At 53.0% G+C, this 129049-nt stretch overlaps 1 protein-coding gene and 1 long non-coding RNA gene across 9 annotated transcripts; one reads left to right on the forward strand and one right to left on the reverse strand.

Annotated features, from left to right (window-relative positions):
• Positions 1-3491: 3491 nt before the first annotated feature.
• Positions 3492-90072, reverse strand: WHRN (whirlin). 8 transcript variants are annotated; one of them, XM_070597099.1, is made up of 13 exons: positions 88642-90072; positions 66699-66917; positions 57956-58081; positions 26583-26785; positions 25500-25536; positions 24069-24281; positions 23076-23285; positions 20478-20510; positions 9104-9175; positions 7274-7814; positions 5265-5446; positions 4655-4777; positions 3492-4374 (listed from the first exon to the last, which is right to left on the reverse strand). In XM_070597099.1, the coding sequence occupies exons 1-13, from the start codon at positions 89254-89256 to the stop codon at positions 4192-4194; spliced, it is 2757 nt and encodes a 918-aa protein (XP_070453200.1). In that variant the 5' UTR covers positions 89257-90072; the 3' UTR covers positions 3492-4191. The 8 variants fall into 8 exon arrangements, with proteins under 8 accessions (XP_070453200.1, XP_070453205.1, XP_070453204.1 ...); XM_070597104.1 differs by having other exon boundaries at positions 5265-5443; positions 23076-23243; positions 88642-90060; XM_070597103.1 differs by having other exon boundaries at positions 23076-23243; positions 88642-90060.
• An 18979-nt stretch (positions 90073-109051) lies between these two features.
• Positions 109052-117207, forward strand: LOC139079582 (uncharacterized). The gene is made up of 3 exons (XR_011533307.1): positions 109052-109172; positions 114914-115054; positions 115708-117207. It is a non-coding gene; the product is annotated as an uncharacterized lncRNA (long non-coding RNA).
• Positions 117208-129049: the final 11842 nt, after the last annotated feature.

Here is a 129049-nt window from a genome sequence, read left to right on the forward strand (position 1 = left end):
GCGGCCACTGAACGTCAAACTCCTGACTCCTGCCTCACAGGGTAGCTGATGGGAATAATTAAAAACAGAGACCCAGGCCTATCAAAAATCAATCAATGGCGCTAATTTAGAGAGCTCCTCCACCAATCCTCTTTCACAGCGAGGGTATGGTAATAGGCCCCCGGGACAGGAGTGACTTGCCTGAGGTCCCACGTGCAGCTGTGCTGCAGCCCTGTTCTCTTTCCTCTTAGAAAAGCTCTTCTCAGTTCCCCAGGTTGTCCGTGACCATGTACACACATATCTCATGGTAACCATCCTAGCAGCTTCTGTTCACTAAAGGCCTACTGTGTGCCAGGGGCAAACATTTTAGCTAATCCTGACAATGATTTTCAAGTTAGGTAAGCATTATGCTCCCCATTTAAAGATGAGGAAATCGAGGCTCAGAGTGGTTAAATGACTTTCCCAAGATCACACAGCCAGGAAGTAGTGGAGGTGGAATTGATCCCAGGTGTCACACTCTGTGGTGGGCACTCTTTGAGCTGTGCCTTCTCTGTCCTTGTGCTCCCCACATCAGGCTACTCTGGGCAAGCAGAGAGGGCTTCAGGTGACTTGAAGGCCAACTGGGCCCCTGCTTGGGCAGATCCTGGCTCAAGGCAAAAACTCACTCTCCCCTTGCCTCGTCCTTCATCTAGCAGCTGACCCTGGGACTCCAGCCTTACCTCTCCCCCAAGTTCTGGCAACATGAGTAAAGATGTCAGGGCCACAGGTTCTCGTGGCCAGGTGGACCTCGGGTGCGCCTCCCTCCCCCAATATTCAAAGCTGCCTTAGCCCATAGCATCGTGTCCTTTCACAAGACAACAGGACACGTGCTTGTCCCTGGCTGCATGTTGTGGACCTCAGGCAGCCGTGGGTCCAAATTCGTCCTCTACCACTCGCTAACGATGCAACTTTGGCCAAGCCACTTGACCTTTCTAAGCCCCCTTGCAAAGGAATTTTTTTAGGTCTAAAAATCCCACTGGGAGGGGGGCCCTCGCACCCAATGGGCCCCGGCCCTGGAGGCGGCCCCAGGAATTTCAGAGGCAACAGTTTCAGAAACTCTTACTTTTTTCAGAGTACAAACCTGGGACCGTGGGCAGCAGCTGTGGGGGGCTCTCTGTCCCCTGGGGTTGGACCGGGTGGGGAAACAGCTGGTTCAAGGCACAGGCCATCCCGACCTGCCCAGAGTTCACAGAGCAGGGCAGTCACTGGCCTGAAATTCACAGTGAGCCAGTGATAGATGAAAACCTCTTGATTCAGAACCGAGGCACAAGGACTCAGGCCTGGAAAAGGGGTGGCATTTCTTCATTCACCCTCGTCCCGACTGCCGTCATCCCCTGGGGCTGACTCTGAGCTGGTGCGTGGCCCACACACAGCATCCCAACCTCCATCAGGGGCAGCTTCCCCGTGGTATTCGCTTCTTGTGGCTGCTGTCACAAATTGCCACCAGTTCACGGCTTAAAACAACGCTAATTCGTTCTCTTACAAAAAGAGGTCAGAGGTCCAAAGTTAGGGACAAAAGGCTAAAATCAAGGTGCCAGCAGGCTAGGTTCCTGCTGCGGGCTCTGAAGGAGCATCCATTTCCTTGCCGTTTCCAGCTTTTTTAGTGGCTGTCTGTATTCCTGGGCTTGTGGTCCCTTCCTCCATCTTCAGACTCGGCTCCCAACATCACGGCACCTTCTCCTCTTCTGTGTCAGATCTCCCTCTGGCCCCCTCTTCCCAGGGCCCTTACGATTCCACAGGGCCCACTCAGACAATGCAGGATAAGCTCCCCACCTAACTGCCTTAATCATTTCTGTCAAGTCCCTTTGCCGTATAAGGTAACATTCACACCTTCCAGGAATCTGGCTATCTTTGGGGGCCATTACTCAGCCTACCACACCCATTTTCCAGATGGGGAATTGGGTTCAGGATGAAATCACCTGCCTATGACCACACAGGATTTGGGGTCTGATGCTGGGAGAGCTGGGGCTCCTGTGGCCAGGTCACGGTTAGTCCCTGCAGGGCTATTAGGACTGGGAAGGGGCATATGGAGTCCCCTGGGAGGGGTGGAGCCCTCAGGGATACCGGCTGCTTTGGAGGTCAAGTGGAATCCAGGGCTCCGGCCTCAGGTGGTCTCCTTGGGCTGGGGAGGGGACAGGGGCAGCTGAGAGCAAGATCTGGGGCAAGGCTGTGGAATCAACTGCCCCCAGCCCACTTCTGGCAGACCCCTGGGCACAGGGCTGGACAGAGCAGGACTTCTCAAACTCTCTTGCCCCACAGAAACCCTGGGGATGGAGGAAACGGGCCCCGGGCTGGTGCTGGGGCTGTGTGGCAGAGCCCTGCCTGCCCTTCTCCCTCCTTGCCGCTCTGTGTTTTTGCTTCTACCACCCACCACCCTGGCTCCTGGAACAGCTCGGCCTGCACGGGTAGAGGGTGGGAAGTGAGTGGAATTTACTGCCTCTCCCCCGTCCCCCAGGCCTCATCCAAAGACTGACAGCATGGAAGCCTTGGCCCCTGCACCTGAGTCCCCCCTCTAGGCCCAAGTCACACTCCCACGTCCCCCGTGGGATGGGGCTGCAGCTGCCCTGCCCTCCCAGGATTTTGCCTGAAGTCCCACCCTGCCTGGCTTCCCTCCTGATCCCCTGCTCCTTTCCTGGCCTCCCCGCTGCCCGTTCCTTACTGGATCACTTGCATACAGATCCTCATCTTGATGCTGGCCCTGATACCAGTTCCCCTGCATCAAACCCAGCACATACGGGGTTAAAACCAAAAGCACCCATCCACTTTCCCTGCCTACTCCTCAGCTTCCTGGCACCAGAATCCAACATCCGCCATGGAGGCAGACAACCAAGGATACCCACCCGCAGATTCCCTTATCTTGCCATCCCCCGCTCCTGCAAGCAGCCTCACAAGGCCAAACGCAGGCCAGTGGGAAAGCACCAACCAGCAAGGCCACAGGCTCCCCACCCCTACAAGAAGCCGCAATCCTCAAAACCTTTAAAACCCTTGCCTCCCATGCTTTGGGGAGACAAGAGGAATTTGAGGGCTCAGTCCCGTCTCCCGGCTGATGTCACCTAAAATAAAACCCTTTCCTTGCCGTAGGCCTGGCGTTCCTGTTTTATTTGGCGCCTCTTGTGTGGCAGGTAAAGAATCTGTGTTTGTGTCCAGTAACAATCTCAGAGTCAGACCCTGGGACCCGCCCTAAGATGGGCCACCTGTCCATGTTGAAACATCCTTGCACACGGTGCATTCGGCCCCATAACACGCCTGTCAGTCTTAATCTACAGGTACTCTCTGTGCACCACCTTCAAGTAAGGTGCTCCAAGATGCTCAGGTGCCCCGCCACCCACTGTGGGTCCCAGATTGAGCCGTGCATGGGGGTAAGGGGAGAGCGTGGCAGTGTGGGGCGCTGTGCCGCCTCCCTCTGTCCTACCCACGCCCTCTCCACGTGGAGCGATCAAAACCCCAGCCACACAGGCAGGCCACACAGCACGTTGGACCCTAATCTTGTTTGGATCTCTTTATTGAAAAATTAAAGTCATAAGCTCTGTATATAAATACACTGACGCCGCCAGTCACCTGCAAGGCCTCTGGGGTAGGCTGGGGGTGCGGTGGGAAGCTGGGGTCCCCAGGGGGGTGGAGAGGGAAATAAATAATAAATACCACGGGGGATGAGGAGCTGGGAGGAGTAGGGGTGTGAACGGGGGGTGCTCGGTGCTTATTTGTGGCACTAAAGGTCCTGCAAGATGCCCCCCGCTGGGGGCTGTGTGCACGAATTCTCGCGTGACTCCCTCCAGACAAAGGCTCCAGCATCTGGGATGGACCGGGTCCTGGCTGGCTGGGGGTCAGCAGCCCCACATCCAACCCGGAGTAACAGGCCCTGGCACGCCTCCGGTGGACGTGTCAGGACACAGGTGCCCCGCCTGTCCCCACCCTTCTCCCCGTCTGGAAACCCACGCTTGTATGGAGCACCTGCTGTGTACCGGGCACGGCCCCAGTGCCCGACCTGACCTCATCTGCCTGCCCCGCTCTCGTCTCCCGGTTCTCCTGGTCCAGCAGGCCTGGAAGGAGTTGGGGGGATGTCTTCCTGCCACCCTGGCCATGCAGCCCCGGCCCCTCATGGAGCTTGATGTGCCGGGAGGAGGGACCGGGGCCAGGGGCCGGGCCGCCGTGGGAGCCCGCGGGCCTCGGGCCCTAGAGCATCACATTGAACTCGGTGACCAGAAAGTCGATGTAGTCACGGTCCTTGGTCTTGAAGGCCTCCGCGATGAGGCGCGCGGCCTCCCGGTGCTCCTTGCCCCGAAGCGTCACCCCATTCACTTCCAGGATCACGTGGCCCACCTTCAGCTGCCCACAGTTGTGGGCCGAGCCACCTCGCTGCAGGGGCGAGAGACAGGGAAGGGGGCACAGGGGGAGCCTGAGGGCTAGGCTGGCCTGGCTCTGCCTCCCCCGGGGTCAGGCCCAACGCGGCCACCGAGGCAGCTACAGTCCGGGTGTCCACTGCCCTGACTGGGGAAACTGAGGCTCAGTGAGAGCAGAGGTAGGATGAGCCTGGGTCTGCCCTGGGTCACCTCTGGGGGTGGCAAAAGCCTGGGGATGCTGAGAGAGGGGCCTCCCGGGGTAAGGGGAGGTGGCCAGGTGGGCCCTGAGGATGTACCTGAATGGTGACGATCCTCGGCAGGGGCTGGCGGGTGTTGGCGCCACCCTCGATGGCGATGCCCAGGGTGGCGGCGCTTTTCTTCACACGGACCAGGGTGGACGTGGGCTCCAGAAGTCCAGGCTGCATGTGTGAGGAAGGAGACCAGTGACCGAGGCCTTCTCGGTGGACAGGCCAGGCCAGGCCCTCCGGGTCGAGAGAGCTCAGCATCCGCCCGGGCTGGGACCCTCGGGGATGCCAGAGTGTAGCTCAGCACTTAGTATTCTCAGCAATGGGAATGCTACAGAAGGCCCTGAGGCTCGGGACGTGGAGCGCTGGCCCAAGGCTGCCTGGCGGTGGCGCTGGAACTTGAATCCAGGCCTGACCCTCGGCCACCAGACACGTCAGAGCTGAGCTTCAAGATCCTGGAGACCGACCTTCAGCGCCCAGCTTGTCAGCATCAGGGGTCAGGGAGGACTTACCCTGGGCCTCCAGACTCCTAACCTAGCATCTCATCCTGGTACGCTCATCCCTCCAGGGACGGGGCTCCCACCCTCCCCTGTGCCCCTTGTCAGGCTGACCCCTGCTGGGGACCTCCTGTTCTTCACCCGGGGCCCTCCTCCCCACTCACCGGTTTGGTGGCCCCCTCTGTGGTCCTCTCGCTCCCAGGTGGCTCCTTGCCACTCCTGCTCTTGATGGATGCCATCTGCCTGCCTCGGCCTGGGCCGCTGGCCTCTGCCTCGCCGGCGTCCACACCACTGTCCTCGCTAAGGGTCTGCCCGCTGTCCGAGAGCTGGGAGAGCGTGGAGGCTGCTGGGAGCGGGGAACAGGGACGAGGGCGGTGGTTTACATGGCTGGGGGCAGGGAGGGCTTCCTGGAGGAGGTGACGGAGCTGCAGGCGGGAAGGCTGGGGGGACTCCCCGGGGCAGAGACGGGGGGGCTAGAGGGCAGGGGACTCCCCATCACCATTCCACCTACGGAGATCTGCTCTTCTAACTGGGCCTGGCCCCAAGGCCGCCACTTCCAGGCTGTCTGCCTTGACTGCCCCTGGTGTAATGATTAAAACAGAGGCCAGGAAGCAAACCCAACCCACAGAGATGGGCTGCTTTTTTTTAAACTCAATATTCTCAATTTTTAATGATGAACCAACCTGTTCAAATTAGATTTCACATAAAACTTAAATGTCAAGCTTCTTGAGAAAAAAAAAATGGAAGGTTTGCCATGCCCAGTCTGTACCCCTTCGTGACCCCAACTGGGGGCTCAGGGCCTCTGGTTCACCCGACAAACCCGAGCTGCTTTGCTGTGGATTAGGGCTCGGCCCCAGAGTTTGAGACACTCTAGAGTCTGGCAAGTGGGATTTGAATCCCCGCTGACCAGCTGTGCAATCCTAGGCGAGTTACACAGTGTCTCTGAGCCTCCGTGTTCTTGTTCTAACACAGGAGCAGTGATGCCTACCACCGGGGTTATCAAAAAGACTAAGAGACACGACGTACAGCACGAAGCAGTCAAGAGAACAGACTTGTGCTGGACGGCCTGGCTCCAGTTACTTTCTCTGCCTCAGTTTCTTCCTCTGTCAGATGGGGATGATAACAGCACCAGCCTCCCGGGTGCTGCTGGGAGCACCAGACGGGCTAGTCCACAGGCAAGGCAGACGGAGGGCAGGCCACTGGGTGGCTTTTAGTGTCCTGTGCCGGCCCAGTGCCAGGCCGAGGGGCAGGAGCGATGCCTCTGCCACGGCTCGGGTTTCTCGCCCGCATCCTGCCTGCTCTCCCCTCAGCTGCCTTCCCTCGCTCCCGAGCAGGCAGCCTGCCTTCTGCATCCTAGTCTGTCCACCGCTCGACACCCAGCGGGCGCTCAGGAAACGTCCTCTGGCCTGGCCGGCCACCTTCCCTGGCCATGGCGGCCCATGCCCCCTGCAGCCACAAGATGGCAGCAGAACCCAAGAAAATGTCCCGGTCTGGCTAACAGGAGGGAGATGGGGAGCCTGCGGAGGGAGGGGCGGAAACCCAGCTGGACCCTTCCCTGGCCCCCCGCAGCCGGATGACCTCTGGCAACTCAGGGGCCGCAGCCTCCACTGGCCTCCTGGGCATCTGGAAGGTCCAGCCTGCACTCTGACCCTGACGCCCCGAGACCCCAGGGGTCCAGAGACGGCAACGTCAGCCCCCACCTTGCCCCCGCACCCGCTCCGTGCCAGGCCTGGGGGACAGAGATCACAGAAGCCACTGCTGCCCCCAGCGAGCTCAGACTTAGTGGGGAGATGGGTAGGTGAAAGCAGGGGGCCCAGGTCTGGGGGCGCTGGAGGAGGAGCCCGACTTGCAGAGGGACCCGGCGGGCCATTCTGTCATCTCCGTTTCCCAATGGGAAAGCGCAGCAGCTTGTCACGGTCACACAACTGGGAGACGGCAGAATCAGACTTACACTCACATCTCCGACCCCAAAACCCCTCAATCCGGGCGGGTGCAAGACACTGTCCCCAGGCCACCGACCCTGGGCAGGGCAGGCCGGGGCTGGAAGGCCCTCACTGGGGGAGCAGCTGGTCCCACCTTCACCGTGTCGACCGGCAGATCAACCCTGAGGGGACGCGGAGCCCCCCAGATCGCATGTGTCACCCCGAGCCAGCCCGGGCCTGCGGGCACTCACCGCGCGTCTGGGGCAGCGCCCTGACTTCGTTCACGTCGGGCTCGCTGTCCGGCCGGTGCACCTCCACCAGGACAAAGTGCTGGTTGGTGCCCGTCGGGTCGGGCCGGCCGGAGGGTGAGGTTGGCGGAAGGCAGCCCCCCGCCAGCACGGCCTCTGTGGGGGCGCCTTTCAGGTGTGGGGGTGACTGGACTCTCGGGAAGGGGCCGATGGGGTGCTGGTTGACCAGGGCCAGGTGGGCGTCCAGTGGCCCCCTGGAGCCGGGCTTGGCAGGGGACACGGAGGCGTAGATGGGGGAGGAGGGCGAGTCCTGTGCTGGGGAGGCCTCTGAGGCCAGCGCGGTGCCCGCTGGCGGGCTGTGGGTCCGCGGAGCCGAGAAGATGATGCCCGAGTGGGAGGACGCAGAGGAAAGCGGCTGCAGGTCCTCTCTCCCTGGTGTCCTCGGCTGGGCCAGCGGGCGGTGGTCGTGGCCTCGGCCCAGAGGGGGCGGGGGAGGCGGCGGCCTGCAGCCAGGCAGCCCCTCGGAGGTGGACCGGACATCATCCTGCCAAAAGACCCAACAGGAGTAGAAGGAGTCGGAGCCCATGGCGGCTGGAAGAGGCGAGGCGAGGCGAGGCGAGGCGGGCAAGTGGGCCCGGCCCGGCTGGAATTCTGTCCCCGCTCTCCTCTCCTCGGCTCTGGGCCACGCTGCTCTGAATAATGCAACACCCGAGTGGAAAACTTCTCCCGGTGTCTCAGCAGCTGATAAGCGCCGGTGTCTCGGGGGATGGCATCGTCTCCTTAGGGAATTGAAGTTCCCGGCATCGGCCAGGGCTCGTCACAGGGGACTAAACTTAATCAGACGCAGGATGCAAAGGATGGAAAAACCAAAAAGGCACTTCTTTGGCTTTTCTTTTTCTTTTCTTTTTAGGGGATTATCGTGGCTACTAGAGATAGGCGGTGTGATGACAGACTGGAGGGGGAGAGAATGGATAGAAGATGGACGGACACATGGGCTGGGGTGCTGTGTGGCCCTGGGCAAGGCGCTGCACCTCTCTGAGTGGGCCTCTGGGCAATGGGCGAAAACGTGCCTGCCCAGCAGGGTTGTGCGGATGTGAGGAGCCAAGTATATAACATGCTAGCAAGATGCCTGCGACCCAGCAGGCGCTTGGTGAGCGGCAGCTATGGACCCGTCCTTACTATTTCCTCTTTGCCCGTGCCAACACCCAACACTTGCACAGCTCGGACGGCTGCGTGGCCACTGCCCCAAGTGCCTTCCTTCAATTAACTAATTTACCCCCTTGCCACAAACCTATGGGGTAGGGACACCATCATTATCCACATTTTACAGATGGGAAAATCAAGGCACAGAGAGGTTAAGAAACTTGCCCAAAGCCACACAGTCTGCAGCAGAGGTGGGATTTGAACCTAGGCCATCTGGCTCCAGAGCCCAGGCCACTGAAAAGTTATTTGGGTCAGAATCACAGAGGAACACTGCCCAGGCTGCTGAGGTGTGTGAGCCGCCCGGGTGTGAGGAGGTCACGTTTAACTTCGATCTCCAGCGCGGACGTGTGGCCCCTTGGCCCCTTGGGGGAAGTTCTCTGCACACCCTCCTTGCTGCGGTACTTGCTACCAGAACGTTCAGACAGCAAATCAAAAGTCACAGCAAGGCAGCCAAGAGCCCAGCAGCCCGCAGATCTGTCTAAGATCCCAGGAACCAGCGGAGAGCCGCCCCGGGCCCTGCTGGAGATGGCCGAGGGACACACGTGGGCGCAGGCGGAGGGCCTCTGTCCCAGGAGCCAGCCCCCAGGGCCGGGGGGGCCAAACACAGTGAAATCCCAGAGAGGGTCTTACCAGGGAGACGTCCGGGAGGGCGTTCCTATGGCCCTGGACGGCCTCGCCAGTTTCCTCCAGGTCCAGAGTGTTCTAGAAACGGGGAAGAAAGCCACATGAGCAGGTACAAACCGAGAGGGAAAAGCCAGTTTGCTCTCTAGGACACCAAAATCCACGGCCCCTGGGACACCTTCGCGAGGCCTGTTTCTCCCGACGCGCCCACTCCGTCGGAACAGACGCTGCTCGCTAAAGTTAATGTCAACCTTCCTGCCCGGCGTTTGGAAATCGACTTTTCTTTGAGACCTTCCAGGCGTCTGCTGAGCGACCTGGAGACGCTGGGGTGGCTCCGGCCGTGGCTGGGGATTCCTGAAGCTCGGCCGGAACCCCGAGCAGAACACACTCACGGCCTCCAGGACCCAGGGGTCCTCCCTCTGCCGCTCAGACAGGAGCTCAGGGAGGGTGGAGATGGCGAGATGCCCACGAGAGGATGGGAAAGTGCCTCCTCCTTTTAATGTCAATGGTTTGAATGGGGGAGGGGGTGGTTAGGGTTTAAATGGACCTTATTTTGCAAAAAACCCCATTTCTTCCCTTCTGCCCTAACGCACCAGGAGCAGCCCAGTGCTCCCTCAAGGGATGCTGACCTGCCCTAAGGCTACCTCCAGGCCGTCCCCCGGAGGCTGAGCAGCGCTCCTCTCTACCCGGGCTCTTGGGACCTCAGGGCAGCCATTTCTCTCCACCCCACAGAGCCCAGGATGGCAATGAACCCCTGTGACCAACACCTGCTTAAGTTCAGGTGTGGCGATGCTCCTGGGGACACAGGGGAGGCGAACCACCACCCCCACCTATAGTAGCTTAGAGACATTGGGGTCCACACACACAAGCAAGGAGGCGGCTGTGCACGGGGTAAGGAAACACAGGCCTAGAATGCAGCCGGGGAGCAGTGATGAAGGAGGGCTTCCCGGAGGAGGGGGCACAGCTTCAAGCTGAGTCTTGTGGGTGAACAATGGGCGTTTCAGAGGGGCAGGCGTGCTCAAAGCAGGAAGGACAGAGGATTGGCTGGCTGAGAATCTTCCAGCGTGGAGCTGCTCAGCTCTGAGCCTGAAGGCAGTGGGTTGCCATGGAGACGTGGTCAGCCTGCCTTCCATGAAGATGCTCCGGCTCACTCCCTCTGCAGCCACACCAGGACAACATGGGCACGTCAGGGCCTCCACACTGGCTGTTCCCTGTCTGGAACATTCTTCCTCTGGGCTAGCCACCAGGCACAGTTGCTTCGCTCACCTCTTTCAAGACCTTACTCAAATATCACCTCCTCCAAGAGGTCCACCCTGATAGCCCAACCCCAAATCACCACCCCCTCCCCCACCCTGCTTTATTTTTCTCCTTTGCCCTGATCACTATGCTTCACCCAGAGGCCAGGATGTAATCCTTGAAATATAAGTCGCATAACGTCTCTCTCCAGCTCATAACCCTCCAGGGCCTTTCCACTCTACTTGGAGGAAATTCCAGACTCTGCCCTCATCTGCGCCCTTTCCTGCCACTCCTCTGACAGGATGAGACTGTTCCTGCCCCAGGGCCTTTGCACTCACTGCTCTCTCTGCGCACACAGCATTCCTGGCGCACCCCCCACTTCACATGGTTCTGACTCCAGCAAGGCCTTCCCGGCCCAGCCCTACAACAGCACCCCTCCCTGCCCCCACCCCCCTCTGTCTAAGCCCTGACGCTGCTTCATTTTTCAGTCCAAGGTTGATCACCAGCTGATGTTACTATTGATTGGTTTGTTGTCTGTCTCTCCCACTGGGATACAAACTCACAGGCAAGACCTGTGACTAAAGGGTCCCCACCTTACCCTCAGTGTACAAGCGAGTGGCTGCTGGATAAATATTTACTAAGCAAATTAATGAATCGGGGACGAATCGATGGGCGGAGGAATTAATCGAGCCCTCTGGCCATCACGGGGAGGAGGCCCGAGCAGGGAGAGAATGGAGGAAGACGGCTCCCACGGGTCATCCTGGAGCCGAAATGGGGGTCTGAGGGAGGACGAAGGCGCGGGTGGGGATGGAAGGACCCCCAACTCCACACCCCGAGGGCAGAGGCCGCCAGCCCCTCCACACTGACCCCATCCAGAATGATCCTCCTGCAGCCTCGAGCATTCTGGCCGGCAAAGGGCACGTGATCCTGAAGGCCAGCCAGGGGGACCCACCAACCCACGAGATGCTCGGCCCTCCGGCTCTGCGCCTGTCACACACAGGCTCCTCCTCTGGTCCCGTGATGCCTCTGCGGCAACGTCAGGCCGCAACAGCTGCCCCATTTTACCAGCAAAGCTGAGGCTGACGTGCAGACCGCAGCCTCCTGCCCGCTGCCCGCTGCCCGCCTCCTGCCTCCCAGGAAGATGCTGCAGACGGCCTCGGGGAGGCAAGGACAGCGGGGGGTCCCGGGGCGGGGTGATGGGGTTGCTCTCGCATCCACTGATTCATGGCGCCAGTTCAGGCTTCTCTGAACTCACACCCAGCTCTGCCACTTACAGCTCAAGGACAGTGGGCAGAACCCGGAACCCTCTGTGCTTCCATTTCCTCTTCTGTAAAATGGGGTGACAGCAGTCCCTCCCTCACGCGCTTGATGTATTAACACCTAAAAAGTGCTCGGAACAGAGCCTGGCACGACGGATGAGGGTAGGTGACTGTCACACACATTGGAAGCCTGGGACCTTGCGAACACCCCCAGCAACCAAACAGCCAGCAAAACATGCACTGGCCGGTGTGGACACTTCAGCCGAAAGAAAGGACACAGCTCCCATACGACCCGTCCTCCAAGACCACAGTGAGTCAGTGCTCCCTGCAAATGGGCCAGCGGGGCAAGACGGACCATCCCGAGCAAAGGCGAAGGGCGAGGCAGGGCTGGGGACCTGCAATGGCTTCCAGGACGCGGCAACCACGGCCCTGGCCTCAGTGGGAGGCCCTGAGGGAGGTCGCAGGCCTGGGGAGTGTCTGCAGCGAAAACAAGGGGGCTGCCACCACCCTCCAACGGAGCCACTGCCACCGGCCGCAGGAACTCAGCCTGCAGGCACCTGGGGTCCACGGTGGGGCCAGACATGGGATTCTGTCCTGTTCTAGAACGTCAGGAGCTTTGAGCATTCCCTTAGTCGCTCAACAAGCATTTATCAGGCAGCCTTGACTGATGAGGCAAGCTCATGGGGATGCAGAGATGAGCAGGTCACCGTGTCCCCAACACCCAGCAGAGGGCCACGCACACAGTAGCTGCCTGCAAACTCTTGTTCAGGATCGTTGATGGGGCCAGCAGTTGTCACAGGGCCGTGGGGAGGCGAAAGGAAGGATCTAGAACCCGACAATATGAGCACAACCTTCTCTTAGGAAGAAGGATGTCGGAGAACTACAGCCCGCGGAGGACCTACTGTGCGCCAACCCCCCTGGGCGTTATACTTACACGATCTCCTTTGATTCTCCCAACAACCCTGGGAGGCAGGCACTACGATTCTCCCTGGCTCCCATCTTTTACATTTAAGCTCAGAGATGGAAGGGAGCTGTCCAAGGCCACACAGCTATCCTACAGCAGATCCAGTTTCTCTCCAGCCCAGTGACCCCAAAGCCCATGCAGTCCTACCCCAACCCCAGAATTAGACACAGCCCTGATACTGTAGGGCCCAGAGGGCCCTGGGAGTGACCCTCTCTGAAACAAGAGAGAGCAGAGCCATCGCTGGCCCTTGGCCGCAGCCATTCTCTATTAGTGGCTCCTGGAGCCTGGAGTGGAGGCAGAGATGGGAGGAGGGGAGGGGAGGGGAGGGTGGAGCGGGACAGACACCCAGCCCTGCAAGGTAGGCCTGAAGTGGAGCAAATGGCAGACGGGTCGGAGCCCAGCCCCGCCAGACTCCATCTGCTGAATCCAGACGCTCGGAGCTGAGTCCCCGAGCCGTGCTCCTTGTGCCTCTGAAATAGCGGCAGACAGCAGGCTAAGAACCCGGGGCATGTGTCAGCACAAACGCCCTCCGAACAGGTCTCCAGAGGAGGATCAAGGTCAGAGCTCGCGCGGGAGCCTCCCCAACACACAAGCTAGCTGCTTGGGGCTCCCTCCTCCTGCACCCACGGGGGAGGCCAGGGCCCAGATCCAGCGGCTCAGTGATTCCTGCCAGGTGGGACCCTTCATCCCTCCTACAGCTGAGGTGACTGACGCTCAGAGACGGAAGGCCACCCGCCCGAGGTCACACAGCAAGGACGGGCCAGGAAGCTGAATCCTATCCAAGGTCTGAGTCTTATCCAGACTGCCCACCCCGAGAGCCAGGATGCCCTCAGGACCTGCTCCCCCACCTCTCTCCTCCTCCGATCTGTGGCGCTTCACAAAACCCCTGCCTTTCCAGAAAAGAGCTCCCTTCTGTCTGAGTCGGCCCAATCAGGGCCCGGGTATCCCAGGGGTCTGGTCTGAGGGAACAGTGGGGCCGCAACGAAATGATGGGGGGCAATGGCCTGTGCCGACCTCTGCCAGCTGGACTCGTGACCCTGGCGACAGAGGCCGCTATGGCCCAGGTGCCACCTCAGCCAAATGAGGAGCCCCCCTCCCCCCCCCCCCCCGCAGCCCAGCACCTGGTTCTCTGCTTCCCTGGTCCCCTCATTACCATGGGAGAGCTCTTACGTAAAGGGCTATTTTCGGCTCTTTGTTCTTCTTGCTTCTTTACTCTGATGTCAGGACAATAAGCTGCCCAACCCCCCTCCCCACCTCTCCCCCACCCACTGCGCCAAAATGCACCAGAGGCCTGAGGCCAGGGCGTGAGGGGCATCCCCCCTCTGTATTTGGGGAAACTGAGGCACAGAGTCACAAAGCCTTCTGGATGGTCACCAGTGGGGGCTGAGATTTCTGCCGCAGGGGCTGCTGAGAGAAGGCAAGAAGGGGACACACAGAGAGAGAAGGAGAGAACCTGCGAGGGAGGAGGGAGAAAAGAGGGAAGGGACAGGATTTGGGGAAAAGACGGAGGAGGGGAGAGAGAGGGAGAGAGGAACGAATGACACGGGAAAAACTAGGCAAGGTGGCACGTCAGGTTGGGGAGGTGACCCCGTCACCCCAGGAAGGACGGGGTGGTGGGAACCAGCTAGAGGCAGACAGTCCTGGCGTTCCTGGGGGCAGCGGGGCTGTCCAGAGGGAAGGGGACAGGTCTGGGGCCCAAAAGGATCATGGGGGCAGACCCCGGGGTGATGGCCCTGCTCCCACCTCTCCAGCATGGGGTGGGCGTGGGAGTCTGGAGCCGCAGGGGAGGGTCAGAGGAGTGGACTGGGAGAGAAAGGACCCCAACCAGAGGACGGGAGGCCACACTGGCTGGCATGGCTGAGACTGCGGGGAATGGCCCCAACGCCAGGCAGGGACCAGGCCTCTTACCAGCGTGTCCACAGGACCACCAAACCACAGAAGCCGAAAAGTCCCGGGGAGCCCCTGCATGATGCCCACCCAGGATGAGGGTCACTGCCTCGTCCCAAGGAAGCCAGGCCACTATTCCTTCTGCCCCTCTCACCCTCCTCCCAACGCTCTTAGGAAAAAGGACAGCATTCAGCTGACAGAGTGTGACCCTGAACCTCCAGGGCAGGGCTAGAGGAGCCCTCAGGACAGGCGCTGGACCCCAGGGCTCCAGGAGGGAACGCGGACGAGCCAGCAGCGCCTGTGACGCTGTCACCCACCGACGTCCCAGATCCATCCTGTCACATTCCTTTTGTTGCAGGTGCTGCAGAACCCCCTTCATGCTCCTCCCGATCACGGCCACCATGGACTGCCACCAGACCCCGTTCCTGGGTGTGCTCAGAAAGGAGCACATGCTTTGCAATTGGTTCCGCTATTTTGAAAATGGCATTTCATTATATAATTTGTCTCCTTTTGGATCCTATGTATTTTACTTTTAAACATTTCAAACTGTTATTCTGAGAAGGAGTCCCAGGGCTTCGCCAGCCTGCCAGTGGGGCCCAGGGCACAGAAAAGGGGAAGAACCCCAGTCGTGCGTCAATGCTGAGTCCAACGAGCCCATTTTATAGCTGGGAAAATCAGGTCTGCGGGAGGAGCAGGGCTGGCCACGTCCCAACAGGCTCTGTGCCCTGGGGTCTGGGCTCTGCTTGGTGAAAACAGCTTCCCGCAGCCTGAGTCCTCGCCCAGGGAGGCAGAGGCTCCATAAAGGGTGGGCTGAGGACCAGACCTCGTTTCTGCAGGAGCAGAGCTGCAGCCACCCTAGGGTCGCTTCCTGGGTGAGGGCTATGGAGCTAGTCTACCTGACAAGGTACCTGCGTACCTGGACCAGGTGACCCCCACCCGCCTGCCCCTCAGCTCTCTCCACACAAGGGGAGGCATCTTAAAAGATGCATGGGGCTGGCCTGGTGGCGTAGTGGTTAAATTCATGTGCTCCGCATTGGTGGCCTGGGGTTGGGCAGGTTTGGGTCCCAGGTATGGACCCACACACTGCTCATCAAGCCATGCTGTGGTGGCATCCCACATACAAAATAGAGGAAGATTGGCACAGATGTTAGCTCAGGGCCAATCTTACTCACCACCAACAACAACAAAAAAGATGCAAACAGGATCATGTCACTTACTTAATGAAGACCCTCAATGGTGTCCCACAGTTTTAGGATTAAACCCAAGTCCCTGGAGCCTCTTGCGTCTCACCCTCACCCCTCTCTCCTTCACGTCCAGCACTCTGGCCCCACTGACTTCCTCCAGCTCCTTGAGTGTCCAAGAGCCTCACAGCACAGGGCCCTTGGACGTGCTGGTCTGGTCCCCTAAGCTACCTGGCCTCGTCCAGAGTGTGACTTGACTCGAGGCTGCCCCCCCACCAGACTTGCTGAGCTTCAGGAGGGCACGCAAGCTGTGCTCTCTTTGGTTCAGGGCCCCCCTTAGAGCCTGGCACGCAGGCGGTGCTCAACGAATGCTTGCCGCACCAACACAGAAGAGGCTGAATGAATGAGCGAGAAAATAGATGGGCTCCTTCCAATTCCCTACTGGGGGAGGACTCGCCCAGCAGAGGCCTGGAAACCACCCAGGCTGGACCAAAGGCAGATGCCGGAGCTGGGAGAAGATCCTAGGATGGTTTGCTCCCTGTTTCTGGGAAGAGCTGCCTTGACAGTCAAGAGTCGCTGCAGCCGAGGTCTGAGACAGGCCTGAGCGTCTCCCCCTCGTTCTGCCTTGATGAGGAGGATGGTGAGGCCACAGGGGATCCGGCCGAGGCAGCGAAGCACTGCCAGCCACGCCAGGGCCCCTTCCGGCCTTACTGCAGGGGGAGAGGGCAGCGAGGGCTTTAGAGGCAGGGGCCCCATGGCCAGCATCCTTCAGCAGGTCCAGGGAGCCCCTTTCCAGGCACATGAGAAGCCAGGAGGGCAAAATCTCTCAAATCCAGGCGGAAAAGGGCTGGTTAAGGCCGGGGCAAGTCCCGCTGCCACCCCCGCCCTCGGTGGCCTCTGCTCTGTGCATACAAGGCTGGTCTTGGCCTCGACAAGCCCCGCTCCTCTGCGACCCTCTGCTGTGCCCTTTCCAGCCTTTAGAATAATGACAGAATCGGCTCCCATGTACCCCGCTGCTGAGCTCGCTCAATCGCCATGATGACCCACAGCTGGCTGGTCCTACCCGCCCCGTGTACAGATGCAGAAACTGAGGCTCCAAAACTTAAGTCACCTGCCCAAGGTGGCCCAGCTACTAGTTGGGAGAGCCAGCCCCCATCTGTGGGATTCCGAAGCCTGGGCACCCAAGGCCCTCCGCCTCCAGATGAAAAACTCAAGAAGGAATTCTTGAATTCGGCCGCCTCTCAGCTCTCCTGGCCGACATCTTTATGGGAAGGGAGCAATATTGTTTGGAGGCAGCAAAAAATTCCCAGGGCTGACTCTCTATTGGAAACGGACAAGAGACAAATGGAAAATGAATGCAAGCTGTCGCCCAGGGGAAGGCTGAAATCTGATTTCCTTTGATCGATTGCATCTGGTTTGCGGGAAAACGGCTGTAGCACGAGCCACGTGTAACCTGGAATTGAGACCCACGTAGCGTGATCCGGGGAATCTGGGCTAAACGGAAAGTGGCTCCATTTGGGGCAGCCGTCTGGGGCATCTGGGTCATGACAGCCAGCCGCCTGCCAGCCTGCCCATCAGAGCGCCAGGGCCAACGACATTTTCCTACGATGTGGGAGGGGAAGGTTCAGAAGGCTGGGACGTTAGACTCAATCCTGAGTGGCTGGGGAGTGTGGCTTCCTTTCAGGTTCTGCTCCACATTTCCCCCACTCTGTTCCAGGCCTCGGGCTGGCACTGGGGACAGAGAGCAGAAAAAGATGTGGTCCCTGCCCACACCCCAGGAGCTCTCCCTGGTTACTGGAGAAGACAAGCCCAGGAAGACATCAAAACAACGTGAGAGGCGTTTTAGTGGGGACAATGAAAAGCACGAAGTTCCAGGAGGGCAGGGCTTCTGGCCATGAGAAAGAAGGGTTTTTGGGTTGTTGGCCATGCAGATTTGGGGGGCTGCTTGTCACTCAGCATCATGGCAGCAGAAGCTCACTAATACATGGAATTGTTGCAGACCAGCACCTGGCACTCAGTGCTGAATCACTGAATATTATTTCGCGCCCTCTCTCTGCAGGAATGCTGCAGCCCTTGTTCAAGTGCACAGAGAAGTGGGGGGACACAGAGCTGCCATTCCTTGCCGTGCCTCCCCTGGAATATCTTCCTGACAGAGAGGACGCTCAGAGTCGGAGGAGACATGGGGCTTTGCCTTGGTTGTACAGATGGGCAGACTGAGGCCAAGGGTGGGTGAGGGGCTTTCCTGAGGGCTCACTGCACGGTAGGGACAGAGCCCAGGAAGGGTGTGGGGCTCCTGGCCCCCAGGGTGGGGCCTGGGGCCCTGCTCTCCCACAGGATGGGCTCCCAGGAGAAGGGTTCTGTCCTGCGGCTCCACATGCAGGCAGCCTGGGGTGTCCAGTCTGAGTGTGTGGAGGGACGGGGCCCCGAGGAGACACCAAGGCCAGGGCTGAGCAGGCAGCCGGAAGAGCTGGCGCCTGCAGAGCCCATCATCCCATCTCGTGGCAGCTCAGGCTGCACAGCCTCCCCAGGCCCTTCCTGGGAACGAACCTGTTCTTGGTACAAACCCACTCTCATCTATTCTCAACAGTCAGCGGCATCCTGCTAAAACGAAGTCACACCATGTCGGCCCCTGCTCTAACCTGCCGATGGCTCCCATCTCACTCAGGGTCAAAGTCAAAGTCCTCAGGACAGAACCTGCCACTGCCCTTGCCCACACGCACTCTGTTCCAGCCTCATGGTCTCCTGGACTTTGTTCAGACATTCCAGGCATGCTCCCACCTCAGGGCCCTTGCGCTTGCTGTTCCCTCTGTTTGAAACGCTCTTCTCTCAGCTGTGGGCATGGCTCTCTCACCTGTTTCAGATCTTTACTCAGGCGTCACTTCCTGACCACCCCAACCCTTCCCTGCTTTGTTTTTCTCCTTAGCACTTTCACCACTTAACATACTCTGTATTTCCGTAATTTATCTTGTTTACTGTCTGTCATCCCTGCTCTACCCTAAGTTCTATAATGGAAAGGATTTCTTTATTGTTCACCACTGTATTCCCAGCACCCAGAACTGTATACGGCATATAGCAATCACTCAATATTTGTTAACAGAATCAAAGGAAGAGAAGGAGAGAGGAGCTAGATGGATAGATGGATAGATAGATAGATGGATAGATGGATAGACAGACGAATGGATGGATAGATGGATGGATAGAAAGATGGATAGACAGATAGATAGATACAAAGATAGATAGATAGATGATAGATGGATGGATAGAAAGTTGGATAGACAGATAGATAGATACAAAGATAGATAGATAGATGATAGATAGATGGATAGAAAGATAGATGGATAGACAGATGAATGGAGGGACAGATGGATGAATGGATAGGTAGATGGATGGATGGATGGATGGACAGACAGATGGATAGGAAGATAGATGGATGGATAGATGGGTGAATGAATAGACAGATGAACGAAGGGACAGAAGGATGGATGGATAGGTAGATGATGGATGGATGGATGGATAGATAGATGGAGGGATGAATACATAGATGAACAGACAGACAGATGGATGGACAGATGGACGGACAGATGGACAGACGGATGGATGGATAGGTAGATGGATAGATAGATAGGAGGATGGATGGATGGATAGATAGATGGATAGAAAGATGGCTGGATGGATAGATAGATGAATGGATGGATACATGGATGGATGGATGGATAGACAGAAAGATAGACAGATGGATAGAAAGATAGATGGATGGATGAATAGACAGACATATGGACAGAAAGACAGATAGATGGATAGGTAAATGGATAAATAGATAGATACATAGCTGGATAGATAGAGACAGACGCATGGATAGGTAGATGGATAGACAGACAGATAGATAGATAGATGATGCTTAACACACAGCTGGTGGGCTCCTTCAGGGAGAAGCCCAGCAGGACTGCGGGGGTTAACAGCACCAGCTCAGAGGCCAGCAGGCCTGGGTTAGAGTCCACACTCCACCACTCACTAGCTGAGCGACCTTGAGAAAGTCGCTTCTCCTCTCTGAGCTCCAGCTTTCTTCTCCGTAAAATGGGGATCAGAGCAGTACTTGCCACTCTTAGTTACCGGGAGGGTCAAAGAAGACACAATCGGAAAGCATTATGACAGCGCCATGGAGGACTCCTGACAAACGCTAGCTCCTACTATTACTAAGACAGGCCCAGATTATTAACACGGTCCGGGCTCCTTGCCGAGCATTAGGGATTCGATGGTGACTCCAGACACAGTTGCTGCCCTCAAGCAGCCTGTGGTCAAGGCGGGAGCTGGCCAGGCTTGTACAAATTACTAGAACATAATGAGACAAGAGCCATGGCCACGGGAAGCTGGGGGCTGGAGGAGCCACAGGCTGAAAGTCACCCCCCTTGAGAGGATCAGGGAAGTCTGCTCAGAAGAGGTGGCATGTGAGCTACACACATGAGACAGCCAAGCCATGTGAAGTAGGAGGGAGAACATTCCAGACAGACCGCATGGTATACGCAAAGGCCAAGAGGGCTCTCAACAGCTCCACAGCATAGAAAGCCTCATCCTCATTTTACGGAGCCTAAAACTCAGCTCAGAGAGGTGAAAGCACTTTCAGAGGTCACACAGCAAGGAAGCGGCAGAGCTGGGATTGAAACGAAGGGCATTTGCACGCCAGAGCCTGAGAAAAGCTGATGAACTGGTGTGGGGGAGAGGCAGTGGGCACCAGGAAGAACCCCGGGTCCCCACCAGGGCTGGGTGCAGACGAGAGGCAGTGGCGGGAAGGGCCACAGCCCCCTACCTCCGCCCCAGCTAGGGACTCCCACGGCCCCCACCCGGCAGGCAGACGGTACCTCCATCAGGTCTATAAGCCACAGCAGCCGCTCCTGGGGAGGGAGGGGGGCAAAAGGCAAAAAGAAAAATACATCAAATAAATATTAGGGATGGGATGAGCACAGCAAACCCCCTTCTCTGAGCACACAAGCATGTGCACAAAACACACACACACACACACACACACACACACACACACACACACACACACACGGAAAAGAAACATGATTCTCCAAATCCTTTTTCTCCTTCCTTGGAACGCTTTGTGCAGGGATGAAGTTGGGATGAGGAAGAAAAGGTCCCGTTGCTACAACGTCCTGCTCGGCTCTAACTGCCTCCTTGGAGGAGACCAGAGCGTCCTCACTGCTCTGCAGAAATGACCCTTGTCCTGCAGAAAGGCATCGGGGACCGTCATTCACCCCGGGGAGCAGCTGGGGGCTGGGATCATGATTCCCATTTGGCAGATGGAAAAACTGAGGCTCAGAGAGGGGAAGTGATGCGTCCGAGGTCACACCCACTAAAGAAACGCTGAGCCTGCGGAGGACCCTGTCGCATCTGAGAAGACCCAGATTTCAGGGAGGCCCGCCCCTGTGGTGGCAGAGAAGCTCAGAGTCAGAAACAGGGCCCGGGCTGTGCACGTGGTGCATGCCGGACGCAGGATGAAGACGGGAGGGGCAGGCAGATCTCAGCCCGCCACCTTCCAGAATCCTTCAGGCGTCTGCCAGGCTCTGGGTACCAATCCTCAGGGCAGGTCAGAAAGAACAGGGGTTTCCCCTGTCCTCAGGGGTGGGCCGTATTTCCGGGATGCTGGCACTGAGAGCCATGGAGTCCTCCCAACAAGCTGGGGAAGGCAGCCCAAGGGCAAGTGGGGAAACTGAGGCACTGAGGGGTGAAGTGACCTTCTCTCCATGCTTCCTCTCCCACCTGCACAACCTTCTCTTAGACTCCGCCTCCGAGAGCTCCCGCTGGTCTCGGTTATCCTAATTTGACACGCACTGGCTCTCCTAGCTGTCCACCCCTCAGAAGCCTGGAGACCCCTTCCATCTGGCCCCCAAAACTCCCTGCTCAAAGTCATGCCCCGGCCTTTGTGAGGCCTGCCTCCCCAGGGTCCCCAGTCCGCAGAGAGGGTGCCTCTGGCAGGGCAGAGTCAACTGCCACAGCTGGGGCCCAGACTGGCCGGGGCCACGCTCCTCAGGTATGGAGGGACCCCTGGGCTGGGACGAGGTCACCGTGGGCTAGCGCTGAGCTGGCACTGAGCCCTGTCCAGGCAGAACAGCTACCCAGATGCTCTAGCCCTGCAGCCTGAGCTGCCATCATGGCCTCGGGCCACTGCACCCAGGGGGAAACTGAGGCTCCGAGAAGCCGTGGCTTAAACCTAGATCTGCCTCCCAGGCTGGAACACCCCCCATCCCACCCCCTGGACCTCTCATCCCTGATTCTAAAAGGACCATCCAGAATGACCGGACTCTGTGCAATCCCCCTGGTCTTAGAGCAGTGACTCATGGCTCCTGAAGCCCCAAGGGGACATTAGCAAGGTCGAACTCGGTGGAGCTGGACCCAGAGAGAAATGGGCCCTTGGGCCAGGGCCCTACGGCCTGAAGCCAGCTCATCACCCAGGTGCCCCCTCAAAGCAGGGGCACAGAGCCACACCTGCAGCCCCGGGCAGGGGACAGACTCCTCCCTGGCCCAGAAGTGACCTGCTCCCAAAGCGTGACCTCGCCTCCTCTGCAGCCACGTCTGGGGCCTGGAGGGATGCACGGCAGCTTCACAGGCCATCTAACCCACGGACCACGTGCGTCTGCAACCTCAGACATCACCGCACCCTCAGAGATCCTGCTCCTCCAACAGGACAGCTAACTGTGTCTGCCCCTGGTCTAACGGAGATTCCACCCCTAGGAGCTCAGAGTTCAGCATCCGGGAGCGACAGCGTCTAAGAAGCACGACCTTCTCTCTCCCCGTGATGACGAATGATGTAGACGGAAAGGAGAGCGGGGAGCCCAGCCGGCTCTCCTGACCTCCAGCCCTGCTCCTCCCACCACACAGACGGTAATAACTGCTGGTCCCCCATGATGGACAGCCAGGCATCTCCTGTGCCCCTTCCTTGCAAAGGCTTCTGGGACTAATTGGCCTCCAACCATCCAAGAAACACACCCTGAGATGGACCAGATGCTTTTCTCGGGGGGCTGGCGAGTCCAGGAGGAAGTCTGGCTAGGCTTGGGGCTCCACAGACAAGAGGGGGTCTCAGGGAAGACCCCAGTCACGACTACCATGAATTCACTGCCACCGTTTCTCGTGGGGTCCTCTCACGGATTGCCATCATTTTATTCTACTTGTCCCAGGACTCTGTTTTTCACCTTTCTTCCCCAGCCTGGCCCCCCAGACTGTGAGCCCCAGGAGGCAGGGCCACATCTGTCTTGTTCCTCAGTGGTCTCCTAGAGCCCATGCCTGGCACGCAGCTGGCACTCAACAGTTAGGAGGTTTCACAGGTGATGAAACCGAGGCTCCGAGAGGCAGGGCCCAGAGCTGGTGAGTGGTGGTACGGGACCCAGCTCACTCCAGAGCCAGTCTCTGAACTCCCCTGCTGGCCACCAGGCCAGGGATGGGCAGGGGCAGCTCACCCTGGCCGAGCTGATGGTGGTGGAGGTGCCGTGGCTGCCCGTGGACGAGCCCGTGTCGCTGTAGGAGACCGTGGAGCAGGTGTCCCCGGCCCCAGGGCCCGGGGGCTGCCGCGCCTTCATCGACTCGATCTCCCGCCTCAGCACCAGGTGGTCGAAGCGGTCCAGGTCCTGGGGGGAGATGGTGCCTCTCACATCAGAGAGGATAGAGAACTGGAGGTGGGGGGCAAGAGGGGGCACTCAGCAGGGAGCTCCACCAGCAGGTGCGACCGGCTCCCTGCTACCCGAAATGACCTGCGTGCAAACTTGACCACTGGCCTCCCTCCTTAACCCTCCATGGCTCCCCACTGTCCTGGGACAAAGTCCAAACACCTGTGCCTGGATGCCGGGCTCAGCATTGCCTGATTCCTGCTTCCCTCTCCGGCTTCCTTTCTCACCTTCTCCTTGGCCAGCATCTCAGCAGGAAGTCCTTGGCCCTCCCTTCCACCTCGAATGCCCTTCCCCCACTTCTCTCCAATTCAGGTTTCCTGTCTTAAGTCTTCCCAAATGTAACCACCCCCAGTGGCTTTAATTGCTTCCTCCTCTGTGCAGCTTCTGACCCTCACACAGGCTTCCACTAGAGCAGAGTTCTCAAAGGGGGCAGCACGGCAGTCACCCGGGGGCCGGCCCCATCCACAGATGTGTGGCGTTAACCAGTGGGGTGGGGCCCAGGCATTGCTTTTAAAGAGCAATCCAGATGATTCTAAATGAACGCTCAGCACTGGAAGCCATTGTGTTAGGCCCCAGTCACAGGGGACTTTGACCCTTTCCCTGGGTCCCCCGTCCTCGCCCAGGGTTCAGTTCAGGCCTGAGGGTTTGCAGGTTCTCCATAGAGGAGTGTGGGATGGAGGGAGGGAGGCAGGCAAGGACGCAGGGCCCTCGAGAGCCGAAGCCAGCCCCCCGCCAGCCCCCGGTCTTGCCCGAGGAGGGGGCGCGGGCCACCTCGGCGCGGGTCACCTTGGCGTGGGTGTTGAGCAGCTCGAACAGGGCCATGACGAGGGCCTCCACGGAGACGCTGCCGCCGCGGTACTCCTCCAGGTAGTAGGCCATGGTGGCGCGCTCCTGCTCGGTGAGCACGTGCCGGGCCTGCTCCTCCAGGGCCACGCGGGTCTGGTTCCCCAGGCTGCTCAGCGTGACCTGGGAGCCGACTGGCCCCCTGTAGAACCCCAGCTGAAAGGCAGGAGGACAGAGGCCCGGGATTGGGAGCTGCTGGGGAGCCGAGGGGCCAGGCCACGTCGGCGACCGCACCACAGAGGGATGGGGTGGTCCCTCGGTGGCCTGGGCCCACGAGGCACACCTGCGGGAGATGCACCGATGTGTTCTGAGTACATGGCCTCACGCGGCTGCAAAGTGCTTTACGGCTTAGACGGCACTTTACACGCGTCACCTCATCAGATCCTTGCAACCATTCAGGGTTGAGCAATCTTATTAGGGTTCCCGTTTTATGGTCTAGGTTTCAAGTCTCCCTTGGGAAATTGGGGATAATGGCAACTTTATTTCCAAAATACAGCTCCAGTCTGCACACACACTCCACCCGCTGCCTGCCACTGCCTCTACCCTCCTCGGCTGTGTCTAGGATGCCACCTGGGCTCCCTTTGCCCCCTCAGACTCTCCTGTCACCTACACGGAGCCCGTAAAAACACAGATCTCCTCGTCTTGCTCCCTGCTTAAGCCCCTCAGCAGCAGCCCAGACGTCATCTCAGGCTGGAAGCCAAACCTGCTCTGTGGCCCGGAAGCCAGGTGTGATGGGCTGTCCTGCCCGCCGCCAGCCCCTCCCTGACACCTCCTCGCTTACTACACTCCCCCCAGCCCTCCTTCCTTTCAACAAACCCTCTCCCTGCCTCAGGACTGTGGCACACACTGTGCCCTCCGACGACATCCCTCCTCCGGCTCCTGCACCACGCTTTGATCTCGCCAACTTCTATTTAACATTCAGTCCACAGCCCAAACACCACGTCACTACCTCAGACAGCCTCTGCCTGCCCCCTCCCCTCCTCGCATCCCCGTCAGGGGTCTCACCTGTTACCCTCTCTCCCAACTCCTCATACCTTGCCTCCATGGCCCTGAGCAGCTTTTGTGATGAGCTGTGTGTGGAGGCTGGTTGGTTTCTACATGTGTCTCCCTCATGGGCTGTGACCTCCATGACGGCAGGGACGTGCCCTGTTCTGTTCCCCGCCCTCACCCCCGGTGCCTGGGGTGGTACCCGGAACACCTCGGGGCACTCACAGGCGTGTGTGGCACGGGGGACGGAGGACAGTCAGCAGGCTGACTCCCCGAGAAAATGAGGTCATGGCCGGGGGTCGCTCGGCCCACTTTGCCGGGCCCAGGGACCCACACACGGGGCGCTGTGAAGACGCCGAAGCTCCCCAGGGACAGGGAGCATCTTACCTTGTTCGTCCCGTCTGCTGTGGGATCCCCAGGAAACCTATGGAGAAAGACAAGCACGTTCAGCTGCCGTTGGGGCAGCTCACGCAGGCACGGGCTGTGGGATGAGCAAAGCCTCGTGAGAACCACAGCCTCCACCTGCTGGGGCTTCTCAAGGGACTGTGAACCCGGCGCAGATGGGCAGCTTGCCATCAACCACGTGGACAGCACTCCCAAACCCGGGCCCAGTGGGCTCCTGAGTTGTTTCCGACCCCACAGGACCAGGCAGGCAATTCGAGGAGGGAATAAACGACAACTGCCCCGTGGCCTCAGGTCAGGCCAATTCCAGGAAGGGTGGGGACATGGGTGACAGGAGCCCCCGAGACGCAGCTCACAGGGGCAGCTCAGCTCCAGCCCGTTTTCACACAAAAAAAACACGGACTTGAGCTGCCACGATTCCTGATTTTGAAGAAGCAGCCAGAAACCCAGTTTTTTCTGGAGAACCTGCTATCTTTTTAAATGTTGGCAACTAATTGAAAAAATTTGTAACATTGTGCAGGTGAAAAGAGAGGGAGGGAGGGAAGAAAGGAAGAAAGGGAGAGAGAAAGAGAGATGTTCTGGGGGTACATGGCCAGTCTGAGACTTCCCATGGAAATCCAAAAGAGACACATTGATTATTAGCAACTCTGCAGCCATCTGGCCACTGGGTCCTACTATGACTTCCAAGATCCTCTCCCCAAGGTAACTCATAGGATCCTCATTAGCAGGTTTGGGATGGGGGCAGGGTTATTAGGATCCTCACTTTTCAGACAAGCAACTAAGGACTCAGAAGTAAGTGATTGCCCCGAGGGAAATAAAGAACGAGAGAGTTGGATCCTGCAGTGCAGCTTTCTAAGGGAAACGGAGGCCAGCAGAGGGGAAGGGATGTGTCAAGGTTATGCATGCCCCGCAAATGAAAGGAACCCCAGTGTTGGGACCGCAGGCTCTGAGAGTCGGCGCCATCATGACGGATCAGGAGACGCTGGGGGGATAGGAGGGGCCATCACTGGCTTTCAGAAACGGCCGGCCGTGGGGTCCTGGGGCTCAGAGGGAGCAGGGCGGCCAGACCCTGCCAAGTTCGTGGCGGTGTCCCCAATCCGGGAACTGGCGATCCACTTGGTCTCGTCCACCGTGGTGCGGGCATGGGGCAGCCTCCCGACGTCCTTCACCGTCAGGATGAGGTGCTGGGACGACTTGAGTAGCTTGACCGCCTCGTCGTGCAGGATGTTGAGGAAGCTCTGCCCATTCACCTCCAGAATCTGGTCCCCAACCTGCCGAGACCACCACACAACACAGTCACCTGGGCCATTGACAGGACACGGACTCACGCCAGGGGCTTCAGAGCCGTGATCTCAATTCTCTCCCTGGTCAGCCTACCGAGGAGGCCACCGAGGCTCAGAGAGGTTATGTAGATGCCTGAGGGTCACACTGCAAGTCAACAATCTTCCAATCCTGCTCCTGAGCTCCTGTTACTAGAAAGGCCCACCTCCCCCAACCTAGCAGTGGCTTAGAGGTGTGGGTCTACAACAAGATTCCCAAGGGTCTGTCCCCTTATCTAGAAGACGAGAGTTATCTTAGAGGCCTGTTGGGGGTGGAATGAGGAAGGAGGAGGCGGGGCGTGAAGGCACACTTCCCGGACTTTCCTCCTGCAAGTCCACATTGTGGAGATTTTCACCCCAAGCATGCATTCTTATATTATCTTAAAATGTAAACGACATTCTAATTTACTCAAAAAAACAAGGTGCAATAAATGAGAAAACTAAGCTCCCATTAAAGCATAACATATTGCTTAAGATTCTTACAACAAGCAGGCGGTTTTATTCTGTAACATAAAAACACATTTTTCAATGAATGGATTAAAAAAATAGTGGTTGGGGAAACAAACTACCCTTCCAATAAAAATAAAAACGTGACAAAGATCGAAGAGGTCGGACGGGAGGACCCTGCAGTGTGAGATGAAGGACTTGCAGCTCGTTTATACTGAGGCGTCCGGGGTTTCTCTGCCCTTCAGAGCTGGGGAGATGAGGTGCCTGGCCAGCCGTGAAGGGGCTGCCCGGGGTCACAGGCACCCGTGACCTTGAAGGGCAGCCTCATAGCAACAGTTATTTGTGGCTGCTGTTCCTCCTCCCTGGCCTCCCAGCCTGCTGACGGCACGTGATCAACCCCCCGGGGCTTTTTCCAGCATTTTCCAAGGCAAATTTTGGAAAAAGTGAGCCAGACAGGAATTTGGAAGAGAAAGAGGAGAAAAAAAGATGGGACAATGAGACAGAGCGGAAACCTGAGGACTCTGAGACACGAAAGCTGTCGGAGGATTTGCTCCAGCTCCCATGGCGCGGAAGTAGCAGCGCCAGGATTCGAACCCGGGTCTGGTGGACTTTGAAACCCTTCCCCGTGGCGCTTGGCTGCCTCCTGGAGGATGGGGGGTCGTCGGAGGTTTTTAAGTGGGGAGGAATGTCACGAAAGCAAAAAGTTTCCCGTCTTGTCTTTGACCCGTCGCCTGCGGGGGGGCGGGGGGGGGGAGTTTCCGGTACAGAAAGTGGTTATAAGTTCACCCCTCCTGTCTGCCCCCTGCACCAGCTCTGAGGGGTTCCCAGAGGGCCCGCTGCATCTCTGCCTCCACCTCCCCATCCGACAGCTGGTACGGCACACCGACCAGGTGCCAGGCTCTGTGCCAGGCTGCGTGCTGAGCCGGACAGACCCGCCCCTGCTCTCACCTTGCTCCCAGTCGAGATGGGGCTCAGTTTTGTGCTACAACCGGGTTTTCCCATCAGCCTCTCCGCACTGTGTCCCCAGGGCCCAGCACCCAGGGGGAAAGTCAATCAAAGTTCTTCAAATGAATGAAAAGTCCGACCCTCATTCCCCTCCATTCCTGGCTCCAGGACCATGTCTGCCACAGCCCGGTGGGGATCAGCATGGGACACCGGCCTGGGGCCCCCAATGTCAAGCCACGATTTATCAGATGCTGACTGTGTGCCAGGCACCTCGTCCGTCCCTTTCCATAGTTTTCCATACTCAATATCCTCACCATTCTGCGAAGCAGGCATCCTTGCTCTCCCTCTCATCAGAGAGCAACAGGGGCTCAGAGAGGTTAAGGAAACAGTTGGTGGTCACACAGCTAGTGAAGAGGACAGCCAGGGTGCAGACCCACGTCAGGCTGGCCCTACTAGGCTGCTGTCAGGAGCTCTGCCCGGGCACACGTGGCGTGGCCTCTATCCAGCATGTGCAACGCCAGTGTCCTGCCACGCAGCACCCAGGTCTGAAACCCTGCCCCCACCGTCAGCTCTGCCTTTACTCCCTTGAGTGGACCCTCCAGCAAGTCCCACGCCATCGTCACCTGCCTCCAGCCCTGCCGGTGCCCTCACCTGGGTCCCTGCCTCCTCATACCTGGGTCCCTGAGCCAGCATCCCTCCTCTGGGCATTTACGTCTAAACCGGCCTCGGACCTAACACCGGATTTATTTTTCCTCAACTTTTTGCTTTCGTGACATTCCTCCCCACTTAAAAACCTCCGACGACCCCCCATCCTCCAGGAGGCAGCCAAGCGCCATGGGGAAGGGTTTCAAAGTCCACCAGACCCGGGTTCGAATCCTGGCGCTGCTACTTCCGCGCCATGGGAGCTGGAGCAAATCCTCCGACAGCTTTCGTGTCTCAGAGTCCTCGGGTGTAAAAAGGGGGTCCATGCCCCAGATTGTACTCCTCCCAATTTCCACAGTCATCAGCATCTCTTTCTTAATGCCACCAGCAATATCCACAATTCTCTCTCTTTACACATCTTTGAGCTCCCTAGTTGAGAAACCCGGGTCCCCGAGAACTTAGGCCACCCCAGCCAGTCTCCTTGTAAAGAACTTGAGACGAGACCCAACACCTGGTTCAGGGCTTGGCACACAGAAGGTGCTCAAAAAGTGCATATGCATGAAGGAAGGGACTTTGCCTCTTCCCCCTTGCCTCACCAGCCCCCTCCCAGCCTCTCTGCGGATGCTGAGAAGCAGAGATGTGAGAAGGAGTGTGTCTGCAGGCACCCGGGCCTTACGGAGAGCAGAGGGGTAACTCCCGTCCTGCCGTGCCCACTTGCGCACAAAGCATTCAACAGCGTCCCCCGCTCTGCCGGCAGGACCCCTATCCTCTGCACCCAGCTGCCCCCACAGCTCCGAGCTGGAGCCCCGGTGGCACCTTCCATCTGTTGAAGTGCTCTATTTTCTTAAGCACCCCTCTCCATAGCTTTGGCTTTTTTTAAGCTGAGGGAATTAATTAAAATCTTCTCCGCACATTTATTTCATCCTAGCAGTTTAATTAAAGGAACCAGCGTCCAAGAGACCAGATGTGTCAGGGCATCGCAAGCCTCTCCCTACAGGTCCAGGGAAGCAGACAGGGACAACCCCCTTTCACAAGCATCTGCCTGGGCCTCCACAGCAAGAGGGGGCTGGGGGGGTGGAAATGTCCCAAAGGCGGTACGGGACACGTACACTAAAAAAGAAGTACTCATTGTTCATCTGGAATGCAAATTTAAATGGGTGTCCTGAATTCACGTTAGCTAAATTTGGCATCCCTGGGGTTGGGGGGGTCATTAACCATGGGGGACAATGGTTCTTGTGGGGAGGGTGCTCATTTAATGCTTGGTTTCCAAATTGATTATTCTCCCCGACCCTGAGCCTGGCACCTGTCATTTTCGGAGAGTCCTGTGACTCAGCAACACGCTGCTTACTGCAGACTCCTCCTAAGCACTAATAACATCCCCGAAGTCACAGGTTTGCTGTGCTAGTCACAGTTCCCCTCACGCTGGTTAAAGAAACGCACCCCAGTAGATCTGTGAGAGGCGGCGTGGCGTCCACGTGCCATCCGCCTGGGGAGCAGGCGTGAAACGGGAGTCATGCTCCGGAAACCCCAACCGCACGGGGGCCCGTGGGCCCATCTTCCCATCTCTTTCCAGTCCTCTCCTGTCTTTCTTCTTCCTCCGGGGCCTGTTTGAAAACTGCTGAGCTTGGCTTTGGGGTCCCCACGCAGCCCTCCGCAGCAGCTGAGCTACTCCCATTTCTCCGTGTCCAACCCTCTCTTCTTTCCTCTACTTGTTGGAAAGCTTCTGAGCTCCGGGAAGCCTGTCAGAACAGGTGTCTGCAGGCTCACTGTCATCGAGAGCCCACAAACCACTTTCGAATAAAACCAGGGTCTCCCCGCTGCTCACAGCAGCCCCAGGCCAGTGGCGTGCGGAGCCCCATCCCAAGGGTGCAGGAGAAAGATGCCTGAGTTCTGAAGCCAGGCGACTCCGCCGTAGCAGCCGTGTGGCCCTGCACAGCTCTCAAGCACCCGCTGAGTCTCAGTGTTCACACCTGTAAAATGGGCACGACGCCACCAGCAATTCCCAGGGGGCTGTGAGAATCCAATGGGACCCTCAACACAGAACCTGACCCACGAGAGGTTTTCAACAGCTTTTCATGAGCTTCCCTTGCAAACGGAGGGGACAGGTTCAGGGGTGTCAGGCGACTTGCTCACGGTCACGGTCGCCCAGGAAGTGAACGAGCGAGCCAGCACGCGAGCCCGGCTTTCCCACATTCTGTCCACCAGCCTGTGCCCCCTTTATCGCAGCACCATGCCTGGCACGCAGAAGGCACTTCGTAAATGGCGAACGGACGGGAGACCCCCGCCCTGCGTGCTCTCCCAGTCTCAATGCTGACCGTGTCCCCTTTTCCAACGGTTTGTACGACGTGAAGCTGGAGGTGGCACGTTTGAAGGTCTTGAAAACGAATAGCTCCATTCGTTTATTCATTGGAAAGTTACTTTCTCTGACCCACCGAAGCCAGCCCTGAGTTAGAGGACACGGGGATCCAGAGGCGAAGATGCTGTGATTGTCAGGGCCTCCAAGGGGTCTCCTACAGATGGGGAGACTGAGGCCCAGAAAGCACCGGGACGTGTCCAGGGCCACAGAGTGAGGCGACAGCAACACCCAGACCCTGAGGCTAATTAACCAAGAAAACACCAGGCCGCCCAGAACTCACCCAACATGACCCACCAGAGAAGGAAGAGACAGGTGAGAGTGTGAGCAAGTGTCTAGCATCACTCAGCTTGCACACGGCGCCGACGGAGGCGTGGAAGGATAAAGGAATACAGGCGGCTTTATTTTATTTGTCACCGAGGCATCCTATTTATCACCAGTGACAGAGGAGCGGAGGGTGGATCGCGGGAATGCCCTTCATTTTAAGGCAGAGGAACGACTCCTCCATCATCCACAGCTCAAGTGACAGGCTTGGATTGGGGACGCTCCAAGGACAGCGTGAAGGGAGTTCGGCAAGGACAGGACACCGGTCTCCCCTGAACCTGGCCAAGCACCAGGATGCAGGAATTCACTTCCCCTCTGGCTGAGCGGGGCCCAGGAGCGGCGGGCGGAGGCCCAGGGAGCAGCAGAAAGTGCTCAGCAGGCTTGGGAGTGAGCCGGTCTCCTTAAGGGTCAAGAAACCTGGGGAAAACAATTTTACCACTCTGAGCCTTCCCTCCATCCAAATGGAAGCAAGACCACCATGTACTAGAGTGTTACAGACTAAATGAGAGGCCATCCAATGTGTGGCTATGAGCACAGACAGACCCAGGAGTCTGCCCTCGGGGTCTAACTCCAGACTCTGCCACTTATTAGCTGTGTGACCTTGGGTCATTTCCCTACCCTCTCTGTGCCTCAGTTACCTTCTCTGAAAGTGGGGACAGCCTCAGTGATACCTCACAGATAGGTCTTAGGATTAAATGAGTTCATACATTTCACTGGATTCCCAGCACCTCAAAAAGCACCTGGCACACAGTAGGTAGTCAATGAGTATTTACTGAATGGACGCATAAAAAGCAGGTAGAACAGTTCCTAGCACACAATAGGTGCTCCATCAATGTTAGCTGCATTTTTGAAGCACCATGTTTACCCGTGAAGTGACCCCTGGGTCACTTACCAGCCAAACCTATGACTCTGCCTCGTCACGGTCTCCCCCAGCTATCTCCCCACCTTTCCACCTGCCTCCGCCCTGGGCCCCGCCTGCAGCTTCAACGGACCCCCACATGTTGACCACGCCCACGAGGCACCAACAGTTACCCCCATCTTACAGGTGGGCAGGCTGAGGCCAAAAGGGAGGCGACAAGAGCCGGCACTGGCCTTCGTCCTGCCAGCGTGCAAAGCCTCTGCTCGACCTAGTGTCAACCCCTCCTTTAAGAAAACCAGCATCTCCATCCTCCACCTCTTACGGAACCTCTCAGCCCTGCACTTGGTGTTATGCACACAGTAGGCGCTCTATTCATGGACCTGAACGCAAATGAGCAAAAAGAACCCGTGGGTGGATGGCAGCCGCTCCGAGCTCCCCCATCAGAGGAAGTCAGGAGAGAAATCTGTAACAACTCGATCCCGTGCGGAGCTGGGACACAGGACTCCATCCTCCCAGTACACACGCACAGTGGGGACACATGCGCACAGTGGGGCCGCACTGGGCAAGGGCCGGAAAGAAGCCGGTCCCGGCCCTCTTCGCCACCTGCCCGAGGTTTCACACAAATGGATTTTGCAGCTTCCACTGAGGACCCTGCTGACTGTATGATCACCACAATGAAAATTCAAATTCTGCTAAAGAGTTTTATTGCATTTATGAATCTTTAATAGTCTTCTGTGTCAGGTATGAAACTTTAATGGGCTTTGGGGTTATTTTCCTGGTACAAGGGAGCAATGCAGTTTTAATGAGACAACATGCGTTTTTCCCAACAGTTCAGAAGTCAGGAAACCTTGCGCATATTTTTTAAAAAAGAGGATCAAGGTGGAGCTAAGAAGGTTCTGGAGCCGGCTGCGGGAAAGGCCTGGGTCTCTCAGGCTTGGTGCCCTCACAGGGCAGAAGCCGACCAGAAAGGCCACGGATGGAACCGGCAGACGCGATGGCTGCTGACTTCCAGCACGGCGCCTGCTTCCTTCTGGTTCCTTCTTCTGACATGAGCACTTCCACTGTCAGCATGGCTCGCTCTGTTCGGGACACGGGCAGCCCTCAGTCCACACCTGCTCCAAGTCAACCGAGGCCAAGAGAAGGGGAAGGACTTGCCCAAGGTCAAACTCTGGGTCAAGGTCAGAGGTAGGGTGGAGCAGCCACTCGTGGGCTCTTCCCGCAGGAGAGTCTGGCTACCAAGTCAATGCGTCAGAGCAATTACAAAGGTCAACCCCAGGAGGAGTGACAGCTGTGGACCCTCTGAGGGCCTCGCAGAGTCAGCTGCCCCCCACTATTTAGCTCTAAACACACATACACTTAATAAGCCCCACAGGAGGCAGCGAACAGTGTCCTGTTTTATAGATGAAGGAGTGAGGTTCAGAGAGGGGAAGTCACTTGCCTGAGGACACCCAGCAAGCAAAGCAGCAGAGAAGGACTGGCACCCAGCCCAACTGCTACTTGGAGCCTCGGGCTTGTATTTGCTCACCTGACATTCCAACAGATGACTCAAGGCTCTCGAAACGAGCATTGTTGAAAAGAACTTTCCGCAGTAACAGAAATGTTCCATATCTGTGCTGTCCAAGACGGCAGCCACTGCTATTTAAATTTAAATTCATTAAAACGAAATAAAATTAAAGATTCATTTCCCTACTCACGCTAGCTCCGTTTTGATAGCCACAGGAGACTGGCTGCTGCTGCCTGGAACAGCACAGCTTACGGCTGCGGCCCCAGATGGAGGCCCTGACCTTCTCCGACCCTCCGTCCAGGGCTCCCGTCTCAGTGCTCAAGCCCCAAAACCTCCACATTGACGGGTCCATCATCAAGCCCACCCATTTTACCTTCCCCTCTGGAAGGAGCTCGAATTGCTCGCTCTGCTCTGTCTCCACTGCTCCACCCTGGGCCAGGCCACCGTGGCCTCTCCCCTGGACCCAGTCACCTCTTAACCCGCCTCCCGCTTCCACCGTCGACGCCCCCTCCGGCACTCTCCCGTGACAGTTAATTTGACGGGGGGACTGGACTGGGCTAAGGGACGCCCAGAGAGCTGGGAAGACGTTACTTCTGGGTGTGTCTGTGCAGCGTCTCCGGAAGAGATGAGCCTCTAACAGGGAGACCGAGGAAAGCGGATGGCCCTCGCCGTCTGGGTGGGCCTCATCCCACCCACTGGGGGCCTGAAGCGAACAAGAGGCGGAGGGGGGTGAGTTCACGCTCTCTGCTGGAGCTGGGACGCCCCTCTTCTCCTGCCCTTGGATGGCGCTGCCCTTGCTTTTCGGGCCTTAGGACTCAGACGAGGATTTACACCACTGGCCCCACAACTATTTGGCCTTTGGACTCAAACTTACATCATCTGTTCCCCTGGGTCTCAGGCCTTCGGACTCGGACTGAATAACACTCCTGGATTTCCTGGGTCTCTGACTTGCAGAGGGCAGATCATGGGAATGTGTGACCTCCATAATCATGTCAGTCAATTTCTATAATAAATTTCCTCTTCTATCTATCCATCTACCCATCCATCCATCTACCCATCCATCCATCCATCCATCCACCCATCCAACCATCCACTCACCCATCCACCCATCCATCTACTCATCTACCCATCCATCCATCCACCCATCCATCCATCCATCCACCCATCCATCCATCCACCCATCCACTCACCCATCCACCCATCCATCTACTCATCTACCCATCCATCCATCCATCCATCCATCCACATCCACCCATCCACCCATCCATCCACCCATCCATCCATCCATCCATCCACCCATCCACTCACCCATCCACCCATCCATCTACTCATCTACCCATCCATCCATCCACCCATCCATCCATCCACCCATCCATCCATCCACCCATCCACCCATCCACCCATCCACCCATCCACTCACCCATCCACCCATCCATCTACTCATCTACCCATCCATCCATCCACCCATCCATCCATCCACCCATCCATCCATCCACCCATCCACCCATCCACTCACCCATCTACCCATCCATCTACTCATCTACCCATCCATCCATCCACCCATCCATCCTCCACCCATCCATCCATCCACCCATCCACCCATCCACCCATCCATCTACTCATCCATCCATCCATCCATCCATCCATCCACCCATCCACCCATCCACTCACCCATCCACCCATCCATCTACTCATCTACCCATCCATCCATCCACCCATCCATCCATCCATCCACCCATCCATCCATCCATCCCCATCCACCTCCCCATCCACTCACCCATCCACCCATCCATCTACTCATCTACCCATCCATCCATCCACCCATCCATCCATCCATCCATCCATCCATCCATCCATCTGTCCATCCATCTATCCATCCACTCCCACCCACCCATCCACCTACCCATCCATCCATCCATCCATCCACCCACCCACCCATCCACCCGTCCACCCGTCCACCCGTCCACCCATTCACCCATCCACCCATCCACCCATCCACCCATCCATCCACCCATCCATCCATCTATCCATCTATCCATCTACCTATCTCCTATTGGTTCTGTTTCTCTGGAGAACCCTGACTAACACGCTTCCCTATGTAGCAAGAGGATCCATTCAAACTGCAAATCTGATCTCGTCAGACCTTCCTTAAAACCTCCTAGTGACCTCCAGGCTCCTCCTTTACCTGGCCTGAGAGAGCCTTACCTTGCCAGTCCATCTCTTGTTTCTCTCCTCCGGCTTTTTCCAATCCATCCACACTTGTCACCTCTCATTTCTATGAACACATGGAGCCCTTTCCCACCTCAGGGCCTTTGCATATGCTATTCCTCTGCCCAAAAGATTTTCCCTCCATTCCTCACCTGAATGTCTCCTACTCAACCTTCAGATCTCAGATCAAATGACACCCCCCTCCAAGGCAGGTCTTTCCCCCGAGCACCCTGCAGTGTGCCCCCAGCCCTCATCATGGTTTGAGATCCTGCTGGGCTGGGAGCACTGAGTTCAGGGCCAGTGTGCTGCATGCCCCTTGCATGGCACATGGAAGGCGCCTGACCGAATCAGCGAAGGAGGGAATAAACGAATGAACGGAGTCCTGTCCTTGCCAGTTCCTGCAGACAGGCAGGAGACGTGTTCCATTTACGTGACGGTTTAGTTTGACAAGGCCGGGCCACGGGGGGAGGCTGGGGCGTGCAGCCCGGCTCTGCACATCGCCGCAGGGAAAGAGCATCCGGTTTTTTCAATCCAAGGGAAGGCAAAGAGGTAAAAACACAAATCACCATTTTGTTCTGGTTGAAATGACACTGCGGGAAAGAGTGTGCATTCTTCCCTCAGTCGGAAAGAGAGAAAACCAGGGCGGGAGGGAGAGAAGAGAGGCCATGGGCCCAGGGCCTCTGGTCAGTGGGGGTAAAGCTGGCCCGGAGCCCAGCCCCACCCCTGCTCTGTGCTGCTCCGCAGACCTGCAGGAACCGGGGAATTCTCCAGTTTAAGTCCACGGCCTTGACACACACAGAGTGCCCCGTTAGAAGATGTGACAGAAGGGAAGCCCCATTCACAACAGCAACAGGAGAGAGAAATACTCAGGAATAAACTTAACAAGACACATGCAACACCTGTGTGGAGAAAACTGCAAACCTCAAAACGGACTCAACAAAGAAAAAAAAATCCCCCGTTCCTGGAAAGGATTCAGCGTCATGAAGACGTCAGTTCCCCTTCGGTTGAAAATTTAACATTATCCCAAAACAAACACCAATAAGCTTTTGTTTGATAAGCTGATATAAAAGTTCATGTGAAAAAATAAAGCTGCACGTGGAGGAAGCTTAAATGCATGCGGCTGAGTGAAATGAGGCAGTCTGAAAAGGCTGCATGCTGTACGATTCCAACTATACGATGTTCTGGAAAAGGCAACACCGTGGAGACAGAAGAAAGATCAGTGGTTGCCAGGAGGGTGGGGAAAGAGGGAGGGATGGTAGGTAGGGCACAGGGTTTTTAGGATATTCTGCATGACCTTATGCAATTGTCACTCAAACTCAGAGACTGCACAACACCAAGAGTGAGCCCTAATGGAAACTACGGGCTCTGTTGTTAGTGTTGTTGAGCGGATTCCCACTCCTAGCGACCATGTGGGCAGCAGAATGGAACCCTGCCCAGTCTTTTCGCTCCATCCTCTTGCCCTCCAGCACTGTATCAGACGATGCCCCACTGCTGTTCACAGGGTTTTCATGGGCAATTTTTTTGGAAGTGAGTGGCCAGGTCCTTCTGCCTAGTCTGTCTTAGTCTGGAAGCTCCACTGAAACCTGTCCAGCGTGGGGACCCTGCTGGGGTTTGAAATCTGGTGGCATAGCTTTCAGCATCACAGCTACACGCAGCCTCCATAGTATGACAGCCAGATGCGGGGTGTGGTTCCCTGACTGGGAAATGACCCCGGGGCGACAGGTGGTAAGAGCTGCCGAACGGTAACCACTGGACCATCAGGGCCGGTAAACGATGACTTCAGTCAGTAACAATAAATCACTACTGGCTCATCCTTGTAGCAAGTGTACCACACTAATACAAGATGCTAACGTTGGGGGCAACTGTGTATGGAGGAGTGGGGGGAGAAAACGTCTACGAGAAACTCTGTACTTTCTGCTAATCTTTCTGTGAACCGAAAACTGCTCTAAAAAAATGAAGCTATTAATTTTTTAAATGATCATTTTTTTAAATAAAAAATAATAAAAATGCAAGAATGGCTAGGAAAGCCCTGATACAGAAGAGCTGTAAGAGGGGGTGCTGGATACTAAAAGTGACGCCGAAGCCTCTGTCCTCTGACGTGTGGCAGCGACTCACGAGGAGATGGACAGACGGGGGAACGGACCAGAAACAGGCCCCGGGACACACAGAAACGCCGTCGACAGCATCGCCAGTCACGGTGGCAAAGACGGGCTTGTTGAATAGCCTGGGACAACCACGTAGCCATTCAGACCCACATCGGATCCCTACACAAGAACAAATGCCCAACAGACCACAGATCTAGAAAAAAATGCATTGACCAGGATTAAAAGAAAGAACGGGCAAAAATCCTCTCTATTTGGGCATAGGGAAAGGTTTTCTGAACTTAGATTCCACCAAAGAAAGGACTGATGAGTAAACTAGATGACAACAAAAAACTTTCATGTTGAAAAAACTCTGTAAGTCAAAAGACATGGACAACTAGGGAGCAAACACTCGTAATGGATCTATCACAGATAAAGGGCTAATTAACCCTAATATAGAAAGAGTTCTTAAATTTAGGGGGAAAAAATCCAAACTTCTGATAGCAAAAGGATAATAAAAGACATGAATGAATTACAAAAAAGACATAAAAAATGGTCCTTAAATATATGAAAAGAGGTTCAACTTCACTCATAATAAGAAAACTGCAAAATAAAGCTACATCAAGATACCATTCTCACCTATCAGATTGGGAACAATTAAACTTGACAGCAGCTGCCAGCAAGCTGTGGGGAAGCAGGCGCGCTCAGACAGGGCTGGTGGGAATTCAGATGGAACCACTCTTTTTTTTTTTTTTTTTTAATATATATATATTTTTTAACTTTTTCTTTTTTTTTTTGAGGATGGTTAGCCCTCAGCTAACATCTGCCAATCCTCCTCTTTTTGCTGACGAAGGCTGGCCCTGAGCTAACATCCATGCCCATCTTCCTCTACTTTCTATGTGGGACGCCTACCACAGCATGGCTTGCCAAGCGGTGCCATGTCCGCACCCGGGATCTGAACCGGTGAACCCTGGGCCGCCAAAGTGGACTGCACGAACTTAACGACTGCGCCACCAGGCTGGCCCCTGAAACTACTTTTGTTTCCTGTAAGATTGGGCAAATGAGTAAATATATAGAACCATCTAGACGAGAAGCAAGCACCTCCTAAAGGCCAGCACTATGCCAGGTGTTGGGGACACAGTAGGAACCGTATTGGTTTCCTGTAGCTGCTGTGATAAATTACCACAAACTTAGTGGCTTCAAAGAACACAAATTTATAATCCTACAGTTCTGGAGGTCAGCCCCCCGACACCGGTCTCACTGGGCTAAGACCAAGATGGCAGCAGAGCTAAGTTCCTTTCTGGAGGCCCCAGGGCACAGTCCATTTCCTTGTCTTTCCGAGCTTCTAGAGCCACCACATTCCTTGGCTGGTGGCCATGTTCCTCCATCTTCAAAGCCAGTATCTTTAGGCCACGTCCTCCTCACGTGGCCATCTCTCTGGTGCTCTCTTCTGACTCCCTCCCCCACTTTTAAGAACTCTTATGATTACATTGGGCCCACCTGGGAAATCCAGGCTCCTCCCCCCAGCTCGAGGTCAGCTCATTAGCAACCTTAATTGCATCTGTCATCTTAATTCCCCTTTCTCATAGAACCTAAGATATTCACAGGCTCTGGGAATCAGGACGAGACATCTTCGGGGCTCATTATCCTGCCCACCACCTGGGTGGTGCTCAAACATGGCTGACATTTATGGTCAGCAGAACGGAACTGAACACCAAAACGCCTCCACTACCCCATCTGCGTGAGGCAGGATTAACAGCGCAACTCGCACTTTCCAGCTGGAACACAACTTGGCTCAAACCTGCTAAGAAATGTTGCACAAAATGGTGCAAAAACCATTGCAACTTTACTTCTAGGAATTAACCCCGAGAAGATCATCATGGCTAGGGCAAAAGAAAAAGCTACACAAATAATTTGGACCCCCTCCTAAATGTCTAGGAATTGATCCGTCAAATACTGTATGGTATATCCACGCGGTGATATCGTAAGGCCATAAAAAATAACGTAGAATATTGAATGGCATATAGTGACTTTTTTCCAATTAAACTTTTTAAAAGTTACAAAACAACATAAGCAAAGAGTAGAAATAGTTAAACAGGAAAAAAGGGTTATGTACAAATTGTAAAAATCTTGCCTCTGCAATATTCACACATCTCAGGCCCCCAACCATCAAGTCTTAGGCCCTGGGACTGAGACTCAGAAGGAACCACCAGTAACAGTTTCTTGGGCATTCTCCTAGGAACTCACTTCATATATACATAAGTATGGACAAATGAATGTATTCCCTTTTTTTTTTTTTTTTTTTGGTGAGGAAGATTGTTGCTGAGCTAACATCTTTGCCAATCTTCCTATTTTTGCTTGAGGAAGATTGTTGCTGAGCTAACACCTGTGGCAATCTTCCTCTATTTTGTTCGTGGGGTGCCACCACAGCATGGCTTGATGAGCAGTGCATAGGTCCATGCCTGGGATCCAAACCAGCGAACCCTTGGCTGCCGAAGCAGAGCGGATGAACCTAACCACTACGCTACCAGGCTGGCCCCTGTATTCCCTTAAAAAAACAAAAATGGGATCACATAACACTGCTCTGTACCTTAATAGTTTGCAAAGCTCTTTCGGAAATGGAAAGATCTCAATGCTACATTGTCACAGAGGGCGGGAGAAGGCAAACAGTCTGAACCCAATTTTGCTGAACTGTTTTTATGCTATCACATCCCACATGAGCACGACACTCCGGAAGGACACACATCAAAATCTCTGCACTGATTTTCCCCTAAGCCTAGGATTTTCTACATCTTCTGCAGTGGACACGCTTTACTTTCAAATTCAGTCTTTTAAATACTACCCTCAAACCGCCCACCTAACGTCGTCTTCCACTGTGTTAAAGGGACTCAAAAAAACACCCAAGTGTCCGCCAGAGTTGTCTCTCAGCGGTGAATTACAGGACATCTTATTTTATTTTTTTCAACACGTTGTACACCTTAAACTTACCCAACGGTATACGTCAACTATATCTCAATAAAAAAAGTGCTTTCCTTCTATTTGGGAAATGATGAAAGAAAATGTACCAGCAAAGGCCGTACGCAAGGGTTTTCTGATACTCAGAGAAATCAGGTTTCCAAATAATAAAGCTTGATAGCATTAGTTAATTATACCATATTCAGAAATTAAAAACAAGTCCCTGATATTTTGGAATCATTCTTAGTTTAGATAATCAAGGCAATTTTAATTTTGAGCTCTTTATGCATGCTCTGTGCTCTCCAGGGTGTGTATGACCATATTGTGGAGGGCAAAAAGAAAAAAAATCCTAAAAGGAAACGTAAAAATTGGGAGGGCGGGGGCGTGACATGATACTAACATCTCCTTCAACATCTGGGGGTCTGGGGACGAGTGGGCCGCTGGCCACCCTGCTGTGCCTGGGGAAGAAGCTTCTTTATGCCGCCTGGTCCAATCCACGCCTCTTAGTAATTTGGGGTGAGTCGTTCCCGTCCCCACTGGGCTCAGCAGCCTGCTGGCACAGACAGGCCTACTGGCGGGAGCTCTTCTGGAAAGATTCTCTGAGGTTTCTCTCATTTGTGGTTCCTTGTAAAACCTTATTATTTCAGTTGGAAATAACTAAATGCCTGACTTCAAGGGAACAGTTAGGTAAATGATAATTCAGCCACAAGATGGAATATTATCACGCAGCTATTAGAGATTGTGTTCAGGAGTTTTCCATTACCTGGGAAAATGCAAGTGAAAAATGTGGGATGCAAACTAGTATATACTGTATAATATCAATCACATAAAAATGTACACAGAAAGGAATGAAAGAAGCTACATGAAGATGCTAACAGGGGCCGGCCTGGTGGATGGTGGTTAAATTCGTGGGCTCTGCTTTGGCGGCCCAGGGTTTGTGGGTTCAGATCCCAGGCACGGACATGGCACCGCTTGTCAGGCCACGCTGTGGTGGCGTCCCACATACAAAAAAGAGGAAGACGGGCACGGATGTTAGCTCAGGGATAATCTTCCTCAAGCAAAAAGAAGATTGGCAACAGATGTTAGCTCGGGGCAAATCTCTCTCACCAAAAAAAAAAAAAAAAAAAAAAGATGCTAAAAGATGGAAAGAACCCAAATGTCCATCAACTCATAAACAAATAAACAAAACGTGGTACAGCCATAGACAGAATATTATTCAGTCATCAGAACGACTTCACGATATATGCTGCCACATTATGCCAAGAGAAAGGAGCCAGACACAAAGGCCACATATTCTACGATGCAGTGACATGAAATGCCCCAAACAGGCAGATCTATAGACAGAAACGGGGAGTGACTGCACAATGGGCACAGGAATTCTGGGGGTGAGGAAAATGTTCTGAAATTAGATAGTGGCGATGGTTGCACCACCTTGGGAGTATACTAAAAGCCACTGCTCTGTACACTTTAAACGGGTGGATTTTATGGCATGAGAACTGTATCTAAAAAAACAAAAGCTGCTAATAAAGCTCGGCTGTAGCAGGCAGGACGTGTGGGTCCTTCCACTGCCCGCCTGTGTCTGCGTTTTACGCTCTGAACCTATTACTTGAGTAGCTGGAAAAAAAATAAAACCAAAAAGACACGAAGTTCCCCAAAGGGTCTGGGTTAACAGCTCTAGTGCACAGCACCCCCCAGGTCGCTGGGGTCCCAACCTCTGAACGCTGCTGACCGAGTGAATGTCCTGCACGGCCCAGCGGGAGAGCCACGTCCTCTCTGCAGCCCCAGCCGGCCCTCCCGCCCTGGACGGACGGCTCCTTCCTGAGGTCCCAGCCCAGGCTGTGTAGCTACCAAACTGCAAAGACGGAGCAGCCTGCCTGGGTTCAAGTCCTGGCTCCACCACGCCCTGGCTGTGTGACCTTGGGCAAGTCACTGAACCTCTCTGAGCCTCACATCTGTGAACAGGGACAAGAAGCCTGATTATAAGGCTGCCGTCAGGGTTAATGGAACTAATACATGCCAAGCGCCCAGAACAGGGCCTGTACACAGCAGATGCTATGTGTCACTCAAGTACTAGGTCGTACTAACAGGATGGTGTCTACTTCGCTATCTCCTCTCCCGCTTTCTCGCTAGGCTGCCAGCAGTTTGAGCGTGGTACCCTGTATCTATTCCACGTGTCGTCCCTGGGGCAGCAGCACCCACACAACCTAGGAGCTCGTGAGAAATGCAGAACGTCAGGTGCCGTCCCAAATCCACCGAGGCGGGCTGCATTTTCCAGAAATGGCCACAGCACCATCCCAGGTCTCACGGGCTCCCCCAGAACCCTGACACTCCCCTTCAGGAGGTGTGGCGGGTTGAACTGTGTCCCCCCCCCGACAAGAAATGTCCAAGCCCCAGCCCCCAGCATCGGGGAGGGCGACCTTATTTGGAAATAGGGTCTTTGCAGATGCAATTAAATTAGGCATCCTGAGATGAGCCCATCCTGGATTTGGGGTGGGCCCTGAGTCCAACGACTGGCATCCATGGAAGAGAAGGAAGAGGGAGATTTGAGACCCAGAGAGACACGCAGGGAAGAAGACCACGTGAGGATGGAGGCAGATACTGGAGGGATGCGGCCACAGGCCAAGGAAGGCCAGGAAGCACCAGAAGCTGGGAAAGGCCAGGAAGGATGTTCCCCCAGAGCTTTCGCAGGGAGCCTGACCCTGCTGACACCTCCATTGGTGAGAGAATAAATTTATGTTGTTTGAAGCCACTGAGGTTGGGACCATCCCTTACAACAGCCCTGGGAAACTGAAACAGGAAGTCAGAGTTACGCCCCTCCCCTTGAGCCGGCCTTCGAGGCCAGGTCATAAAAAGAACACGGCTCCACCTGCCTCTCTCCCAGGACCTGTGCCCCCTAAATGCCCAGGATCCAGGCCACTACGCTTAGAGGAAGCCCGAACTAGCTCCACGCAGAGAAGAAGCAGGGCTTCCTGCCAGCAGCCAGCACCCACCTGCACACGTGAGAGGAAATGAGCCTCCCCAAGGCTCCAGCGCCCAGATGTGGCGTCTTCCAGCTGCGGCCAGAGATGCCGCAGAGCAGCCCCTGCTGTGGCCCGTCCACCTCCTGGCCCACGGTTTGGGGAGCAGAAGCCCTGGTTCTCACACACCTCCAGCTTTGGGGTGGCTATGCAGCCATAATAATGGCAACACTTGCTCAATCATAACCCGCTCTTGACAAGGTCCCAATGATTCGTGTGCACGGCCAAGGGCCTGAGGCACCGTGCACTGTGGTGTGGATCTCTCACAGAGCCCTTCACAGGCACGCTTGCCCAGAGTGGGACTGCAGACATGCATGCTCATAATTATCCCCCTACGAAATGGGGCAACGGGCTGACCTCAGATGCAGCAACCATGCAAGTCCTCGTGGTGCAGGCAGTGAACTTGGCACGGCTGCACGTGGAAGCAGAACGGCAATGGATAAGCCTCCCACACTGGTCGGCCACCCCTCAGCTCCTCCAGGCCCCTGGCCCTGCCACTGGGGAAGGAGGGACCAGAAGAAAGGCCCGCAGCCAGCCCCTCAGGTGGACAGCACAGTGCACGGGGGCCCTGGGGACCTGAGGGAACGCTGTCACCTTTACCTGTGCCCAGAGCCAGCGCTGCTGGGCTCCCACTGACAGCCCTCTTTGTAGAAATGAAGTCTTTCTCCTTTTGGCAGCAGCCTTCCATGGGAGCAATTACCGCCCTAGCAGGGGCCCCTCTAAAAAGCAGGCAGCAGGACTAAGCAACTTGAGCGTTTGCAATTTATTAACACCCATTCAGAGTTCAGCTAAGAGAGAATCCCATGGAAGGACCGGAGAAGGTAGCCCAGCCAGGGGGCAGAGGCTGAGACAGTCACCCAGCACGTGCCGGGTTTCTCAGGAGAGACACCACCTTCTGGCTCCTCCGGAAAGATGCCCCCCATCCTTGCGGATCCATCAGCATCAGCTGCCTGAGGGTCGGAGGCCATCACGGACCAGTCTCAGCCACCAGTACACACACTCGTGTGGATGATGAAAGTCACTCACATGCTTAGAGCTACCGTTTTGGGGGGCTTATCATGTGCCAGGAACTGGGCTCCCCATGCATTAGTTCCTCGCATCCTATCAACAGAGGACCTTGGACGTAGGTGATAGAGGTGGTGGACTGCACGTTACTATTTTTAGAGAGCCCGGAATCTATGAGAAGCACAACTCGTCCTGCAGGGTCCCTGGAAGGTAAGCAAGATGCCAGCTGTCGGGGTTCACGGCTTGTGGACCCCTGCCCGGCAGGGAGAGGCGGCCCCAAGGAAAAGCTGCAGAGGGAGCAAAGCCAGTGCTCGAAGTCGGAGCTCAGCGATGACATGACCAGCAGGTCATTATCCCAGCTCTCGCTGAAGGAGCCGGGGATGTTCAAGGCCCCAGAGCAATCAGGGGCTGCTCTCTGCGATTCCTCACCAGCGGGCTCTGTGTGGGGCCAGGGCTGCGTGCCAGTGAGGAAGAGAAGGGACGGCCTCCCGTTTACTCCATCCCAGAGGGGTGACACAAAACTGCCCCTGGGAGGCAGGTCCCATAGCGGGAAGTGTGTGAGCAGGTGCAGGAGGAGAGCGCCAGGCCTGCAACCTTGGGTCGGCCTTCTCGGCATGGGACCTTGGGCAAACCACCCCCCTTTCTGAGCCTCCTTTTTTTCATCCACAAACAAAACTAATGCTGGTTACCTTTCCCGGTTATACCAAAAACCAGAGAAGATTTTTTAAAGCCAGCGTATTTTGAATACTTTTACTGGTATTGTCTTTTATAGTGATCCTCTGGCTACGTCCTCACAGCCTCCCCAGAGGGATTATTATCCCAGACTTACAGATGAGGAAACCGAGTCCAGGGAGAGAAAGTGACGCAGCCTGTTATTCTGACCCCGAAGTGGCGGCGTGTAACCACTCCATGATGCTGTCTGGTAAGGACGTCACAGGGCCTGGCACACACTGGGTATCGGAGATGGTTGCTACTGTTGTTGCTATTAATTTCCCCCAAAGTGACACATTTTTGCTGAAGAACAGCTTTAGTCACCGGTTCTTATGTAAATAATCTTCAGAGCCGAGCTGGGCCCGGCTCTCACGCCCAGGTCCCCTCCGGCCGGGCCGACCTACCGAGCCAGCCAGGGCTCAGCCGTGTCCTCTCCCGCAGAGCCCAGCGGCAACCACACAAGTGTGGACGCTTGTGTAGCCACACTGACCAAATGGCGCCGGCTCGCGAGAAGCAGATGATTTGCTGCCCTTGCGAGTGGAAAGAGCACTGGATTCGGAGGCAGAAAAACACGGAGAAACCCTTTGCCAATGTAAGACAAAAACCCAGCAAGCGAGGTGCCCGCCTTCTGCGCTGGCCATCCCCGTGGGCAGCGGTGCTCGGAAGGGGCCCTGCGCCCGAATCGCTGCTTCTCCAACAATTCAGCACAGGCTCTGGGACAAGCGGCTTCATCCCACTGAGCCTCCGGTTCTCCACCCCTGACATGGGGACGATGACAATCAGTACCTCCCCTTGGGCTGCAATGAGGACACAAGAGGATGGTCAGAAAGCAGCTGGACGGGACTGGCCTGGCTGTGTGTGGTCAAGCAATGAGTGCCTTTGTGCCACGGTCACCATGCAGACTTCAGAACCGTCACCCTGTCCTGTGTTCCTCCCCCAGTTTGCCCAAGAACCACTTGGCAAGGGGAGGACCCCTCGAAGTTCTGTAAGAGCCACCGGGGTTGGGCAGAGGAGAGGGTGTGAGGGGAGGGAAGAGGTGGGAAGGGGACCTCTGTGAGTAAGCACCAGACCTGCCTGAGTTCCCATCCCAGCTCCTCCAACTACTAGCTGTGTGACCTTGGGCACGTTACCTAACCTCTCTGGGCCTCAAGTGCCCATCTCTAAAGTGGGGGTGATACTAGTGCCTCCTCACAGGGTTGCTGGGAAGACTAAATGACTCAGTACAGGAACAGCACTCCCTAGGCACCCTGGCTGGCACAGAGAGAGCCCCCCAGATGCTGGTGATTACTATTATTACTGCTGTCAATTAGAAATAACTAGAACACTGCTCTGCCCGAACCTCCTTCCTTTCCTTACGATTATTACTACCCTCACCCTGCCGTCCCTCCTGCCCTTTTCACCACGCGCTTACTTCAATGCAGTCTGAACAGCCACAGGGATCCTCTCAGTTCCAAATCCAAAAGCAGAGCGTGCGGAAACATTGGGCAGGCGTCCCCACCGCACCGACAGCAGAGAACCCGGGCAGAGGCGGGCAGGGCTGAGCGCCCAGCTGCCGAGGGCCGTCAGTCTGGCTGTTTTCTCATCACACAAGTTCAGGCTTACAGGGTCTAGCGGCTAACAGAGGAGGTTCTGGAGCCGATCCCCATCCCAGCTCCACCATGTCCTTGCTGTGTGACCTTGAGAAAGCGACGACCTCTCTGAGCCTCCATTGGCTCATCTTTCAATGCAGGAAGGTAGGACATCTACCTCGGGGACTGCTTAGGGATTCATTAAGGTGGAACATAAAAAGCGCTTAGCAGGGTGCTCAGCGTAGAAAAATCACTCAGCGGACGTCTGCTGTCACCATTTCTCTCGCCAACGCTCAGCCAGCACATCACCTGGGACACCAGGAGTCTTCACTGCCTTCTGTCTCCCACTCCCATCCTCCCCATCCACGCAGAGGACGCAGATCCAGGTTCTGCATCGCACACACCTCACTCTGTTCCCCGGATCACCCCCCAAATGTTGCAGCGCTCGACAAGAAAGACCCCAGGGACCGGGGGCTGGGGAGGAACACGTCCTCCCCCACGGCCCCCCAGGTGACAAGGCTCTCTTGGAACCCCGCTCGAGGAAGACGAGAAGACGGGCACACTCAGCGGACATTCTGAGGGTCTTCTCCCTCTGACTGACTGACAGCAGGAGAGCAGCACGAATCCCAAATCGCATAGTAAGAAATGCTAAGGCTGCTAAGATACACTCTGGCTGCCTTTTTGTGCTTCTCCTTTTGAAGGCCCATCTCAGCAGTCTGAAACAGCAACACTTTAGTCACACTCTTAGAAATCAGAGATGTCAGGTTTCCAACGGAGAAAGGAAGCAATTTTCTAAGAAGCTGAAGGTTGGGTCACAAAAGGAACAGAATGAACAAGAAGGGTCCCAAGACTCTGTGTGCACAAAGGTCTGGAAGGACGTGCCCACTGCTGACTGTCTTCATGTACCGGGGCTGGGCAGGGGCAGGGAGGAAGGGCTGTCATTGCAAACATGAGCCCATGTGAGAATTGACTTTTCTACGCCTGGCAAGGATGATGTCCACAATTAGAAAAAAATGTTCCATGTATTTAAAACATGTATTACACTTGGCTAAGTTGGTATCTGCCAGGACTCCCCACTGTAAACTTATTATTTTTACCTTTATAATAATTACAAGATACACTGGTAGAGATACTCTAAAACTATGCCAAAAAATCCCGCTTCGGCTTAAACTTCTGCCTGCTATGTAGCATCAATTTGGTGCATCCCGTGTCCAGCAATTATTACAGTAACCTCACGTTCTATTGGTGATGCTCTCCTCCTTTATTCCTTCTCCATTGCTTCATGGGGATTCTTCAAGGAAGACTTGTTGCATCTCCCCCATTTCTTTATGTAATAACACTCGTGAGGACTCAAGGAGACCTACTGTGTGCTCCATTGGCCGCTAGGGGGCGCTTCCAGGCTGGCCCTGATTGGTTGGCTGATGGATTTTGGAGCATGTCTCTGCTTGCTGGGAGCACAACACACCCCAGGCTCATTCTGTACCTGTCTGGATCTGCAGTCACCACTCCTCCAATGAGCCCTGCTTCCTTTTACTTGGAGAAGAGTATTTAGAAACTAAATCGGGGCACTGGGTATCCTCACCTTTATTGGGGTGTCCCTGCCTCTAGCCCCTCTCAACGGACAGAACAAAAAACTACAATCACGCGCCCTTAACAACAGGGATACGTTCTGAGAAATGCGTTACTAGGCAACTTCGCAGTGTGTGAACATCACAGCGTGTGCTTACACAAACCCACGTGGTACAGCCTACCACACAGCGAGGCTGTACAGTCTTACCTTATGTGACTGCCATTATCTATTTGTGTGGGTTTATTTCTGGGCTCTCCATTCTGTTCCACTGATCTATGCATCTGTCCTTTTACCTTGCTTACTGTAGCTTTCTAGTAAGTCTTGAAATCAGGTCATGAGTCCTCCAACACGCTCCTCTGTTTCAGAATTGTTTGGGCTTCCTCCTAATTTCTCTGCCTTTCCATTAAAAAATTTAGAACCGGCTGGTCACTATCTACAAAAGAAAGCCTACTGGGGTTGGAATTGGGATTGCGTTGAATCTGGATCAAATTAGGGAGAGGACATCTTCACAGCACTGAGTCTTCCTATCCACGAACATGGTATATCTCTCCATTTACTCAGGTCTTTTTCGTTTTGTATTTTCAGCACAGACATACTGCACATATTTCGATATTTATATCTAAGTATTTTTTGGCGCTGCTCTAAATTGTATGTATTTTGAATCCCAGTTGCTCATTGCCAGCTTATAGAAATATAAGTGGTTTCTGCATGCTCACTTTGCCTCCCACCTTGCTAAACTCACTTATTAGTTCTAGGAGATTTTTTGATAGATTCTTTGGAATTTCCTATGTAGAGAATCAGACTCTGTAAATAGAGCGTTTTATTTCTTCTTTTTAGATCTGTATGCCTTTAATTTCTTTCTAGTGCCTTATTGCACTGACTACAACTTCCGGTATGATATCGAACAGGAGCAGTGGAGAAGACATTTTTGCCTTATTTCAATCTTAGAGGAAAGCATTTAGGTTTTCACCATTAAAAATGTTAGGTGTAGATTTCTGTAGATGCCCTTGATCAGGTCAAGAGAGTTTCCTTTGATTCTTAGTTTGCTGAGAGTTTTTATCAAAAGTGGACATTGACTTTTGTTCAATGCTTTTTCTGATCATATAGCTTTTCTCCTTTCATCAGTTAAAGAAATTGATTTTCAAGTGTTGAACCAGCCTTGCATTCCTTGGCTAAAATGCCCTTGGCCGTGGTATAGATCCCTTTCAAAGATCACTGGATTTGACTTGCTAATATTTTGTTGAGGATTTCTGCATCTACATCTATGTTCATGAACGATAAGTGGTCTGTAGCTGTCTTTTCCTGGCGCGTATTTGTTTCGTCTTGGTGTTACATAATGCTGGCCTAAAAAAGTGAGCTGGGAAATGTTTCCTCATTTTTTATTTTCAGGAAGTGATTGCATAATATTTCTTCCTTAACTGTTCAGAAGAGTCGATTAGTGAAAGCGTCTGGGCCTGAGTTTTCTTTTTTTGGATGATTTTTAAATACAAATTCAGTTTCTTTGATACTTATATAGGACTTCCAGGTTATCTATTTTTCTTTCTTGGGTGTTAGTAACTTGTGCCTTTCAAGAAATTGGCCAATTCATCTAAGCTGTAGAATTTCTAGGCAGAGAGTTATCTGTAATATGCCCTTATTATCTAAGTTTTTTTAATCTGTCAAGAATTATATAAATATTAAGACGTTATTTTTGTCATGTCCATTAGGACTGCCATGAAATCAGCCACAATCACAGATGAAAATACCCCTAAAGAATCCTCATGAAACAAGTAATATGTAGCAGCCACCCCCCTTCCCCACGGAGAATAAGCAGAAAGCAGCTCTGGACAGTGTCAGCCTTGTTCTCGTCTCCCAGCAAAATTATTTCAGGGAAGCGTGGAAACACAGAGAGCAGGCAAGATCAGACTGCCTGACAATGAAGGGGCTCTGTGCTGGGGGTCCAGAGACCCGGAACCACCTCCCCAGGACCCTCTGCCAGTCCTGGTCCCCTCTGCTGGCCCGCAGTCTCCCCACGGGAAAAATGGGAGGTTGGGGGCTTGGACCTGTGAGTGTAAATTGATTCCTGGCGTCTACCGTCCATCAGCGAAGAGCTGAAGGTATCCGCGAATGCCCACGGGGCAACTGCGATGAGCAAACCTCGCTGCGCCCACGGCCGCTCCTCCACATCCTGCAACATGAAGGCAGGCGTCTCGGGGAAAGGGGTCTGACCCACAGCCCAGGCGAGGGCAAAACCACTAACACTTCTTAGTCAGATTCATTCCTTCAAAAAATGCAGGCTCTGTGCCGCCTTCAGGCCCAGATGCAAATGCAACACGGGTCAAGATGGAGCTTTGGAGGCAAAAAGCCCTGCTCGGCCACAGTCGCTCCTGCATTCAAGAAATATTTCCTGACCACCTACTGTGTGCCAGGCGCTGTCCTGGGCCGGGAGACACAGCGTGTAAAGAACATCCACTTTCTGCCCCAGGCAGCCACCATCTGGGAGAAGAGACAGCCATTAAACGAATACACCCAATTTACAATGGGGTGAAGGGTCCCTGCCTCCCAGAGCCGGGCTGAGGGTGCAGAGATGACCCATGTAGATCCCCTGCACCCTGGTGGGGGCAGCAGAGGGGTGCTGCCCCAGCTCAGTCTAGAGAGGCCGGGTGGGAGAACAGACCCTGGAAAAGCCGATCCACGGAGGGGTCAGCCCAGCCCCGCTGGCTTCCCCAGTGAAGCCAACACACAGCGTGGGCTCCCAGCGAAGCCCAGCAGGCCTGACAGGTGTGCAGAGCAGCAGTCCATCTCCCATCACTAGGACACTGACTCTGCCCCAGACACTCCACGGCCTGGCCCATAGCCACAAGCAGCACAGCGGTGACCCCAAAAGTGGCACATCTTGCAACAGAGATCCTGCTCCAAGGAACCCCAGCCAGGAAGGCAGCCTGGCTTCCTCCGGCAGAAATGAAAAGGGCCTCCCACCCTGGGATGACCACAGCGGGGATGGCCTGCGGCCAGACAGGATCTGCGACCACCACACTGGGCTTCAGAAGTGCTGGTTTCTAAGAGACCACCGTCTTTCGTTTCCTCTCTCTGCATTCTTTCAATAGTTGTTCAAGTTAGGGTCCTAGGGAGGTGGGAGAGCAAAGCCGGTGGCCTTTGGGGGGCCTGAGGGGCTAGGCCTGGGATCCCTGTGTGATCCTGAGCAAGTTCCTGCACCTCTCTGAGCTTCCATTGCTCATCTATTAAAAGGCACTATGAATGCCCTGCACAGGGCTATTGGAAGGACTAAATAAAAATGTAGCTACAGTGTTTAGCACAGCGCCGGATTCATAATAACTGGTTAATAAATGGCAATAATAGCTACCATTATGTTTAAATGCCACTCTGGGCTGTTCTTAAAGGAACAAACAAGGTCCATTCTTCGGTGGGGCTGGAAGCCGGGGGCAGGTGCAGGGAAATAAGAGAGGCCTAAAGATAAATGCCAAAGGGGAGTCGGCCCCAACCGGGAGGGTGGGGGAGGCCCAGGGCCCCCGGGAGCCCCCAGGGAGGGTGAACACTGGAGGGTGTCTGACCTGCTCCGGGAGCTTCTCCTCCCAGCAGTGCGGATGGTCCCACCCCGGGCCCCAGGAGCTAAGTGAGCGGCCCGAAGCCAGGCAGAAGGCAGCATTTTCACCCCAGGAAAGTTCTGCCCGGCAGCAAGGAGCCCTGTTTACAAATACAGCCTGTTCTTGGCTCTGCCACCCACACAGCGCAGCCCCTTCATTTCATCTCAATGTGCCGGATTCCAGTAAAAGGGCGCTGGCAATAAGTGGAATTAATCAGACCTGGACGCCCCAGGGAGCGCCGGCAGGGGTGAGCGGATCCGAGGGACCCTGCAGGGGGAAGAGAAACATCGGAATGTAAAACGCTTGACCCAGGTGGGAACTGAAGACAGAAAGGACTTCACTGAAGGCGGGCATTTTACAAGCAAATGACGCCTCCCATGGCCTGCGACTGAGACACAAGCTAAAGTGACGGGGAAACTTCCAGAGAATGTTTTTCCTCTGCCTTGTTTCAAAGCGGAAATTGCTTTATTGTTGCCGTTTCCATGATTATAAAAGGAATGCTTGCTCCATTCAGACCCCGCACGAGGACGTGAAGAACAGACTGGAACTGCTCCGTCATCTTACCACCTGGAGACAAGCACTGCTAGGGCTTTGGTCCATGTCGGCGTAGATGTTCTCTGTGCGTTTGTTTGCACACGTGTACAACACGAAGGAGATGCTGTCCGACGTGTGGTTCTGCAGCCTGCGCTTCCCACTTAATAATGGGCCAGCGACACCCTTCCGTATTAGTAACTGCAGACCTGGGGCATCCTTTCCCGGCTGCAGTCTTGGGTGAAAGGACACGCCCTGTGTGATCTGGCTCTGTTCACCTCGTCAGCATCACCGGGCACCTTCTCCCGGCCTGGCTCTCTGAGTTCAGCTTCACTGGCCCTCCTCTGCATCCTGGAACACTTCTTTCCACCCCAGGGACTTAGCATGGGCTGTTGTTCCTGCCTGCAATTCTCATTTCCTCTTTCACACCATTAATTTTCTTCTCTTCTTTAAAACTGCAACGGAACAGTTTCTTCCTCCCGGAAGACCTCCTGGATATCCAAGACCAGAGCCGGTCTCCCCTATTATAGAGTCACACGGTTGCAGAGGCTTGGCCACCTTGGTATTTATCATGATGGTAATGAAACAAACAGGTGCATAAGTTTTCCCCTTTGTCTTCCCACTCGAAAGTACACTCCTGGAGGTCAGAGACTAGGTCTGTCTTGCTCAGCTCAACAGGCACAGGGCGAGCACAGTGCCTGGCACCCAGGAGTCCTCAGGACATACTCCCCCATTAAATGGAAGGAGGGGAGGGACGGGCAGCCATGGACACCCAGTGTCCACCTGTAACGTCCACTTCCGTCCTTCCTTTCGCACAAAAGAGGGATCCGCCAGCGGGTTACCTACTTCGGCATCTCTCTGTGGACACGGGAGCCCGCAGATGAAGGAGAATGGAGTATGTTCCTGGTGTCGGGGCACCCTCGGGCCCTCTCAGGCTGGAAAACCTGCAGATTTGGAGAAAACCTCGGAGATCACGGAGCTTGAGTGTTCAACTTCTCACCGAGCAGGATGAGAAGAGATGCTGAGTCCCAGAGAGGGGAAGGCCACACCACCCTCACACAGCCGGGCAGGGCCAAGATCCCAGGGCTCCTGCCTTCCCCTGCACCAGGCGAGTCCAGGCTCCGTCAGGCCTACGTTCAAATCCCAGCTGTGACTTCGAAGGAATGTGACCTTTAACTCCACAAGCCTCCTGCCTCCCCACGGGGAGCTGGGGAACGTAGCAGTGAAGAACACGGATTTGGGGAGTGCTCACATGAGTTTGAGTCTCGCACCTCTTAGCTGGGTGACCTTGAGCTAGCTGCCTACCATTGCTCCTGAATCAGCCTCTCCTCCTCAACAGTGATAAGAACATCCCTGTTTCATACACTGTTGCAAAAATGAGTAAGATAGGGCCAGCCTGGTAGCTTAGTGGTTAAGTTCATGTGCTCCATTTTGCGGCTCAGGGTTTGCAGGTTCAGATCCTGGGCACGGACCTACACACCACTCATTAAGCCACGCTGTGGCAGCGTCCCACATACAAAATGGAGGAAGATGGGACCGTGTTAGCTCAGGGCCAATCTTCCTCACCAAAAAAAAAAAAAAAGTAAGCTAATGTGAAGCATGAGCACAGTCCCTGACACAGTAACTGCTCAGTAAGCGGGTAACATGACAGTAAAAGCCACCACCGTCCATAATCAGAGAGAGAGAGGGACCTGCTCGATCTCTCAGGTCCTAACATGTCCTCTCTCGCATGCTCCCTCTCCCCTTCTCTTAACACGGATCCAATCACAACGGATTCACCATCAACAAAGTATGGACCTGCTCATGCATTTCCCGCCACTGAGGACACTGTTTATGGCATCACACAACATCTTCTCTAAGAGGGACCAGAGGAAAATTGCTCTCAGGCCTCAGGAAGAGGAATAACCGGGCTTCCCAGGCACAGTTGGTCTGTTTTCATCTTACAGATGTCACTGACCTGCTTCCCTCTTTGTGCTGACTGCCAGGAAGCTCAGAGCCAAAGCTGCGTCCTGCCTGTAGGTCAGATCACAGCCCCACACAGCAAGCATTCTAGGACAGACCCTCCCTCTGGCTCCATCTCTTTCTCTCTGCCCCCATTCTTCTTCCTCCCAATCTCCTCACTCGCTTGAAAAACAAACAAACAAACAAAAACCCTCTACACAAAGGGAACAGATTAGTGGTGCCCAGAGGGGAAGGGGGTTGGGAGTGGGCGAAAGCGGTAAGGGGGCACATATGTACGGTGACGGATGAAAATTAGACCATTGGTGGTGAACATGACGCAGTCTGTACAGAAACCGATAAATAATAATGTACACCTGAAACTACACAATGTTGTAAACCATTATGACCTTAACAAAATAATTTTTTTTAAAAAGCACTTTGTTTAGAAACTGGCTTCAATTTTTTTTTTAATTTTGGGGGAAAATGAATGGAATTAAAACAGCTTCCAGGCTCAGGCAGGGGCGTATGCTGGATTGGACCGTATCCCAGAACAGGAAAAGGACATTAGTGGAAAGACTGGGGAACTCTGAATAAAGCGTGTCGTTGGTTTAACGGTATTGCACCAACGTTATTTTCCCAGTCTTGACAAACGCACCGTGCTTATACGAGATGCTCACATCAGGGGCAGCTGGATGAAGCATAAATGAGGACTGTCTTGGCAACTTCTCGGTAAATCTCAAATTATTCCGAAATAAACTTATTTCACACAATCTGCATAGAGAATCCCATGACATGGTTTCCTCTTGGAGTCTCAACCAAGTCAGCATCTCCACCTGCTGAGGGCACAGCAAACCCGAGAGGCAGGGCGTTCCGGAATCCACGAGACCCAACCAGCACGTGTGCAGCATCTACGCCCTGCCCGGCCGGCCTGGTCGAGAGCCCCAGGATGCTGGCTTGGAGACCCCGGCTTTGCCCTGCACTGGCTGTGCAGCTCTCTGATTCTGCAGCTGTGCACCGGCTGACGAAAGACCCTGCTGTCACAGGCCGTGGTGAGGCTTCAGTGACAACACAGAAAGCACCTGGACAGGAGCGGACTATCTGAGTCAGCTCAGGCTGCTGTGACAAAGTCCCCCCACCAGCCGGGGCAGCTTAGAAACAGCAGCCATTTCTTTCTCACATCTGGAGGCTGACGTCTGAGGTCAGGGTGCCAGCACGGTCCGGTTCTGGGCAGAACCTTCTTCTGGGCTGCAGAGCCGACTTCCCGTGTCCTCACGTGACGGCAAGAGGGCTGGGAGCAATGTGGGTCCCTTTAATAGGGGCACTTATCTCCTTCATGAGGCTCCACCCTCATGAGCTGAGCACCCCCAGGGCCCCACCTCACCGTGAGGCTTAGGGACCCAACATATGAGTTTGCGGGGACACAAACATTCCGTCCACAGCACCCTCAACACACTGCACCTTTATTATTAATGTTCTCGCCAGTTCCCTCCTCCTTTCATCTTTTCAGTAACCCTGAGAAAGAGATGCTATTTTTTATGATTATCGGGGAAAAGGAAGAGAAGCTCAGACAGGTGGAGGCAGTCTCCAGGGTCACAGGGCTATTAAAAGAAAAGCAGAAAAGCTGGGATCTGAACCCCATCTTCCCAACCCCAAATGCAGAGCTCTTCCCACTACGTCGTATCCCTAAGAGAAGCCGAAGGACGCCCCGTCCCTCTTCCACTCCAGCCTGTTGGCCACCTTGGGGCTGGGGGTCTCCTTTCCGCCGCTCTGACCCACCACGCGCTTTTCTTCTCCTCTGCATAGAGTCAGGCTGCCCACGTTAGAGAGGGACGTTCAAGGCCCCTCGTTACAAAGACACAATCTCATCCTGGGCTCTGTTCCCGGCCTCACACGCGGGCTAGTCGCCCACCTAGTCGCCCACAGTCAAACCGCACGGCTCTTTCTTCCCCACCCCTTTACCCCGCAAGGCCTGGCACAAATGCCACCTGTGCCCATGGTCACCGCTCCACATCGATGCTGCCTTGAGACCCCTGGCATCAGGATTGAACCCAAACACCCGCCACCATTTACTCAGGTGATCTGCGTCCTGGTCCAGCATCCTCGTGGGCAGTCGCTCGCTGCCTCACTCACTGTCTCCTCCCCCAGAGCTCTGAGCAAGTCCCCGGGCCTCCCCAGCAGGGTGGGACCATGGAGCGTTTAAGACCGTGGGCTCTGGAATTAAGCCTGCCTGGGCTCCAGTCCTGCTCTGCGACCCACCAACTGTGTGACCTTGGGCAAGTCTGTTTAACCTCTCCGTGCCTCGGTTTACCCAACTGGACAATGTGGGTCACAACAGCCTGCCCCGTGGCGTGGCATGAGGGCTCCGTGAGATGATCCGTGTGAAGTCATTTACGGATGCCCTGCACACAGCCCTCTTTCAAACACGAGCTAACGATGTTATGTCAATAATTGCTGGTTGCCCTGGGTCGAATGCCAGCCCCGAAGCTGCCCGCGCAACCCCAGCCCAGCTCACGGCTCTCCTCTCCCCTCCCCACGCACCGTCACAAACCTCAAGGTCAGGGCCACCATAGGCCATCAGCAGTGTTTGCAAACCACAGCTGGGAGAGGACAGCCAGGAGACCTCAGGGCGCAGGAGGCAGGGGGTGGCTCCCGCTGCTCACTCTGAACCACAAATTAGAGGCACGTGGCCCCGGGGGCGGGGGGGGGGGGTGCTCCCCACCTGGGACCACCCCTCAGGGTTCGGTGCTGACTGCTTGGCTGGAAATCTGACTCACATCGGCTGCAAAGAGCCCCAGGCCCGGATCTCTCCCTCCCTCCCCACACGCATGCAGCCGGGTGCCCCTCCCTGTCCCTCCCACAGGCGTCGGGGCCTCTCACCTTGAGCCCACTGCTCTCTGCTTCAGAGCCCGGGTCCACGCCAGTGATGTAAATGCCCAGGCCATACTCAGCTCCCCCGCGGATCGTGAGGCCCAGGGACCGGCCATCCCCCAGCACCAGGTTCACCTGCAGGAGGGAGAGGAGGCAGTGTTCAAGGGCCTGGAGGAGCTTTGGGGGGCAGGAGGGCTGCAGAGCCCCTCCCACACCCTGGAGGGCACACTGACCACCGACCGGGGCCTGCAGGATGTCCTGGACATTCCCATCCCCTGCCCCAGCTCTGCCTCCAACTTGCTGAGTGACCTTGGGTAAGTGGCTCTCCCCTTTTGGCCACCGTTACACGTGCAGTAGAAGGAAGGCGCTGAAGGAGAGGACTTCCAGGGATGCCCTGATGCTGACATCCTAGGGCGCCTGGATGCTTCTGGTTTCCATGTGTTCTTATACCAAGGGGGCCGCCCCTCCCTGGACCCTTTGGTCAGGGCGTGCCGGCTCAGGCCCCAGGCTCCCCACCTTCCATTCTCCCTCCTTGGGATGGAGGCTGAGTCTGGGCTCGGGGTGCAACCATCCTGCCAGCCCAGGGGTCTCCTGCCCCCCCAGGGTCCTGCTGCTCTGCCACCCACCCCGAGGGACCAGAGGATGCTGCTCCATCACCCCCTCGTTCTACAAACACAGGGAGCCCCCACTAAGTGCAGACCCGCTGCCGAGCCAGGGGACCCCGAGATGAGCCAGACACGGTCCTGGTCGCGAGGGTCTCACAGTCCAGAGGAGCAGAGAGACCGGTACACAGGGACAGCGGAATCAGGGTGTGACGGGGCGGCTCGGGGGCCCTGTGGGCAGAGAAGGGCAATGGTACGGATGGGGGTGGGAGTGCTTGCGGGGGGCTTCCTGGAGAAAGTGACGTTTCTGACGAGATGGGAAGGTGAGCAGGAGTTGAGCAGGCTGGCGCCAGAGGGGCATTCGGGGACATGGGACAACAGGTGTCACCGCTCGGCAGTGGGGGAGCAAGCTCGGCTGGGGGCCTCAGAGGGGAGCAGCACGGTCACGTCCAGGGTGCTGGGGGTGTGGGGGGACCAGGGAGGATGGGCAGGGGAGGCTGGGGGCTGATCTGGGAAGGAACCGGCAGGTTAAGTGTGCTCCAGAAATGGAAGGGGGACTTGTGACAAAGAAGAAGCAGGGCCAGAGCAGCTGGGACCTACCCCCAGAGGACAGAAAACACCCTGCAACAAGTTAAGACCCAGGGACACGTAAGGAACCCTAAGAGAGCACAGTGTGACTGCTCACGGCAGAGGGGGCGGTTGGGGTGCCTGGGGGCATGAGGGGAGGGCAAATGTCAGGGGGGACGCCATCCAACCAGCTTTCTACCTCCAAAAAGCCATTCCGCTGAGAGTTATCCAGGGCTGTTATATAGAGTTATCTGTATTGGTCACAGAAGTCGCCTTTTACATATATTATCTCACTTCATTCTCCGCCCTGGAGGTTAAGGCGGAGGGGGTGAAGAGGACAGACTCAAGTCCAAACTGCACAGCGGGGGGTCGCGCTGTGTGACCTTGGGCAAGTTACTTAACCTGTCTGTGCCTCAGCCCCCTCACCTGTAAAATGAGGATGAAAACAGTGTGTGTCGTGTACGGTTACTGTGGAGAGGATCAGACTGAGACAGGTAGAGGCTAGTCTCTGGCCCACAGTGAATGCTGGATAGATATTAGCCATTGCTGGCTCCATTTTGTGCGTGACAAAACCAGACAAGGCCACACAAGCACAGCGGACTCCTACTGGCTGGCAGACCGTTGTGGGGAGAGAGCTCAACAGACAGAGTGACTCTATGGGGTCTGGTCCTAAGACTGTGCGGCATGTCAGGGGGCCCCGTCCCTGGCGGGACAGTGCCAGGCAGTGCTGCCCAGGGGGGTGGCCCCAGCCCCCTTAGGCCAGAGCTGGCTACCGATTCACTCCTCAGACAGGACGATCGCATTAGAAAGGCGAGCACCCGTGAGGCCCATGGAGCTCTCGGGGGAGCAGCGAGCAGTCACCCAGCAGCGTCAGAGATGGATGTTCCGGAAACAGCAGGCTGTGAGGGCGCTTGAGGTCAGACTCGGGAACAACAACCCAGCCCCCGCAATGTGCCCTCTCCTGCCCCCACACAGCTAGGGCCAGCACAGGTCTGAGGTGACCCGGGTTCAAGGCACACCCCAGGCCCCAATGACGTGCAGATCTGTGAATTTGGGAGGTGACGATGTGTGTAGACTCCGGAGCGAGACTTGAAATTTAACCTCGGCAACACCCCTTGCCAGCTGTGTGACCCTGGGTGAGTTACTGTCCCTCTCTGTGCCTCAGCTTTCTCTTCTATTAAATGGGGAAATGATTGCAGCCCCTTCAGTGGGTTGTTGGGAGGGATGAATGGGTCACTCTAGGTGGAGCGTTGAGAATTGTACATGCACAGCAGAAACCGCTGTGAACACTCACTCAGAAAACGCTGACTATTACTGTGGTTATCTCCAAAATGGCCCTCTCGGGTGAGCCATCGGCTAAGCTCACCCAGGTGTGATCTGGGAGGAAGGAGGGAGATAAGGAACCTGGGCTGCTTCACAGGCCCTGACGGCCTTGCAGACACTAGCTGTCGCTGGTATTCCATCCAAACGCTAAGGGAGCCCAAGCCTGAGTCAGAGGAGAAGCTGACTGGGTCCCTGCCCTCGGGACGCGCCCCAGGGCTGGGAGCATCGGCTGCTGCGGGCTCACAGCTGAGTGCCTCCTGGACCTGCCCCACCTGAGGTCACACCCCTGCCTGGAGTAGCTCCCATCTAACGACTAGTTGATCGGGGCGGGTGGCGAAAGCTGGACCCCTGCCTGAATTCAGGACAGCTCTGCAGGGCCACCCCCGCCCCGGAGCCCCCGTGGGACGGGCCGAGGCCTCTGCCCTGATGGTGTCGCAGCCCACTCCTCCCTCTGCCCAGGCCTGCGTCCCTCCTGCCATCACCAGCGTTGACCCCAGTTATGACAGCACTGCCTCGCTGCTGTCAGAAATGACCTCAAATCTAGCAGCCTTAAACAACACAGATTTATCAGCTTAAAAGTTCTGGAGGTCAGAAGCCCTGGGTCCATAGGGCTGCATTCCTTCTAGAGGCTCTTGGGGAGAACCCGTTTCCTGGTCCTTTCTAGCGTCTAGGGGCCACCTGCCTTCCTTGGCTCATGGTGCCATCCTCCATCTGCAAAGCCAGTAGGTGGCATCTTCCCCTCTCTCTCTCTCTGTCCCCAGCATCACGTCACCTTTTTCTGACTCTGACATTTCCGTCTCCTTTCTATAAGGACACTTGTGATGACACTGGGCCCACCTGGATATTCCAGGAGACTCTCCCCATCTCAAGATACTTAACTTAATCACATCGGCAAAGTCCCTTTTGCCACGGAGGGTGACATCCTCGAGGTTCCAGGAATTAGGAGGTGGAGGTCTCCGGGGAGTCACCATTCTGGCTAACACGGGCTCTCTCCTGTAAACCTCTTCCAGGGAAATCTTGGTCCCAGAGTCCCTTCCTGAAAGCCTGACCTCAGGCAGAACCTTCCAGAAATAGGACCGCCAAGCCCTGCAGGCTGCTGGGGGCCGGCAGGGCAAGAGCACGTGTGAAGCCTCAGACACAGGATGGAACCTGGCCCCCTGGGGTCACCTTGGTGTTCTGTTTGGCTGGCGTGTGGCGGGGAGGAGACGAGGGCAGGTGGGGTGGATGACATGAGCCTGTGTGGGGCCGTGAGCCAGGCCAAGAACTCTGGGCTTTGAGCGGGAGGGAGATGGGTTCAGATTCCTATTTTAGGAAGACTGTGGGGGAGGGGTACAGCAGAGCAGAGTGTGTGCCTTCGGGGGGGGGGGGCTCAGACCTGGGTAGGTCAGTGAGGTGGGCCAAAGACACTGTGGGAGCTCCCCCCTCAAAGCTGGACGGACCCCTGCTCCAGGCCTGGCTGGGGTCTACACGCCAAGGCTCCGGCCCAGCTCCCTGGGTGACCTGGGGTCAGTCCCTACCCCCCGTCCCTACCCCGACCTGGTCCCTCCAGCTCCAGGACACAAAGATTGTGGGGGGAGAGAGCAAGAGGGGCGCCGGACCACCCAGATGGTTTGCAGCAGCCCCCTCTAAAGACTAAAGTGGAAAACAAACCTCCTCATAAATCCTTGCCATGGGCCTCAGAGGGGGTCTTCATCACAGGACGGCCGTAACAGGCCCACCAACCACGGGCCAGCTGCCTCAACCACCTGCTGGAAATTCAAGCAGCATCCGGCAGGAAACAAAACTCACCGATGGGAACGGAAACTAAGCTGTGGGGGCAGCCTGGCACCAGGACAAGAACACCACGCCCCCTAACAATATGCAGATAATAATAACTCACTAAATTAACTGCTCACTCAGTGTACCATTTCCCAAGTCCCGGGCGCTCGGCACGTCAGAGGACTTCGTTTAAGCCTCTCTCTTTCTCCATGGTGTCTCTTACTATCCCCACTTTCCCGATGAGGAAACTGAGGCTAGAGGGCTGACACGGCGCAGCCAAGGTCACGCAGCCGACAGCTGGCAGAGCCCAGGTGTTTAACCAGTGTGCCACACTGACCCCCGGGGGCCTGAGTTCAAATCCTGCTTCTGCCCTTTATTTCTGGGAACCGTGGGGCCAGGCCCATCGCTTCTCCCATCTCAGTTTCCCCATGAGTGAAATGAGGATCGCACAGCCTACCTGGAGTCAGACACGGCCATCTCCCTTGCTGCCTTGTCGTACAACCCCATCCCTGGGCATTGAAGCTCCACACCCTTCCCACTTACTCTGCCCTGCGCATCTCTCCCATCTGCACGTCCACCTGTATCCTTTATCCTACACTTTTACAATAAACTGGTAAACAGGACACAGTTTCCCCGAGTTCTGTGAGCTGCTCTAGCAAATTAACTGAACTCAAGGAGGGTGTCGTGGGGACCCCAGATTTACAGCTGACTGGTCAGAAGCATAGGTCACAACTTAGGCTTGCGACCGGCATCCGAAGTGGGGGCGGGGGCAGCCTTGAGGGACCGAGCCCTTAACCTGAGGGATCTGACGCCGTCTCCAGGTAGAGGGCATCAGAACTGAGAGAAATGGTAGGACGCCCCGCTGGTGTCGCAGAATTGCTTGGGGTGGGAAGCCCCCCACATCTGGTGTCAGACCGTTGTGAGCGGGGTGGTGGTGTGACAGTAAAGGAGAAACAGGAGGAGAGCTGGAGGTTTTTCTTACACAGCAGGCTTCAAACTTAGTTCCAAAGCCCCTGCTCCTTCTGTCTCAGGCTGGGTCCCATCTCGTCTCTGCGGCTGCTGAAGGCACATGAACTCGGGGGTCTGCCGTGGCTGCAGCAGGGCCTGACTGCCAGCCTGGAGTGGGGGCTGGAGGCCAGAGACACCACCATGGAATAAGACTTGCCCCTTGGTTCACGGGAAAACAACCCAGGTGGGGGGCGGAAGGGGCATGTGACTCCTGCCAATGGCTGCTCCTGCCCCACCACTCCTCTGAGCGGATCCCAGATGCTGACCAGATCACTGGCACACGAGCAGTCAGGCCGTGCCGTGACTCTAGCCAGAGGGAGCATCTACGGAAGCTGTGCACAGCCAGGGCCCAAAGGGACAGAGCCGGGGGACACCAAAGGAGCCAGGGGGCTCTCCCCGCTCACGCACCCGAAGGTAAGGAAGACAGGCCTTAGGGTCTGAGGACGACCCTGCCCCGCCGCTCACTGTCTGTGTGGCCTGGGGTAATGCATTCAGCCTTTCTGCCCCATTATTTTCTCATCTGGAAAATGGGAATATTCATACTATCTGCCAATACTTCATAGGTTTGGCTTAAGAGGCAAACGATTTCATGAAACCATACTGACATCTAAAAACCCGCAGTGTGGAGGCGACCCGCGGGGAGGCTGGGGCACCATCACTCTGGTGTCTGGCATCCGTCACGTGATTCATAACCCCTCTCCAATAAAAGGGGTGACAGAAACACAGAAGCAGAGAAAGAAGGCTTCTGAGAGCCCTCCTGTGTTTCTGTGGGCGTCCTGCAAGGGCCCCGCCGAGCCTCTCCTGGCAGGCAGAGCCCAGAACAGGCCCCCTGGAGCTGAGACTCGAGAGGCAGGTCAGCGGGGAGGCGGCCGGCCAGAGAGGGATCTGGAAACACAGGCTCACCCCTCCACCCCAAAGGCCACCGGGGGCCCCCTGCCCTTCCACCCTGACGCAGCCCCCTCCCCTCGCTCGGCCTCCTTCTCTCCGGCCACACTCCCAGCCTCAGAATCCACCTCAAACCAGCCCCGTTTCAAGGAATTTAAAAGGAACCCGCCCCCGGCTCGAGAACATTTCCCTCTGACGATCCACGCAGAGCGAGGGCCCTCAGCGCCCCGGAACCTCCCCCCGGGTTTATTTTCCACCTTCAAGGGTCATCTTAACTAGATCCAGAAGCATCATTACTGGCTCCAAAGGCTCTTTCTGTCTCTGCTTTCACTCCAACTGGTCCCACCCCTCCTGAAAATGAGCTTTGCCCCCCTTCCTCTTCACCATCTTGTAAAGATCTCTGCAAACCTGGAATCGATTTCGCCCTTGGTCCCCCATCAGTGAGGAGAACACTCAGAGAGTCCTCGCTGCCCAGAGGAAAAAGTGTTCCCGGACACACACCCCACCCCCCAGCCTGGCATCCCAGTCCCGCAGCCACTGTTCTCCAACCTTGTTTCACAAACAGCACCAGCTGGGGTTCCCACAGCCATCCTGCTCTTTCTAACCTCCCTCCACTGTCGTGCTGTTCCCTCTGTTTGGACCACCTTCCCTCCCACTGCCACGTGGCCAAACTCCAAATGCTGCCTCCTCCAGGAAGGCTTCCCAAAGCTCTCCCTCCTCTGCACACCATGTCAGTCTCTCTGTCCCTTTCACAGGACACGTATCACATCGGGTCTCATGGAACGTGCCAGAACAAGCCCTTCCCTGGACTGATGATTCACTGGGACACCCCAACCTGCCTCCTCTGGGCACCCCCACTGGGGAGGCGGCATGGGCCAATGTTAGGATGGAGGGCTTAGAAAGAGACGGATCTGGCTTTGTCCCTGAATGCTGCCACCGCCCAGCTGTGTGACCTTGGGCACTGTCACTGCTCCGCTAAAGGATAGCACAAAGGTCCAATGTGAAGATTCACAAGAGAAAAACCTCGCACCCACTAGGATGGCTACTATCAAAAAGACAGAAAATAAGTGTTGGTGAGGATGTGGAGAAATTGGAACCCTTGGGTGGTGTTAGTGGGAATATAAAATGATGCAGCCACTATGGAAAACAGCACGGTGGGTTCCTCAAACTATTAAAAATAGAATTATAATATGCTCCAGCAGCTCCACTTCTGGGAGAAGTACCCAAAAGAACTGAAAGCAAGGTCTCAAAGAAATATCTGTAGACTCATGCTCATAGCAGTAAAAGGCTGACGGAAGCCCAGTGTCCGTTGATGGATGAACAGACCAACAAAATGTGGTCCATCCTTACAGTGGAATACTATTCAGCCATAAAAAAGGAAGGAAGTCCTGTCACATGCACAACACGGATGAACCTTGAGGACATCAGACTAAGTGAAATAAGCCAGTCCCAAAAAGATAAATGCTGTCTTTCTACTTAGATGAGCGCCTGGAGTTGTCAAGTTCAGAGACAGGAAGTAGAATGGTGGCTGCCAGGGTTTGGAGGGGAGAGGAGGGAGGAATTGCCTTTTAATGCGTTTTAGTTTTGCACGATGTAAAGAGTTCTGGGCAGCCACGGAGTGCAAAGCACACTGCATCCAGAGAGAAGTTTGAAAACACAGGGGGACCATCTCTCTGCCCTTTTTTTAATAAAAGAAACAGCCAAGGTCTGGGGGGAGGAGGGCGGTACGGGGCATGCCTTGATGCCTCTGGCCCCTTCTTCAGGTTGCATCTCCCCGTGGTGCTTTGGGCAAGAACCCCTCCCCCATTGGCTACAGTCTTGGTGGTTCTGTCAATCAAAGTGCCCAGCCCTCCCCACCAGCCAATCAGGAGCTCCCTCCCTGGACCATTGCTCCACCCAGAAGGATGCAGATACTGAAGTGGTGGAGGCGTGTTGCTCGCTGAGGCTGCACCTAAGGTCCTCATCTTCAATTCTGGAACTTCCCACACCCTTCTAGTAAATTCTTACTTTGTGGAAGGTGACCAGGGCCAGTTTCTCTTCCTTACAACCCAAAACCCACACCGCAAAAGGTTCCCGGTGGAGTGTGGGCTCCCGGCAGCTGTGTGTGGCCGCGCACCTGGGTCCGGACCACTGAGAAGTTAAAAGATCTCTAATTTAAAGGGAAGCTCTGAGCTTCCGCTCTTCCCCTTTCCATTCTAGGGGCCAGAATGGGGACCCAGTGCGGCCCAGCTTCAACCATCAGAAGGGGCCAGACCCTCAAGGATGGTAATGGACGGAATGTGGGTCCCAGAATAAGATGTGGAGCAGAGCAGCCCCCCAGCCTAGACCTCCCCCTCTGTTCTGTGTCAGGGAGAAATAACCCGACTTATTTAAATCGCCGCCTTCGGCTCCTTTGTGGCAGCAGCTCAGCCTGTACCATAATAGTCACCGCACAGGTCAACAGGCAAAGAAACCCTTCTGTCGGGACTTGGGGGAGAGAAGGACAGAGCCAAGCCCCTTCTTCCGGCCTCTAGGAAGCTTCCCTGTTCTGGGTTTGGCAGGGAGAATGGGGTCTCGGGGGCCGGCCTCCCCCCACCCCGCCCCCGGGTCCAGGCAGCCTGCCAGCTCACCTTTTTCTCATCCCCACTTTGCAGGAGGTGCAGGGTGCTCCTCCGGTCCCCCTCACGCTGCCTCAGGGCGCTGCCGTGGGGCTGGGGCAGGCCCGAGGGCGGGGAGATGCTGCGGCCCTGGGGGTCCACCCAGGTGTAGATGTGGTTGGTGACATAGCCCCCAGGGATGCGCCCTGCGGAGTACACGGAGAGCACCAGCTTCTTGGAGCCCTTCAGAGCCTAGAGAGAGAGAGACATGCGGGTTAGCAGGAAGCGGGGCAGTGAGGGACGCCCTCCCGTTCCCCAGATCTTGCCTCGTCTCAGGACCCACAGAGGGAAGAGGAGGCCCCCCAATCCCTGCCCTCTTCCAGTCCTCAGTTTCGTCCTATGGGAACGAGGACATCCGTTCCATCCCTAACTTGAAGTGGTCCAAACACAAGAAATGTGATCTCTTAGCATCCCTGTGCAGAGAAAAGGTACCAGCATCCTCAGGAAGGCCAGCTTGGCGGGCACCTGGGACCTTGGATTTTGCGTGTTCCCAGCATTCCTAGCTGATAAGGGGAGCTCAGCTGCCTAGGCTATTTGTGCAAACCGTGTGGGGTCTGGAATGTGCATACGGGCAGAGGGTGCCTATGTGACCAGCCCCCAATAAAAACCCTGGGCGCTGAGTCTTTCCAATGAGCACCCCTGGTAGACAAGATCACCCACGTGTTGTCACCATCCAATGCTGGAGGAGCTAAACGCATCCTGTGTGATTGCAATGGAAAGGACCAGAAGCTTGTGCCTGGTTTCCTGCAGACTTCACCTCATGGCTGCTCCCTGTGCTCATTTCCTTGGGTATCCTTTCGCTGTCCCAAAGCTTAGCCACCAGTACAACTGTATGCTGAACTCTGAGCCCTTACGGAACCCGGGGGTGGTCTTGGCAACGCCGATAAAATACCAGACGAGAGAGTCAAGGGATAAAAGTATTGATGATCATCATAGCTTGACGTTTATAAAGGGCCTGTACGTGTCAGACCCTCTGCTCTGGACCTAAAATCCCCATGGCGTCCAACCTTGGGGGCCAGGGATCCCACGATTCAGATGAAGAAACAGAAAGAAGTCACCTGACCACACGGCCAGGAAGCGGTTCCTTTGCCAGAGCAACCAATGCTGAGTGCAGATGCCACCTTTACTCTGCATTTTCCAGTCTGGGGATGGACCCACCCCAAAGAGAGGGCAGCCCAAACTCTGTGCCCCGGGTGGAAGCTGAGATGCGCCATGTGGCTTTCCCATAATGCACTTGTAGCCGAAATGAGCCATTTTTTCAAGGAAACAGTCAATTAGCACCAGGATTGACAGCCAACACCCCCAAACCTGGGGCTATTTGAGTCAATGAAAGTACCCACCCATGGGAAAGTTCACGCTGTGGTTAAAATCACATTTTAACATCTTTACAAAGAGTTCGTAAAGCCAACGATACGTGATACATTTTAACGTTAAGTGGGGTCAAAAGGATGTAAGTCCTGTCTTACAGCCTGATCGCACTCATGTCAAGAGAAAAATATCACAGGAAACAAACAAAGTGAAACTGAGGAGTGACGTGCCAACAAGCCTACAGTGCTTCTCTCTGGGTGGTAGGATTATGGGTGATTATTACTTTGTTCTTCCTGTTTCTCAATATTCTCCAAATGTTCCAGAATGAGGATATATTACTTTCAGTATTAGAAAACAACAATATGCCCAAAAGGGGGTGGGGAGTACCCAGCTCTCTGGCGACCCCAAGCTTGCCTGAATCTGGTACACACTCGGGTTCCTGAGCCCCAATACTCAGACAGAAGGGGTCAAGGGTGGAGCTTTCAAAGACGGTGGGGAGCCCTGGCTGGGTAGGGGTGGGGGGGCCTGCCCAAGGAGGACCCCCAGCCCAGGACTGGACGCCCTGACATTTGAACCCTCCCAGAGGAGGAGGAGTGAGCTGGGAGGCACCAGGTCCCTCAGTTGGTTCCACAGCTCCATGCCACTCCCCGCAGAAGGACACGGAGAGGATGGCAGCTCTCGAACATTCTGCTTTTAAAATAGATTTCTGAGGGATGAGCAGGGCAAGATTTACAGCGTTCTTTCAGCACCCCTGGGATGCCCTGGACGGAACAGCTGGTGACATCTAGTCGCTGTGAAGTTTGAGATGAGGATGGAGGCAGCCGGAGACCAACTGGGCTTCTGCTGGAGCCAAGTGGGAACTGGGTCTCAGGGCACAGGCCGAGGGCAGAAGCCTGAGAGGCCACTATGACCTCTGTGGTCTTCCTGGCCCCTCTTCCCTGCCCACTGCTCCCTCCCCCATGATGGCACCGCTGGCTGCTCGATGCTCTTCCAACTGGCCTCCCCCTTCTCTGCTCCCTCCATCGACGGACTGTGAGTCTGAGCCCCATCACTCACTCGACAAGGGTCGACTGAGGACCTACTGTGTGCCAGGCCTGGAGAGAACAGAGTGAGCGTAACCTCAGTACACTTGCAGCCCAGTAAGAGAAAGGCTTCACCTAGCGCACAGTATGGCCTCATGACACTTGCAGCCTGGTGACAGTCAGGGCTTTGCCTGCAGACAGTAGGTCCTCAGAAAAGCCTAGTTGACTCCACTGGGTGAGAATGTAAATATACGGCCCCCAGAGAAACCATAATATCCACAGGCCTCACCCTGCAGCCACCTGACTCCTCGGATCTGGAAGGAGATCAGATTGTGGATTCAGGCAGAACTGGATTTAAGTCGCACTCCTGTCACTTGTTCGTTGAGAGTCCTCGGGCCTGGTGCTCCCTCTCGCGAGACAGCCCACGTGAGATGCCGACAACCCTCCCACCCTGCCAGGCTTGTGTGGATTAAATGAGCCAGTGCGCACCAGGTCTGGATCTCTGCACACAGTAGGAGCTCAGCAAGCGGCAGAGAGCCCACTGCCCTCTCCTCCCCGGAGTGTCGGCATCAGTAAGAGAAGCCGGGCGTGGAAAAGCTTCATCCAGGGACTTAAAGAAGAGTACGGGAGAGAGAATGGAAGCCAGCGCATGGCACCTGATTTGTATTCTGTGTCGCTGGCAGTAGTGGAATTCTGGTCAGTTCTATAAATAGGTGAGAGCAACCTTGAGACCAGAGAGGAGGTGATGCCTTTGATGAGGACACCAGAGACAGCGGGCGCCCGAGGGAGCCTGGGACGTCACTGAGCCCCCACCGGATGCCGGGCCCCAATACTTTGCGGAAGGGGACCCTGGAAACCCGAGATGGGAAGGGACGGGGTGGGGACAGCCCAGGCACAGGAGGCCAGCCCTGGGCAGCCCTGTCTGCTCTGCACCTGTTTCCCCACCGCGAGCCTGTGGGACCAGAAAGTCTGGTGGCCGCTCAAGCTTAGACCATTCTGGAACCTCTGATGTTGGCTGTTTGGTGGGGTCAACAGGGGTCTTCATTGGGTCTTGGAGAGCAAGAATGTCATCATCTGTGGCCACCTTCTTTATTTTTCTGGTAGAACTGAAAGAAAACCGAGATTCCTGAGACAGCTCTTTCAGCATCTAAGCTGGCTCTGGGAATATGGTCTCAGCGGTGGCCGCCAGAACCCCGCCAAGGGCTCCATCCGCGACCCTTTAATTTAATTGAGATGCGTGTGTGTCCTCCGGGGACCGCGAGGAGCTGGGGGACCCTCTCAGAAGCTGGTTTCCACCTTCTGCTCGCCTTCCTGTCTCCATTTTTACAAACCACCTCTTGCTTTTTACAAGGCGGCATCGAACAGAGGTGTTCATTTCTAAACAGAGCTGCTGGTGCCTTCTGGCCTTGACAACCCTGCCACCAGCTCACGCTCACTGCCACCGCCACGGTGACCCCTGACGCTCAGGCCATCTGGGGATCCTGCGGTCCACGCTCACGGTTAGGTGCACGGGGCCGCTGATCTCCCAGAGAACCAGCAGCTTCTCCCGCCAGGGCCAGGAGCAGGCAGCCTTAGACAGCAGGGCAAGCTAGAAAGCTCCGGCTGTGCCACAGACACCCGGGCACATCCCCATCGGGCCGCTGGCTTGCTGGGTGACCCGGGGCTATGTCCTCCTCTCACTGAGCTTTGGCTTTGCCAACTGGCACTGCTTGCTAAGGTCCCGCGCCACGTTAAACTTCGACATTTTTAGGAGGCAAGGCTGCATTTACCTGCACGGCGGTCACAGGCGTGGTGGCAAAGAGATCAGGGGCTCTGGGGCGTGCAGGGACAGGCTCCAGGCAGGAAGCCATCCTCGGTTTCCCCCACTGAAGGAGTGGGGGCTCAGAACCGTGCTGGCTGGTCCTTGAATCAGGTCCTTGAACCAGATCTCAACCTGGGGGCTCAGAGGCTGCACAGCAGTTGGGAGGGGCCAAGAGGGTTTAAGAAAACACCAGAAGGGCAGACGGCGCGTCTTGGGGTGGCCAGATGCACACCCCAACTCAGCACTATCACGGGCAGTGGGGGACCTTTGAAGGGACCTGGGGGCTGGGGCGACATCCTTCCAATGGGACTACGGCTGAGGGCCCTGCTGTTTGTGGGCAGCTGTCTACATGGGAAACACACCCAACACCCCCTTAAAGCACCCGGTGCTCTGCCTGCCCCTTCTGGTGACTGCCAAGCACGCCCCTCTCTCGCTGCGGCAACGACAGAATCAGCCAGTCTCCTGAATCAACTGCTTTTTAGTTGTGCCATCTCACACAAGTTACTGAACCTCTCTGTTCCTCTGTTTCTCTCTTGTAAAACAAAGATCATAATTCCACTCCCTTGAGGGAGAGGAGCCATGGTAGAACAGTGCTTGTCATCTAAGAGTTCAATGAGCTATGGCTAAAAGGGAAAATGCATGAGAGGGGCGCAGGTCCACTGCAAGCAGAGGGGGCCTCGGAGTGCCTCGAGCCGTGCTTGTTGTCACGCGGTTCCTGGTGAAACCTGACCGAGGGGCTGGGAGGCATCCCACCACATCAGACCAGGGAGCATCTCCATGTGCCCCGGCCCCGGCAGCTGGCGCGGCTAAGACCCCATCCGTCAGCCGACAGCGGTGTGGGCAGCAGGTTATGATCACGGAAACACAGATTATCCGGGTCCGTTTTCAAACTGCGTAACCCGCCACCTGGGTTAACGCCCTCGGGACGCAGATTTGCCCCACTCAGCTCCTCAGAGTCGACCCTGAGACCCCCACATCGGGAGGCCACACGGTTCTCCGCTCAGCGGAGGATGAGAGACAGAGGGGAGACGGCCACCGTGTAGGGGACTTGGGGACACGCCCCAAAGAGCCAGCAGGAAGTGGGGAACAAGGTCCCCAGATGACCAGTGTCCTCAGGGGTGTGCACGAAAGCGGTGTTCTGGAAAAGTCTCCAGTGAGGACACAGAGCGGTGAGTCATGCAGCTCATTTCAGGACACAGACCTCGAGGGCCCAAGCTCCCTCCTCTTGGGAAGAGAGATGCCGAACCTCAGGAACGGGGCTGGTCTGAGCCCAGGTTCAGGTTAGAGATCAGGAGAGAGGAGGGGAGGATGCCAGCCTGCTCTTCCTGACCACAGCTTGCCTAGCTGGGGCTTTGGGTCTAGACGCACTGAGCACCAATCCCGGCTCTGCTGTAGACTTGCTGTGCGACACTGAGCAAGTTACCTAACCTCTCTGTGCCTCTTCCTATATTTAAAATGCAACTGTTGTAAGGATTATGAAGATAATGTAAACTGCCTACGTAGTACCTGGCACATAGTAGGTGCTAAATGCACGTGAATTCCCTTCCCAAGGCTGCCAGCTCCATCTCCCAACCATGAACCCCAGAAATTCTCCAAACCTCTAACCCACGTGGACACAAATACGTGAGCAACTCTAGCCTCTCCCTCCCAACTTTCCTCCCTTCAGAAACAGCCTTCTTTCCCTAAATCCACACTTCCTCATATCTGCTCCTCTTCGACATTCAGCTCCTTGCCCACCGCCTCCAGGAAGCCTTCCTAGATGGTGACGGACTCTCCTCCAAGAGCACCCAGCACACTTCTGCTTTTCTTGCCGTCTATTCTGGAGGCTCTACGTCGCCTTCACACATCCTGTCTCTAAGACTCCAAAGCAAGTTCCTTGCGTTGTCTCATCCACTGCTTTACCCTTTGTTCGTTCATTCAACAAGCTATTCGCTGAGCTTTCTCTATGCCAGGCGGCCCCCAGCAGCCTGTTCAGATGCGGCCACAGGGCGAATAGTGCGCCAGACGAGGGCTCAGGCGGACCTGGGGCACCGCTTCCCCACACTCACATGAGCACACACACCGCAGACACGCGTGGGATTTGGGGAGACAGCAGAAGACGGAGCGGTTTATAGCCGCAGCCCCAGGCCGGGCTACAGGGATTCCCGCCCAGCTCTGCCACCTGTCAGCGCCAACCCCGGGCAAGTCCCTGAACCAGTCGCGGCCCCAGTTTCCCAGGCATGAGACGGGGTAATAGTGGCATTCTCTCACGGGCAGCTGTGAGGACTAAATTAGTTAATACGCACAAAGTGTGTGCTCCGGGCACACAGGCAAGAGCTCCAAAAGGCTTAGGTATTGTTCTTACGGGGAACCCAGAGGACAAATCTCAACCCACCACCCACGTGACCACGGCCGCATTCGGGGTCTGCCCTTCCTCGCTTGCTCTGTGCACTTCACAAACCTGCGGCTGTGCATGGACAAAACGAGCGCTGTCTGATATTTACATACATTGACTCATACTTAACATTTTCATCACCATCCTTTTTTCCAGCTAAAGAATGTACTTTGAGGATTTTCCCTCACCAGTTCAATGACGTTAAGCTCATTTCTTCCCGCACCACGTCGCAGTCCCTGGCAGAGACACCAATATTGAATTCCCGCTCCCCGACTGCTGGACACTGAGGTTGTTTCCCATTTTGCCGGCCAGCACAAACGATGCCGTGATGAACACACTTTTGTGTGCATCCTGGCGCACAGGTGCCCTTAATTCTCTAGACTAGAGAAAGGTGGGATTCCGGGGCACTGGGCAGTGCGTCCTTTTTCATGAACGCCAGTGTTTCTTGGGGAGGGTGTCCCACCCGGTTGTAGTCCCTACAGCCACCTGCAGGGGGCAGCACTGTGACACCGGGCAAATCTTGGCGGTATTGTCCAACTCCACCTTGTGACCAAAGCATCGCACAGCATTGAAATAAAAACGTGTCTTAGGGTGACGACCCCCCCAAGAGTGTTTCAGTGGAAGGTATACTCGCTAGAAAGCCATTCCCAGACAAAGGCCCGCCTGTCCCTAGCCAGGAGTCTTTGGACAAGTGACGGAAGCCCTCTGGACCTCAGCTGTCCACCCCGCCTCCCCCCGCATGAGGCTGTGATGCCCGCCGCTATGCAGTCGTCCCGCGGGCAGAATGAGGCCTGGAGAGATAGCAGTCCCAGAGCATCTTGCACTGGGCACGGCGCACAGCAGGTGCCCAGCAAACGGTGGTTAATATTATCGGTAATATTAAAATTACCGTGATGACCTCACAATTTATTCTTCCCGCTGCACAGATGAGGCAAGAGCCTCCGGGTGGAGAAGTGCCTTATGCAGGGTCACAGACAGGGCAAGAGGCAGGGTCAGCTGTGAATCCTGGACCCTCCAAACTCGTGCCTCTCTCACCAGAAGTTCAAGGGGGTTCAGGGCACACAAGGCCAACCCTATGTCTCGGCCTCACAAGATGGACAAGGAGAGGGTGTGAAGCGGGGATGTGAGACTTACAGGCTGCAAATGAGTGACAGCCCCCGGGCTCTTGAACCCTGAGTTGGGGCCAGGCGCGGCCACGTGGGCTAGAAAGACCGTCCCCATTCAGCCCCACGCGGAGGGAGGACAGGAACTGGCGGTGTGGACTCTCCGCCCCGGTGGCATACTTTATCATCACGAGAGGGTAAAGCCCTAATGAGCAGTCTGTCTCCAGACTCCCTCCCTCTGCACCATGTTTTTATCTGTGTTAATTACCTCTTACAGGGCCCGCTAACTCCAACCGCTTCCAGCCTCCCCTCCTCCACAATCAGTCTCTGCAGGCCGGCATCCTTTTAAATGGCAAGTCACCCCTTCCCCACCCCAATCTCTCCCACAGCTTCTGACGTAAAAGGCAGGCTCTTTGCAGCGTGTCTCAGTACCGTGCGGCTCGTCTCCTGCCGGGCCAGCCTCATCTCCTGCCTCTGCCACCGGCTTTCTGACGGTATCGAGTGCTCCAGCTATTTGCACGTGCTGCTCCTTGTCCCCGAAAGTATGTATCTCAACAGACAGACACAGACTTATATGAGCGATCATTTTATCTACATCTTTCTGAACAGACAGAGAAGGCAGGGAATTCTTCTGGTTTGGTTGCAGGTGTTATCAACAAATAGGAAAGATAGGAGATAGTGGATGATTTCACATAAAATGAGAGACAGCAAAGAAATGCTTCCTCTTGAAATTGACTGCCAACGAGGAATTTTACCTCTTCTGAATTACCAATGAGTTCTCTCATTGAATCTAAATAATATATTAATTTCCCTTTTTGCCTTGGTTGCCAGGAAGCTCAGAATTCCATTTAAATATGAAATACTGTCCCCAGTAAAGGCAACACACTTTCCAATATGGTTTCTGATCTCTCTGCCTTTTTCTTGAGGTGCTTTTTAGGTTAAGTCGCTCAGTTATTTTTGAAGTAGAAAGGAATATTAATCACAAACATATTAATAAATAAGGAAATGGGATATGTAGAGTTTAAAGAAGGTGTTAAATCACACCAATCACATGGGAGAGGCCCAATAAAACAATTGCCAAGTGGTGGATGAATGAATGGTAAAACACATCTCAAAGATTAGCTCCCTTCTCCATGTAGCTGGAGGGGAGAAACGTTGTTCACAGGCACTTGGGCAATAAGTCTGTTTTCTGATCTTACTCTCTCCCTCCATTCCCCAGAAATACTTTGCTGCTGCTAACTTGGGCCTAAGAATGCATGTCACGTATGAGCATTCCTTTAAACAAAAGTCCAAAACGTGTCAGTCTAGATTCTTCTGGCACGCTGACGTGAGTGGGCAGTGGTGTGTTCAGAACTCACTCTCCGTCTGCCCTGGCTCTTTGTGGCCACCTCACCTCCTTGAGCTTCTGCATCCCAGGAAAACAGACTGGACTGCAGAGCAGCTGGGAGAGCCCGTCCGGGGCTCCCTCCCTGAAACGCAGCTCAACACAAGGGTCACAAAACAACAGGACAACATTCGCACAAAGCATAAACGAACAAAGCACAGGATTGAACCATTAAGGGAACCTGAATGCACACAGCTCAAGGCCAGGCATACGGGAGAAAAGCGATGACAAGTTACGAGGGTGGGAATCTTCTATCTTCTTTTCCTCTTTTCATCTTCTTGAATGCTGTTTAAATGTGCCTTTAATTGGGGCCTTAGCAAGGAGATTTTAAAAAATGAACTGTATTCCCTCCACCCTCTTTTCTTTATGAGTCTGACATTCTCGGGAGGCTCAGGGTGAAGACACAGACAGAAACCTTTGCCCTGGGGCTTGGAACACCGGGATCCCAGAGGCTGGAACAATGTCCTGACCTTTCAAAGTCTCTGCTCTCCAGCATCTTTGCTCCTAAATGTCTCAGTGAGTTAAGGCTGTGCGAAAAGGAAAACCACGAACCAGCAAAGAGAGGAAAAGAATGTTGTCCTGGGGGATAAGGCTAGGAGAAATCTGCAAGATAGTGATAGACAGAGGGACCATCCGTTTGCAAAACAACTCACAAGATGAGGGCAGAGCAGATTCCAGAAAGATATTGATTCCTTTTTAACGCAATTCTTCAATTACCCACTAAGCCTGGCTTTTAGTCTCTTATAATTTAAGTAAATTGCTTTACGAATGTTCTTTTCAATTTTGTCTCTATTGTTTTCTATTTTCCTTTAAAAGAACTAACAAGGTGGGAGCAGTCATAAATATAATCACTCAAGAGGAGCCTCGATGGGTTTGCAATGGAGTGTTATTTTGTTTAGAATCGACGCCCACAGCTCACCCATCCACTGGGAAAACCTGTATTCATCAGTATGATTTTCCTGGTCCATGAGCGGACACATGGATGGGGCGTGTTCTCCTCCTGGACTCTTTCCAGTCCTGGCCCTCATTGCTCTCTGTGCATCCTCAGTTCACAAAGGGATGGGCTTCCGACTTAACTCACCCTCAGACGGAAGAGTCCAAACCCAGGCGGACGAATCAACCATCTTCTAACAACCTATCAGCAGATACCACACAGAAAAAGACGGACAGATGTGATGACACGGAAATGTACAACTCTTGTGATTAAATGGGCATTGGACATCAATAAGTAATACACCAAAAATAAGTAAATATGTTACATACATCATATACATGATTATATATGTCTATGTAATATACAAGCCAGCCCTGGTGGTCCAGTGGTTAAGATTCGATGCTCCCACCACCACGGCCCGGGGTTCATTTCCTGGTCAGGGAACCACCCACCTGTTGGTCGTCATACCATGGAGGCTGCGTGTAGCTGTGATGCTGAAAGCTATGCCACTGGATTTCAAATACCAGCAGGGTCCCCTTGATGGACAGGTTTCAGCAGAGATCCAGACTAAGACAGACTAGGAAGAAGGACCTGGCTACCCACTTCTGAAAAAATTGTCCATGAAAACCCTGTGAACAGCAGTGGAGCATCATCTGGAGGGTGAGAGGATGGCGCAAAAAGACCAGGCAGGGTTCCGCTCTGCTGTCTGCAGGGGCGCTAGGAGTCAGAACTGACTTGATGGCACTCACCAAACTATAATATACAATATTGCATATGATATATTATGTACCTTATATACGTATATACAGCTATACAAATAATAAACACGCAAAGGAGTTCAACTTTGCTTTTTAAATTATGCAAATTAAAATAGGATATTTTTTTGGCTACCAGATTGGCTAAAATGGAAAAGAAATATAACATCCAGGGTTGGCAAGGCTGGGGAAAAATGAAGCATCTCAGATTAACGTTGGTAGAAGGGACTATAAAAAAAAACCAAACTTTTCCCCAAGAGCAATTTGGCAACAGTTATCAAAGCCTTAAAAATCTGCCTGAGCCAATGCTGCCTCTCAAAAGACAGCCAGAGGAATTATTGGAGATGCGCGTAAAGATTAATGAGCAAGAATGTTTAAAGCAGCAATATGGATAAGGTTAAAAAAAAAAACTGTCCAACAAGAAGAAATTAGTCAAATAAACTGTGTACCTCTTCGCTGTAATATATTATGCAATCACTAAAAATCGTGTTCTAGAAACATCTATCAAGGTGGGAAAACAGTCGTGGCATATTGTTTGGTGAAAGAAGCAGGCTTGATAACTATGTTCAGAATGGCAGTTTTGTAGAAAATTCCCAACACAAAGGACACAGGGGGACCAGACAGACACAAACCAGATTGTCAATAATTATTATTTCTGGGTGGTAGGGATTATTAATGATCTTTGGTTTTTTTCCTGTGTTTTTCTGGGGCTTCTAAGCTTTCTAGATTGAACCCCTATCTCTTAGGTCATTAAAACACACACACAAACGTTTTATTTTAAAGACCCAGGCAGACTCCTCGACTCCTCATGTTTCCTACGAACCAGACAGAATGGCCCCTTATTTGTCCAGCCTGCGACGGGGTCGACGACCACCAGCCTTTTACAGGAGGCCCAGGAGACCCCGTTCTCATCCTGCCCACCCGGCAGACAGTGTAGACAGGTTCAGAGACTCCAGAGTTCAGTGGGATGATTTCATAAGTTACGGGTTTATCCTGATGGCGGTTGAATTGAGGTCACAGTTATCTACTGAGGGAATTTTCAGACAATACACAAAAAGGCATGGCAAAAGAGATAAGATAGAGGGAGAGGAGAAGGCCGAGAGAGCCCAGGGGCAGCTCCATATCCACCGTCTAGTCAATCAAAGGCATAGCGCTTCCCCGGGAAGGGGCTGGAGGCCGTGGCCTGGGCGGTCTGGTTCCTAGCGAGCTTTCTCATCAAGTGCTGCAAAGCCCTTTCCATAAGAAAAAAAGTCAGTGAAGAAATGCACAGGCACTGACCCTGACTCCCAGCGCCGTGGTGGGCTGCACGCCCGCCTTGCCTGTTAGAAGCGGTCAAGAGCAGCAAGGAGCACACGGTCTGCAGGCAGGAGTCCTGGGTTCGAATCCTGGTCCTGCCACCTCCACCTGTGTGCAGGAGGCTGGTCCCCTCCTCCTCCGGATGCTGAGTCTCCTCTCCCTGGGGGGCTGCGGTGACGAGTTGGTGGGGGCCTCGCATGGAGCCCTGGCAGAGCTCCTGGGTCGCACAGGAGACCCTCCGTGGTGGCCATGGTTATCAGTGTGCTCCGTATTAGGAGCTTGTAAGCATCTTGTGTGTTAGGTATTTTATACCAGGAAGAGCATCATCTGGTAGGAAAATAAACCTCAACCCAGTGGTCTGAACATAGTGGGTAATCCTTAAATGTTGACTGACAGATGGGCCCAGGGTTTTAACACATCACCCGCGTGGCCATCGGCATCCCCACTTCAGAGATGAACCAAGAAGTAACTTGCCTGCCACCCGACTGCGATTCCCATCACAATTTTACTGAAGAGGAATCTGAGAATCCGAGAGGTTAAGAAGCTTGTTCAAGGCCCCACAGGTGGCCAGAGGTGGGCTTTGAGCCCAGAGCATCCGGCTCCACAGCCCAGGCCCAGGCATCGCGGGATGTCACCTCTCTCTGGTGTTGAGTGACGGACACATTCCCTCAAGATAACAAAACCTGTGTTTGAATCCTGGCTCTCCCACTTTCCATCCTTGTGACGACAGGCAAGTGACAAACTCTTTGCAATTTTGCAAAATGACGTGATACAGGTGGCACTTCCCTCAAACCCGATAGGACCGTCATGAGGTTCAAGTTTATACACAGAAAGTACGAGAAGGGTGTCTGGCTCCTCGGAAGCCCTCAAGACAAAGGTTATTATGGTCCACAGAGCAATACAAGGAAACAGTAGGAAATGTATCATCTGTGCCATAAGTGACACAGGCCACTCTAATGAGGATGCAGAGGGAAAGAAGAGGTTTCCCACAGGTGGGGCAGCTCTGGGTGGGCAGGCTGGTCAGCTGGGACGATGCACTGGGCTGTGGGGGCCCACAGGGAGCGAGAAACAAAGCATTGTTTCAGAGTTGGGTGACGATATAGACCTCCGAGGGAAGAGAGGAAGGAATTTGAGGGTCATCCAAACATCCTGACCTTCCCAGTAGATTTAAATCTCAGGGCTGGAAGGACTCTTGGAGGGGGGAGAGGGTTCAAGAGAGTTGGGGGAAATCTGGGAAAGCTTTGGGGCCTCCCAGGAGAAAGAGGCGGGAGGCAGAAAGAGACAAAGGAAAGGATAAAGGTCACGCTGGGTCCAGACACACCACGGGACACCAGGCCCCCCCTCCGGGGCCAGGAGGATGGACATAGCCGAAGGAAAACCCTTCCCAGGAATTTCTGAGCGCAGCTTCGCTACCCGCGTGGGAGGGTAATTTCTGATAGCTGGACCACTTTTCTTTTCTTAATCAGAAACCTCTTAATGAAGCCTAGCACACGTTTCAGATGTGGGTCAAAGAAATTACAGGGGTTTTTTTTTTTTAAGTCCAGATGCCCATGCTGTCAAATCACCACTTTCACCTGCATTAATTGCTTTAACGGGCTCTGCAAAGAGCCCCCTCCCCTCCTCATCAGGGAAGGATGCTCGGGAACAAGGATGGGGATGCAGCCGATCCGAGGGACAACGCTGCCACACACTGGCCTCTGGGCCAGGCATCTGTCTTGCCCCCCAACATTTTTAAGGGAGGTCAGGACACACGATTCCACCCAACCCCTGGGTGACTGATTACTGCTGTAAACAAAAATGCAGATGCCAAAATCCAGAGAGAAGCAATTGCATCTTTAAAGAAACTCTGCCTACGTGGGAATACCAAGTACACTTAGAAAATGACTCTGCAATTCAAACAGCCACGACGGATCGCGAGGGCCCCGAGTCCCAACACTGTCTCCCGGTGGCACTTTTTGTTTTTTTAAACTGAGCAGGCACAACACAAGACTTTCAAAGCCAAGCGAATACAGTCGATAACATTTTTCATGACCATGCGCGCAGCGGGACCTCCACGGCCGCATTTTTCAAACTTCTGATGTGCCACGGCGAGGACCAGTTTGCGAGGACCGTGAGCCGGGTTCAAGAGGTGGGGGGGGGGGTCTGAGTCACCCGCAGAGGAGCTGCTCAAGGTCACAGCCAAGGACACTGTCAGATGAACCCGGGTCCATCTCCAAAAGCCGTCTCTAACCTCTTGGGTACAGACCTCCCTTCTCTTCATTTTCCAATATCTCACACTGACCTTGTCGATCTGGAATCGTGCGCCGAAACAGCTCAGGATGGGGACACAGGAGGACCACCTCTCTGGTCAAGTCTTTCTGTGGATAAATGTTGGGCTGGGGGTGCGAATCCTAAAGGAAGGTGGTGCTGTAACCTCAGGGTGGTTAGGACCTGTTTTGGGGGCTTGTTAATTCCCCCGCAAGTGACATACTTCTAAGGCCCCAGCACCTGGATATTTGGAAACACTTCCTGGTGTCATTTTAGCATGTTGTTCCATGTAACCTGCAGCTTTAGAATCCCGTAAAGAGGACCCCCCCTGGGACTTGTTCACGGGAAGCTAATATATTTGCTTTGCATTCAAAGTCCAGAGGACGCGAAAGCCCAGGTAGACAGGGAAAACAGCTAGGAAACCGGCCTGCCAGGTGAAGTGCCACCACAGCCCATTCAGCAGAAGCAGCACGCGTTCTCCAAGGGGGAAGGAGGTGACGGGGCTGGGCCTGCAAGAGAAGGGAAACCAGACCCATTTGGGCACCCTCGGTGGAGAATAAAGCCGCTTCTAAACGCACGTGGGGTCAGCAGGCGCTCAGCCTTCACCTGAAAAGCTGGGGCTTCTGGAAACCTGAACTGGGTGGTGGTTGTTTTTTAAACAAAAAGCCAGAAACTCTATCTCCCCCCAAAACTGGTTCATTGATTGCTTCACGATGCAGGAGTGATTCTATTTTGGGATCACAGACAAAGCGAGGCTTCGGAAATAACTCACTTCTGGGATGTGGCTTTAAAATGAAGAGCAAAGTGACAAATGAAGTAACCCAAGGGGTCTCGTAGGGTGGAGCTGGGCGGCAGAGGATGGGAAGAGCTGTTGCCCATCTAGGCGCAGACCACCTTGTTTTAAAAGACCTTTCACTAAAGTAGCGGTAATGGGTTTCCTCTTCACCAAATGTCTTTGCAACTCTTAAGTCACTGGATCCCTGGGAAGGTGGCTCTGCCCATTTCATAGTTCCAAAGACTGAGGTTCAGAGACGTCACGTGACGTGCCCACAGCCCCACAGCCGGCTCCGCGGGAAAGCACACATGAGAGCCTGTGGCACTCCTCGATGTTTCTACCCAGTGCCCACGATGCTGCCACCCAGGGACCATCTTCAGATATCACGCCCGGGAGCCAGGGAGCTCACCAGCAGTGCACTGGGAACAACACCATTCCAATCATTCGGGAAATATTTGTTTATTCATTAAAGCACCTACCATGTGCCAGGCACTGAGGCGGTGCTGGGGTATGTGAGTGACCAATGGAGATCAACTCTCCGTTCTCGGAGCTCACTTGTAATGGGGAAGGCAGATGATCAACAAACAGTGAAACGTCCTTCTGGGAATGACAAGTCCTCTGAAGGGAATTAAAGCACAGTAAAGGGATGGAGGAGCGGGGTCAGATGGGGTGAGGGGCACTGTTTTGAAGGGGGCGACAGGATGCAGATGTCACAGCACTTAAAAGCCTTGGTGACCTGTGGCCATGGGGGGGTCCATGTCCCCCCAGTGGCTCCAGGAGGGCAGGGCCATGTATGGTGCGTCTCTGACTTCTGAGGTCCAGCCACAGGCATGGGTGTGGTCAGCACTGCTCGGAGTGGGTGTGGACAAACGGCTCTGCCTGACCACGGATTGGGCCAAAACAAGCCACCTTCCTTTGGCGCGTGGGCATCAGACTCCCCACTTAGCAAAATGAAACATCTGGATGGTTCTTAAAAGGCCCCCAGATGTTAGGCACAAAATGTGATGTCTGCGTGCCATCCAGCAGGGGCTGGCTTGTCTTCCAGGAGGCTGGCAACCCAACCCTGGGGCTGGGTTCCGGCCGGGAGGTCAGGCAGAAGGGCCACGTAGTTCCTAATGCCAACGATGACCCTGGGCTAGTCCATTTCACCTCCTTGAGCATGACCTTGCTGGCCTCCCGGCCTCCCCGGGAAGGGAGAAAGCACGGTACAGAGTGGGCACCCCTAACATCAGCCTCCTCTCTTCCCAACAGTGTTCCAGGAAAGCACAGCTCACACACACGTGCCCCCGCCCCCTGGAGCTGCCTCCTGCGGCTGATGCCAGGGGTGCACGGAAACGAACGGAAAGCCTGACTCCTGCTCTTTGAGCCCTTTCCACCTGCCACGCTATCAAAGGAGGATGGAAACTGCAGCTCAGGAATCTTTACAAAGCAGTCCCCACCCTGGGGCGCCATTAGAAGTCCGTGTGAGCTCTGCGTTAACATCAGATTCTTGCTTGGGGGTTCCAAAGAAAAAGGAAGAGAAAGAATCACTTTGGACAGATTTGCATTTCAGCCTCCAGCCACCTCCAGCCATTAAATGCCATTCTGTCTAATTTATCCTCTGGCCCTTGCCGGGCACTGGTCTGGAGACTCTGAGGAGTGGAGACCAGCCGTTGCCCGTCCAGGTCATCAAAGAGCCTTGCCGGGAAGCCCGTTGGATCCTAATCCCCTGCCTGCTTCAGTACAAAGCCCTTGGCACGGCGGAGGGGGGCTTACGACTCGGAGGCGATGCACACGTGCTGTGAGCGTGAGCAGACAGGCACAGAAGGGGCTGCGTGCACTTGACAGGTGCGTACGGGCTGTGTGCCATGCGGCTGGAGCAGGCAGAGGTGGGAACCAACAACACACACACACTCCAACTGGCCAGGGGTTAAAGGATCATAGCTCCTTCGCAGCTCCATCCAAACAATGAATCTATGGCAGGTAATAAACAACTCGGGGTTTGTCGGAAGAGGGGGACGACAGAAACACGAGAAGCCAGCAGGGGGTGAGCCTATAACTCTTTCATCTCCAGCTTAAAATCGGGAGGCAGAAATCATCTATAAAAATATCAACTCACAAAAAGGAAAGGCATTCTTTTCCACCCTACAAAACGCTTCTTAGACTAGCACAGGAAACACCCAGTGGAAAGGATTTTGTCCTCCACAGGCAGTGTCATTTTCTAAAACCTTGAGCATCAGCTTGAGCCAAATAACTAAAGACTAAACTAAAGAAACGGACCCTCTCAATGGGCTGCATCAGCCTCTGGATCCAAGAACCAAACATCAATTCAATAACAGGTTTACTAACATAGAGCTTTCAACACATCATTACCAGGAGGACCCACAGGACCCAGAGCAAGCACACGGCCCGGGGAAAGTCTGCGCATAGCCATGAACACGTTCTCACGGTTTCCGAATTGGAAGACAGAAAATGACACCAGCGGGAGAAGCTGCGTTTCAGAGACAAAATTGGAAAGGGTAATAATTTGTAATGGCTTCAGCTAACCGTGTACAATGGGGAAAGTGACAAATGTGTCGTTTCGAATGTGCCAAACCAAATGCAATGACTTATATATTAATACAAACAGATTCTTCCTGGGTTATTATGCGAAGGAAGGGAGGGTGTGATCACCCTAATGAAATACAAGGGCAGGCCACTGTTTCTAAGTTCTGGAATGTTTCAAATTCTAATGTGTTCTTGGAGGTAGCCAGGGAGAGACTGCAACGACGCTGCTAGATTTTGATGGAGATCAAACACACATGTACAGAGACACATCCCAGCAGCATCTGGATACCCCGCGTTCTGCCACCCATGGAATCAGGGACTCAGAGAGCAAGTGGGTAAGTCAAGTGGATTTTGAGCGCTCCCAGGGCAGTGTCGTGCCCGCCACAATCCTGTTGCCATTTGCCCCTTTACTCTGGAATGGCACCAGGGCTGGAGTTCCTGGGTTGAAGGACAGCAGTCAAGTTCTCATCAGTAGCAGGTAACCCAGCAATTTCCTGACTCAGTAGGAGGCTATCCAAGAGTGCCAAGATTCTCGTCTCCCAATCCTTAGCCAACGTTCCCTACTCTGCCTTACACACAAGCAATTCCAAGAGAACAAGAAAACATCAGATCAGACATTCCAAATGCCTTCTGTGTAGCACATGCTGAGCAAATCCCAGACGGTCTAAGCCGGAAGGGATCTCGGGCAGCCCCTGGCCCATCCATACTAGGACGAGAGGGTCAGCGACTGGCCTAAGGTCACACAGCAAGCGGACAGCAGGGCCCAGTACGGCATCCCGGATCTGTGCACTCCTTGGCCAATTTATCAAGCATTTTTGTCTGCCAATCTTGGAAAGGTCTACTTTTTTTTATTATTGTTAGTTTGGCTCCTGTTCATTCAAGATAGATTTTTCAAAAATCAAGCGTTTCAACATAATTGCAAACAGTAAATGGCTTGCCGCGTCTGGCCCTGTCCCCGCTGATTTAGCAAACAGGCTTCAGGAGAGACAGGGAAGCCCCTCCTGATCCGAGCCCAGAGGATCAATCCTCGCTGAACTGCTCTGCGTAACAATGAACACCAGAGAGCGGGAAAACGTTCCTATGGTCAATCGCCTCTGTCCCCGGCGGGGGGGCGGGGGGGGGGGATGACCCTCTCTGATTCAGAAACTCTTAAGTACTTGATTCCTAAAATTTAATTTTCTTTTTATTACACACACCCCCACCCCACATACACAAACACACTTAACCTCTCCTTTGGGAAGCTCAAAGGATCTTTTCCCCCTCTTTCTACCTGCAGAAGAAAAACAAGGATTTTCAGATTGAAAACACATCTCCTTAATACCCCAAACACGGAAACAACCTAAGTGTCTACTGAGAGATGAATGGAGACAGTAAATGTGGCGGGCAGGTATATACAATGGAATATTATTCAGCCGTGAAAAAGAAGGAAATCCTGCCATTGGCGCAGACATGCACGAACCTGGAGGACATCAAGCCAGACCTATAAAGACAATGACTGCATGATCTCACTTATATGTGGAATTTTAAAAAGTGCAACTCACAGAAGCAGAGAGTAGAATGGTGGTTGCCAAGGGCTGGGGGTAAGGGGGGGATGGGGAGATGCTGGTGAGCGGGAACAAACTCCCAGGAATAAGATGAATTAAGTTCTGGGGATCTAACGCACAGCATGGTGACTATAGTTAATAATTCTGTGTTGCCTCCTTGAAACTGGCTAAGAGAGTGCATCTTAAGTGTTCTTACCACAGAAATAAAACAACTACGTCAAATGATGGATACGCTAACTAGCTGGACTATGGTAATCCTTTTACAGCGTAGAGGTATGTTACATCCTCATGCTGTAGACCTTAAATATATACAATTTTTATTTCTTCGTTGTGCCCCAATCAAGCCGGAGGGAGACGCAATAAAGAAACAAATAAATAAAAGAAAATTGAAGGAAAGGAATTGAAAAAGAAAGCACGCCTTGTACTAAATGCAATGTGGGATCCTGGAGCAGAAAAGGGACGTTGGCAGAAAAACTGGTGACATTTGAATAAGTCTGAAGTTCAGTTAATAGGAATGTACCTTTCTCATCAAATGCCCAGGCACTGCCCTACAGCACTGGGGCTGATGGACAGGGGCTGGGAGTGGAGAAAGCCCGGGCAAAGGCAGTCTGTACCTAGCAAAGAAGCCGGGGCCACGGTGGCTTTCTGTCAAGGGACTCAGCCCCCTGAGTTTCGTGGAAATGTGTCAACAGCCCCAGGTGTTCTGAACTGTCACTGAAACCGGCTGCCCATCCATCGACCCGGAGGCGCTCGCTCCCGGAGGCCCCAGCATGAGGTCCCGCCTCCTCCGTTTTAAATTCCACCCACGGAAAGTCTGGCCCCTTTTCCTCCTGGAGTTAAGGTGACACGAAGCAGCACTCATCTTGCCTGTGGCTTCTGAAGGGTCCAGAGGGGCAGGGACGTGTGTGTGTGACGGTGGCCGGACGAGGGGTGCCTTAGCAGAGACCCGCCTCGGTAGGAAAAGTGACAGTCAGGGACAAACGAGCTGCTCAGCTCCCACGGGCTCCCACCCGGCCAAGGACTTCCTCTGGACGCACCAAGGGGAAGGAAGCGAGCTGAGGCCTGGTGCTCCGGGTCACGGGGTCGCAGCACCTGGCATGTCATTCGGGAAGATTCAGACAGAAGAGCAGAGTGTCAGCGACCTGATGGGGGGGCCCCCCCAAGCTGAAACTCCCAACCAAGTGGCTTCAGCCCCACGGGCCCCGCTGGCCTGGGGCCCCAAGCAAGGGCAGAGCCTGTGGGTTTAACATCCAGGCTACTTAAGGCCTTCCCAAAGGCTACCCCTTGTGATAATTAAGTTCCCCGAGTATTTTTAAATTGCCACCAAAATTAAATCCACGCTGATAAATGACCATTTAGATCAAGTGATCTTTCCAGTATAAATTTATCATTTGGGAACTCCAGACCTTTTAGGGTCAAAGGCTAATGGACTATTTCTTTATACAGAATTTACAGGAATGTCAGATCAAGGGAAGAGACTGCTGTGGGGGAGGAGAGGGAGGGGTCGACGGGCGTATGGAAACCCACAAGGAGCTGTGTCTGCTGCACTCGCCCCTGGAACGATATAAACTCACCAGCCTTTTTCCAAAAGCAGCCAAGAAGTTTCCAAAATCCTCAGGGGCCTCCCCAGGGGGCAGATGAGTTGGGAAGCAAATCGGGGAAGCCAAGGTCAGAGATGAGATGGTCACGTCCCAGGTGAACGGTCAGAAAGGGGGCTCAAGACACACCTGGCCTCAGGTCACTGCACATCACGGAGGAAGGAGCCGCAGGCCTCTGCCGCCTAGGTCCTCCAGGCAGCCAGCAGGCCCTTGGCTGGAGCTCAAGACGCCGGCACTGAGGAGGACCCAGGGCAGAGGCAAGGGGCGGGCTGCTGAGGAGCTGGGTCACCACCTGCCAAGCCCCCAGGGAGCATTTTCCCTGCAGGAGAGTGTGTCACTGTCCCGCTCCCCCAAAACTCTTCACTTCGTGCACACAAAGGTGGTGTGTGTATGTGAGAACGCCTGCAAAGGATGCTTGAATCCACACGCAGACCAAGCACAATCCATGTCACCCTCCAGCCTGTTTTCAGCAGCCCTGGGCACGCAATTAGCAAACACACGCATTCTTCTCAACAGCACGGGTAAAGCCCCGGCAGCTTGCTGTCATGACCTTCTGTTTCCCAATTACACAAAAATCACAACTACCTTCAAGGGAGTGTGGGATGTATGTTTGACCTTCAGGCAGGGGCCTCATTTCCAACAAGGTTAAGGACACTGATTTGGTCCAGCAGCCCCATATTCCAAGTGGAGAACCAGAGGTTCCGAGAGGGCAAGTGACTTGTCCCAGGATGCACAGCCTGGTCCACAAACAGCAGGATCAGGCCAGAGCTCTGTGGATCACCAGAACAGCCTCCTTGGGCCACTTTGGAGCTAATGAAACTTTTTTTCTGGGGCAAAAGCCGGCAGAATAAGGAGAATAACACCAGCAGAAGCAGAGGCCACCCGCTGATTACTAACCATATGCCCAGAGCAGACCTTATTTCTTTTAATGCTCATAAGAATCCACAGCCTTTTTCATCACTTTGTAAGCATACATCCGTCCACGTATTTGATAACGTCTGTCTCCCACACACCAGCCTTTATGCCCCACGAAGGCAGGGTCGTGTCTGTTTCGCTAGTCATACATTCCCAGTGCCTGGCATCTACTTGCTCAAAAAAACTAGACGTTCCTGTTTTAAACAAACACTTTTAAGAAAAACGGGGCCCAGAAAGGTCAAGTGATTTGCCTAAGGACACACAGCATGGGACTACCGCCGCACGAGGACATGCACCACTCTGCCGCGTCCTCGTCCCCAAACCGGAGCCCTACCTTGACGGCCTCTGCATGTGTCACCCGGGCCAAGGATTTGTCGTTGACACGCAGAATCTGGTCCCCCACTCGCAGGCCCTCCTTCTCGGCCAGAGAGCCCGGCTCCACCAGGGACACATAGATGCCCACGCCGTGCTCCGAGCCCCCGCGGATGCTGAAGCCCAAGCCCTCGTGGGCCTTGGCGCGCCGCAGGCTCACCAGGCGCACCTCCCCGGGCCCTGCGCCGTCGGGGGCGCCCCAGGCGGGCTGCCTGCAAGGGGTGGTGGCGGGCAGGTAGAGGCCCTCGGCCGTGTACTGGTCGAAGAGCAGCTGGTCGGAGCGCGGGATGACCAGCCGCAGCATGGGCAGCAGGCGCCGCTTGCCCGGGCTGTCCAGCAGCACGCGCAGGGTGCGCACCAGGTCGAAGACGTTGCGGCGCGCGTGGTAGGCGTTGAGACAGTGCGTGAACTGCTCCCGCTCCGCCTCGCTCAGCAGCGCCGTGAGCGCCTGGTGCAGCTGGCGCACGTTGGCAGACAGCAGGCGCAGCCCCGCCGCCCCGCCGCCCGCCCCGGCCGCCGAGCCCAGCGAGCCGGTGGAGGACGAGCTCACCGACAGCCCGTCCAGCGGCGCGTTCATCTCCCCGCCGAGGCCCGGGCGCACTCGGGGCGCGCGCGGGGGGCGCGGCAGCTGGATGCCGGGGAGCGCAGAGATCGCGGCTAGAGTCTGGGTTTGGGGGCGCCGGGGTGGGGGGTGGCGCGGAGACACGGGCTGGATCCGGGAAGACGCGGAGACGGCGGCTGGAGTCTGGGTTTGGGGAGCGCGGAAACTGTGCCTGAATCCTGGGGGGATCGCGGAGACCGCTGCTGGCGTCCCGGGAGCGCGAAGACGGAGGAGGTCGCCAAACTGAACTCCGCGGGGCGCGGAGACGGCGGCTAGAGTTCCGGCAACGCGCAGACAGCGGCGAGGTCCCGGGGGACAAGGAGTTGGCGGCTGGAGCCCGGAGGTCGCGGAGACTGCGGCTGGAGTCCGGGGGGGACGCAGAGAGAGCAGCTACATTCTGGAGGGCGCAGAGACGACGGGAGGCTGGAGTGGGGGGCGCAGCGAAGCTGGCCGCCCCGTCACACCATGCCTGGGGCTCCCCCAGCCGGGCCGCCCGTTCCTCTCGGGCTGGGGGACCCCAAAGTCATAAGTTGGGGTGGGGGCGCTCTAGTCCCAGAGCCCCCCGAATCGCAGCCGGTGGAGCCGTGCGGGCGTCCGGCAGGGGGTGCGGGGCATGTCCGGGGCAGCCCTGGGAGGCAGCAGCCCGGGGACCCCCGCGCCCCCGCGCCCCCGGGCGCAGATGGAGCCGCGGCCGCGAGCCCGGACTTCGCGAACTGTTGAGCTGCCCGGGGCCGATCTTCCAGCGAGTTCCGACGCCGTCGCTGTCGCCAGCCCAGACTTGGCCCCGCCCCCTTGCCCCTCCCCCTCTCCCGCCCCTTCCCCCCGCGGGCTCGTCAGGAAATGACGTCCCGTTCGCGCCTGGCGGTTGCCTGGAGACGGGGTGAAACAGTCCAGCCCCGGGGAAGAAAGGGGTGAAAGGAGGGGTAGGGGTGGGAGGAGCCCCGGGGACACTGGGAGCCCCCCCCCCAACTTCTCCAGCAACGCTGGTGGGGAGAGGGAGGCAGGAGGGGGGCTTGGTCCAAAAATTGTGCCCTTCCGCGATCGAAGCGTGAGCATCAGGATCGCTTCGGAGCGGTTAGCCAGCTAGCTAATTTGCAATTGTGGGGGAAAATCGCTAACTTTTTGCCTCTAGAGTACTGAACGCTCCAGGCTGGTTTTCCACCTTAAAACGTTGCGCTCCCCTCTTGCACGCCCCGACGTGCAAGTTCAAGTGTTTGTGTGGACGATTGTTGGGACCTACTGTGTGCAAGAAAGAGACACTAGTATATACTGGTGCCTCGGGAGCCAACTCCTGTGCAGGGTAGATCGGACTGGCCTCCTGCGGGGTCTCCAGGAGGCAGGAGGGCTGTTTTCAGAAATAGAAAGTGTACACGACACGCTCACACACAATGGGCGCATATAAAACTGGTGAGATCGGAATAAGGTGGGAGGGTTGTATCAATGTCAGTGTCTTGGTTGTGACCTTGTCAACAATGGGGGAAACGGGGTGAAGGGTACCTGGGCTGTCTGTGTATTAATTCTTAAGACTGCATGTGAACCTACAAAATTTTAAAAATATGTATGAAGTGGGTTGGGAAAAAACTATTCTGTGCCTTCCCATTCCAAGATGAATTGGGAAGATGTTCCAAGGTGTGACCCGGGGCGTCTCATCTCCCACCCCACCCCTCCCCCAAATACAAGCTAAGAAAAAACCCTGCGCTCTCATTCAAAGGCGGCTTTCTAAGGAGCCCAGTAGCGCCCCCTATACACACGCACCTCACATACATCCCTTCCACCCGAATTGCCTCTCCTAAATTATTTTTGTATAGAAATCTGTATTTTCCCTAAAAATATTCTGGAATTGCCCTTTCAGAACCATCTGACTTCTGTCTGGCGGAGGGACAGATTGGGTGTCACCTGAGGAGTGGGTTTGAGCTGGGCCCAGAAAGATGGAGCATTCGCCTATTCACTCCTCTGTGTGTCCGTTTACTTATTCGTTCACACTTTATTCAACATTTTCCAAGCACCTATTCTGTGCTGGCTCGTGTGCGGGTGCTGGAGACCCTGCTTAAAAAGATGAAATCCCTGACCTCAAGGAGGTCGCGGTTTAGCAAGGGGAGAAAGATCACATTAATAAATAAAGTTAAAAACCAGTAGGATAAGAGTTGTCCTGGCTCAGAGAGTCCAGGTTTAGATGAGGGGGAAATGGTAAGGACTTTATCCATCAAAGAAGTGACCCCCTAAGGAGAATGGACTTTGTTTTCTGGACATTGGGGAACCATGGAAGAATTTTCAACACTGTTAGTTTTGTGCATTCCCAAAACTGAGGCTAGGAAGTGAGGCTTTATTTTCCCCCCAAATCTTCAATTCTCCTCTTCGCTTCCCTAAAACAGATGTAGGTTAAATTAATGTGCTCTGGACGTATTGGACAGGGTGTTTTAAATAACCAGTGACGTTACCTTTGAACATCTGTCTTAACAGTTCAAAGTTTAGCAATTAATAATGTGTATCCTTCATCCTCCTCTGAACTCCCTTTGAAGGCTTCGATGCAATTAGCCAAAGGTATTTAAGAGAAGAATCAATCTACCTTACCCCCAAAAATATATGAATGGCACACCTCAAAGATGCCACCAAGGACAGCTTAACTGTACACAGTTCAGCTTTTCTGCAAATGCATTTCAGGCTTAGCTTTCACTTAGTTTGTGTTCTAATTAGAATGACTGCGATTCGCTTGATAAATGCATCCCAGAAGCTAAGATCCCCATTCCCAATGTTTTCTTTCTGTGCAAAGGATGTTTGCAAAAAGATCTGTAGCCTTAGGCAGCAGAAACTACTTTGCACACACGTCTTAGAAGAGAAAGAAACACTTTCCTCTGCAAACATCAGAGAGCATCTGGGATGCCGTGCTATTGTTTCATGTCACAGAGGCCGATTTGGGAGGGCAGATGAGTCCAAGAACACGGAAAAGGAACTCCCTGGGGTTTCTTCCATCCCTCTTGCAGAAACACCTCCGTGTCAGTTTGCACTGCGTCCCCTCTGATGACAGACAGCGTGTAACTGTGCTCAAACCTCCAGAATCCTATTTCATGTCTGAAGCTGTGTTTGTCGTTCAGAAATAAGGTCTTGGAAACCCAAGATGTGCGGGCTCCTGACGACTGCGCTGTCCCCCCGCCTTCCAGATCTAGAAGGAAAGCCTGAGGACGTGAGCAGACCTGGCCTTGCTTGCATACTGCCCTCTTCAGAAGGAAAATATTATTCTGTGTACGCTGCCAGCTTCCCTTGCTGTCTTCCCCAAAGCCACTTTTCATAGTTTATTATTGTTCCCCGACTGCGGCCAACCAATGCCCTTCTTCTCTGGATGTTCCTGGAAACCTGGACCCACTGGATCTGTTGAAAAGACAAAGGGAATGAGACTGAATTGTACTTAACTTAGAAGCTGTTTGGGGTTGAACCGGATTTTTGTTTGTTGCTTGTTTCTTACGTGTTTGTTTCAACCCAGAGACACATTGAGTTGTGCTGTGGATATCAGGCAGAAAACCATTATTCTCGTCTCAGAAAGTCCCTTTCCTAGCTGAGTGACCCACAGCAATTGGCTTCTCTCCTCGGCTGTGAATGGGCCCCCTAGATCTGCTCTGTCTCCCCTGAGGGCAGCTGTCAGCACGACGTCCAGTGCAGTAAATGAAAGCATGCACAGCTCGTAGAGTGTCATAAAGTTGTTCATTATCTTCTCCTCTTTTTTATGGCGATCTTAAAAAGGCTTCTGCTATTTCATAGTCATTTGGAGCTTCTCCCCTCTGCTCTTATCCACTGGAATGGGTCCTCAGGAGGCAATAGAGATTAATTTCATTTGAGATGCATTTCCCAAGGGACGTGCAGGAAAATATAGCTAATATGTAATATTTAATAGCTAATATAAACATATTTTAACTCCTTCAGTCCCAACCACTCTGTAAAGAGAGATACCATCATTATCATCATCATCCTAAGAAAACAGACGGGACACTGAGATGTCGGAGTGGAACTATCCCCAAGGTCACAGAGTTGTCAGTGGAAGACTCAGGATTCGACCCAGGCCGTCTGGCTCCAGAGTTCTTACGCAACCACTGTGAAGCAGCCTTCCATCTGCTTGGCTCAAAGAGGCTAAAAGGTCCCAGATGGAAATGGTGTGCAGCCCACATTTTCCCGAAAGTTGGGTTGGGAATATCAGAGGTTAACACTAAGCCCCCTTCTAATGATTCCTGGCTGGCAAGCTGACCTTTTACGGTGGAAAGAATGAGCAGGAGGTTAATAAAGAAGACATCACTGAGAGAGATGGAGATGGAGAAGATTGGGGGACCCCGGGGCTCTCCGCCTGGACACAGCAAGAGGAGGCTCCGAGCCATCTGATGCGGGGTGTCGCAGGGCGCATGTCCCAGCTCCGAGGTCCCTAGAGAAAGGAGGTTAGCCGCTGGAGTTACGACTTCTGCTGCAGGACCACAGCCCGTCTCTCCCCTGCGATGTCAGTGGGGATGGGATGAGCAGAGAGAAGGGGAGATTCGCCTCTATGACTGGCAGATAATACAGACCATTGATGGAAAGGCAGGGAGATTAAGAGAGAGGCGAGAAAAATAAGCAGCACAAAAATGTCAGGAGAGAAGGGGAGAGACAGGTATTTCTCTTGGCCTGGGTGTAATCTCCAGTCTGTCTCATGGTCACAGAGAATTGTGTGATATTTGTGCTGGAAGAGCGTTAAAGCATAGAGGTGATTTCCGGGTTCCAATCCCGTCTCTGATATTCGCTACCTGTGTGACCTCGGGCAAGTCACCGAGGGCTTTTGTGCCTGAGTGCCCTTACCTGTAAAATGGGGACAGTGGCATTGTCATCTGTGTTATTAGGCATATTGATTGAGCTCATCTGTGCAAAGTTCTGATCAGACGCTCCCATGATGCTTGCATCCATCTTGCTTAAAGCTCTTACCACACCAGGGCTCCTCGAGAATAGGACGCTATCTCCTTTCTCTCTGTGTCCGGTGCTCAGCTCCTGGACGAGCACATAGTAGGCACTTGGTAATTGTGGAATGAATACTGAGTTCCCTCCCTCTCCCTCCCCTGTGTTACAGATAGGACAACCAAGGGCCAGACAAGGTGGCTCCCTGCCTTGTCCACAGTCGGGCAGGAGCCAGTGGTGCCTGTCCCAGGCTCTCTCATTAGCAGCTAAAAGGGAAATTTACCGAGTGCTTGCAGAGAGCTAAGCACTTGACAGGCATCGTTTCTTTTACTCCTCACAACAGCGCTGTGAAACGGATATTATTATTACCCCAACTTTCCGGATGAGGAAACTGAGTGTCTGGGCTGTGAGGTGGTTTCCCCAACGTCTGTTCTCTTAGCCTCTCACCACCCTAGCCCACTGCTGGCTCTCGTGGCACCTTGTCGTAAAGCTGGTGGGATCGGTCCTGATGTCTCTCACACAGCTGTGGGGGAGATAGCTAACTCTAATAATTGCAATAATAAATTGCAGGGAGCCAATTTGTGGGCTGGAAAGAGGCAGAGGAGCAGCAGTGACCTTCTCGGGCCTGCTGTGTTGTAATCCGATTGCTCCGAGGTCTGGAAAAGCTTTTAATCAGGGGATTATGTATTGGTTACCCTGGGGCACTCACTCACTCCACACATCAGCTTGGTTCGGATGAGAGAAGCCCCCAGCGGAAACAGCCTTGCCCTGCACACATGGGCAGGCTTCCCTGGGGCATCATTCACACCTGACTTAGCTCCTCCTCCCATCTGCCAGGCGACATCCTGGGGACTCAGCAGGAACAGGACCACCAGGGTTCCAGCCCTCCTGGAGCTGACAGTCAGGAGCTGCTGGGTTGTGCGCATCAAATGTGCTAATGCGGGGCTGGCGGGAGCATCGTGAGCTCTGGCATGGGGGTCCCAGCTGGCGTCCCCTTCCCCGAGCCTCAGCTCCCTGCTCCTCTCGGCGTCACAGCAAAGTGCTCCGTCCTGCAGACAGACTTGGTTAAATTATTCCTGGTTATGCAACCTTGGAGGAATCACGTCACCTCTGGGAGCCTCAGTTTCTTCATTTATTAAAAAAGAACCATAAAAAGGGCTGTAAAATCGGAATTGTTGGAAGGCATTTAACGCATGTGAAGCACGCAGCACGGTGCCTGGGACCAGGGCAGCTCTGGGCTGCTAGAAGAATCGCTTTGAGAAAATAACTCCTTAGCTTTGCTTATCTATATAGATCCTGCATAACTTTTTTTTTTAATAATGAGATGCCTAAATTTCTGTGTATTTGCCTCCTCACTGATCCTCAAGGAAGCTTTCTGTTTTGTTTTTATTTTTAACTTCTGTCTTCAGGGGATTCTGAAAAAGGATGCTGTGCTTGCCACCCTCTGTGTACTGTTGGCCAAGCCCCTTCTCTCCGTGCCTCGGTCTTCCCATCTGTACATGAGGGGCTTGGAGGCAATGATCTCCAGGCCCGCCTAGCTCTAAGAAGTGTGTGTTTGTTTCTAAGGCAGAGGAGGAGGAGGGGAGGAGGAGGGGGAGGAGGAGACCAGGAGGAGGGGGAGGCATGAAGAGTTTCCTGGGGGTTCTGGCCAGGTTCACATTTGAAATTCTGTCCCAGGCTCCCTGGCTGACTGATGAGTCTGCCTCCGACGGATTTGAGGCTCTTAATGTCTCTTTGCCTCCGGTCTCAAAAAGCAGCTAATGGTCCTAGCAGCCTTTCAGCAGATTTTATCATTTTCCCTTGACTTTGACCATCTTCAAACAGATGGTCAAAGTCATTGTTATTACAGACATTGTTGTTACATTTATGGAGCCCGGTGTGCCCAAGTGCTTGGCGAATTGTGTCAGAGAATTTATATCTGTTACAGAGGAATGCTTGCTCTCTGCGTTCTTCCTTATTTCTTGGAAATTTGATATTCTCGTTGACCTTCTGTGAAGGTAACAGTAAGGGAAGATTCAACATCCTAGAACTATAGTGACTTTTTAAAAACACTGGTGGAGGGGCTGATCAGAGGCCAAGTGGTTAAGTTCATGCGCTCTGCCATGGCAGCCCAGGATTTCACCAGTTCAGATCCCGGGTGTGGACACGGCACCGCTCATCAGGCCACATTGAGGCGGCATCCCACATGCCACAACCAGAAGGACCCACAACTAGAATATACAACTATGCATTGGGGGTCTTTGGGGAGAAGAAGAAGAAGAAAAGAAGATTGGTAACATGTTAGCTCAGGTGCCAATCTTTAAAAAACAAAAAAGACTGATGGAATCTCAAAGATCATATTCATTTATTCATTCGATAAACATGGATCAAGTGCCTACTGTGTGCCAGGTACTGTGTAGGGGCTGAAAGAGCTGCTCTTGTCCTTGTTCTCACAGCTCCCATCTCGCTGGGAATAACACATAAAGAATAACACTGGCTATGTGTTGTAGCAGAATGTATTAGTTATCTATTGCTGTGTAACAAATTGCTACAAACTTGATGGCTTAAACAATTCACATTTATTATCTCACTGTTTCCTGGAGTCCGGGGCGTGATAATAGCTGGTTCCTCTGCTCAGTGTCTCATGAGGCTGCAATCAAGGTGTGGGCAAGGCTGCATTCTCATTTGAGAGCTTGCCTGGGGGAGGACCCACATCCAAGCTCACTCGGCCAATGGCAGAATTCATCTCTTGTGACAATATGACTGAGAGCCCCACCTTTTCGCTGGCTGCTGGCTGGAGGCCACTCTCTGTTCCTAGAAGCCACCCACCGTTTTTTGCCATGTGGCCCACACATGGCGACTGACCTCTTCAAAGCCAGCAAGGACGTCTCTCCCTCCGGTCTGCTGCAATGGAATCTTCTGCAACATAATGTAATCTCAGGAGGGCCATCCCTGCATCTTTACCATTTAAGGGAACCTATTCAAGGGAACCACATACAGAGACTGTTGGTTAGAAGCAAGTCACTGGTTCTGCCCAAAATGACGAGGAGGGGATTATACAAGCGTGTGACTCATCGTGGGGGTCACCTTAGGGTGCGTCCATCACATAGAAGATGGACAAAGTAGAACAAATGTCCAGAGGAGGAAGTCCCTGATTGTTTCAAGTGAGGTCAAGAAGCCTTCCTGAAAGAGGGAACATTTGAAGGGTGACACTGGAAGGATGAGGAGGGGGTCCCCAGAGAATCTGCAAGAAAGTTCTGCATAGCTGGATTCAGTAGGTATGTGGCCAGGTGAGCAGGGGCAGATCGTGACAGACATGGAATCCTGGCCTAAACAATTTTGATAGCCTTCTAGAAGCAACAGAGAGCCATCATTCCACAGATGCGGATTCCGATGCTCCTGGAGGAGCGTCGGGCGCCTTCTCTAACAGCTCGCAAAGATTCATAGGAGCACTTGTACTCTGTAAAGAATCTTCAGGGAGCGTGGCAGTCTTTCAAGAGTATGACAGACACCAGAGCTTGCTAAAAATATGTCTGAGGCTTTGCGGCATGCCGAACCCTCCACTGTTTATGTTGGGAAAGATGTTCAGAATTCATGCGGGCCAGTGGCTGACTCTCCTCCTCGTCTCAGTCTGACGCAGTTTGGCGATGTGTGGCTGGCATCAGAGTCAGACTGACCCAGGTTCAAATCCTGCTTCTGCCACTCGCCAGGTGGTAAGACCTTGAGCAGGTGACGAACCCCTCTGGTCTGTTTCCTCACCCAATAAATGCAGATAATAAAGGACACAGTGAGGATCCAGTGCAGTTACGTATGCCAAGCACTCCTCTGGGCGCAGTGTGTGTGTTACTTTGCTCGGGCTGCCATGACAAAATACCACAGACCGGGGGGCTTAAACAGCAGAAATTTATTTTCTCACAGTTCTGGAGGCTGGAAGTCTGAGATCAAGGTGTCGGCAGGGTTGTTTCTTCTGAGCCCCCCTCTCCTTGGCTTGTAGATGGCCATTTTCTCCCTGCGTATTCACATGGTCTTCCTTCTCTCTGTGTGTGCATGTCTGTGTCCAAATTTCCTCCTTTTTTTTTCTTTTTTTTTTTTGCTGAGGAAGATTAGCCCTGAGCTAAGATCTGTGCCAATCTTCCTCCACTTTATATGTGGGTTGCTGCCACAACATGGCTGATGAGTGGTGTAGGTCCACGCCCAGCATCCAAACCTGCAAATCAGGCACCAAAGAGAAGCGCACCGAACTTAACCACTAGGCCACAGGGAGGCCCCCAAATTTCCTCTTCTTATGAGGACGCAAGTCACATTGGATTGAGGCTCATCCTAAAGATCTCATTTTAACTTAATTACTTCTTTAAAGACCTTCTCTCCAAATATGGTCACATTCTGAGGTCCTGGGGGTTAGGACTTCAACACATGAATTTTGGGGGACACAATTCAGCCCATAATAGTATATTCTCAACTCATGTTAGACATTTCTCCTCTACCTCCAGTTGGTGAAAATCCTCATGTCCCAATGCCAGGCATGATTTCTCAGCCTTTCCCATTCTAGCTATTCCATGAGAACTAGTTGGTCTCACCAATAACATTCCAGAAGGATGTATATTTGTGCCTTGCTCTGTAAATAATAATAACAGTAACAATGGTCCTAATGCCATCCCAACACCACCGACATATGCCTAAGGAGCCAGTCGAATAACCTTCCTTTAATTTAATCTGATGGCAGTAATTTTCTGGAACACGCCATTACAAGGAAGCAGCATGATCTCCAGGGCTTTTTGATGCCTAATTAAAAGGCACTGTAGCAAGAAGGAGGCTGCAGTTACAGCCCAGAATCACACTCTTCTGATTTTGGAGTTGGAGGAAATCAGAGTTTTTTTGCCTCACTGTGAGAAGGTTGGGCAAGGTGGCCCAGGGGGACTGTGGGGGCCTCTGCTGGTCACGCGGAGAAAGGTTTGCGCCATTGTCTTCACTCGTCAGAATAAGCCAAGGTCATTCCACCATCCGGGAACCCTTTCTTACACGGGGACGGGCCGGGAAGGACTGACCGTGGGCTGAGATAGTCATTGGCTGAGGAGCTGTAGGGAGCGCTGAGGCATTTTCACTATTAATTGGCTCAGTAGCATCTTCTTAGTGAGCATCGATTAGGTGCTACAGATGGTGGACATAATAATAAAAATAGCTGACATTTATAAATATCTCTAAATTATGGCTTCTTAACTTGGGGCTCATTCTCCATGACATCTGTGAAGTCCCTGGAATTGTGCACATATCTTTGGCGTATATGTGTATCGATGTTTTATTTTTCTAAATTCTGTGGTCCATGAGCCAAAAGGATTACAACCTCCCTATTCTAAATAGTGTTTGCTTCTGTTTATTGAGCGCTTACTATGGATCAGGCACGTTGTGTTCCTGTCTTCATTGAACACTCATAACAACTCTTCCAGGTGTCTATATCACCCCCATTTAATAGATAAGGAGGAGCCGGCCTGGTGGCACAGTGGTTAAGTGCACACACTCCGCTTCGGCGGCCTGGGGTTCGCCGGTTCGGATCCCGGGTGCGGACATGGCACTGCTTGGCAAGCCATGCTGTGGCAGGCGTCCCACATATAAAGTAGAGGAAGATGGGCATGGATGTGAGCTTAGGACCAGTCTTCCTCAGCAAAAAGAGGAGGATTGGCAGCAGATGTTAGCTCAGGGCCAATCTTCCAAAAAAACAATAAAATAAATAAATAATAGATAAGGAAATTAGGCTGGAAATGTAAGCCTTTATTGAGGAGGCAGAGGCTGGATTTCCTCCATCCATATAAAAAACATTTATTGAATACACACTAAGGGCCATGTATTATTCTAAGACCTGGGGACACAGTGGGAAATAAAACAGGAAAGATCTTTGTTCTCGTGGAACTTTTATTCTAGGGAGATTCGAGTAATCTATTGAGATTACAACCACCAGAGTGAAATGTGCTGGTATATTATTTTACTTATATTAATACAGTAATTTGTAATAGTTATCCATGGCCACATTAATGCTGCATAACAAACAACCACAACATTTCAGCGACTTACAATAATAAACACTTATTTGGGGGTCGGCTGAGGGGTTCAGCTGATCTGAGCCCACTTAGCTGACCTTGGCAAGGTCGCACGCATGTCTGTGGTCGGCTGGTGAGTCGGCTGGAGATTGGCTGGCTGTGCTGGCCTCAGCGGGCAGGCCTCTTCTCTGCTCCATGTGCTTTCTCAGCCTTCGGCAGGCTAACTTCACCCGGCTCTTACGGTGGAGGCAGCAGTCCAAGAGAGCAGGCAGAAGCCCTCTGGATGCCTAAGCTCAGAACGGAAACGCCCTCACTTCCACCACATTCTGTTGGCAAAGCAAGTCACAAGACCCGTCCCGATTCAAGGCACTGGGAGAGGGGAGGAGACCCCACATCTTGATGGCAGGAATTGCAAAGTCACATCGCAAGGGCGTGGACACAGGCAGGGGGACAACTGGGACTATTTTTGCAATCAATCTGCACATAACAGGCTGTAGGGGGTTGAACAGTGTCAATCACCAAATTTGTGTCATTCACCACTCAGAACTTCAGAAAATGACCTTATTTGCAACAAGGGTCTTCGCAGATGTGGTTAGGTTACGGATCTGGAGTTGAGATCCTCCTGGATATAAGGTGGGCCCTAAATCCAAGGACTGTTGTCCTTGTAAGAGAGAGAAGAGGGAGATTTGACACACAGAGACACATGGAAGAAGGTCACGTGAACACAGAGGTGGGTTAAGCTGCCAGAAGCCACGTAACAGCACGGATTGCCAGCAGCCACCAGAAGCTGGGAGAGGGGCATGGGGTGGGGGCTCCCTCAGAGCGTCCAGAAGAAACCGACCCTGCCAATGCCTCGATTTTGCACTTCTGGCCTCCAAACAGTGCGAGAATAAAGTTCTGTCATTTTAAGCCGCTCGGTTTGTGGCAGTCCTAGGAAACGCATATACATCGTTAATAACAGTTATTTAAAGTTGCCGTCTTTCAAGTGTTACATTGTTTCACTCTCCCCATTTTAGAGATGGGAAAAGTGAAGTGAAAAGAGGCAGATGACTCGCTCAGGGTCCTAAGCTAAGACAGAGGATGGAGGGACTCAGCATCTCACACTTAGATGCGCACGGGACTCTCCCTGGCACCTGTTAAAATGCAGCTCTCAGATGTACATCTGAGCCCCACCTGAATCCCCCCGGGGGCCTTCCAGCGCTGTGGTCCCCGGGCCCGAACCTGACCCGACCCTGGCACTGAAGACCCAGATTCACTACTCAGATCCTGAGTCCTGCCCCACTAGCGCGTCACTCTGTGACCTCAGGGCAAGGGACCGAATTGCTTCACTTTTCATGTGTGAGTAAACCCAGGAGGATAGTTCCTGCCCACCTCAGCTTAAATGAGGCGACGGGAGGAGGAGCTGGACCAGCAGCTCCAGGCCCGTGGAAGATTTTGGACAATTTCCCTTTCTCTGGGTCTCAGTCTCATATTCATAGATGCAGTATGGCCCCACGATTAAGGGCAAAACACAGGGCCTTAGAGTCAGACTGACCATGGATGCAACCCCAACTTAGCAAGCCTCAGTGTCCACATCTATAAAATGGACCTACCTTCCCCGTGTGGTCATTTTGAGGACTCGGTGAGATAATGCACATACTGTGCTCAGCACAGTGTCCCTCCACGTGGCTATTCCTCAAAAAATGCCGTAGAAATATAATACTGATTAATTTAGTTTTTTATACTTTTACTAATATTGCTAAATCAAAATGAGATCATGAACTCAGAAGCACTCCATCCGCTCTAAAGACAGCAAAGATAAATGGTGCCGGGGTAAGAGAGGGGAATGCGTATTCGCCCTTTTGACGACTCCTGTCAGAAAGCTGCTAGGAAGGAGGTGGCCTAGGGCCCAGCACTGAGCTGATAGGCCGGGTCCTAGAAGCGGGGCTCGGGCCCCGGTTTCCGGTTCCCCTGGCCCCCGCTCTAGAAGGGGAGTTAGACAATTACTAGACCCTGACGTGGGTGCTCAGACAGAGGGGCCAACGCAGCACAGAGGGGGCCCCAGCCCAACGCGAGGGCTGGAGATCAGGAAAGCCTTGCTGGCGCGGTCCATGCCTGAGCTGAGTCTTACAGGAGAAGGCAGGCGGAGGAGTTGGAGGGGACAGTCGGCGATGGAAGCCTAACTTCGTCACGCATCTGCAAGAATGTGTGGGACTCAGCTGCATCAAGAGGGAGAAATACAAACCTGACCCAGCTCGTTGTTTCTTTTGCAGAAACCCCATTCAACCAAAAAACTTCAGAAAAAGATACTCCGCCTCTGTCGCGATCAGGGAATGGCAGACGAAAACAACCAGATGCCATGTCACACCGATCCGATTGGCAAAAATCAAACTATCTGACATTATCAAGTGTTGGCAAGACTATGGTGCCAGAGAAACCCGCCCACAGGGCTGGGGGTGGGGTATAAATGGACATGACCACTGTGGAAAGTATTGGAAATATCAAGCAGACTCGAAGACATGACAAATCTATAGCCCAGCAGCTCTGCAGCTTCATGTAGTCCCTGGAGGAACCATCGCACGTTTATATCAAAGGTGTGTCGGTTAGCTTCTGCTGTGTGACGAACCACCCCAGAAGGCAGTGCCTTAAACAACAATCATTCTTTGACCTCACCCTTCTGTGGGGCAGCTGGGCAGTTCCTCTGGTCTGGACCAGCTTGACTGACCTCTGCTGGGCTGGTTCAAGTAGGAATGGTCCGTGGGAGTGTGAGCTGGCAGCTGGGTGACCTAGGATGGCTTCACTCACCTGTCTGTCGGTTCGCTGGCTGTTGGCTGAGGTGAACAGAGCCTTTGGGCCACATGCCTCTTGTTCTCCAGCTCCGGGCCGTGGCCCTAAAAAATGGGTGCTATGATCACACTTGCTGGTGCAAGATGAACTAATAACACGGGTTAGGAAGAGGCAGGCTTAGAGGCATTCTTCTTCTTTTTAAAAATAATGGCTTTATTGAAGCATTATTCACGGACCGTACAATTCACCCGCTTAGGCTTAACAATTCAGTAGTTTTAAATATATTCACAGAATTGTGAAATCATCACCACAATCAATTTTAGAACATAGTCAATCACCCCAAAAAGAATCTCCAGGGGCTGGCCTGGTGGCACAGCGGTTAAGTCCTCACGTTCTGCTTTGGCGGCCTGGGGTTTGTTGGTTCAGATCCCAAGTGTGGACATGGCACCGCTTGGCAAGCCATGCTGTGGCAGGCATCCCACGTATAAAGTAGAGGAAGATGGGCACGGATGTTAGCTCAGGGCCAGTCTTCCTCAGCAAAAGAGGAGGAGTGGCAGTAGTTAGCTCAGGGCTAATATTCCTCAAAAAAAAAGAATCTCCATACCCTTTAGCCATCAGTCCCCCAACCCCCCAACCACCTGAGCCCTACGTAACCACGAAGCTACTTTCTGTCTCCATAGATTTGCTATTTCTGGCCATTTCGTATAAATGGATCATACGATAGCTGGCGCTTGGTGACTGGCTTCTTTCACTTAGCCTATGTTTTTAAGGTGCCTCCACGTAATAGTATATATTAGTACCTCATTCCTTTTTTACGGCTGAATAATATTCCATCGTGTGGATATACCACATTTTGTTTATCCGTGCATCAGTTGCTGCACATTTGGTTTGTTTCCACCTTTGGGCTCTTATGAATACCGCTGCCGTGAACGTTCACGTACAGGATTTTGTGTGGCCACATGTTTTCATTTCTCTTAGGAGTAGAACTTCGGGGTCATATGGTAACCCTATGTCTAACCTTTTGAGAAACTGCTAGGTTGTTTCCCAAGGTGGCTGCACTAAACTTAGAGTTTCATGGCCCTCAAGAGTCCATCAGCCTTTGGGGGCCTTCTAAGCTAACGTCTGCTCGGGTAACTTCTAGGTCCTTCTCAGCTGTCCTTGTTTTGTTTCTTGGCTGGCTTTTTCCACCAGGCTTCAGATGTCATGTGGCTTCAGGCTCAGTGAAGGGAACGTGTTTGGACAGCTCTGACTGTGCCTCCTGCTGGCCTCTGAGGCCACAATGGGATTTATGGCCTCCCCTACACGCTCTCATCGGGCTCCTGGGGAATCTTTCTGTTCCCGGTTCTATTTCATGCCTGTTCCCCCTGCTGTAGAGGCTTCCATACCCACCTGCTCCAGCAGCCACGGGAGAAGGGCCTGGAGATCATCCGACCAGCCCCGACTTCTTGCTCGGGACTGAGGCAGGATGGGGGTGGTTGCGGCAGTGTCCTGGATCAGAAAATAAGTTGGTGGCAGAATTGAAACAGAAACCCAAGATTTTTCCTTGTTATAGAAGTAACGCACGCTCAGCGTATAAAAATTAGAAAATAGGGGCTGGCCCCGTGGCCGAGCGGTTAAGTTCGCGCGCTCCGCTGCAGGCGGCCCAGTGTTTCGTTGGTTCGAATCCTGGGCGCGGACATGGCACTGCTCGTCAGACCACGCTGAGGCAGCGTCCCACATGCCACAACTGGAAGAACCCACAACGAAGAATACACAACTATGTACTGGGGGGCTTTGGGGAGAAAAAGGAAAAAATAAAATCTTTAAAAAAAAAAAAAATTAGAAAACAGATCTAACTCCGAAACAATAAAAACACATTTTTTAGAAAGATCACTCATAATTTTTCTACGTACAAAGAACTCATGTTAACATTTTGGTTTATAACTTTTATTTAATATTTATTTACTATTTTAATTATTCATTCATTTATTCATTAAATGTTTATAGAGTTTCTACCAATTGCCAAGTGCTTTACTAAACCCTGGAGACACTTTTTTTTGTACGTGTATGTGTGTAGATGTGTATACATCTTTCTCTACAAAAAACAGGAGCATCCGATATATGTTCTTGATCGTTTGAATTTCTCAATCATTTCAAAAATATGTTGTAAATCTCTTTCTATGGCAAAACAGATAAATCTACATTATCCTTCTTTGTTTTGTTTTAAATATTGGCACCTGGACTAACATCTGTTGCCCATCTTTTTTTTCTTTTCTTCTTCTTCTTCTCCCGAAGCCCCCCAGTACATAGTTGTATATTTTAGTTGTGGGTCCTTCTAGTTGTGGCATGTGGGACGCCACCTCAGCGTGGCCTGATGAGCGGTGCCATATCTGCACCCAGGATCCGAACCGGCAAAACCCTGGACTGCAGAAGCAGAATACGTGAACTTGACCACTCGGCCACAGGGCCAGCCCTACATTATCATTCTTAATGACTCCAGAGAATATGCCATGACTCATTTAAGCAATCCCCTATTCTTGTACACTTAGATTATTTTTAACTTTCCCCTATTGTCAACATAGCTATCATAATCTCTTTATCTTCAGATATGTGTAGAAATGTAACTGCTGGGTCAAAAGGCATATTCTTTTTTTTAAGGCCGTTCTTGGTACATTTTGCCAATTCTCCCCCCGAAAAGGCTGCACAAGGACAGCCTCCCAGGAGCAGGGTCTGAGAGCGCCCGTTACCCAACCCTCAAGAACATTCTGCAAAGCTCTAGGGAATTTATTCTTTTTATTTTCCCACGTGAAAGGTAAAAAATGGTTTTGTTAGTTTCCTAGGGCTGTTCTTACAAAGTGCCACAAATTATGTGGCTGAAAATAACAGAAATTTATTGTCTCGCAGTTCTGGAGGCTACTGTCAAAATCGAGCGTTGGGAGGACTGCCCCCTCCTCGCCCCGAAAGCTTTAGGGAACCCCTGCCTCCTCCTGGCTTCCGGCAGTTCCAAGGCGATCTGTGGCCTTCCTTGGCTTGCACTGTGTATCTCCAGTCTCTGCCTTCATTGTCACCTGGCTTTCTCCCTATGCTTCTGTCTCCACATGGTCATCTTATTATAAGGACACCCGTCATATTGGGTTAGGAACCCACCCGACTCCAGTATGACCTCATCTTAACTAACTACACCTGCAATGACCTTATTTCCAAACAAGGTGGGATTCTGAAGTACTGGGGGTTAGGGTTTCAACATACCTTCTTTTTGGATGGGGGAGCACCACTCAAGCCATAACAATGATATTACATACTTTAATTTCTATTTTTGAATTACTGGTAAGATTGAGTACTTTTCCACATGTACCTTAGGTCAATTTTCTACAGGGCAGTTTGTCTTTTCCTGCTTTATAGACTTCTTTATATGATAAAATATTCAGGGGCTGGCCCCATGGCCAAGTGTTTAAGTTTGTGCGTTCCGCCTTGGCGGCCTGGGGTTTGCCAGTTCAGATCCTGGGCTCTGACCTACACACCACTCATCAAGCCATGCTGTGGTGTCGTCCCACATAGAAGAACTAGAAGGACTTACAACGAGGGTATACAACTACGTGGTGGGGCTTTGAGGAGAAAAAAAAAGAGGAAGATTGGCAACAGATGTTAGCTCAGGGCTAATCTTCCTTACCAAAAAAAAAAAAAAATCATACTTAAACCCCAGGTTTATTTTTCTCTTTTACTGAACTTCAAACATGCAAGATCTGTCCAGACTTTGGTGGGTTTGTAAAATTGCCAGAGTGTGTGGCTTGCTCTGGGTGCAGCCCTCCGCCCACTGACCTGGTGACAGAGTCCTCTCCTAAGAGCCTGGCTGGAGGACAATGTGACTTTTGTGGCTTCTGTGTTAGCCAGGATAGGCTAGATTGTGCCACATAAAAAAGAACGACCCCAGAAACCTTGGCGGGTCACAGCACAAAGGTTTGTTTCTTGCTCAGACCACGTGTCCACCACAGGTTGGCCAAGACTCTGCCCACATCCTTACTCCAAGATCCAGGCTCCTATCTGGGACATTGGGGTCAGGAAAACAGAAACCACGCTGTTGTTTTAATGGAGAGAATTTGATCCAGGGGATTGTCTTAATGCGTACTCAAGGACGGACAAGTCAAAGAGAACAGTGAGGCAACGCAGAGAGAGTCCTGCAGGGTGCAAAGACCAGCCCAGGGCTGGGGGAGCAGAGGACAGCGGTTGGGGCTGTCAGAGCCTGGCGGCTGGAGGCAGGGCTGCACAGAGCTGGCGCCCAGACCTCTGGGGAGGGAAGCTGCTGCTGGCACCCTGGGGGGTGCACGGGGGCTGGCTGTGGGAGCCTGAACACCTGGAAACTGGACCCAGCTGTTAGCTCAGGGCCAAGGGCTGTTGCTATGGCAGCACTGACAGGAACAGCAGGCAAACAGCGAGCAAGAAAGACCCTTCTCCCTTCCTCCAGCCTTGCGGCCTCACTCCACGGCCCACTAACATTGTCTTCGTTCCGGCGGTATAAACAGAATACCACTAACTGGGTGCCTTGAGCCACAGAAATCGACTTCTCGCAGTTCAGAGGCTGGAGGTGTGAGACTGGGGTCAGCATAGCCTGTTCTTTTTTTGCTTTTGAGGAAGATTGGGCTTGAGCTAACATCTGCTGCCGATCCTTCTCTTTTTGCTGAGGAAGACTGGCCCTGAGCTAACATCCATGCTCATCTTCCTCTACTTTCTGTGTGGGACACCTACCACAGCATGGCTTGCCAAGTGGTGCCATGTCTGCACCCGGGATCTGAACCAGGGAACCCCAGGCCGCTGAAGTGGAACATGCACACTTAACCATTGCACCCGGCCAACCACCAGGCCAGCCCCAGCGTAGCCAGTTCTTGCTGAAGGCTGCCTTCCTGCTGTGTCCTCACATGGCAGAGAGAGAAATCTCACTTCTTCCTCTTTTTTATAAGGAGGCCTCACCCCCACGGTCTAATATAACCCTAATTGCCTCCCAAAGGCCCCACCAGCAAATAGCATCGTATTAGGGTTTCAACATATGAATCTCGGGGAGGACACAAACATTCAATGACAAATGGCAAAACCAGAGGGAACGACTAGCAAAGGTAGCCCGCGTTACAGAGCAGAGGAGAGAAGGCCGGGAAGCGGCACAGCCAGCCTTACGGTGGAGCGAAAAAGGAGCACGCCCTCCTCTGAAAGCATCTTGCAGAAGTGATACCACAGCCCCGGGCCAGAGCCAGTCATGGGACCAAGCCCTCACATCCCTGGGGCCGGAGAGGAATGTTGTCCTGCACGAAGGGCCATCCAATACTGCGGACAACAAACACAAAACAGTCCAGCAGGCTTTCAATTCACCTCCCCGATTCCAGCAGGCTTCGGCTCCGATGGGGTCTTCCGCCCTTGCTCAGCGGGTGCTTCTAACGGTCCAAAGCCTCGTTATCCAAGGTGTGGTCCAGCTGCATCCCCTGGCAGCTCCCTAGAAATGCAGAATCTCAGCCGCACCCCAGACCTGCTGAATCAGAATCTGCATTTTAACAAGGTCCCCAGGTTTGAGAGGTTCTTTATGGCATGCCGCACCTGGTGGTCTCTCTGCACTGCAAGGAGAGTATACCTTGAGTTTAAGCCCGGGTAGGCTTTGTTTTTTTTTTTTTTTAAAGATTGGCATCTGAGCTAACAACTATTGCCAATCTTTTTTTCTTTCTCCCCAAATCCCCCCAATACATAGTTGTATATTTCATTTGTGGGTCCTTCTGGTTGTGGCATGTGGGATGCCGCCTCAGCGTGGCCTGATGAACAGTGCCATGTCCACACCCAGGATCCGAACCCGGGAAACCCTGGGCCACCGAAGCAGAGTGCGCGAACTTAGCCACTCGGCCATGGGGCTGGCCCCAGCCTGGGTAGGTTTTGCCCAATCCACCTGCACCAGCAGCCTTGAATTAGCGTCAGTTCCTCTCAGAGTCTGCCCTTAATTTGAGTCCATCTTAGTTTCCCACATCAGTTGGAACTTCCTTTTTCTTTTTTTCTGCCTCGTCGTAAAGATTTAGTAAGAAGTTGGGAGGGACTACAATAGGAGTTGCTAGTCAGTTGCCGTTTCTTTGCAATTTCTTGACTCCCAGTCCACGGCAGATGAGGAAGAGGAGCAGGGCCAGCGAGCAGGGCCAGGGCTGGGGGAGCCGAGGGCGGCGCCCAGGATGCAAGCTGTGCAGAGGTTCACGCATGAGCCTGAGAGTGAGTGTCCCCTTAAATTCTGTCCCAAGTGCTTTGCTTGCCTGGCCCTAGTCCCCGCCCTCTGGGCACGGATGTCATTTCAGACAAAATCCCCCAGAGGGCAGCTCCAAGCTGATCCTGCGGGGGACCCTGAGGTGGGTGTAAGTCACACTTCACAGTTTTCCTGATTGGAGACTGGGTATCTGGGCCAGGGGTCTGACTCCCTCACGCCTCAGTCACTGGTGAAACGCACCCTGGGGGTGGGGAGGATGTAAATTCCCAAGGACATCCTAAAAAGTGCCAGGAATGTTGGATGTTGACTGTCTCGAGGGAAATCACAGATAAGGACGGGTGTGGAGCGCAGAGACAGTAAGAAGGGTTCTGGGGCGGCATTCATGATCTGTCTCACCAATGTTTGTTGAGTGAATGAATGAAGGAAGAAATTTATGAGTGAATTGACAATTGAAGAAATGAATGAATGCACTAAAAGTTGAGGATGCTCATAAAAATCCCGCCCTTCAACCAACTCCATCCAAGCTCCCACCCCACTCAGCCTACGGAGCTGACGTTTATTTAGTGCTGAGTGAGTGGCAAGCATGGGCATGGATGTTCTTATAGCGAAGTCTACCTTCGCCTCACCGGGACATTTCCCATCACTGGTGGATTCACAGAATGCCCACTGACACGATCCAAATGCTGGTGGACATTACAATCCAAAAGAGAGCAAGGCAGCGTCCTTCGCTTCCCTGGGAGCACTCCCTGAGGGAGAGGAAGGAAATGAGGAATGTAGTCACTGGCTTATGAGCACCGGGGCCGGTGGGATCTTACCCTCCCAGGCCCTCCAAACTGTCTGTTGACTAGGGCTCCCGAAAGCAGCCCAGCATATTGGATCACCATTTAAACCCTGTCACATCTCCCTGCTGACCTTCATTCCATAATGTTTATTCATTTGATGGCTCAGAATAATTGTCTCAGTCCCCAGCTTCGGAGACTGGCAGAGCACAGCAGGACATAATTCCTTCCTTTGCCTGGCTCTCCTGCTGCCAGGGGAGAAGTAGCGTACCATCAATTGTGGGGACAACGTGAGACACTCAAGCACTTTACCAGCACACCCCCTTTCACACCAAAACCACCTTTGCTGCCTACACGCTGTTCCATCAAGGGCATCATCATTGTCCTAGTGACCCAGGCTTAAGACCGAGGGCCATCTATTAATTCATTCAAACTCTTACTGAGCACCTGCTTTGGGCCCAGCTTTGTGCTAAGCCCTGATCCTGCCCTTTAGTTGTATGATAGAGGACCAGTACATGAGTGCCTGGGCAGTGCTGAGCATAGACAAAGCTCTAAATAAATGCCTGTTAGATGCACCAATGGATGGATGGAGCCATGGGTAGATGGAAGAATGGATGGATGGGTGGATGGATGGATGGGTAGATGGGTGGATGGATAGATGGATGGGTGGGTGGATGAATAGGATGGTGTAATCTGTTGGTTATGTCTCCTCAGTATCCTGTACACAATTCCTGTGATAAGATAGATAGATGGATGGATGGATAGATGGGTGGATGGGTGGGTGGGTGGATGGATGGATGGATGGGTGGATTAATGGATTGGTAGATGGGTGGATGGGTTAATGGGTGGATGGGTAGTTGGGTGGATAGATGGACGGATGGGTGGATGGGTGGATGGATGGATGGATGGATGGATGGATGAATGGATGGGTAGATGGGTGGATGGATGGGTGGATGGGTGGGTGGATGGGTGGATGAATGGGATGGTAGAATCTGTTGGTTGTGTCTCCTCAGTATCCTGTGTACAACTCCTGTGATTAGATAGATAAATGGATCGATGGATAGAAGGGTGGGTGGATGGATGGGTGGATGGATGGGTAGATGGGCAGACAGACGGGTGGATGAATGGGATGATAGAATGTGTTGGTCATGTCTCCTCAGTATTCTGTACACGTTCCCTGTGATTAATGGGGCTGAACTTGGTCCCTCACACTCTCCACCCCAACCATGTGTCCCAGGCCTAGCTAAGCAGACTATCCTAAACTTCTGGCCACAGAAATTGGTTTTAGGCAAGGACACGTGACACGAACCAGATCAGAGTCCTCTCTGGGCTTTTTGGTGGGCGCCAGCAATAAGCCTCTTTTCCCTGGGTTGTTAAGCTGCTGGGATGTTGGTTTAAGGCTACTGGGGGCTCTTTCACTTGCCACAAACATAGAGCCTGCCTGAAGGATGGGAAGATGAGAAGTGGGAGAAGGGAAAAAGAAAAAGAGGGAAAGAGGAGGAGGAAGACAGACACTTGGAAACATAATTTAAGCCCCCGGTATGGGACGTTAGTTGAATTCTTGGGCTGTCCAGGTACATGAGCCAATGAATTCCCGTTCTCTAACTGAAGACACCTCGAGTTGTATTTCTTTACTTGTAACCAAGAGAATCTTGTCAGTGCAGAGTGAAGGAGTGAACTGAGGAGTGAATGCATGATTGAATGAACAAATGAGCTCCATAAATATCCAACGAGTCAGTGTTTTTTCCTCCCTTGAGAGCTAGACCTGCAAATATCAGGATTTAATTAGATGCTCCTGCTTTCCACTGGGGCCTATCTGATTGCTTCTATTACATTGGTGTTGAATCTAACTCTTGAAATGTAAATGAAAAGTGAAAAGGCGAAAACAGCCCACTAAAATTAATGAATTTCTGGGGCAGGCGTTCAACGCTGGCTGCAGAGTCCAGACTCTAGGAGTTATTATAAGAGGAGGACTGAAACTAAGACCAATAAAATTTAAAACTCCCCCAAAGGCTTCTTTCCGACCCTCCCACCTCCGTTCAAGCCAAAGTATTGGAAGCAGGTGGACATGCAAATCTGACCATACATACGTAGCCTCCTCCCATCTTCCAGAACTTTCTCTCCATCCAGAACTTTTCAAGGGCTCCTCAATGACGGACAACAAGCACAGCCTGAGGGTTCATGAAAGGCTTCCCAGGTGAGGTGGTACCTGAGCTGCATCTTGTGGATGGGGAAGGATCCAGGTCCAGAAAGGTGGGAAGGGCTTCATAGACATGGAAACAGCACAAGCAAAGCCACTGAATGGTATGTTCTGGGCAAGTATAGGCAGTGGGAATGGCCAGAGATGAAGCTGGAGAAGCTGCAGAGGCTAGTTCATAAAATTCCTTGTACATCCAGAATTTGTGTGTTTCCTTAATTGTTTAAGTGTAATTTCCAGAATTTGGTGTTTCTCTAATTGTTTACATGGAACATACGTAACAGGAAATCCTGGGCTGCTTTTAAACAATACCAGTCACAGGTCCCCACGGCAGGTCCACTCAGGAGAGAATCTGTTGGAGTGGAGTCCCCGCTCTGACTTTGTATCAAGTGCCCCAGTGATCTGGACTCTCACTAAAGCTTGGAAACTGCTCCTCTAGCTGACGGGAGGGGGTAGCAGGTAAGACTGAGTCTGACTTCAGTAAGAGAAACCGAGCTGCAATTACTTAACCAAATAAAGATTTATTTTCCTCATGCAATAAGGAGCTAGATGGTCCTAGGTTACTGTGGCTGGTCCAGGCAGTCATCGAGAAAACCGGCTCCTTCTAGCTTCCTGCTCCACCGACCTCAACGGACGACTTTCACCTTCCTGGGTCAGCCTGATTCACCCTCCTCCAGGCATCAATCTGTGTGCCAGACAGAAAGAGGAAAGAGAACATGATGCTTTGTGCCAGTGGAATCCATCCCTTTTTATCAGGAAAACCATAGCTTCCTAGAAGCCCCACTCCATAGACTTCTGCTTACATCTCCTTGACCAAAACCTGGTCATAAAGCTTTAAGAGAGGCTAGAAAGTAAGATTTTTGACTGAACACATTATCACCCCAAGCAAAATTTGGATCTGCTAGAAAAGAAGGCAAGATTGGACAAAGGTTGGTAGGAAAGAGGTCGTGTAGGGGGCCCTGGAAGACCTTTCAGCAGGACAGACTTGTGGGTGGATGTCAGTCATCCTCACTGAAGAGCAGAGAATGGGCTGACGATGGACGAGGCAGAAGGGGAGGGACCAGCGGGGGGTTGTCACAGCCCTCCAGCGACAGATGATGACAATGATCTGCGCAAGGCTGTGGCTGTGTGCCTGGACTCGGGGAATATTTAGCAGATGAAATGGACAAGACATGATGGATTGCATGGGGTAAGAATGAGGGAATGGGCAGGATGAAAAAGAGAAAAGGAAGGCATCAAGGATGTCACCAAGGTTTCTGGCTTCAATCCCCAGAAGGATGATGCCATCCATAAAGGAGTTTGCAGCCACAGAGAGAGGAACACGTAGTTTAGAACAAGCTGTATTGTCCGGAAATATGAAATCTTAGCGTCTCAGGTGGGAGTTCAAACTCCAGGGCTGGATGTGATTGTCAAGGAGCATAAAGGAAGAAGGGCGGGGGACTGCAGAGCTTCCGTACCCCACACCGAGGCTGCTCAGATGGACGTAGAACCATTTTGAATTTTCCTTGAAACCTTTGGCCTGCAAAGAGTAGAAGCAGAATGGTCCAGCTTCCAAAGCCCCACCTTCTCTTTGGTCCAGGGAGCCGCTAAGTGGCTGCTCCCCGTTTTGGGAAACCGCCTAAGGTCTTGCCCTTCTCCAGACTGAAAAAAACAATTACTCGTAATAGCTAACACTGACTGAGTGCTGACGGAGCAACGTACTAAGCACATACGTCCGCTCGTTCAGTTCACGCAACTGTTCTCTTATCTCCGTTACACAAAGGGGGCAAGCAAGGCTCAGGAAATCAAATGACTTTCCCAAGGACACACAGCTAGTCAAGGTCAACCAGTAGGTGAACTCAAGTCTGACTCCAAGGTTCTAAATCTTAACCACTGTGCCGTACAACTTTCTCACCCTAAGCATTTTCTACCATGAATTCCACTTATTGATGTCCTCGTCTTACCCTCGATTGAACTGCAGCCCTTTGAGAGTAAAGGTTATCTTAGATCTTTTCTTAATAACTGCTGAAAAAAAGAATTAATGCAACCCCAAATTACGGCCCTAGGTTTCAGCGCAGACAGGCTCCGTGAACGTCATGGGTTCTTTCGTACCCCATCGACCCGACCGCACCCTTCGGGATCAGACTTAGTCCATTTTAGTGGAGAGACATTTGGGGAAATTCTGTGATTATCTTGCTTTCAGAGATGAGAAAAGGGGCAAAGGCCAGTTTGTTAATGAATCGCAAGTACAATTATGAGGTACGTGCACCCAGTCATTGCTGCTGATTCGAGCACAAGAATTTTAACTCTTAATGACGATAAATCCACTTTTCCTAAAGAAGGTAAAGCAGTTGAATAGATACAAATGGCTCCTGCTTCTAAAGGGAGTGTTTGGGGGCATTAAAAAGCCCCTGAGACGTGAGTCCCTGCACCACTTGGGCAGGACGGAACAGTGGGAGCAGACCCCATTTCTGATGATCGAAGCAGGCGGAAGGGAGAGGTCTTACAGGAAGACTGAAGTGTAGATTTTGTCTGAGGCTGCCGTGGAGCACATCCCACTTGCTCAGGTGACACCCTGCGACCTGCCTCAACCTGCTGGCTTCCCCCCGTCCTCCAGGACGACCCAGGCAGGTGTCTGGTCCATGAAGAGATACAAACATCACATCCGATACCAAGCACATCAACGCAGAGGAAGGATGTCTGAAGGCCAGAGGTTAAGGGGATTGAGGGGCTGGGCTGCTATTTTCTTTTTTTTCAGCTGCATATCCCAGATATATTTCTTTCCTTTCTTTAGGAGCTGAGTCTCTGTCCCCTTTGCCCATGTGATGAGTCTAGGAAGGGCTGGAAGACAGTCGTACACCGCATGACGACGGTTCGGTCAACGACAGATCGCATATACGATGGTGGTCCCATAAGATTAGGACCTACAGCCTGGGTGTGTAGTGGGCTGTACCATCTTGGTTTGTGCAAGTATGTTCTGATGTTCGCACAACAACAGAATCGCCAAACAATGCATTTCTCGGAATGTATCCTTGTTGTTAAGCAGCGCATGACTGTACACTCTTTCTTTTCTGTCCTGAATTCCTCCAGCTAACTCAGAGACTGACCTCCAGTCTCGTATGAATTAAACTCTGCTTTGCTCTTCAGAATATCCTTGTTACATTAATTTAGGGAGCATAATAAATCTGGAGTGAAATATGTCTGCTGCAAATGCTAATTTGCTCCATGAGAATATCAATTAGATCTCTGAGGCAGAGGAATTATGGCTGCTAAAGATCTCAAAGGTCATTCTTTGCCTGCTCCCAAGTGAGAGAATGAGTGGTTATCCGCTAGAGGGATCTGGGATGGAGAAGTAAAGAGACAAATATTTAATACCAAGGAAGTGCCGGGTGCTGTGTTTGGGACTGAAAACTCAGGAGTTTCAGTTTCCAGAAGCCTATCCAGAGATCATGATAATGATAATAATAATAACAATAACAATGATCGCATCTACGTATTGAGCAATTACCATGTAACAGATCAAACATTAGCTCATTTAATCCTTGCAACAGCTCTTGTCATGGGTACTATTATTCTTCTCATTTATAGGCGAGGAAATTGAGTGGCAGAGAATTTGAATAACTCTCCTGGCTTCTACTTCTGGCCAAACTGGAGAAACAGGGATCCGATTTACTCTGCTTCCTGAGACAACTGGAAAACCAAGCAACAGCCCTCAAGGTATTGGATGCTGGTCAACGAAGGACAGTGATCCCCGAGAGATGAGAAACAAATGAGGTAAGACTCTCACATGTTCCAGCTCACTGCCTGGAGGAAGTTTCCAGTCCACCGTGCAGATGGCGGGACGCCAGCCAAGCCCAGCAGCCTCCTTGAATTGAGGCTACAGAACTAGGAGTCCAAGGAAATCAAGGTGGCTAGAGTTTGCAGAGCAGGGCACCTGAGAGAAGAGAACTTGACAGAGAGAGAACTCTGGGGCCCTGCAAAGGGTCAATCACAAGTATTCAGTTTACTGACAAGAGCATGTGTCGCTGACGCCGGAGGAAGAACCACTCGAAAGAATTAGAGACAACATTGCTGAGAGCTCACACTGGGCTGGGAATAGTGCCGTTCCCAACAGCCGGAGTGGAAAACGCTCATAATTTGTGGGGCATGTGTTAAAGGCCTAGGAAGGGAACTGCCTCATGAGGGGAGAAAACTAACACTAATTACTAATACAGCAATACAGACTATACAGTAGCAATACAGTAATTAGTAATTACTAATACAGACTAATACTGCACTGATCACGTCAAACGAAACTTACAAGAAAGCCCTGAAGGGGCCACATTGCATCCAGATAACTGGACCACATGCTGAAAAACAGCTCAAAAATATATTTTAGAAATGTTTACCTATGACCTGGTCAGAGAAAATGTTGACATGGATGGGCTAAAGGTGTAAAAAGCTGGAAATGCATTTTATCATTTCTGGTTCTAAGTGTACTAAATTAAAATGGTCTCTATTCCAATGTATTTATTTGTTTGTTTAGTACAACAATGTCCAGCACACAGCAAGGTAAGATGTAAAATGTCTAGTATCCAATAAAAAAAACGTAGGCATGCAAAAGCAGCAAAATAAGGAGAAAAATCAATCAAATCTGACCCAGATGATAAAATTAGTAGATAAGGACATTAAAACAATCTTTACAACTTTATTTCATATGTTCTAGAAGCTAGAGGAAAGGTTAGATGTGTTAAGTAGATACAAGGAAGACTTAAAAAAAACCGAAACACCCAGATTGAAGTTCTAGAGATGAAAACTACAATGTCAGAGACAAAAATACGTCAGACGACCGTCATGTTAGATATCAGTGAAGATTAGTGAACTTGATGACTTATCAATAGAAACTGTCCAAAACTAAGCAAAGAAAACACAAACTAATCTATTCTGCAGAAAGTGGAGCAGTGGATTTCTGGGGATGAACCTTAAGTGGGGGGTGAGTAGGGGCACGAGGAAGATTTTGGAGGTGATGGACGTGTTCCTTATCTTGGTTGTGGTGATGGTTTCCCATGTGTTTACATACATCAAAACGTATAAAATTGTACACTTTGACTGCGTGTGGTTTATTTTGTGTCAATCATATCTCCATAAACCTGTTACAAAACCAGTTTCCAAAGGTCGTATGGCTAATAAATTGCAATCTGGCTTCAGATGCTACACATGGAAGCACGACTTCATGCTGCCAGGTGGGTATTATTATTCTCGTTTTATAGATGAAAGAGGAAGGATCAGAGACGACGTGACTTCTCCAAGGTCACACAGCTGGTTAGTGACGGAGCTAGAATTTATACCCATGTCTGTTTTCCTCCAAATCAAGTGCTCTTTCTGTCCCACTCTCTCAGTTTTTGCTGTTTCTTTGAAGTCTGTAGACACCATGCACCAGCCCTGCTCTCCCACGGGACTCTGGGCGCCCTCCTCCTCACTCCACCCTGTTCCTCCAGACACAAAGCCTGCCCCGGATCCCAGTCCTCGCCCAGGGACCATCACTCAGCTGCTTACCTTCTACACCTGGAAACACAGGAACAGATCAGTTTGTAAATGCCTAGAAGAGAACAAGGCTCCCAGTCGTTGCCACTGCATCTTTGTGGACACGAGAGCTTGCCGGGCGCTTGCAAAGCAGCCCCTGGCTGTTTTACAGAAATAAGCGCTCTGAATCCAGACGAAGAGACCAGCATGCAGGCGGCCCCGAGCACCCAGAGAGCCCTTTCTCCTCTCTCATCTCTTTACAACATCTCAGTGAGCTCGGTCTTCTCCACCCTCCTCCTTCCTCTTTTTAGAGGAGGCAATGGATGCTGAAATTGGTTATGAGGCATGAAAAAACATAGATAACTGAGCCTGCATTCAAACTCATCCTTGTTGGGGGAGGGGGGGCTGCTTTGAACTCTAGATCTCTTTGAGGTCACGGCAGAGTGAACGTCTGACCACTTTTTTTCAATATAAGCACGAACTTTATACAGTCAGAGCTGGGGGGAAAAAAACCCCACCAAAAAACAGCAAAGAAAAACCCAGCCACCTGAGTTCCTGGAGTAGGGGGGGAGCTGTCTGTTACAAAAGGGGTTCCAGCGGAGGCCAGATGGCTGCTGTCAAGACCCCTGCATGGGATGGGGGCTGACCCTGACAATTTCTGAGGCCCCTTCCCAATCTGGTGGTCTCTGAGTAACAGGGGTGCTAGAACACCGGTGCTGTTATATGTGAGCTTGGGGGTGAAGGGGGATTTGTGTCCTGTGCCCCGTCCTGCCTAATTCAGCATTTCTCGACCACTGGACTGTGTCTCCTTGTGTGGGGCAAAGCTTTAATCACTCGGGGAAGTTGTTTTTGTTACAACTGAGAAAAGACGCCGCTCCATCTTGTCTGTGGGGTGGGACACGAGATGCAGAGCGGAGCAGGGCACCCCTCTCCGGGCACCCCAAGGACACGCTGAGTGTTGATCTGAATTTTGTGACCTACAAATGTTGTGATATAAGACATATTAATTAAGCTTTCATTCTGTGTGCCAATTTTGGAATAATGAAATTCCCCTAAATCAAAAAAAAAAAAACCATGGTGGAAAGAAGGATTTCTAAACTGGAAGGGGCTGGGATGAACTGGATCCTAGGTTTATGCTGTTGATTCGTAGGGGCACCTGTTTAGCAGGTAAACTGAAAGGACCCGTTTTCCAGGGTCAGGGTCTGTCTTGAACCATATGAGATCTTCAGGAACTGTCCCGTGCGTTGCCCTGTTAGGAGATAAGAAGTGAAGGCAACATTAAGCCAGGTTCAGGGAGGCTGTCTTTTCTGGAACACAGGAGAACCTGGCCTCCAGAGCAGCACAGCCCAATAGAAATATAACATGAACTACACATAGAATTTTAACTTTTCTCGTAGCCATATTGAAAGACGTTAAATAAAACAGGTAAAGTTAATTTTGATACTATGTTTTATTTAACCCAATAGATCCACAATGTCATTTCAAAATGTCGTCAATAGAAAAAAATTATTTTTGAGATATTTTTACCTTCTTTCTTTTGTACTAAATTTTCAAAATCCCATGGGTGTTTTGTACTTAGAGTGCACCTCAATTCAGAACGGCCGCATTTCCAGTGCTCAAGAGCCCCGTGTGGCTAGTAGCTACTGCACTGGAGATCGCAGGGCTTGCACATCTAAGGGCGCTAAAGAGGTTGACCTGGTGAGGGGCATAGCGGCAGGGGGTGGCTTGTCCCAGGAAACAGTGTGATAACCAGCTCCTTTAAGGATGCTCTGAAATGTCCTCCCACTCTGACTGCTGTCGTCTAGTAATTACTGCTCCCTTTATGTGACTCTTTTAAGTCTGGATCCCTCCAAGTGGCCTGCCCCCAACTCCACCCGACAAGACTGAGAACCACTGGATATAACATGGGACAAGTCCCAAGTCAGTTAGTTATTTTTTCTGATAAACTCCCCGTGTGTAGAACGGTGATAAACATGAACGCCAAGAGGATAAATGAGACAGCTGACGTGAGTTGTGTAATTTGATTTTTCTTATGAAGGGCTAAAATTATATTCCTCGTGGGGCCAGCCCCGTGGCTGAGTGATTAAATTCGCGGGCTCTGCTGCAGGCTGCCCAGTGTTTCGCTGGTTTGGATCCTGGGCGTGGACGTAGCACTGCTCATCAAGCCACATTGAGGCAGCGTCCCACATGCCACAACTAGAAGGACCCACAACTAAAAATCCGCAACTATGTACTGGGGGGCTTTGGGGAGAAAAAGCAGGAGAGAAAAAAAAAAAAAGAAGATTGGCAACAGTTGTTTGCTCAGGTGCCAATCTTAAAAAAAAAAAAAAAAATTCTATTCCTCTGCTGTCTTGCTGGGTGTATGTCTGTGGATCATTATATTTCATCCTACCCTCAAAGCAGGCATCTGAACTTAAAGCAAGCGAAAACAAACCTAAACAAACAGACAATCCCCAAAGGAACTACGTGTATTTGTTGAACCTCCAACAAACCAAAACCAAATATTTTTTTAAAGTTTAATTGAGAATTGAACCAATCCCCAAAAAACAACAACAGAACAGATGGAAGACCCAGGGAGTCACCTCCAACCCGTCTGATGGTTTTTCCGCCCCTCCTTTTACCCCAGGCACAGATCCCAGTTCAGGTTCTCTGAAGCCATCACAGGGCTCCTGTCGAGGATGAAAAACCAATGCGTTTGGCTCCAGGGGACGGATGGAGCCATCAGCCAAATCGTCATTATTTTCTTACGACGTGGATGCAGGTGCCATGGAGCTTGTGTGTTTATTTTATCGAATGTGCAAAAATGAATCATTTCAGAGGGACTTCCAAGCTGCCAGGACGGGGCAAGCTGTCCTCAGTCAACTACCACAACGTGTCCAGGTACTCTGATTGCGAACTTGCTTGGAGAAAATTACCCTGAGCGACAATCCGTTCAGCAGCCTGTTACACTCTGGCATGCTCTGAATCAGATTAATTTCCCTCTATTTGGATGATGGGCTATTACTCTGTACCTGGGCAAAGATACCAAACGCGGGTGTCGTAGAATATTTCACTCAATGCCATTTAATGAAGAGCAGTCAGAAAAGCTACACTCAATCTCCTTTGCTTGAACAACCAGTGGCACCCTCAAGGGCTAGACATTTGCAGGACTGGTCTATGGCGCTCTAGTGGAAAATTTCACAGGCTTGGGAGAGAGGCCAGACCCGGTTCATATCTAACTTTGCTCCTTACACTGTATCTCAGCTTTTCCATCAGCAAAACAGAGTTAGTCATGGCTACCCAACAGGAGACCAATTAAGGTCATCTAAGTCACTTCTAGGCCTATAGAAGGTGCTCAGTAAACACTTCCCCTTTCCGGTTGCCAAGCCCAAATTCCCCTCCCCAAATGATCTCTGAAGCCATTGCTGGGTGTTTTCCAAATGGGACAGCGGATGATGAACTGGTTGATCCTACACCAGTGACGGCCAGCTTTATTACAGCAACCCTAGAAATGCTCCCCACAGGCTGGTGGCCAATAATCCAACCACTGCCCCACTAGAGAATTTCTGCTCTTGTCCCTAAATTAGGGGTAAGATACGGTCAGCTCCTGTGACTGTAATGTCAGGCTGTTCTCGGAGGCAGAGCGATCAGAAAATAATGAGGAATTAATGAGAGCTGTTTGTGAAGATGTATATATTACTGATTAACTCCTCGGGAAAAAAACAAAATCTAGAAGTAAAATAGTTGGTTTCCAGAGCCGGCACATTTAAAAGACTTTTTGGGGCCAGCCCGGTGGTGTAGTGGCTAAGTTTGCATGCTCCACTTTGGTGGCCTGGGGTTCACCACTTCAAATCCTGGGCATAGACCTACACACTGTTCATCAAGCCATGCTGTGGTGGCATCCCACATGTAAAATAGTGGAGGATCGGTACAGATGTTAGCTCAGGGCCAATCTTCCTCACCAAAAAAAAAACCACAAAAAACCAAAAAACCAAAAACCCAACCCAACCCCAAACCAAAACAAAAATAAATAAATAAATAAGAGACTTTTAGAACATACTGTAAAGATGAGCTCAGGACTATGCTACCAGCAGTGGATGAAAGTGCCCCATTCCTCACAGCCTCATTAAAACCAAATATTCCCATGTTTCATGTTTTCTAATATGAAACATGAAATGGTATAATGCTTAATTTTAAGGCTTTCTTGGACATTTTTTCCATCTGTCTATTGGCCAGTTGTGTTTCTTCTTTTTTGGTCATGTTTTCAGCCTAATGTTCTTTGGAGGTTAAGTTTTTCCTTATTGGTTTATAAAAAAATCTTTGTAATATAGATATATTAATTCTTTATCATATATGTAACAACCGTTTAGGCTTTCTTCCCCCAGTGTGTCGTTTGACTCTTAAGGTTTATTCTTCTTTGAAGGTTTATTTTCAAAATTGTCTAAAGAGTAATGAGCAATCATTTGTGCATCCAGTAAACATTTGCTGAATGCCAGGTATACGCCAGGCTCAGCGCCAGGCATTGGCATTAGAAGAGGAGAAAAGCCCAAATTTCTGCCCTCTAAGAGATCATAGCCTCGTGGGGAACAGACAGTTTTAAAGAGTGCCATCCACAGAAGGTGATAGCTGCTATAGCCAGGCACTGGGGACCATGGGAGCAGAGTAAGGGCATCCTAACCCAGCTGGGGGATGAGGATGGAAAGGAGGGAAGGCTTCATGGAGGTGGTGACATTAGAGTTGATTCTTAATTAGACAGAGCAAGGAGGACATTCTAGGAAGAGGAAAGAGCCTAGGCAAAGGTCCCAAGGCATCAAAGAGGCACCATCTTTTCAGAGATTCCAAATAATTCAGAGTCACTAAAGTTTGTGACATAATGGGATAAGGAGAAGCTCATTCAAGGAGAGAGATTTGACCTCAATGAAGTTGGATAAGTAGGCAAGGGACAGATCATAAAGGATAAGGAGCTGGAGGGTAAGTAACTAATGTCATCCTGAGGACCATGGGTTGCCACTGAAGTGTTCTGGGCTGGGAAGGGGCCAGAGTTAGGTATAAAGGTTAAGGCATAGGCTAGAAGCAAGCATCCAGTTCGCTGGGGCAATGAACCAAGCTGAGAAGGAAACTCCGTCTGACAGGGCAGGCATCTCTTCAATCTTCTCTAGCAGGGTTCTGGAATCAGCCGGGGTTGGACCTCTTTGTGTGCACCAGCCTTTGCGGGAAAGATGAGCTGCTTTGGGTGGTAGCCTGGAACCAGATTCAAGAGACATGGAAGAAGGCTGATCTCTTGGTCTCCCAGCCTTGGTCGGCCAGGCAAGTCGCCACCCTGGTTCCTGGAACCGCCCAGACTGGGGAGGTAGGGGACACGGGTGCAAGGAGGCTGAGGTCTGTATTTCTGTTCACTTCCGCTCCCCAGGCTCTAACCAAGTACCGTCTGCATACAAGGCCACAGAGATGAATAAGGCCTGGTCCCCGTGCACAGTGCAGGATAAGAACAGCACAAAAGATAAGGTAAGGTTGTCCTAAACGTTATACCTTGTGATGAGTACAATACAATTCGAGTGAGAGAATTAGAAAAGCATCAGGGGGCTTCGGGAAGCCGGCCCTCAAAGGCTGGGTTACATTTCCATAGTAAGAGGGTGGGAGAGAGAATTAGACATTTGAGGCAAAGGACGAGACTTCTCCGTGTGAGAAAAGTCTTCAGAAGTAAGGCTGGAACAGGAAGTGGAGCCCAGTCTGGGGTTTTGTTCTCCAGCCCGTGGGGCCAGTGCTAGAGCACTGCTTCAGGAGGATGACCCTGGAAGCATTGTGGACAGACTGGAACCCAAGGCATAGTGAGGAGGCCACGCAACATTCAGGCTGCTCTGAGTGGTGGCCGTGGGGATGGAGGGGGGATAGATCGTAGGGACCCTGTAAAGGTCAAGGGGCCTGAGGGATGCAAGGATGGGGGATGGGATGCTCTCTAAGAGAGTCAGTTTAGGGAACTAGCCAGGAGCCCCTGGAATCCAAGGTCAGACTGTTGAATCTTCAAACCATGGAACATCGGAACCGGCAGACCCTGACGTCATTGTCATAGATCATGTACGGCTGCAAATTCTTTGATGTTCCTCTTGTGAAGAGGCAGGCACGGTGTCTCTCCTCCCTTTGAATCCGGGGGGCTCTGTGACTGCCTGGCTGATGGCAGATGGTGGAAGTCACACTGTGTCGGTGTCGGTTTCTCAACTCAGGCCTTCAGACCCTGAGGGCTTCTGCCTCCTCCTCTGTTGGAGGGTTTCCTTGCAGAACAGAGCTGCCACCCTGTGGGAAAGCACAATTAGCCCCGTGGAGAAGCCCACATGAGGTGTCAGGGGCCTGGCCAACCGCCCCAGCTGGGTGCCCAGCCGACAGCCAGCCCCAAGCTGCTAACCGTGTCACCCTCCAGCCACAGCTGGGCTTCCCAGCTGGAGCAGAGACAAGCTGTATCTGACAAGCCTGCCCAAACCGCAGATTCACGGGCAAAATAAAGGATTTCTGTTGTTCTAAGCTGCTAAATTTTCAAGTGGTCTGTCACAGAGCAATAGCTAAAGGAAACAATCCTTTGCTAGAAAGGTGGTGAACTGTGGCTAGATGGCCAAATTGGGGCCATCACCTGTTTTTGCAAATAAAATTTTACTGGAAAACAGCAATGCCCATTCGTTCGTGTATTGTCTTGGGCTGCTTTCGTGCAGCAGTGGCAGAGTTGAATAATTGTAACAGAGACCATACGGCCCACAGCCTCAAATATTTACTATCTGGCTCTTTATGGAGAAAGTTTGCTGACGCCTCATCTAGTGGTTAGAAAGAGGCCCAAGGAGAAGAAGGCCCTGCTTGAAGTTTACACGAAAGTTAGGGACAGAATCAAAACAAAAACTCAGGGGGCGGCCTGGTGGCGTAGTGGTTAAGTTCCCCTGCTCCACTTCAGTGTCTCGGGGTTTGTGAGTTCGGATCCCAGGCACGGACCTACACACCGCTCATCAAGCCATGCTGTAGTGGAGTCCCACACACAAAGTAGAAGATTGGCACAGATGCTAGCTCAGGGCCAATCTTCCTCACCATGAAAAAAAAAAAAGCACCAGCAACAAAAAACCTCAAGATTCTCCAATCCCAGCTCCATGCTATTTATGTCATTCTACAAAGATTTATTAAGCCCCTACTGTACAGCCGGCCTTGAACTACTAGTGTTAAGATGATAGGGGTCACAGCTGCTCCCCAAAAGCACATAACCAACAGGAAAGACAGGCGGGTAAAGAAATAATCAACTAGAAAAATCTGTGGTAGAAATGAACATAGCACATGAGAAAAAGCAGAGCAAGCAGTTTTCATTCCTGCTGTGGTGGCTGGAAGAGCTCCCAGCGTCTGGCCCCTTCTTCTAATAACAGCACCCTAACTTTCCCTTAAGCAGCTGTTCCATCTTGTCCGTTCACGTGGTTTGAGTGGGGCTGACCCCACCTTTCAGCTCCAGGCCTGGCTGCTGCGCTCTGTTCTGGGATGTCCAGATGACAAAGGCTGCCAATGAGATTCCGCCCTCATCCTTTTGCTGCATCTTCTAGGACAAAGAGGCGTTCTTTCCGTGGGGCAGCTCAGCTGGGAGGCCGTCAGCCTGGAGCCATTGGTGACCATCCTGCCACCACACTGGGAGCGTCTGGCCAAGACGGAAGCCCCCACAGAGGAAAACAGAACCAGGAGCTGGAGCGCGACTCCTATGACGCTGAAGCAGATATAACTCAGGCCTCCCGTTATGCCAGTAAATTTCCTTTTTCCTCAAACCACTTAGACTGCCATTGTAACTAAACAATTCCAGCCAGGATTGGTTTTTTCCTAGGCAACCACCAATCCAGCCCTTCCCCGCCCCAGATCAGCCGCCTGCTCTTTGCATCCACATCCTCCATCGAGGAATGCAAATTTCAGAAACCAGTAAGTAGTGCCTCAGGCACGTCTGAGAGGAGTGGAGCCAAATTCCATGCTGAATTCCTGCTCCCTGTGTGAGCCATTCCGGTTACTCAAAAACCCATTCAATGTTTTTCTCCAGTGATAATAAGTACTCTGTTCTCGGTATTGTGTCTGTCACCAGCCAAATGATAGTGATCTTTCCACTCGAGATCTTCATAGACTTGTGGCTCTGGAAATGATGCCTCTCAGAGGAGACTGGCAGCGCAGCTCAACAGATGTGTGCGAGCCGAATGCGCTCCCTCGCTCCGCTCAGAGCAGCTGGAAGCAGGCGATCGGCCCTCAGAGGCCCTGCTGGGGTCTGGACCCCACTGTTCTCAGAGATCCCTGGCTTCAGAAGGCGTTTTCTTTCCCTTTGAAGTGGAGACTGCTTCCCCGATTTAGCACCCACAATGTGCACGTTGCAGCTGGCAAAGGGCAGTGAACAGCACAATGGGTCGGCTCAGATCTTCCATCTCCAACAGCTGGTGCTGGGGAGTTTCCCCCAGAGCTTTCTGAAGGTCCGGGCTCCAGCCCCTGCAGGATTCCAGCCAGTGGGTCTGGGGTGAGCACTCCTGATCTTTACAAAGCTCCCTGATTCTGAAGGGCGGCCATGTTGGAGAATCAGAGGTATGAGGTGTCCAGAGGCCAGGGTCCTTCTTCTTCCTCTTCCTGGGGGCCTCCCTTTAGTCCCCCCAGGCCCTTTCCTCCGGGCCTCTAATGCCGCTCCCTGGACCCTCTGCCTCGGTGGACTGCCCAGAGTTACCAGTGTATGATCAGAGCCTGTTGGGAGCAATAATAAAAATCACTGATCTAGGGCCACCCTGCAACTTTCCATTCAAAGAAACCAACTGAGAACCAGAGAGGCCAAACGAGTTTCCCAAGATCTCACAGCAAGTCCAAAGCTTAACCAGGGTGCCAACCCAGGAGGCTGAACAGTGAACACTCCCTGGGCCTGGTCTCTCACCCTCTGAATTACGGCGGTGGGGTGCTGTGCCCCAACTTGCTCACTCAGCCTCCCAAGGCTGACTCTGCAGCAGCCTTCTCCCCATCATGATGAATGGGAAGGAGCCACCTACCGAGAGAGAGAGCAGGGTCTGCTCTCAGTGCCCCCCGCCCATGCACAAGCTTCTAGCTCTGCCAGGGCTTGGAATTTGACAGGTGGCTCACCCGCTCCAGCATCTATGAGAAAACCTCCTGTTCTGTTCCTCTCCCAGGGTGGGGGAACCCAGGATGGTGGGCGTCTGCTCTACCTCCACCACAGCTCCTTTCCTCTGCCCCCAGCAGTCTGTTACTGGCACCTTGGGTTCTTATTGTCCCCCAGGATAGAAATCAAGAGAGACAACAAGGGGGAGTAGAAAAGTAAAAGTTTATTAGCTCGTGCACAGAAAGGGGAGGCACAAGGGAGCAGGTGTGGAAAGGAAAGGGGCAGGTGACCGGCTCATTAGGGAGCAGGATTATGGGGCTCCTATTAGGCAAAGGCTGGGGAGGAAGGCCTTGCCGTGGCCTGCAGAGGCCGGGTTGTGTTTGCACCTGTGCTGTCACATAGCACGCTACTACAAGCGATTTGTGTATCATGAGCATGCTAGCTCTCCACCCCTGGGTGTGATGTTTACTATGCTAATGGGGCTAGGGTCACCTTCAACGGACTCCTGGGTGCTAGGGTGCATGCGTAAGCCCAGGAAAGCCCAGAGGCCGTGGAATGCAGATTTTGGTGGCCTCTGTCTGATTCTCCTAGCTTGCCAGTTGGTTAGGGGTCTTATCTTGTTAGGCCAGGGGCCTTGCTGACGAGCCTGTCTCGTTAGGCTGGTTCCTGTCTCAGTTCCACATAGCCACGTGACCACTCACTCTGTCCAGCGTGTCGGCACGAGTGAGTAACGCAGCCCACAGACCACTGCTCAGGGGAGGATGGTGGTGAGCCACCGTGGGAGACAGAATAATAACACCCTTTAGACTGGCCTCTTAAACACAGAACGCAGAGTCTGCGACCACGAGAGGACAAGTCCTGGGAATGGGGTCCCCTGGGTGCTCTGCCCAGTTAGGTTACAATTCACTGTAGGATGCTGGCTCCCGGTTTGCCCAGGGGTAACTGGAGATCCCAGGCCATTTGAGGTGGGGCTTCCTGGTCTTTCAGAACCTTTTCGGATGCAATATAAACCAAAGATACACTCCACCCCAAATTTATAAACACATTTATGCAAAATGTCCCATCCAGTTTCAGGGGTCATGGAACCCCCTACACTCAGTCACGGGTTCCCAGCAAAGAATTCCTGAGCCACAGGCTCTATTTGTTTCAGAAGTCTATGAAACACATTTCTTCCAAATTCTCTCCCCACAACTCTCCATAAAACCAAACTTTAAAAAAAAATTGGTTGTCATTTATTTACAAAACATTTATGGAGTCTATTCAGCTCCCCGTGGGAAGTGCCGCAGTCCTGGGAGAGGGAAGTGGGGGCTCCACTGGCGATGTCTGCAGGACGGATTTGGGCTTCGGAGATGCAGGTGCACCGAGGAACTGACCAGCCAGGGGACACAGATGGTCAAGGTTGGCAGGCTTCAGAGCCCAGCAGCCATTCCCCACATCTACCCACTCCCCTGGGATGTTGTAAGGGGAGGGACCCCTCTCTCAGCCCCAGGATGAGTTGCCATACGTCTAAGGCAGCCCTGGCAATCCCATCCTTCTTTGAGAGTCTTTCTGGACAAAGAGACCTAAGGGGACATCTACTTGGGGCCCTCAATTCCCGGAAGAAAGACAGAGCCTCAGAAGGAGAAGGCGTTTTGCTCATGCCCCTTCTTTCCCCTTTGGGAGATGGTATGAGGACTTATGCCCCACTGCTATGGCTGTCTTGTGATCGTGAGATGATGTGTGAAAATGAAGAAACTAACAGCTTAAGAGGGAGGAGCCAAGAGATGGGAAGAGACCGGGCTCTTGAGTGATCTCATCGGCCCTCTGGCCGGTCCTGGGTCCTTGGGCTCCTAGTCTTCTTATTAAATGAGATAACAGGTGTCTGCTTCGGTTAAGCCACTGCTGACTGGGTTTTCTGTTCCTTGTAGGTCTCCAAAAGGGGTATGGACTTGGTCCCCCACCAAGGCTCAGAGAAGGAAGTGATCTACTGTAGCTGGAGGTGAAGGAGGGGATGGAGGAAGCCTTGAAGTAGATGGTGGCCTTGGGCCAGGTCAGAGAAGACTGCCTCTTCTTTCCCTTTTACTGAATGAGACTGAAATTCCCAATGCCTAACACTAGGTAAGCGCTCAACAAATATTTGTCGAATGAATACACAAATATGTGTATGAATGAATGGATAATTCAATTTTTAATACGGAGCTCAGTGAGATCCCACCTAACGTTTCTAGAAGGCCCCTGGGAAGTCTCACGTGTGTTTATGAGCAGAGGACTGACTAGCCTCAGCCCTCTTGCCTCAAGCAGCAGGACCCTGTGGCAGATGGTTTTGATCAAGTCACGTGCTACAATAGTGCATGCATGTCTTCCTCAGAGCAAGTATGTCCCCAA

The sequence above is a fragment of the Equus przewalskii genome, chromosome 26 (assembly GCF_037783145.1).
Source record: "Equus przewalskii isolate Varuska chromosome 26, EquPr2, whole genome shotgun sequence".
Lineage (NCBI taxonomy): Eukaryota > Metazoa > Chordata > Mammalia > Perissodactyla > Equidae > Equus > Equus przewalskii.

Bases quoted from the DNA above. Each gene is read 5' to 3' on its own strand.
- WHRN (XM_070597099.1), bottom strand. From the start codon at position 89,256: ATGAACGCGCCGCTGGACGGGCTGTCGGTGAGCTCGTCCTCCACCGGC. The intron at 26,786-57,955 runs GTGAGAGGCCCC...TGGTCTCGGCAG, and splicing joins CAGAGAGCAGTGGGCTCAAG to GTTGGGGACCAGATTCTGGA. The intron at 23,286-24,068 runs GTGACCCGCGCC...CCCCACCTCCAG, and splicing joins TGCTCAACACCCACGCCAAG to TTCTCTATCCTCTCTGATGT.